Source organism: Aedes aegypti, chromosome 3 (assembly GCF_002204515.2).
Source record: "Aedes aegypti strain LVP_AGWG chromosome 3, AaegL5.0 Primary Assembly, whole genome shotgun sequence".
NCBI lineage: Eukaryota > Metazoa > Arthropoda > Insecta > Diptera > Culicidae > Aedes > Aedes aegypti.
Window position 1 is genome coordinate 233,159,048 of NC_035109.1, and position 144,179 is coordinate 233,303,226.

Here is a 144,179-nt window from a genome sequence, read left to right on the forward strand (position 1 = left end):
TTTTCTCATCTGACGTACCTGAATTACCTCAGGGATGTCAAAAATCCTTGTTTGCTGATGACACAGGCCTCTACTCCAAAGAACGGCGTGTCATCTGTAGTAGATTGCCAAAAAGTTTGGATATTTTTTTTTCTTCATAGGGGAAATCAGGGTAAAACCGACACTGTGGGTAAAATCGACACCCTTTGATTTTTCATGTTTTGAGCAGATTTTCATACAGTTTCCACCATGCTCTATCTTAACTTGTGAAATGTTGTGTTTCGAATGACATTACAACTGACGCTACCAATAAACTGCCAAAATAATAAATAAAATCATATTGGATAACATAGAAGCAACAGCAGTTGCAATATTTCGCTGTTATTCTTTAACTATTTCGCATGTGAAATTTTTTAAATGTCATTATTTTTTCTGCGTCTACATCATCATTTACTATTATTTCGTTGATACAACATGAAGGAGAAATTATTCTTTTGGTTTTTCGACAGCTGAAAACGCTATTGAAAAATAAATGTCCATTCGGGGTAAGACCGACACTTTCATTTGGGGTAAAATCGATACCTTTATTTGCTTAATAATCTAACTTCAGGGAACCTTTCTAGTCGGAGTACTATCTCTGTAGTTTATGTGAGTCTTTATTTTCGAATTCCAGTGAACTTTACGGATGGCGAACTTGTTAACATATAAAAAATGACACTTTGTGACTTGCCACAAGCTATCATTAAGTATTAAAAAAAATATTTCTATGTTATCAAATTTCAACTTATTTGATGAAGCTTGAAGAAAGTTTTTAATTTAAAATTGAATAATTAAAAGAATTTGAAATATTTTCACATAAATTAAACTTGTTGTTTATTTACAAACCATGAGGTTCGACAGTTTTTATTACCTAAACATAATTACACTTTTCTGTTTTGTAGATATAAAACAGTATTTAATTTCAAAACCAATCATTCGCCACAACTTCATCTTCGTAAACATGCCATGAACACAAATTAATAATATCCATGTGTATTCACCCCAACTTTATAATCTTAGCATGGGACATTTGAAATTTTTACATATATTTAGTAGATCTTTGGCCTCTCCTCAATAATTTACGTAATATGTGAATGATTCTTTAAAGGAAGGGGTCATACAAGTCGAAAGCCATGTTTAAAACATTCTTTTTAATATGCTCTGTGATGATGATGTTTACAACGTATAAATTCTACTCAAAGTGCATGTGTCGGTTTCACCCCAACAGGGTGTCGATCTTACCCGCACTCTCAATTGTCTCACCTTAAAATGATGATATATCAATTTGATTTCAATCACTATATAACCTTAATATATTATCCATCGATTGCAAGGATTGAAAGATTTATAACCAATATGTGATTCTACAACAATTTTAGGTTCGTTCAACTAGCTAAAGTACACACTTTTTATCAATAAGCTTTGGGTGTCGGTTTTACCCCGAATTCCCCTACTTGCAAAAATGGAAGATTTCTCCTAAAGCTTCCAAAACTCAACTAATAATATTCCCACATAAACCAACAGCTCTTTATTTGAAACCTTAGAGTAGACATGTTGTTACGATGAGAGCGGTTCAAAAAACAAATTTTCAGGCCAGCCATGTTGTATGCTGTACCAATATAGACTAGGGTAGATGTACCAATAGTGGAGGTACTAAGCACGATTGAACTTCATTTAACCGCCTAAATTCAAGAAGCGCAATTAATGTACATGTCAATGTTGTAACGAGAAGTAACGACCATTGACTTAATGAGAAAAATGATTTCATCGCAGTAATCCACGGCATGTCAGTAAAAAATAATACCTCCACTATTGGTACACTATTCCTTTAGTTGCGGTACATTATTAATTTGTGTTCCTATAGTTGCGGTATCCGTTGTTTTCTTATGGGATCCTCCACTATAGGAACACTTTACCGCAACTATTGGTACAAGTAAGAACAGTTTTATCAATTTTAGTAATATTTCATCAGATTTAAAGCAATTTGAACGCTCTTTTTAACTATTCCATGTATCAACAAGCCAATACGTCGATTGGCAGTGTCGATTCTATGGCTAAAGTGATAAAATCAGAAGAACGGCACTACCGCAGCTATAGGAACACCCACAACTAAGGGAACACTTAGCCTAGCGGTTGTAATACCAGGAAATAGGGGACGGCCCTGGTGTATTGGTTAGAACACACGCCTCTCACGCCGAGGACCTGGGATCGAATCCCATCCCCGAAATAGTCACAAAAAAAAATCAGTGACGACTTCGGAAGGGAAGTAAAGCCGTTGGTCCCGAGATGAACTAGCCCAGGCCTAAAAATCTCGTTAATAAAGATAGAAAAAAAAACCAGGAAATAAGCTCTGCAGAGAATTCAAAACAAAATTTTGAAAATGATTCTGAAGCTTCCTCCTTGGTATAGTACCAATGAGTTACATAGAATATCCAATGTTGAAACATTGGAACAAATGTCAAATAAAATCTATATAAATAAAAATTGAATGGTGTTTGTATGTCAAGAAATGACTTACGAACGGGTCTACGGATTTGAATGATTTATTGTTCCCCATTTTGTTCATCAAGGGTTCCGACGTGTTTGTGTGTATAGAAATTCCCGGATATTAACCGGGGAAGTCGAAAAAACGAGAGTGAACGAAATTGTCATTTTGTATGGGACTCTTCTAAGTAGGTCAATCACATCACGTGTAAAATTTCTGAAATTCTACGGCAAATGAAATGTAATATGTAATATGATACAAATGAAGAATAAAAAAAACTGCAATATTCATAGTTATTTCTTAAACAACCAACAGGTATAGTTTATTTGACAAGACAAATTATAAGGAATAATATATTTTGTACTCCACCTGGGACAATCTCAAGATAAAGGCTGATCAGCCCCACCCTTATTTACGCCACTGACCGTTTCTTTGTGGTTCAGTTGAGCAGAGTTGAGAGCTGGTTCGTTGGCCGGGGCCTGATGAAATCGAAAGTTGCCACCAAGCTGCTGTTGTGTTGTGCCTGGCTCTGCTGCAGTCCGGGTATTTATAGTACAGTGAACCGAGAAACAGCATTGGCCGCAGTGACACAGTGATCCGCTGGCCGAGTGGCCTTGCCGGAGCAGGAACAACAGCTTCGAACAAGAAATGCAACTAAACTGTAGAGTGGAGAGTTGGTTGGTAAAGAGTTACTTGGCGGTGAGGACGGTGCGATGGTTGGTTCGGTTGTTCTCTACACTACTAAGTTGGAAGGGGTCGTTTGAATCACGAGTGAATTTAGTGAGACCGAGGTTGCTTGTGTGGGGAATTCCGTAAACAAGGATGCGTCATTGAACAACCTTGACCGATTTTTCGGATGTGTGATTCATGATGGAAGAAACCAGAAGAGTGCTTTCTTACAGTCGTATGCTTCACTTTGTTTTTCGTTCAAGGTATTTTCTTCTATGATGTAATATTTTGATTGATTGACGCATAGAGGCTTGTTTATTAAAACTTACTGAATTTTGAACGTTTAGAAGCTTATTTTTTAATTCATAACTTTTTTGTTATTTTCTTCAAGCTGTGAACTGTTTTATACTTATGCAGTAAAGATTTCCTTAATTTTTTCATTTGAATCACGAGCACGAAAATGTAAGCATTCGGTAGTCAAATTGAGACAAGGCTTTAGAACTTTATTGAGTTAAGAGTTTAATCCATTCATTCGAAAATATTGATTTTAAGTTCGAAATTATCTGTCAAATCGTATACTTCAGGTTAAAACCGAAATCCCTAGATGCTTAGTATCAAAAGTCAAGTTATCAAAGCAAATGCATCTTGCATTCAAAACACAATTCATAATTTAAACTATTAGCGATTTGATTGCATTCGAATGCCTAAAAAGTATTACCTAAGCAAACCAAAACGCCATGCAGTTGGTGATGTTCCATTCCTTATTGAAGTCACTTTATTTGTGGCGGCCACCTGTTGCGCTTATTTTCGCACAGCAGCGCCGAATCTGCACATCATAACATAAATGATTTCAATTATGGCTAAGAAACGAAACCCACCATCACCGTTGCCATCTGCTGTTTCAGATTTGTTCAGGTTTTTCTTTTACATTTAGTGGCGAACTTCTGCTTCGGTGTGGCATCTTGATATTACGATTACTGTTCCATTAGATATACAGGAGTCATTCATCGAAAGACTAGGAGTTGCCTTTTGAAATATTATATCAACGCGGACAAAAGCTGTGCCCCTGATGCTCTAAATGCCATAATTGTTATTATTTTCAATCCCTCTTACTTTGGTGTTTTTATGCTTGGATACGTTGGAAGCTCTTCCAACGAGCATGCTTCGTAAAATATCTGATAAAAGCATGTCCTCTTTTCAATGGAGTTGGGAATGAGCTTTACCTACTGAGTATCAATTTATTTGCGACCAAGTGAATAGTTTGAGGGATCAGTGTTATGTTAAAAGTCTTCCATGAATCACGTGGTATTTTGGGAAAAGGGACTTACTTAAACCTACGATCCATTCTTTTTTCATTTTGTATAAATGAGAGGGATATAAGAACCCCCAAATAAAGGTTTACTTGAATTATAGACTACTTCTTCTGCGAACTCGTGAAATCATGCATGTAATTAGATAGCAGACTTAATATTTTTCCTCAAAGTCGTTCGGTTGCTGTAATGTTTTTTTCTTATTAATTGTATAGCCGCTAACAGGTATCTGGCGTAGGGTGTTGGATTCCATGTATTTCTTTCGTGCCACACAGTATCAAGACAACCTGTAAATAACTGTGTGCCAAATGTGGGGGTGTTGAACGATTGCATTCCAGATACTGGGGTATTAGAACAGTAGAACTGAGCCAATGGTTAAAAAGTGATTAATTTTCGATGGAAATTCAATTTATTTTTTCCTTGTAAAATGGAGGCAAGTTTTGCAACTTAATCAAGTGTAGAAGTCAGGAAACCATTTTTTAACTAGTTTATTTACACAGCAAAAAAAAATCTGAAATTTACATGGCACGTAATTTGTTATGATAATCATGTAAAAGGAGTTGCAACTGAACATTCAACGATAATTAATGTAAACTGTTTCATTGCATTCGAAATTGCTTGCAATCTTGATTGAAACTGAAACATTTCATGATCTTCTATCCAACATTCGCCAATATTGCATGCTTTCTTGCATCTTGAAAGTGAAATTGCAAACAAAAAATCTCGATTTACATGATTCATCGCTGAATATTTTGTCATATATAATGCACATAGATGAATCAACGGCCTGTCATTTGATGTGCATTATTTATGATTGAATTTTCAGCGTAAAAATCATGTAAACCGAGCCGTTTTGCCTGCAACATTCTTTAAGAGAAGACGTTTCGTGCTCAATATTTAGGATTTTGCTAGCAATGTTGGATACAATAGCTGTGTTTGTTGAACTTATCGTTAAATTATGCATTACAAATGGCTGTACATGATTGAAGCTGAAAATACGTGACGTAAAAATCTAAGATTTTTTTGGTGTGTAGTTCATCTCGGGACCAACGGCTTTACTTTCCTTCCGAAGGAAGTCGCCACTAATTTTTTTATTGACTACCTCGGGGATGTGATTCAACCCCAGGTCCTCAGCAAGTGAGGCGTGTGTTCTAACCACTACACCTGGTCTGTCCCCTTGTGCAGATATAAAAATTATAGCATTTTGACGGACGTTCGTCTGGGTTCGATTCCTGGTCGGTTTCGGATCTTTTCGTAATGGAAAGAGTACATTGGTAATAACTGAGAAGCAGGTTATATCGCTGTGGGGACGGAATGCCAAGAAGAAGAGGAAGAAAATAAATATCATCATAAATAGGTTAGAGCTGAACTGCTAAAGACGGGCCCAGGGAGGGTGGCCATTTGTCTGCACCGGCTGATAGGCACAATCTGAGAAAAAGAACATCTCAAGCCAAGCGTGTGCTTAAATAAGGGCGTAAGTCGTGTAGTGATTTGACATCGTTTTTTTTTTCAACGCGTCTGTGCGAGCCAAGATTATACCAAAACTGACAGAATATTGTTACTTGGTTTCCATGCTCATATTTTTCTAAGCCTGCTTGTTATTCTGTGTTGACTGAATAGATAATTCAATCACACTTCATTACTTCATCCCATTACTACCCCTTTCTACTCTTTTCTTTTAATTAAATTTATTTATTTCTATTTTTATTTCTCGTTTTAAGTAATGTACAAAATTAATTCATTTAAAATATAATTTATTCAGTGTATGATCACAATACTTAGTAAAATTAGTTCTAAATGTAATATTTTAATACGTAGTATGTTTTATTTTGACAGTTCATTCCAATCACAATTTTGTCTTCTGATGGACCATTATCACGGCTAATCTCTTATGGCTTATGAGGAAGAGTTCGCTTCGAAGGAAATATTGACTTTCATTTAAAGTTATCATTAAGAACATGCTCCGCAGAAAGAGCTACAATTAACATCGAAGGCCAAAAAAATCAAATGCAAATTTTTACATCCAAGCTTTTTAGCAAGAACAATTTTACAATGTTTGAATAGCAAAAGGCCTATTTTATCTATGGTAAAATCTTCATATTTCTTGCTCTCAATTTTCGGAGAACAAAGCATCTCGTACATTTTGAAATTCTTTGTATAATTCTTCATTAATTTTATTTTCTAGATTACATTGTAGCGGGGAGTGGTAATCGCTTCGATACCTTCAATAGTATTTTGTTTACGAATAACTTTCAATTGAGTTACGCAAATCGTGATAGTGTTATTTTGAAATTATCAAATATTTCTTTCTTCTATTTGGCAAGCATGATAATTTTGAAATAAACCGTTTTGTTGCAGTCTAGCAGATCTATCCCAGAAATTCTCGCTTTTCCACTCTGAGCTCCTCTTTTGTTTTTTTTTTCTCTCAGCATCAAAAGGTTTTTTTTTTTCTGTTAAGCATTTTAAGGTTGTTCATAGAGGTTATCATTATCGATGCCGTTCGATGTGGATTTCATTAAACTATGCCGTCGGACAATGCTTATCTAATTTATTTATTGTTCACCATCTTCGACAATTAGTGGTACAGACTGAATAGCTTTAGAAGTTTAATTTACATTTACATTTATCAATATTTGAACACTAAAAACAGTATTTACTTATACATATGCAATACAAACAGCAATCAATAGCAAAACATTCCACTTAACTTATACAAAAAAAAACCTCATGCGACAATTAACTCATTCAATTACTGTCAACATTCAGCTAAAATGATATTTACGCAGGTTTCTAACTGTCGTTATTTCGGCACACAATCTCCAGAAATTTAACCCCTTTTTGCCAAGTAGAGGCGGTCAATGCTGTAGATTTAACGCGCTTGTCCGATCATGAACGACACGTTATCCAGCGAAAGTACATTTCTCCGTTTTGGTACTAGCTTTACAACATCGTAGTCCGACAACGAAGCTCCTAGCTGTTGAGAAACCATCTGGCGGATATCATTCTTGGTTGCGCGTTTGTCGATATTAGTTAAGTACAGTGAGAACATATCACTCTCAGTTTCGGATGAATCGGTATATTCGGTACATTCGTGTTGTTCGCACAAACCGGATTCTCGGACACCAACACACCAAACGTGGGACGATTTGCCCTTCCCATACAGTGAATAATTCTGTGCGCACATCAATACCGACAGAACATTTTTCACAACAACGCTCCATTGTAGATAATCCGATCAGATGTTTTTGAGGCACAACTTTTCGTATCGCTAATTCATGAACTGCAAACACAGTTTAGTAGTTAAAACGTTCAGCATTCGGTAATCCAAGTGCTTGGGGCAAGAAAAAACTGCGTATGACGATTTTTCGAATATTATCTATACCTTGCGAAGTTCAGCGAATTAAAATGAGATTATATCAATTCCGAGTTCAACAACACCGCATACGCACACACCTTCGATTTTGATTTCGATTCGAACTTCACACCAAAAATGCAGCGAGACTTCGAATAATGAGCCTTGCCTTTTTAAACTCTTTGGCCGTGTCGGGTTTTCATCAACCTATTCGCCTTCTTTTTTTTAATCAGTATGCTGTCGTTTCATAATTTTTAAAACAAAAGCCAGCCACAATTCTATTTCGTATTTATGCACTCTGTGTTTACCAGAGACTAGTAGTGTTCTAGAATTCAGCCCATTTCCGTCAGCATTTATTTTCAAGATCTTTGTCTTTGTCCATCAGAGACCGTCTGAAATTTCTGCCTATTTCCATCAGAAATTATTTACCTTCATCTCCGCCCATGTCCGTCGGAGATTACTACTTTATTTTATTATTATTTCATAAGATTTCTATCTAACAGAAGCCTTACCATTAGCTCGATAATTTCTAATCATCTTTTTTTTCTACCGGCTACGCCACACGGTGTGCTGGAACAAACATATTATCGAACTTGCATGAACCTCCGATCTTTTTTCACTAAAAGTTAGCTTTAGTAGTCAAAATAAGCTTGTGGCATATTAAAAAATCTTTCATCGGCAAAAATTTGAAAAAAGTCGATTTTTGTATTTTTGGTCCTTCCCCATACATGGGTTCATAGAAGAATATTAGATTTACACTAATATGATGACTTGTAATGGCTTAAAGATCAATTTGATATATCTTTAACATCAATTAATTCTTAGATGTTTTAAATTAAGCATCGTTTCCTACATACACTCACACAATATGACCAGCCCATGGTGTTATGCCGTATTTTATATAATGGAAATTTCACTTTTCACTTCAGAAAAGCTCATACGAACGCTTTGTATTCTTCTCTCTGAATTAAATAAGTAATATTTTACTTATGCGGCATAGTTTTATAGGAATTCCCAGAAATGGATACACATGGCAGTTTAGGATGTATTCATGTGCCTATACGCGCAAAAGTCTTGAAAGAGGGTTCACTATACTATGATTAACAGTAAATGGCTTATATAGCCTTAATGTGGTCTCAAGCTCATCGTGATACAAGTTTTGTGCAGTCACTAATCTACTCATATGCAATGCGCACATTATATTTGGGGTTGGAGAGCCTGATTTTGAATAAAAGAGCAGGATTACTTCGGATCGACATTATGTTATCACTCCAATTATTTGTCATAAGATGAATAATAAATGTGGCGAAGATAACAAATCAATCCGATGTAATCCCGCACTTTTATTCACGACTTCGTACTTATGGAGGGCACATTTTGCGAAACAGAAACAACAATTTCAACAACCAACATGGACAGATAAACTTCAGTATCGTAAAACGAGTTATTTTTGATAATGCAGGTAACTTTGATAGTGCGGGATCCGCAGCGTATTAAACGAATTAACTAAAAGTATGTCATTCAGTTAAGCAAATCGAATGCGAAAGTAAGAAGTATCAGTGTGACACTTCATCTCGGAGCTGTTTTCGTTCAAATCAAAAGTATTTAAGGCTTAATATTCGAATATTAAAAATGATGAGGTTCGCACTTTCAAAACGCTCACAAAAAATCTGTTTTACCATCACAATTTCATGAAATTATAATGGGTTACGAATGCTTGATGGCCTAGCTATAGTAGAACAAGAATCCGGTACCGAACCTCATAGCGAAAAACAGTTTTACAATGTGGAATAAGTTTTGTAATCAAAGTCACAAATTCCCATATAACGTTAAAAGCCTAGAGGTATGCAACAGTTCATGTACTCTATGGGATTCATTCGATTTATACTCATTCATGTTCCAAAAACGATTGATTTATGGTGAATTCAATGTCGAAACATGATTATCAATAGATATCTATTCAGAGATATAATTTTATACCTATTATTATAAACTTATAATGGTGTGTTTGTCATGTTTGTTTTGACTGAAAACACTTTTAAATGTGTTTTTGTTCAATTTATTTCTGTGCTTTAATTGATAAAATCTAATCCAGTTTCTCTATTAACATTCTCCAATCCAATTCAAACTGTGATGATGTCAAACAATAGTTTGTTGTGCATTTTCATGTGCCTCTCTACTCATTGTCAATGTTACCCTATTACCAAAAACTGACTTTCGAATATATGAAAAACTATAGATTCATTCAGATCAAACCGTTATGCAATCCTTCATGTGCAATCGATAACAAACATCCCAGTGCTTGTTTTACAAATAAAAAATAAAAAATTTAGATTTTCTCTGAAAAAACTATCAAAGTTACCCCGTTTTATGGTATGTATTTAGTTTTAAGTATGTGAATGTAACTAAGGATACGTTAATGATGTGTGTTTTTAGCAAACGCACCCAACCAGCGGCTGCAAGATTTCAATATAATTCTGCATGAAAACTTTACAAATATTATATAATATTGTTACTCATACAAGGAATATGAGACTATCATAGATTTTTCTTTATTTACACATCTTACAATCAAATTTTCTGTAAACACCCTGTATATGTAACGATATTTTACAATATTTGTATGCGTTCTAGTTTTGGATGTAGACACACCGTATACAGGTTTGCGTTAAATCTTCTTCCATCTTTCAATCAAAACAAATGTGAATAACAAGACCAGTTAGAGTGAAAATATCATACAAAATCGAAACAGTACATTGCCCCATTGGCTGTTTATTTTAATGGTTGTATGTAATTATATAGTTGTCTGCTATATTCAAAAAGCTTCATGTTCAATAACGAACTTCAATGATTTCAATTATTCAGTAGAATTGGAAACATTGATGGAAATTTGATAAGTTGTAGTATGTTTACTATAATAAATCTATGTAAAAATGCGATGTCGTTAATAAAAGGCATACCACCATAGGCTGGTCACATTGTGTGAATGTAGGAAGAAATTATGCTCAATTTGAAACGTCTTGTACTCAATTCGTGTTCAAGGTATATCAAATAAGCCTTTGAGCTATTGCAATGCATCAAAATTAGTGTAACTCTAATATTCTCCTATGAACTCAAATATGGAAGAAGGGTAAAAATCCAAAAATCGACTTTTTTCAGTTTTTTACCGATGAAAGATTTTTTAACATTCCGCAAGCTTTTTTTAACTATCAAGGCTATCTATTAGTGAAAAAAGATCGGAGGTTCATGCAAGTTCGATAATATGTGTGTTCCAGCACACCGTGCGCCATTGTAGTGATTTGACATCGTTTTCTTCAACGCGTCTGTGCGAGCCAAGATTATACGAAAAATTACAGAATATTGTTACTTGGTTTCCATGCCCATATTTTTCTAAGCCTGCTTGTTGTTCTGTGTCGACTGAATAGATAATTCAATCACACTTCATTACGTCCTCACAAGACGCACATATGATTACTAAGGCGGTTCAAAATTCAAAAAAGTTTTAAAATCCTATCTCTCATATCTTTCTTACCATCCTTACTATAAAAATGGAACATAAGTACAAACTTATCATCACATAGCGAAAATTAATTCTTCAAACATTAACAAAGAAAGTTGCTGAAGAGAGCAATTCAATCCGACGAATGGGAGAAGAGTTATTCATGAATTTAACGGAGCACAAACTTACACAGCTTTCACCCGAGCACATCTAAACAGTTTTAAAACAAAATGTCAATGAGAGGCCAACTCAGGGAGATTGTGTGGAACAGACGAAAAGGACAAGAACACATTAAACATAAAGTAATAGTATTCTGTTGTCCACTCAATTTGCGATTGAGTGCAGAAAACCTGAATACACAACGCTCAATTACCGTTAAGTCACCAGTCACCGTGCGGTCCCCATTCACCGTGCACATATACAAATTCCTACAGAATATTCATACAATTTTCACAAATTATTCTTTTGTCAGCAAAATAAGATAAAACTGATGAAACGAAGTAGTTCTTGTCACAAAGCATTTTGAAAAACCTAGTTTATGTAGTCAAAATCATGTGAATTCTGTTTGATAATGAGATTTTTCAACACTCTTAGTACAAACGCCAAAAATTCACATATTTCGTTTTAACGATAGAGTATGAAATTTTTCAAAATTTCAGCTAGTTTCCATTGTTGATACTTTTAGTAAGATGTATTTCATCGTATGAGCAATGACATTTTATGCAAATTAGAATTTTTTATTGTTTTTCAGTCGAAACCCAAATGCACGGTGAATGGATCCCTTTCAATATATATGGTTCCTAGTACCGTGCATTAGTGTAAAATGAATGAAATCATTCGGTAATATTAAATTTGTTGTTATGTCGTCATTAAACTACTTCATATTTAGCTTTTGAGTGAACATGGAATGGTTTGGACAATACAGTCAAACCTCTTATAACGATTTTAATGAAAAAATAATTATTTAGCCAATTTTTAAACTTTTTATGGTTTTTATTGTAAATGAAGATTTGAATACTCTTAAAAATTAGTTCGCACACTACTAGCAACATAGTTGCACCATCAACAACGTTTTTTGAAGATACAAAATTAAATCATGACGAAAACTATACGCACGGTGAATGGTGCACCAGCGTGCACGGTAAATGGTGACATATAACGGTACGAGGCGACCTTAACATGACATTTTCAAACATAATTTTTGAGTATTTTTTTGTTATGCATCACTACTTTTAGATTTTTTCCTGAATTATTATATAATTGCACGCTAGGTAGTGGTAGTCTAGTTCGCTTCAAATTATTTGGAAAAGTTATATAATTTTTTGAAGTGCAAATTTTTCTTTAATGCACGGTGAATGGTAGCTTGACGGTACTTGTATCGTGTCACATTTTCTGTGACACCAAAACGGTCAATTTCAGGACCGATACAAGTAATTTGAGAAGAAACCCGAGAACCGAAAATACGCCAAAAAATCTCGAAAAGCAGTCTCGACGGTCGATATATAGAAAATAGTTTTAAAAATGACGAACTACCATCAATTTCTTCAGAAAATCGTTCTACTGAAATTCTGGTATATTGCCAGAATTTCAATCGCATAAAGAGCGCATCAAAAATGAGTATAATTAGTAAACATATATTAAGCTCCTCGTTTTCAGTTATTTTGGGCACTGAAACAATGATAGCATTAAAAACGAAGAAATTTTTGATAGCAACTATAATATATTTAGGAATGATCGTGATTTAGTTTTAACCAAAAGGAAGTCAGGTGGTGGAGTTCTAGATGCAATTTCCTCAAAATTCAATTCTGAGCTTATTGCTTCACCAAAATTTAAGGATTTTAAGCACGTTTGGGTAAAAACAGAGATCATTGGAGAGACACATATATTCGCGTCAGTTTACTTTCCTCCTGATCGAGCTACTAAGTCGACGTATGAAGTGTTCTTTAAGAAAATACGTCAATTTTTTAAAGATTTTCAAACTTTTCTACTTTTTTAAAAAGGCATGCATATTTCAAGGATGTGTTATTCTACGCAAACATTTGTCTGCATAATAGCTTTCTTTTCTACTAATACACCATCTTGATTGGACCATGATTTCTCAATGTTTCGACTTTGTCTGGTATTGGGTGCTGTCCGGCACTGGGGGATCTCCCCCTAAGTAACAGGTTTGGTTCCAGTGAAAGCGTAAATGCAATAGAAATACAGAGGAATGATGTATACAAACGTACAGCAATGACAAAATAATAGTTTTCAAATTGTCACTCCTCGATATCGATTTATGACTGTATTCAGTGATAATGAACGCTTGGATTGCTCTGATTTAGTGTTGGTTGGTGTTTGAATCTTGAAGAATGTTTATTGTAGTTCATAAATGAAGTTTTCAATAAAAATTGGAAAAATAAATGGGAGCCAAAAAAAAAAGTTACGTTATATCGAGTTACGTTATAGAGTGGTTACGTTATATCGAGGTATGACTGTACCGCAATATACAATATTAAAAAGGGGATACATTTCGAAAACAGATTGCAACTCGACGACGTCATTCCTTAATTGAAAACAAAATGATCTAGTGATCAGAAGCTGTATGCTACAATAGGAATGACGTCACATGTTTACAATCAAATTAGATGTTTACACTAGTAAAGAGCCTGCCTTGTTAATGTTGTATGCCGTGACCATGTTCAAAACGTTTATCAGACCGGTAGTCCTTTAGGGACATGGAACTATTCTCGAGGAGGACTTGCTCTTTGGTTTTTTAAACGCCGGTTGCTAAGGGCGATCTTTGGCGGCGTGCATGAGAACGGTATGTGGTATCCATAAGCTACCCAAAGCTGGAAGGCATTGTCATAGGGGTCGTACGTATTCTGTACTGGTAGTTCCAATAACCACCACTACCCCATTGCACTTTTCCAATCTCCCTATGTAGTTATTAGGTCTCGTTTTCCCGTTAGACTATTGGATTCTTCAGATTCTTCACGGACCTTTGTAGGGATTAATTGAGTCATCAAAGGGAAAAACCAGAGATAATCAGGAATTATTTCTAAAAATATATTTAGGAATTATTGCAGATATTTGAAAACAAAAATGACAAATTTGACAATGAACAAAAGATAATGATACTATGAATCACTATTAAATATTATTATTCCTACAGCGTAAAAAAACGTGAAATTAAAATTGGGCGAAGATAAATCACGTAAAAAAGATCCAGTGTATTTCAAACCAGATATTCTCTCGAAGCACAGTTTGGCTATTTCATTCTAATCAGCACTCGAGATTTACAAGCGTATGTGCACGCCCGGTAATTTGTTCCACTTGGTCATTTCCATTAGATATTGTCACACGCTGCCCCATTCCGAACGCTGTTGGTGCTGCAATGAAGTACCCGGGAATGAACTAAAATGTTGAGCTGGGTTTTGGATTAGCTTGATCTGATTAAAATTTTCCTACAGCGTATTTCCTCACCTCGGATTAAGTTGCATTTAAGTCGCTAATAAAAGTCGACTTCGATTGTTTTCGGGTGATAATTTTCTCATGCTTTGAAAACGCGACCTCTTTCGGATTGTGGCGGGTGGTTCGGTCGCGTAGTCAATGGTAGGAATATTCAATAAACCGTTGAACATAATCTAAAGCATACATTCGTGTTCAAAGCAAATCAGCAACAAAACAGTCCATGCTCATGCTCAACGTGGTCTCCAGTGGCTTTGGGTGCACAGCACATGAACACCTTCAAACAAAACCGAAGGATTCATAACTGTTTATCTAGACAGAGTGCAATTTAGAACCATTATCAAAACATGTTTAGGTTTAGAAAAAAGCGGACCACTTTCGCCTTCAGTTGGTTTGCTTTCGATGTTTTGTTCCACCCACCCCTTACAGAGCACAGTGTGGTTTTTCGCTGATTTCGTGAGTCGAAATGGAATAGCTCCTAAACGGTCGATTTTTATCATCACATTTCAGTAAAATGTCTTGATTTATGAGAGCGCTTCTTCTGACACAAAAGTAATTTTCAAGCGGTTAGCTTTTTTAAAAATGTGCGATGCTCGTTCGGAAGCTCCTGTCGAATAAGTAAAGAAACTGCCTTCGGATGGTCAAATTGACGGACCCCTCGGTAGTAATAAAAGAAACCTTTTTTGAGGACCCCCCATTTTTTGGAAATCTAAAACTGCCATAGCTCAGACAATTCTTAGACAACCCCTTCAAAGAGAAAACATGAGAGCTTTATTTGCAAAAATATTTTCTAGCGGTCATATTGAAATTGCCTGTAACGGAGGTATATCAGCTTTACGTGGTGCGATGTTAGCTAATAGATCTACCGAACCGAACCCTAGCATTATCCTGTTTTACATTCTAGGGTTACCGTTCTGGTAATTTTAGGGTTTGTAGTATTAATTCTTTTTACCGGCAACAGAATTTGGGAGTAGTGTTTGGTCCATCGATTGAGTGAGCAAGTGATAACGGGAGCGAACGATGGGACCGGAAATGCATTCATTTGGTAATATCGCGTATCCGTTTAGGCGTGATTATATCTAGATCCCACCTTAATGCGCTTTCCTGAACGTAGGCACTGCCTCGAACAAATTTTGAAAACAAAATCGACGCTTTAGGAGCTCTTCTATTTCGACCACAAAATCAGCGAACAAAAAACATTGTGCAGAGGTGATGTTAGCTGAATGCCGGCTAGTTCTACTCCAGCCGGCACGAATAAACATTTTGCTTGCATCAGCAGCATAAGTGCAGTGATTTAGTGCAGTACACGATGCGGCTCACCGATATGGCGATGGCTGACTGGAGTGATGTTTTGTTTGAAGAACTTAGCGGGAGGCACCAACCAATGCTGTGCTGTTTGGCATTGCCGCAATTGTGCCCACTTTTCGCTACACCGAAGATGAAGGATTGAAAACAAATGTGTTTCCCTACTCCTACACTTCAACTCATTAGAAGTGTTATTGGGCTTCTTCTTCTACTTTCTGGCGTTACTTCCAAACTGAGACTCTGGCTGATTCTCAGATCTATATTCTTCTGAACACTTTTACAATTATTAACTGAGTGCAATTCATCATTTTTGCATTTAAATAAAATAAGGGACCTTCCTTAGCCTACTGGTTAGAGTCTGCGGCTACAAAGCAAAGCCAGGCTGAAGGTGTCTGTATTCGATTCCCGGTCAGTCCAGGATCTTTTCGTAAAGGAAATTTCCTTGACTTCCCTGGGCATATAGTATCATCGTACGGTATACGGTATACGAATGCAAAAATGGCAACTTTGGCAAAGAAAGTTCTCAGTTAATAATTGTGGAAGTGCTCATGAGAACACTAAGCTGAGAAGCAGGCTCTGTCCCAGTGGAACGTAATGCCAAGAAAGAAGAAGATGGGACAAAAGTTTATGTTTAAAATTTCAATACACCTAAACATTCTTAGATTTACGCGTCATGTATTTTAAGCTTCATCATTCAATTCGTCTGCAGGTTACGGGATACAATAAAAATACGCTTCAAATTTTATTTTTTTAACCCGTCCAAGATTGTCTGTGGAATTTATGTCCCAAGTTGTGTAAGCATCCTAACAATAATTCTTAGCAATCCTACTACGAATGTGTACTTCTTGTGAGTGCTTTATAGATAGAGTTTTGATACAATAAATTGTATAACAAGGATCGTGCTTTAACTGATTTGTCATGGCAATGGAGAACTATTTTCGAAATTCTCTTAATTTGAATTTAGTGCTGAAAATCATCTCTTATCTAAAAAATCAAGGGATCCCATAACGAGGAGAAATTTATCACAAGTCAAAACGATTATTGATAGTTTTGGAAACAACGTTACATGCGTAATAAGAGCTCCCTTAATCCGAATACGCTTCGGACTATGTAATATTTATGGAAATAATAAATAATTAAATATAAAGGATCCGCAAAAACGCCTAAATGTAGACAATTGCCATACAAACTTCTTTTTTTTTTTTACTCAACTCTTTATTTAAGGCTCATGCGTCGTTAGGCATTACGGAGCCGGCTTCTTATTTGTATTTGTTTACAATGATATTTTCACTTAGCAATCTATGTTGGTGTGAGGAAACGAAGTACTCGCGGATTGGCCGAGGTTAAGGGCTTCATTAAAAAAACACACAAGCTTCTGATATCTAAAGGAAATTAAATTATTTCAACAAAATGAGCGAATTTGTATTATTTTGGATGATAAAATTTGGTTTGGGGATATATTTTAGGCATCCCTACAAATTTTCAGGTTGACAGCATGTCCAAATTCTTGTTTACAACTAGAAATTTACAGATGTCTGTCATTAGGGGTCATGCACCAATTACGTCACGCTCCAAGGGTGAGAGGGGGTCGAGTCAAGCGTGACAAGCCTTACAAAATTTTCGGAGGACTCATACAAAAAGTGTGACAAAAGGGGGGGAGAGGGTTGACAAAGTTGAAATTTAGCGTGACATAATTTGTGTACCATCCCTTACCATACAAAACATTGTATTACAATTTTACATTATTAACATACAAATAAACATACCTTAACACAGGAAATTTCTCAACACAAAATTCGACAATATTCACGACAATCACTCCAGGATACATTGACATTTATGCTCCAATAGGAAGAAATAAAATCGTGTGACACGGTGATCGATTTCACTCGAATTAACGATACTGTTTTCTAGAATACTTCTGGCGCCTCTGCTGAATAAGTATTTAAAGAAAAGAAAAAAATACCAAAAACATACCTTGGCGGGACCTACCTGTCCAACCGCACGCTACGGCACTGATTATGGCATCTAATTTACTCATGAACTGGGTATTATAAATCGTACGATTTCTACCATCCGCATTAGTGTGTTATCGCTGTATTGCGCCTGGCGTATATGCAACAAGTATGGTCTGTTATGAACATACACTCTCAAAGATTTGTACTCAGAGTATTTTCACCCAGTATGTATATTTTTCCGCTCATGTTCCCTATGACGCAACTAATTACCTACTAGTAATGAGCATTCGATTTAAGACTAACACTTATGTAGGTTCTAAATATTTGAAATTTGGCGGGTGACCCAGGGGATGAAACCAAAATTTCGTGATTTTGTCGCACTTCCACATTTGACCATTCTTCTTCTTCTTGCTGACTTTACGTCCTAACTAAGACAGACGGTTTCGCCGAGAACCCCACAGCTGATATCTCGGTAATAATTTGACGATTCTCGGTATAACTTTTACCGAGATCTCGGTAAACGTTTACCGAATCTCGGTAATGTTCGCTGAGATCTCGGCAAAAAAATCGGATTGCCGAAATCTCGGTAAAATAAGTACCGAGATTCGGCGTTAAAAATTACCAAATTCTCAGCTGTTGGGTTCTCGGCGAAAAGTTTTACTGAGGTCGGTAAAATAATTTAAGTGTAGAGTCTGCGTCTCAGAAATTGTCATATAAATTTTCCAAATTCAGATTTTTCGCGGGATTACCTAAATTTTGCGTTGGAGGCCAAGTTTCGTGGATTTCTCGGTTTCCACGAAATCACGAATTTCCATTGTTTCTAGTTCTAAGAAATCACTATTTTTGTATGATTTTTTTCCGGAGTTCCAACCCGGAGAAAGTTTTATCCATTGCAATCACTAATTTGTAATCAGTGCTGATATTTCTTAATATCAAGCGTGTGCTAGAATAAGGGCGTAAGTCGCATGATCGATTTATCTTAATCGATCCTCTCTTTTATGAAAAAAAGTGACAAGGTGCAAATTTGTTAGCATTTTTTCACTTCAGTAAAGTGGAGTAAAGTTCCCAGTTCCCTGAGTAAAGTGGACATTCTCATATCTTCCTTACCAACCTTACCATAAAAATAGTGTTGTGAAAAATTGTCAGCTCTTTCGGAGGTAATTTGAAGGTGGCTCGAAAACAATGTAGGTTTATATGGAAATTACAATGAGAAATTTTGAAAAATGTTCCAAACGCGTTAGCACTGTAATGTAAGTACAAACCCAAGAAACATTAGTAGTTGAACAACAGTTTATTAAACTGAAACATCCTTTAGAGTGGTTTTGTTCAACTTTTAATACATTAAAATGTTTGTTGGTAAATTAATATCACATTGTAAAAACTGATTCTAATGAAGGATGTTTCCGATGAAACAATTCCCGTTTGCACTGATTTTCTTTGGAGTTTTTGTAGATGTTTGCAGGGCAATAATCCCATATGAAGCAAAAATAAATACAACCGAACTCATGAATATCTCTTCTCCTATCCATCGGATATAATTAGTCTGTTTAGCAAATTTCTTTGTTATGAAATGGAAAATGAGTTCTAACTATGGGATGATAAGTTTGTACTTCCAGAAGTAACGTATTTGGAACATTTTTCAGAAATGTCTCCATAGCAATTTCCATATAAACCTTAATATTGTCTTTGGGCCACCTTTAACTCACCATCGAGAAAGCTGAAAATTTCACTCTTACAGAAGTTCAATCTTGGTAACTTGGTTTCAGGAATTTCTGTTGAATCCTTTTGAAATTTGAAATATAAACATTCAGTTTTCCAGTACATCATCTCCTTCATAGTGGAGTGATGAACATTAGATTGCATATTGGAAACGGTATACCAACACAATTTTATGTACTTAAGGTGATTATAAAACGAAGCCAAACTTCGAATTTTCAAGGGCACAAGACTGGAGAATCTAACAACAGTTCGCGTTGAAATTCAATCAAATTACTTGCTTGCTGATGGTGACCAATGGGATAAATTTTCAAGGCGGAGCACTTTTTGGTTCTCAAGTCTTGTGCTCTTGAAAATTTGAGGTGTGGCTTCGTTCTATAATCACCTTAAGGCCTTTTGGTGCGTCATCACAAAATGGCTTCTTCTAAAATCATTAACATATTGTTATAATAGTATTGGTATTTGCAGCATCGATGAAATATAACTGCTCATCACATGATTTTATGAATCATTTATACGAAGAAAAATGCTTCACGTAGTTTTTCGATATTCAATCAACACTATCAGATAAAGAATTATCAATTTAGCGACCATATACATGAGATTTATATTCTCAAAAAAAAAATCTCCGATCTTATGCCGCATTTCATTACCTCACACAACTACACATGTAAATAGAAGGTGTTTACCTTTTCCACTGTAATTCTTCAGCAAGCATTTGTGTTTTGGATTTCATATTGCGTTCACAACACATTTCGAACGGGAATCAAATATTTATAAAGTTTTATTAACCGCAGCACTCAAAACAATTATGGCGGTGATTTCCACTTGCTGCAAATCGACCCCGCCGCCGCACACTGAGACATGCCTGTGTATGTAAAACAAGTGTTTATCAATTTGGACCACCCAAAATCATGAGAAGCTCCACAGTGCGATGCGTCGGGACGCGTCTATCGTGTGTGCACAATTACCGCGATCGTTAAGCGCAGTGATGTCAGAGTTGCTATCTGTAAAATCATAGCATTTAATGTGATTTGATCACAAAAATCATCAAAATGTTATTTAATCAGTGATGAAAAGATATTTGTAAAATGATAAGTTTTTATAATATGCAACAAATGTTCCGTCACCAGCCACCTGGTAACACCGTCATCTCTTGCAAACATAAACCGTGCCGGTGCATAACAAAAATATGTCATAAATCAAAAAAAAAAATCATAAAGTTTTCTTTTGATATGTACGATTTAAGAGTAGATTTTGATTTCCAATACTCGTCAATCTACCAAATTTCCCATGTGTTTACATAAAAATATGCTTAACAAAAATATTATATTGTTTGTTTGTTTGTTTTGAAAATGTACATGGAAAGGCGACACTACGACTGTCATATCAATGATGATTCTAATGATTCTTTGAGTTACACGCCGCTTCACCTTAACACTTAAGGAAAGAAGAGATAGGTAGGCGAAGCGACAAAAATCAATGGGAGCACCTTGTAACCTCTAAAAATATATAGTCCGGCCAACTCGCTTTGGATCTCAAAGAAATCCTTTGGAGACCCCTCGTTTGAATGTTGTTAATGTTGCTTGAATATATCCGTGTGAAAATGTTGCTTTTTACACGAAAAATCAGTTTTTACACTAGTGAGCGGTAATAGGAGCATGAGCGGCTACTGATACATTGATGGTATGGGGCTGGGGGCAAGAAGGACACCGTAAGCTATATCGGTTAAAATCATGGATGATTGCCACAAAGGAGATTGGGCCAAAATTTATGGAGTTTGGTCCCGGAATGTACACGGATGACTCATATCTCATTTGACAAGGGGTATGTTTTGGACAGTTTTCTATTATTATATTATTTTCTATTATAATGTTTTCTTGCGAATTTTTTTTGAATTCGTGCGTATGTATGTGCTTATGCATGTTTTTATTTTAATTATAGATATTTTCAAAACGTTGTGATTTGACACAGATTTCAGGACGTTTTGAGTTGCTGAAATGTGAATATATAAAATATACTAAGATAAAAAAGATATAGGTTTGTGCGTTTAACAAACACGTCACTTTAGGTAACAGTTGGACACAAATATCAAATCGTATTATCGTATTTCAGTGATCTAGCTACATATTTGTAAAAACCGGTGGTTTACTCAGGACGGAATTTCCATACTATATCCGTTTTAACATTACAGTGGTTGCATTGTAGTATTCCGTACTACACTGGTAGAAATACCTCGCTAGTCGTACACAGCCTTAGCGTGCTGGAAATCCGTGTGGTAGTTGCCAATATCTTTGATATGAATAACATCATGCTATTGCTTCTCAGAGAAGATCATTTGAAGTGGAAGTAAATGTAGTGTTTGACTGTTTGCTGTGGACACACTGCCAATAATTCTAGCAGAACCATTTCAGTTTGCTATCAATGTCAGCTCCATTGGCAACGCCTGAGCACAAATGCTTCGCTAAGATCGCTAAATACTCATGAGGATGTCAATAATGTGAATTTTCAGAAGAAATCATCCCATCTTCCTGAGCTGCGCGACAAACTTGAGCTGGGAACAGCTTTCATCGTGATGCACGACATGCAAAAACATGAGATCGGATGATGGTCGATCAACAAAAAAATGTGCAGGTTGAGGATCAACGGTCGATCAACGGCAGTGATGATGACAAAGACGCAGCTGGAACGCAAGTAGGATCGCCATCCAAGCTTTCACGTGAAGATCATCATACATACAAATAAAAGGTACCAAAGTCATAATGTAGAATAATGAATATCACTTGAGATAGGTAGACATGACAGTCCTTTCCCCTTTAGAAACTTTCCTAATAACTCAAACTCATTATGTGTCGAAGATAAATCCACAAAATTCCTCAATTTCATCTTCAAAGCGCAAATTTGTTCATTTCAAAAGAACAATTTCGTTCATTTCAATACAGCAATCGCTTCACAAAACGAACAACTATGTTCACAATAAACGACAATTTCGTCAGCTCTAAAGGCGTGATTAATTTGGGCGAATTTTACGTCTCCAATTTAAAGGAAAATAATCGAATTTCAATTATTTGTTCAGAATTTGCAATGAGAATACATATTATTATTATTTTTTATTTATCCGAACACATCAAGTCAAATTGCGTAATTTGTTCAAAAATAAAAAAAAGACTTACGCATTTTTGGCCAAATCTCACCCCCAACGACGGTACTTGCACATTTGTTTTCAAATTTCTTTAAATTCGAAAGGTAAATAATTTAACCGTGAATTGAACTATTCGCTGACACGTTGAATGGTTTGATATGGTTGTGGTCTGTAAAGGTTGCTGCTCTTGAACGCTCTATCATCAAGTTATTACCGAGAGAATTAATAGTAACATTAAAAAAAAAATCCGGTAGCGATTTTTTTTTTGTTTATGAATATTGTTCGATTGGCTCATTCGGATCAAAATCCAAACTTTGCCAGTTGAATTTATTTGCGTTCTTGTGTATGAGAAAATCATAATAGGCCCTTTGCAAATCAATTCGCTAATGACTTGACACAAAAACATCATCCTCTGATTGCCTGTAGAACAACAGGAGTGTTGCCAAAATAGTTCTACTATTAAAAGACGTATATTTTATATGTTTCTCTGTATATTGAAAATTATGCACTACAATCTTCTAATAAGAATGTATTAAAAGGCTCAATTGTTACCAATGCATGCTTTGTTGCCTAATTCCAATAAATTAAATAGTTGTGTTCGTTATTTTCGGTGAATTTAAATCGTGAATAATAAATACACCGCACTTGAATATGGTTTTCTGGCAACCTAGTCAAGTAATAAAAAGTGATTGCTGAGGAAATTAAAGTGCATTAATTTCAATTTATAGCATAAAAAATTAGGTATTTCCGAGTGCTTTACATACAAATCAAAAGTTCAAAAGTCCATAAGTGATCATTGCGTAGCTTTTGTGGAAAAATTGGCATTGGAGCGGAGAATTGGACCTTTTAAAGTGGTGAGTTTTTGGAAGCTGTTCTTGTGTTGTATTATTCGGCAGCTCACGAATGACGATAATTTCGTAAGCATTTATTTCATTTAATGATAAAACTCATGTTATATAATATTTTTGTGAAAGATGTGATTTACATGGAAGATTATAAGTCAAGGAATATGTTGAGTACATTTAAGTTAACTCTTGTTCCGTAGATAAATTTGAACAAGGACGATAAGTTAGTGCTGCCGAAAATACCCTCAGGGTGCCGAATCATTTACCCTTTAATATTTACACAACCTCAATTTGGACCTATCATGGGTCCACGTGAAATTGAAGATGGTACTCTTTCCCCGGGTGTCACTCTTGCCCCATGTCCCTCTATGTAAAGTTTAGTTATTCGATAGTTGTTGACAATACATTAGGTCCTTAAAATACGTTTTTGTTACATATTTTTAAAGATCATAATGTTTCTAGCCATATTGGATTGTCATCACATAAAATATTCAAACATGTTTACAAATAAATACAAAATATGTTTTATTTTACCGCACTAACACTTTTCAATTGTCCCAGATTGTCGTCGATGTACGCGTGTAGTTGATATAGTAGATAGTTGATCTGTATCGTCATTAAAATTTAGCTCAAAATAAAACTGACAATTCCTGTATTTTGAAGTTTTAAATTGTTTTCGGTATTGATTCTAAACATTCAAAATAATAAATATCAAATAGCGATGAATCAAAGATTTTAGAACGACGATATTCATAGTGATTGTTCTTGCTTAAAGAGAACGAATTATAAATACAAAAGACTGGCTGACACTCAACTTTTTTTAACCGAACCTTCATTTCTCAAAAATCTTTGGATATATTGCTAAGTGTATGATGCACGTGAGTCGTATAGCAAGAAGCAAATTGGTCCACAAACTACGTTCGATTGGCAGCTTCATCTGTTTTTCACTCTCCTTCGTAACTCTACCGTTTGGAGTGACCCAACTCACCGCCTCAGCCAGCATGATATGAAAGTCGTAACTCCTCAGTAACGCAAGTTATTTCTTTTCCCTAGAAATACTGCCTGAATGTAGACTTTCATGATCGAGTTTCGCTACAGTATATGGCCGTTTGGTGAGAAAGGGCTAAGTCTCCACTTACAAATTCAACACTAGCTCACACTCTCGCTCTCTTACTTACACATTATTAGTTTGATTGATGATTCTTATGTGCTTGAATGGATTTTGATTTGAACGGAAATTATTATTGGGGTATTTTAGAATTCCTAGTTCCTGATCTGAACTGTCCATTAGTAAATATGCTTGAGATCCGAGATTAGATGAACTGTTAGAATTTCCATAAAGACTATTTCTTCGGTTTGTATACACATAAAAATCGGCTCGATTTATCTAACTAAAAGTAATAAATAGTAAAAAATGCTTCTCGACAACCGATGGATGCCTCTGGGGCGGTTGTTTTAGACGCATTCGCCTTCCATTTCGTCAGCGCACTCTTCTTGTTCAAACTCATCGTCAGCCGTCGCCTCCTGATACTGTTGATACTCAGACACTAAATCGTTCATATTGCTCTCAGCCTCAGTGAATTCCATTTCGTCCATGCCCTCACCGGTGTACCAATGCAAGAAAGCCTTGCGACGGAACATAGCGGAGAATTGTTCGGAAATACGCTTGAACAGCTCCTGGATGGCAGTGGTGTTTCCAATGAAGGTCGAAGACATTTTCAGACCCTTTGGAGGAATATCACAGACGGCGGTCTTGACGTTGTTCGGGATCCATTCCACGAAGTAGCTGCTGTTTTTGTTCTGAACGGCCAGCATCTGTTCGTCGACCTCCTTCATAGACATACGTCCTCGGAAAACGGCAGCCACGGTCAGATATCGTCCATGCCGTGGATCGCAAGCAGCCATCATATTCTTGGCATCGAACATCTGTTGAGTGAGCTCTGGAACGGTAAGAGCCCTGTACTGTTGCGACCCACGGGAGGTCAGTGGAGCAAATCCAGGCATGAAGAAGTGCAGACGTGGGAACGGCACCATGTTGACGGCCAACTTTCTCAGATCAGCGTTCAACTGACCTGGGAAACGAAGGCAGGTGGTAACTCCGGACATAGTCAGGGAAACGAGATGGTTCAGATCGCCGTAGCTTGGGTTTGGCACCTTCAGAGTTCTGAAGCAGATGTCGTACAGAGCTTCATTATCAATGCAGTAGGTCTCGTCGGTGTTCTCGACCAACTGGTGAATAGACAGAGTAGCATTGTATGGCTCCACGACCGTGTCAGACACCTTTGGCGATGGGACCACCGAGTATGTGTTCATGATTCTGTCTGGATATTCTTCACGGATCTTGGAGATCAGCAGTGTTCCCATACCGGATCCGGTACCACCTCCCAGCGAGTGAGTCAGTTGAAATCCCTATAAATGGGTAATAAGAGTTAGTTAACGATTAGGTATTGGTTAACCTCAGTATCTTACCTGCAAACAGTCACAGTTTTCGCATTCTTTGCGCACCACATCCAACACGGCGTCCACCAGCTCGGCACCCTCGGTGTAGTGTCCCTTGGCCCAGTTGTTGCCTGCACCGGACTGGCCGAAAACGAAGTTATCTGGACGGAACAGCTTGCCGTATGCTCCGGAGCGGACGGCTTCCATGGTACCCGGTTCCAGATCGAGCAGGATTGCTCGTGGCACGTACTTGCCACCCGACGAACGGGAGACTGCTGCAAAAGGGAACAGACGGAAGGTGGAAATGAGTCGGGTGAACGTGGTTTATCGAACAATCAATTGAAAAAAGTCTTATAAACAATGAGGTGTTCATAGTAAAGCGAACAAGGCCCTTTGCTTACCATAATGTGCGCACTTTTTTATTCTGTGTAATTATAATTTCAGAATAACATATGAGAAGAACGCCAATAAACTTATACTAATATAATATGGCCTTCACACTGTACAAGTCCCGGACTATTTGTGCAGAATGCTGGAAATTTATTTACAACTAGTGGTCCCGGCCTGAGACGAGACTCGCGAAGACGGTCTTCTTTTTCTGTGATTGCTGAGTTTTTTCTTATTCCACTTAGTGTTTATACCAATTATGCGCATGCTGTTCAAAACCTCACATGAACATCTCAGCAAAAAATGATTGAGTTTGCATCACATCGAATCATAAATAACCGTTTGAGTGAAATTTCATGCCAGCAAACGTAGCAGACATTAGAAATAATTGATCTTTTGCTTAGATTTATCAGCAACTTTGGAAAAAAACTGCTCCGTCGACTGAGGTTTTTAATAACATTTTCCTTTGAACACAATACTTTTCACTTTTTCAGCCATAAAAACGGTGGGCTGCATTTGACGTTTCGTGAGAGGGGAATCTGGGCTGCATATGACGTTGATATTTTTCCTCTTCGCGAGTCTCTCTCAGGTCCCGGCAAACTTCGTCTTGCCATCAAGTAGGCTGTTAAAAAACGCTATGGATCGTCCCATACAAAATGACAGTTCCGTTCACTCTCGTTTATCCAATTTTGCTGTTGAATATCCTGAGATTTTTATTCACACAAACACTTCGCAACCCTTGACGAACAAAGCTGAGAAAGAATCATTCAAATCTATTGACCCGTTCGTAAGCCATTTCGTGACATACAAACACCACTCCATTTTTATTTATATAGAAGATAGAAGATACCTAGTGCTTCTTCGATACAAATTTAGGACAAACATCGTCACAGCGGAAGTGCCATAATGCTCCAGACTTGAGCCGAAGCTGATGTATAATAGTCAACCAGAATATCATCACTGCCGACTAGATCTATAGGCCAACGATCACTATAGAATCACAGGCTTTGGGTCGTCGCAGTATCAATGCTCCATCCGGAATCGCTGGACCACACGGCACCCAGTCAGTCATTGACGAGGGATTCTCCGACGAAGACCGTCTGGGATGAGTTGAGTAGAACGCGACAAAAAATTGGTTTTGTGTTGTCAGTGTGCCGGTGAACCGGACATTAGATTCCGATCGTAATCAATAGGCCGACCTCAGCGCACTGCCAAACAGCTCTTGCAGGGGATTGATCGGTTTCAGGAAGCCTTCCTTTCGGGGAACTCTCCGTCGGAGTAGGTTAAGTCTAGTCTAGAAGTTTACGAATAAATAAACGTATGCTGTAGGAGCGTCACATCACCTTTTCAGCGTCTCGCTGCAGTTGTGTTAGCTTAAAACATGCTTTTTGAATGGTAAAATTCTAAATATGATACAGAAGAAGAACAGAAAAGCTTCAGAATCACCGCGAGAGCGCCTCAAGGTTTAATCCTAGGCCCAGCGTTATGGAATGCGATGTACGATTACATACAGAGACTGCCCTTTTCACGGATATTAAGATCATAGGCTTCATCATTGACGCGCCCTAGCGATCTACAATTAATCGATGGAGAAAGTAGAGTTGACCGCAGGGCACTATGCTTCCATAGTTGAGGAATGGATGAAGGCTAGGAAACTGGGATTAGCTCATCATAAGACTCAGGTAGTGATGATCAACAACCGCAAGTCTGAGCAAAGAATGCTTGTTTCGGTAAATGATTGCACCATAGAGTTTAAACAATCCCTCAAGTATCGCGGAGTAGTGATCAATAACTAGCTCAGCGTTACGTTGAATATTCCTGAAAAAGGCATCTACAGCTAATTCGGCACTTCCGAGGATGATGTTGACGTGGCGCTATCCATACTTAGGAATGGGGGACTTATCTGGTCAAAAGTGAACAGCTTTGAACAGCTTTTATCGTGATGGGTGATATGCATTCGGGTGGTGGCCGATCAATGAGAGAATGTGCAAGTTGAGACTCAAAGGCCGGTTCTTCAACTTCAGCTGTCGTACTGCCCAAGCCACGACATCAAAATCAAAAACTCTCAGGTTGGCTATGAGGAGGAGTTCAGACCGACTATTGGAAAGATCAGCGCCCACCGGCTGACGAACGAAAACGGATTACGACTAATGGATTTCGCCGAATCCAAGAGTATGGCCATTCGTAGCACCTATTTCCAGCACAGCTTTCCATACCGATACATCTGGAGATCACCACAGCAGACAGAATGACAATTCGACCACGTTCTGATAGATGGACGGCACTTCTCCGATATTATCGACGTCCGGACCTATTGTGGCGCTAACATCAACTTAAACAGCGCCCAACACTCACCGTTGTTAACAACGTACGGCCGCCCCAATATGCCCTAGAGTGGCTTAAGCAACCGAATGTCGCAGCTGAATACGCACAGCACCTCGAGACTGCATTACCGGCAGAGGTTGAGCTGGATGCAGCCCCTCTTGAGGACTGCTGGAGAACAGTGAAGGCAGCCATCAACAATGCAGCTGAGAGCAATGCTGGGTACGTGGGACAGAGTCAACAGAACTATTGGTTCGTCGAGGAATGTAGACAGATTCTTCAGGAAGAACGTGAAACGTTATAGACGAAAACGGCAACAGCAGACCCGCTTCTTTAGAGAGAAAAACCGCCGCCTGGAGGAAACAAAGTGCGAGGAGATGAAACAGCTGCGCCGGTATCAAGAAACACGTAAGTTCTATCAGAAGCTCAACGCATCCGGCAACGGATTCGTGCCGCGAATCGGAGCAGAACTCATGTTCGCACCGGCTGATAGGCACAATTTGGGTAACAGAACAGCAACCGGAGGAATGGAAAGAAGCCGGCTTCGTTGACGGCCGATCGATAACGGACCAAATCTTTACTGTACGGCAAATCCTCCAAAAATGGAGACACCATCTTCTAAGTATGGTGACAGAGGGCTCGATTGGCTTGTCAGGTGGGTTGGGCCCGGAACATCCTGTCTACTGCAAATCCCTGCAGTTGATATAGGGCATGTCCATAGTCTGGTTTTCAACTATGGATCAATGCACGAATTCATTATTTGACGTTTTAGCGGTGCCGTGTTATTTAGGTAACCATCGAAACTAGTGAATTCAGCACCGCTCAAACGTCAAATTAGTGAACTCGTGCATCGGTCCATGAACCAATGTACGTGTTCATTCGTTGACGTGTGAGCGGTGCCTGGTTATTTATGTGACCATGGTAACGAGTGAATTTGACACCGCACAAACCTCAAATTCGTGAACTCGTGCATTGGTCCATAATGATTGATGTTAAACATCGTCAGTTGAATTCCACAATGATTTTCGCGCTGTACAAATTGCAAGTCCCTTACTACTGAAGAGAGAGAGAGAGAGAAAAATTAGTTCCAAAACCCTGCTGGTCTCCGATTTAGGACAAAATTCGTCTAGAATCTCTACGGGAAATACCAAAAGCCACAACTGAGCCGAAGCTCTGGAATGCTTAAAAGGAGCCGCCCACAAATTACATTACGCTGTAGAGGTAAGAAGGAGGTAGGTACGAGCGTTATATCCAATATTAAATTGTTGATATGAAAAGCGTTACAAAGAAGATGAGGGATTGAAAAATTTGTGCAGTTTTAGCATGTAATAAATGCATACTGTCTAATGCGTGGTATGCACCTAAAACGGAAAGCACTCTTTTTTACCAAAGTAATTTTGACAGCTGATCCAGAATGAGCGAAGTGTTACTTTTACTTGCAATATAATTGAGCTGCACATTTTTCCGTCCGGAAAAGTGACAGCTCCATTTGATTTGCAGAGGTGAACCCGCCTAAGGGGCCATGCACAAATTACGTCACGCTCCGAGGGGTAGGGGGTCAAGCCAAGCGTGACAAGCCGTACAAAAATTTCGGAGGGCTCTTAAAAAAACCTGACAAAGGGTGGTGGGGTAAAAAGTTGAAATTTAGCGTGACATAATTTGTGTACCATCCCCAAGGCTGAAAGCCTTTATAATAAAAATAATCAATCAATTAATCCATTTGATTTGTACGGCAGGCGTTACCGACGTTATGAAATCAGCTCTACTTCTCAGCAGCGTACACCTCAATTAGTTTTAGTAGGCGAAGCATTCCTTGACCGTTTCTTGTCCTATCCTTTTGAACAGTACTTATGATCAGCGTACCGGCCATTATGAAGCAGCTACGTTGTTGTTGTTGTTGTTGTTTGTGAGGGACTTTAACCCGAAGGTCATTCGTCCCTAAGCAGCTACGCAAAAGCTGTCTTGAGTCATTGAGAGGAGTCCTAGCAAATTCATTAAATATCATCGGAAATAAACCAACCAAAACTTAGTGACGATACGGAAGTCAAGGTGTAGTTGGCGCATAACAAGATTAAGACATTGTGGATATGCAATTGCAGAGTGATTTAGAGGATTGAGATAAACATTGTGAACACTTCCATGGAACGTCGTCGACAAGGAAATGAATCGAATACTTTCCAAGCTGCAGAAGATATGGTGAACTGATCAGTACATTAGTGCTGCCAGAACCTATCTTATAATGGTGAAATGCATCGTAGAACTAGGAGTAACCGGAATCAGAAGAACTTTCATTGTCGGGGAATTCCTCGAAGGAGTTTCAAGCGTTACGGATAAGTTGTGAAGAACAACGCATCGAAACACTAGATTTAGGTTGTCAAAGCTCCAGTCAAGTGGCTCATGAAGGAGATTTCTTGGTTAAAGGAAGCCTTACTTTCGGGGAACACTCCATAGAAGTAGGCTAGGCTTAGCGCATGGGGAATTGTCGAATAACTAGTCGTAGTTCGTAGAAGCGTCACTTCACCACCTCAGTGTTCCGATGTAGTTGTGTAAGCTTCAAAGGACTTTTTTGATGGTAGTACGGTTTGATGGAAAAGCGGTTCGGAAGCATTTTTAGCATCAAGTGCATGAGAGTAGCAAGCGTGTATCGAAATTCGAATCGAATGGTTTCCAAGGAAACAATGTGCATCGTAGCCGGAAGGACGCCCATCAAGATCATTATCATTGTATAGGTATGTTCAATGCTTCATCCAAAGAGGTACCAGAGGAGTCCGCAACACGTGTGATGAGACAACGCTTAGAGGTTGGCAACAGGTATGAGACTTTTGATAGAGTTCCAAAGGTAGAGTGACCCATCACCTAATACTAAATGAGTAATATTGGTGTAAAAGAAACCATGAGAAAGTGAACTTCCATCTAACGCAGTTTCAGCCAGAACATGGTTGCTATAGAGGGGCCCAGATAGCCGTAGCGGTAAACGCGCAGCTATTCAGCATGACCATGCTGAGGGTCGTGGGTTCGAATCCCGCTGGTCGAGGATCTTTTCGTAAAGGAAATTTTCTCGATTCCCAGGACATAGAGTATCTTCGTATTTGCCACACATGCAAAAATGGTCAATCGGCAAAGAAAGCTCTCAGTTAATAACTGTGGAAGTGCTCATAAGAACACTAATCTGAGAAGCAGGCCCAGTTGGGACGTAACGCCAGAAAGAAGAAGAATGGTTGCTATAGGTAGAACCTATAGCAATTCAAGTGCCCACGCATTATTGTTATTGAGGGATCGCACGCTCGATTCATACAGAGGAAACACGTCCCCAAATATTGTAATCCAGAGTCTATGCCAAAGTTGCCAACTCGAGTCCGTGGGGTGACGCCTACAGAGTGATTATGGCAAGACCAAAAGTGTCATAGCATCCCCCCTATGCGCACATACATGCAGAGAATGGCACTGGTAAAGTAGAGTACCAAATAGTATCCTTTCTATCAATGTCCTGCCAACCTTTTAAATCAGTGATTCCCAAAGTGGGCGAATTCCCCCCCCGGGGGGCGATTTTCAGTTCCAAGGGGGCGAAAATTTGTAAATCTGAATTCGGGGGGCGAAAAAGCTAGAAAGGGGGCGAATGTTGTAGAATGGGAGCATTAAAAAAAAAACATTTGGAGCATTGTTAAAAACATTGTTCTAAGGCTCAACAATCGATCATTTGTCAAAAAGCATTTTTTCCCCAATGGATCAATAAAAAAAGAACATTTGTTTATCATAATTGGTAATAGAAAGGGACGAAGAATACGACCGAAACTGTAGAATTTTAGTTCTTTCTGGAGAAAATTGTTGTTTTAAATTTGGCAAATGACCGATTCTAAATAGAAACTTAATTGAAGAATATGTCTACTCTGAGACATCTGAAGAATTTCGATTCTTTCGTTTATTAAATCCAATTTACTTATCTTCATGAGTACGTAGGTTCCTCTGAACATGCTCATTTTTAATTTAAAATAAATGGTTTTTGTTATGGATTCCGTCAACTCTTCTGAATGATTCTATGATTAGATTACATTGAAAGTATTTTATAATAATGAGACACGTGAAAACTTAAGGCACTTTTTTTTTAAATTTATTTAAACATCGAATAAAAAGTTCCATGCCTTTTTTGTAGGAAATGATTATAATAAGGCTGCAAATTAATTTATTGGTGGCATCCACTTTTTCATGGATTTGTTAAACGGCACTCATTTTGATATCTTGGTTACACGCATTTTAATCAATATTTATAGTACAATTAATTTTAAAAACAAATTCAAGAGCATTTGACAAACAGAAATCCAGTTCTAATGATAAAACCACTGAATGTCAAAGGCATAATAACAAACCTGAAGATATGACTTAGGGACATTGAATTACAAGCATAAGATCTGATAAAAACTGAGTTGTATTGAATTCAAGATAAAAAAAAACCCTTCTTAATGTTGTATTGCAGTGATTTCCATTTTATTTTTTTTCAAAATTGAATGATTTTTTTCATTTCAATTTGGCATTGACCCATTTTTAGAATAGTCATATTTCCAAAATAACATAAATTACCCAAAATTTTTAAAACTTTCAACAGCTTTAGAAACATAAAAATAAATCAAAATTTATCAAAAAATAAAGCACCATAAAAAACTGATCAGTTGATCATTTTCATAAATTTTGGTTGTCTAAATTCATAGGAATATCTCGGTTAGATTTGTTGATACCAGAAATCGATGCATGTGACGATTGCATGCAATTTTTATCGATATACGAGTCGTGGACATTTTTTGGCATATATGAATGCTTCAAAATCACAAATAATTGTCAATTTTATCACAATTAAAATGCAATACCTTTTTAATTTGATTAATTTTCTGTACGTAATGTTCGAATCAGGGGGGCGATTCCAAAAAAATATTGGTCTCAAGGGGGCGAAAGTCTAAAAAGTTTGGGAAACACTGTTTTAAATGTTTGGTTGTACATCCGCGAAGCAACCAATTTGTCTGGATTTGTCAAAAGTCGTACTTTGTAATGTAATTTCTGATAACTGTAGTATATTCTGACATAACTTTGCTATCTAGGACATTTTTGTCATAATTTTCTTACTGTCCTAAATAATGTAGTAAAGCAAAGATTTTTTGAGGTCTTGTCCGCTCAAAGTTAGACACAGCGTTTGATTGTCGTATACTCTGATGATAGACTTTCCACCTTCGAAAATCACACTTTATTGTTGAAAATCTTAGTTTGTTTGGTATCAGAGGATGGAGGAGTTCTTAGAGAACGTGTTTCTCATGGTCACAGTAAAATATTCTGTCGAGGTCATAGTTTTGAGGACATGTGCGTCTTATAGGTTTGATATGCCTTTATTTTTTTATTAAAGTTTAATAAAAATAAATAAATACGGAGGTCCAAAACATTTTTTTTTTTTTTTTGATGAAATTTGTTCCTTTGATTGGAGACAACTTGTATCAATTCTAGCTCACAGGTTTAATAAAAATAAATAAATACGGAGGTCCAAAACATTTTTTTTTTTTATGAAATTTGTTCCTTTGATTGGAGACAACTTGTATCAATTCTAGCTCACAGATTTTGAGCACAACAGAGCCGCTTATCATACTTATTTGAAGGTTCATCCACTGGTCTCCAAAATGAGCCGTTTTTTTATGGACCATACTGTACATAGAATGTTAAATGTGAAAAATTGGATCAAATGCAATTTAGTGCATAAGTCGTTGCAATCTTCTATTGCTTAGATAAGTGTTTAATATATTTATGTTAAGAAGCGTTTTCTCTACCTGCTTAAAGGCTAATAAAATTCGCCAGTAAAAATCTGAACTTCTACGGCAAATGTAATGCAATATGACTTTAACAATAAGTATTCATTGTAGCCTTATATAGTTTTAGTAAATTAGGATGATAGTGTTGCCTAACACAGAACATCTAGATATAAGAAATGAATATAATGTTCAAAATGATGCCTCTACTGCATTTCAGCTTTGATCCTCAGCTCACGAACATACCAGTTTTGCAAAATGGCTATCCAACCGGCAAATTTTGCACAGCAGATAAAAAAAAGTGCGGTACATTTCATATACCGTACCGTTCTATTATCGATGGTTTTAAATTCGTGATCATCAATTAAGGTGTATGGCGCGCGCGCTTCGTTGCACAGCAGAAAACACCGGCTCAATCAGAGCTCAGAGTCGAGTATGGATAGTAGACGGTTTTAATGGCCACGGTCAGCCACGGTAGGTAACAGTAGCCACGAAACCGGGAAGTGAAAGACAGCAGGCGAGAGAAAAAAAACACCGGCGAAAGCTAATAACGGATCATTGAACTAACAAATAATGGGTGATGTTCGCGATCGAGTAGGGGGTTAGGAGCGTGATGTTGCACACACTTGATCAGTGGTAGGATTGCAAATTGCTGATAGGTGATCAGCATGAAGATGGGGATCATAATAAAAACAGAAGAACAACGTGAAAAACACAAATCGGATTGAACCACGTGGGGAGGTTGCTTACCGGAGGCTTCATTGTAATACACGCTAACACGTTCTAGTTGCAGATCTGATTCGCCATGGTAAATGCCGGTTGCGTCGATTCCATGCTCCTCGGAGATGATTTCCCAGAACTGAAATGGAGGAAAGAGGAAAATGATTCGATTAGTTAATGAAGAATCAGTACAGTGATGACTACATTCATGTAAAAAAATTATCATTATCTCCCAATGAGATACCAATATCACAATTATTTCCACATTATGCTATGTATTGATAGTAGAGTTCGATAATACGATGCTACCCCATTACCTCAAAAGCCACTATTCCCAATATATCATAACCATAGACATTGCTCCTAGACCTGTGCGCCGAAATATTTTTGATCGACGACGATGTCAGAGCACTTTTGGGTATTCGGCGTTGAAAAATTAAACATAAAAAATCGAAAATATAAGTGTATGCGTAAGAATACACAAATAAAAAAGTTGGAAATCGCATTTCCCACCTTTTTTCGTACTTATTCATGAGGCTTTATACAATTTCCCATATCTCATGTACGCTTCCTATGATGGAGATCAATAAAATATTCAGTCATTTCCTAGATTTTTTTCACTAAATTTTTTTTTGAATTTGTGACATTTAAAAAAAAAATTACGCTATTAATAAATGTTTTCAAAGGACACGGACACCGTCTTCAGCCATTTTGCTGCACAGACAACAGAGTGTGGCTTAACATTGAGGGCCTTCCTTAGCCGAGTAGTTAGAGTCCGCGGCTACAAAGCAAAGCCGTGCTGAAGGTGTCTGGGTTCGATTCCCGGTCGGTCCAGGATCTTTTCGTAATGGAAATTTCCTTGACTTCCCTGGGCATAAAGTATCATCGTACCTGCCACACGATATACGAATGCGAAAATGGCAAATTAGGCAAAGAAAGCTCTCAATTAATAACTGTGGAAGTGCTCATAAGAACACTAAGCTGAGAAGCAGGCTCTGTCCCAGTGGGGACGTAATGCCACCAAGAAGAAGCTTAACATTGGAGACAACGGACAAGCATGCTCCAATGGCACAACCGAGAAACATTCCTGACGAAAAGTTTGAAATGGCAAAAATTAAACCCACACCCTATTTTTATAAATTTGCAAGTGCTCTTCAAAAATTATGAGATTACGGCATATCAGTTTAAATTCTTAAGCGATCCAATGCTGAGAAAATTAGCCATGTTTTTAAGTGTAATTTTAAAAAAATGTCACACATTCAATTGAAAATTTAGTAAACAAAACTTAAAAATCTTGGGAAAAAACCTTCGAAGTAATATTAAGTCATTGCCTTTCACATGAGCCATAGAGAGTTTCAACTGGACGTATAATCACATAAAAAAACGAAACTTTTTGTATGTTTTAAGGGGGTGAGAAATTAATAGAAAAACCCATTCAAAAATTCTGGAACAAACCTCCAACAATTTTATACGGAAAAGGGTGCTTTCATGATAAGAATCAAGAATGAGCCCAAGGTAAGATTCCTGAAGAAATATGTTGAATTTAAAAGCATCCCTGAAAAATATTTGTTAGGATCCGCTACAAAACACATGGAATAATCTGATGGTAACTTTCTATAGATTCCTGGAGGTGTCCTAGGAGGATTCCCTTGCAATTTCCACTACGAAATGGAACTGTCCTGAAATGAACATAGTCTATGGAAAATTCTCTTGGGAAATTAAAAAAAAACAATCCATAGAATAGGTACTCTTGATATATTCCCTGAAGAGATCTCTGAAGGCATCTCACAATGGATTCTTTGAATATTGTTTTGGGTTAATTCTCGATGAATCTCTTGAGTAATTCCTCAAAGTTTTCTTGGATTACATGCAGAAAATTCAAGAGAAATTTCTGTGAAAATACCTCCAGATTTATCTTTAACGTTTTGAGGAGAACTCCTGTGGAATTTGCATTTATAATTCACATTTAGTAATCCAACAATAATAATTGGATTAATTTTAGAATGGATTGTTTAAGCAATTCATTAGGAAATACAAAGAATATTTCTTGCAAAGAAATTTGAAAAATATAGCATGAAGCCCGTGAAAAACCTTAAACAAACACGAGGAATTCCTCAAATAATGCATTGTGATATTCTTTTAAATCCTGGAAACAACTCCTTGAAAACAAAACACTCTAAGGAATTCTTGAAAATAGTTTTGAAGATATTCATGCAGAAATTACTAAGTGAGTTTATAAAAAACGTATTGGAGAAATGCTTAAAAAGAATTCTTTAAAAAAAAATCCTGAACGTAAACTCTGAAACATTCCAAGAGCAACTGTTTTATGAAGGAAACATCGAAGGCAATCTTGTGGAAGCGCCAGAAAATTTTAAATGAAATTCCTCGAGAAAAATAAGAAGTACTAGATTTTTGGAAATAAAAAACCTAGTAGAAAAATTCCAAGAATTCTTTCTTAATGAGTTTACACTCGAGACGGTATCCTCAAAGGAATCTTTTGAATGATTCTCGATGGGATCCCTAGGAGAATTCCTGGGGGATTCACTGGATAATTTCCTGGACAACGTTATGAAGAAATCCTTTCACACATAAATCTAAGATTTTATATAATAATTGCAATTCCTAAATTTTTCCGGTAAAATTCCGGGATTTTTCATAATAAAATTGAATGTTTCGGGCTGAAATATTTATTGGCGTGAAAGCACAAAACAGGCGGCGATTTAATTGTTTAGTTTGCTACAGAGTTTAAACTTAATGTGTATAATAATACATATCAACAAAGCTTATAATACTTTCTATGCTCAAAAGTTATTCTTTGATGGTTTCGAATAGTATTGTATTGTAATTTTGTATGAAGATTGTAACTATGTCGAAAAAAATCAATTTAATCTAATTTTTGTAGTGCAATTTGAACCAAATTAAATCCAAAATGAAAAATATATCCTATTTTGCATGCTTGATGGATTAGATTATGAAAAATTGGATAAATCATGCATTAAATTTAGTGTAAACATCGATGAAACCAGTGTGTTATACAACTTTGGCGAGCTGTAGCCTAAAATTGTGACGTGCTGGAACACTTCTGAGAACGGCATCAGATTCAGCGACCCCAAATCTATTGAATACACAAAATTTGATCCTTGAGACACGCAAAAATGACATTTTTGATACGCTGTGTTAGAAGCATACTTAACTCTTCACAGTTAGATCTGACATAAGCAAAGCAAACTATAGATATGATATTAGTCGTGCATCCAAAATAAATTAAATGCATAAAGTATTAGGGAAAAACTTCATAATATTTTAAAGGCATTTTGAATTCCTTCAAATGTCTCACTAACATAAGCATTATTTAACGGTAAAGTTTAAACGGATATCAATTTCATGTGTAGAGTGAAAATAAATTACCGAAGATCATATGAATCATGAGACCATAATTTCAGAGGAGTCCGGGTGGTTTAGTTTATTGGAAATCATGAAACGAAATTATCATCTACAGTTGCCTCTATTCGTCGTATCATTTTCATTTCTGTCGCAGTCAGTTTTCAGATTCGTCTCTCAACTAATGGTTCACTGTGATATAGTGAGTGGTCAAAATACATCACTGTTATAAAATGTTTAGCAAGATTATTTAGATCTTCGAGCATCCCGCTCCATTCTTACAGTATGATTAAATATGTGGACTTCCCTTAAAATTCATTGGCCCCATCAACATACAGCCCAAATATATAAGCCCATTTACTTTTGACCGAACAAATACATGACGGCATCACAATCACAATCACAATCAAAGGAATCGTTTTCTACGCCAAACATCACGCATACTTTGTTGCGTACAAGTTTTTTTTCTCAGTAGGGCGGATTGAACTTTGTTTATGCTCGTTGAGGGAATTTGATAAAATGTCGTGAGTTATAGAAGTTTTACGGCATGTGATCGAAATGAAATCCTTCAGTGAAGAAGTTTGAAAGTTTTTCATAGTGTGAATAAATTTTCTTTGAAGTAAGTCACACATGGGGGCGGGAAGAAAGTGAATCGTAATGTGGCGCAGTCATTCGGTAATAAGATTCGCTCGGTACGTATTCGTCCATGCGATCTCGGTGAAAAAGTGTAAAGTGAATAATTGAACTAAAGTTATTTATTGAAATACAGTAGTGTTATTGCATTTTTGGTGTACAAGTGGACGGACCATAACAGCTTTCACAAAATAACACTTGGAAAATGAATCTATGTTGCGGGTTAGTTTGAATATCCGCCGTAGTGGAACATGTTAAGTTGGATACGACGAAAAATAGCGCTTACGACGAAGGATTGAATTGAAGTACAAACCCACAATTTTGGGACCGTCCATTAACCGCATGGACATTTATCGTAAAATACCAAGTTCCATTAAAATTTAAAATTTGGACAAAAGCCCACGAAGAAAAATGGGTGGGTCTGGAAATCCGAAAAAATGATTACATAAATTATGAACAGCCCCTTATTTACAAGCCTCTGCGGTCAAACCTCCGATGAATTATTATAAATAGTAATATACTACTTGCATGTGACTGACAGAAACCATTTACGATGAGTAAATTTATTAGAAATAGATATAAGATTGAATAGTTACGAAGTATAAAGAAAAAAGACACGGAATTTGAACTTCAACAAAAATGGGGGAGGGCGCAGAGGAGTGCGACACCATGCGCCTGTTATCACAACTTCTTAGTCGCTTGATTTTAAAGAACATCTTTTCCAAAATGTTAGGAAGTCACCAAGGTATAGCTTTTTTAGCGTCATCAATTTATTGAGTTTTACGGGCGTTTATCTTCTCATCCAATATCTAGCAAAAATATTGGTCTAAAGATCGACGTACGTAAAAAATGTTAATCTCGTTTACGCCAGCAGAATCAAATAGGCCATAGATTCGAACGAATAGGATTTTATCGAAAGTTTGATCCATCGTAAACAAGAATGAGGGTATATATCGATGGTGTTCTTATACAACCTAAAACATCCATACAAATCAATACAATACTTCGTTTGCTTGAATGAAGGGTTAAGGTGAAGATGCATCGAAGCCAAACCTCGAATTTTCAAGAGCACAAATCTAGAGAACCAGACAACTGTTCGTGCTGAAAATCTAATCGATTGGTCACCACCAGTGAGTGACCAGTGAGTAGCATTTTCAGCATAAACGGTTGTCTGATTCTCTAGATTTGTGCTCTTGAAAATTCGAGATTTGGCTTCAATGCATCTTCACGTTAAGAGTAAAAAAAAAATTAAAGACACAAGCCGCCTTATAGTAATTAAGTAATGCTATTGAAATCGTTCCACAGTTTTTAACAATGTCAGGATCTAAAGTTATGAAACAGAGTGTATCCACAAACATTAGCATACTTTTTCGTTCTAAGTGGCATAATTCCTTGAAATAATGGAATGAATTTCGTTAAAACAGACTGCAAAGGCAAAACCTCGTTTTACAAAACAAACAACATTATTTCATGCAATAATTCAATTAACAAACCCCCTTCGTAAAGTGTATCGACATTTTGGCTAGGTCTTATTTCTCACTGATTTTCGTTTGCAAAACTAATTGCATCTGTGGCTAATTGCTCACCAACATTCTTCATTATTTGATACTATAATTTGAGTCACATTTATCACAGTTCAAAAATTCCACAATGCGCGAGCTTGCAGCGTGGATCTTTTTAGCGTCGTTGACAAGATACTCAAAATTCTCAAGACTTGCTTACTCATCGCCGTCATCTCTCCGGACATCATCATCAAAGTCGTCACGCACCGATAATTGCCCCCAAAAAGGTTCACTCATGAAGCCGACAGCCGCAGGCGTAAGTCACGGACTGCCGCCACCAATGCACAAAACATTTGATGTCAATCTCCGCGTTGAATTGGACCAAATTAGTGCGTTTGGTTGGCTGTGCAGCAGCCTGCGCGATCAAATCCAATTTGGTCGTTTTACTCTCCAATCAAGAGCCTTTATCTGGTGACAGCACTGGCGTCCAACCGAATAAGCCAATAATTAGTTCAATCTGTCGGTCGATTGTCGGTTCGCCGAAATGTTGTTGTTCTAACGGAATCAAGACTGAAAAACTACTTTTCGAGCGTGAAGAAAGCCGGTCTTTTATCCGCGGCGGAAGACATACTAGCCGGTGGTCATTCACCTCGGGCCGGTGTCCAAATAGATCTCCCGACAGTTTGATGGCTACAGTGCCGAACATTGTTTGACAGCTTTCGGAAAAAGTTCTCCACTCTCGAGTCCTCGCAAATGCAAAGTGGAAAATGTGAAAGATTGATGCACTCCATTAGGCTGTAGTGCGTCCAACTCGCATCCATGTCACAGAAGTGGTGTGCAACTTCATTTGACTGCAGCTACTACACATCGCAACTCTACATGCTCCTCTGCCAAGAAATTACAAATGACACATTTATTTTTAGATGTTTATAATTTATGGTGCCCATTGCACGTCGCGCTGGGTTTAGTGTGATTTATCCCTTCGGAGATCTGCCGGTCTGATGGTTGACGATCTTCGCCATGGTCCGATCCGTCTTAAGGGTGTCCCATATTAGATTGCATCACTGAAAAAACGCTGTAGAAAATAACGTAACTAGTTGACCGTTCCTTATCAAAATTCTAGACGATAAAATGGAACCTATAAGTATGATTTTGGCATAGTTTTTTTTAATCCAACTTCATTATCAGAAACGAACGCTCGTACCTTAAGCTTAACTCTACTCATTACATTATGTAGAACATCTGGATGCTGCTAATTCTGTACCCACTTCATGTTTTTCCCAGATAAGACTCAACTCCTTGACCACATCCCTGACCGGAGCATTGGGATTCCACTTTCACAACACTCTTTTGGTCCAGATCACTTTTAGAACATCCATTCTGACCGCATTTCTCTTTTTCAAAGATTCGTAGTATCGTTTTACCACACGACATACCGTTGACTGTACAATTCAGAATTGTTTTCCGATGTCTAAATGAAAGAGTTAAAGGTGCTTGCGCAAAATCGATTCGCGACGTTACTTTTCGGGTGAAGCAATTTTTTTTCCAATTTTCGAAAAAGTGATAGCGATAAAAAGGCAATGCGAGCAAACAACAACACTCTAAATAACATCCACCCACTTTTCAAAAGAAAAAATACAATGGATAGATTTCTACTCCTTTTTTCAATTTGTTGAGGAACACCCTTTACTTGGCATCGAGAGAAGAAACGTTCCCTTCCAATTCGCGACCGCATCTTTCGGTCACAGAAACAAGTGAAACGATGACAAACAGCGCAACTTCACCCTTCTATATGGCGGACAAAGTTGCAATCGCCTTCGGAGAGATATGTTTGCAATGTGCGTTCCTACGCACATTGGTTATAGCTACGAAAGGACGGAGAGGGCAAACGAAGGCATCCAAAAGATGTTTCCTGTTCCATTCGAAGCTGTCGCGATACGTGTCAATCATGGGGAGACTTTCTTGCTTATGTCACTAGTTGACAACCTAGTCTCGACCAACACCGGAATATTCTATCGTCCGTAATAAGCCTATAATGATGGGATGAAGCTTTCAATCCAGATCGATTGGCTACCAGGTGAAATCGTTTATCTGTCCTAATTTATGCTACCATATCTGTGCTGATTGGATGTTTTTCTAGTGCGAAATATCAATTTGTCGTGAGACGAATTATAAATGCCCATTATACTTAGCATATTAATAACACAATCGTATTGGAAAGTGTGATGGATAACCAAAGATTGACAGGAGATGTTCTTCATTTCAATTCTTTGAAATCGTTTCAGAGTACCAGGAGCACGACGCCAATGACTAGATCAGAGGTTTGGTAAAAAAAAACTTTCTCTCTACAACCAACTACTGAAGACCTAATCTGAATACCTAATACTGAAGACTAGTAATCTTTGCTTAGTAAACCTATAGGGTAGAAGCACCGGTTTTGACCATACGCCAGTTCATTTATTTGTATACACCAACAGACAATTAGTCCCAATGATGTGTGGTTACTTAAATTTACGACAAAATTGGTCAAGATATATAAAAACAAATACACAATAAAAATCAAACAATTCTTTGAGTAAGTATTTCGGCAAAATTACGGCGGACTGTATGTCTTGGAAGATGAAAGTCGAACGCTGGTGCTACTCTGTTGAATACGCGTTGCAGCCCATTTATAGCTACATGTTGTCCAAAATTAGTTCGTCGTAGAGGTGGTCGTAACATAGAATTAGCTCGCAAATTCCGGTAGCGAGCACTTATATCTATCTGTCCAAGAATAGCGGGGCAGTCGATTCTCCCTTGCAACAGGTCAGCAACTATCATCGCTCTGTTTATGTCCCGGCGTGACTGTAACGTCTCAAGATGGATCAATTGGCATCTACTATGATAGCTTGGTAATCGGTGTGGATCGCGCCAAGGAAGTCGGCGGAGTGCGAAACGAATAAAACGACGTTGAACCGATTCAATCCTTTCAACGCCGTTCTGATAGTGTGGGTGCCAAACCGTCGAACAATATTCCAAAGTCGCACGTACAAGCGAACAGTAGAGTGACTTGAGGCAGTATACGACGGTGAATTCCTTAGCAATACGGAAGATAAATCCTAAAGTCCTTGAAGCTTTTGCGATGACGTAGGACATATGGTGCTTGAACGTTAGTTGGGCATCCATAATGACACCTAAATCCTTCACATGATCAACTCGTTGAAGTATTTTTCCGAATAACTGGTAGTTGAAATAGACAGGCTCTTTTCTCCGTGAGAACGATATAACATTACACTTTTCAGGATTCACCACCATGCGATTCAAACTACACCATCCTGCAAAAGCATCCAAATCGTTCTGTAGAGTTATAGCATCACAGATGGAACGGACACGGAGATACATTTTTAAATCGTCGGCATAGCTTAATCGTGGCCCTTTAATTACGTAGTTCACATCGTTAAAGTACAATAAAAAGATCACAGGACCCAAATGACTTCCTTGAGGTATTCCAGAAGTAGTTGTGAATGTTTCTGAAAAATGTCCTTCCAGTCCGACCGTCAGCTGTCTCTCTGTAAGGTAGGACTTAAACCAACGTAGCATTAGTCCGGAAATTCCGAACCTTTCTAGCTTTGCGATCGTTATCAAATGGTTGATCTTGTCAAATGCAGCAGTCAGATCCGTATAAATAACATCTGTTTGGACACGTTCAGTGAAGCTATCAGAAACGTGGGATGTAAGACTCAAGAGATTGGTGGTAGTAGATCTCCCAGGAATGAAACCATGTTGCTCATTACTTATGAACTGCTTACAGTGAGCTATTAGCGGTTCCATTACTACTAACTCAAAGAGTTTTGAAATAGCACAAAGTGACGAGATCCCACGATAATTACTAACATCCTTGCGGTCGCCTTTTTTGTGAACTGGAAAAATGATAGCATTCTTCCAAACCGATGGGAACGTTCCACTCGTTAGGGACAAAGCAAACACATGACGGATAGGTAAGAGCAACTGCTCGATATACGATTTCACGAAGGAAGAAGGAATTCCATCGGGGCCGGGGTTGATCGAAGATTTCAATTGGGTGGCAGCTCTAGCAATCATACCATCATCGACACTAAATGCGTTCAATGTCTGTTCAATGACCAACGGAACGTTACTAGCAGCAAGTGCTACATACTCCTCTGATAACATCTCGTTACAAAAAACGCTAGAAAATTTTTTGGCAAAAAGCCGACAAGCTTGATTTCCATCAGAGGCAACTTCATCGTCTAGTTTCACAGTAGAAGGCAATCCGGATTCCTTTCGTTGTTAGTTCACGTACCGCCAAAATGATTTAGGTTTGGTTTTGAGATTTTGCTGAATGTGCTGCTGATATCGTCTGAAACAACGCCGGCTAGTGCTTTTATATTTGTTGTTAACACTCACATAGTGATTACGGTGAGACTGCGTTCCATGCTTGGAGTATAGCCTGAGGGCTGCTCTCTTGGAAGTCTTGAGGCGACGGAGCTCTTGAGTTTGCCAAGGTGGACCAGCGGTCCCATGGACTTTTTTGGGTACATGTCTTTCAATTACATGCCCTAAGATATGCGTAAAAGTTAGGGCAGCATTTTCAACGTCATTCGTATCAAGAACCTCAAGCCAGTCTACAGAGGCTAAAAATTCAACTATTCCCTGTTGATTTGCTCTATTGAAATCGTATGAAACCGGAGATATGGTTAGCGGTTCACATGGTTCACTATCGGCGAGCAGGAGAACCAACGGCGGGTGATGTGAAACGTTCTTAACCAAAGCTGATGGGGCGATTGCTATTGAAGGTGCAACATCCTGTGTGCTAACAAAGCAGAGATCTAAACATCGTCCGTTTTCATTCACTACGTCATTGACTTGCCGTAACGTAGCAGCATTGTAACTGTCTAGAAGGCGTGATGATCCGACGTGCAAGGAGGTGCAATTTGGATCGGGGTAAAGAAAACCGTTTTGGGTCGATTGCCAAGAAATTCCAGGAAAATTGAAATCACCGAATACAATAATTTCATCAGTAGCGTTCGCCATATCAACCACCCTCATGGTCGAATGAATGTGCGTATCAATTAAAGCAAGAGTACGATCCGGAGGAATATAAATTCCACATAGATAAACGTATCGGTTGGAGAGCTCAATTCGAACCCACAGTTGCTCGACACTTGCCCACGAGTCATCATCGATTGTTCTGGCTTTCAGCTTCTTCTTTACTGCCACAAGGACACCACTTCTAGTGGATTTTAAACTATTGCTCGGACTACGGTCGCAACGGAACACTTCATAAGCAGGACCAAATACTTGACCCGAAAGAGTACGAGTATCGAGCCAGGTTTCAGTCAGTTGTAGCCATAAGGGATTATACACCGTTTTACATAGCCAATCAGAATGAAACCTATTTTGTTCAGTAGATCACATTCGCATGATAGAGCTACACTATTTACTCGTCCAAATTAATTCCTATTTTGGCCACTCTCATGAGAAATCAATGCGATTGGCCAATTTAGGAACCGAAGTTAAATCTCTGGCCAAAACTGGTTCCGTTGGCCTATATTGAGCAATTAGATTTTCAAAATAAAAGAAGAATTATACCTCAGTTTTGATATTTTACACACATAATATGGATTGAAAGCTTGCTGCTGATATGTTTGTAGTATAAATAAACAGTAAAAAAAACAGTAGCTGATCTCGGAATATAGTATCGGCTCTTTCTCGATCATCCTAGATAGCACAGCCTCTCTGTTTAAAAAAAGGCGACTCACAGGGGCACCCATAAGAGATGTTTCATAAAATCAAACTCCAAGTGGCAAGCGAAGTAAGGGTTCTATACCCATTAGTAGCTGGTAAAGTTTCCCACCAAGAAAGGACAGTACCGGTGCTAACTTAAGCTGGAATAGTGTGATGACGGCCGGCACTAGTCGTTCCATCACCTGGATGGCCCAGGTCTAATCAATGAATTGTAATAGCGAGTATTTTACATCAATGTAGATGCTGAGCAATTCGACATCATTATAGAGTTTGCACAAGCAATATTAGCAAGGACTTGAAAATAAGTCTGTCGAAGTTGCGACAATCAGTCTTAGCTGTGAAGCAAGATTACGAGAAAATCGAGGAAGAATTTGTTGTGGCAGAAGCATTAAGTCGAGCCGGATTGAAACGCTGTAGGCAAAGTGAATATGTCATATGAATTTTTTTGGCAAATGCTGCAGAAGAGGGGAGCATAAATATATGTAAAGTTCTGTCCAGTTAAAATCCGGAATCAGTTATTGTATTGCAGCGGCACGGAAAGTGACCGCTGTAAGATTTCTTTTACAGCGGTTTGTTTACCTAGGCGCCCACTTTTTGTGGCATGAATTTCACGATTTTTCGTGCAGTGAGTCAAAGGTTATTCCAGATAAATAGAGCAGAGAAAAGAACCTGCACACTAACTTTGATAATCCAACGAGGTCCACATTAAAAATAGCAAAAACGTTGAGTGCCTCAGGGTAAGCCTCGTAGTGGAACATATGACCTAAAGCAGAACCAGAAGGTGTTGTGAACCGTCAGAGCAAGACTATCAGATAATGAAATTGCACAAAAAATACGCTGCTGCTAGCAGCACCGACAGCCCCCTGACCAAAAATTCTACATGGCGACGGCACGAGGAGATGTTCGTGGGAAGAAAACTGATTATTTGGCAAGGGATATTTAGCTGCGGAGCAAAGACCAAAGTGTTCGTGACAAATCAGACGATGGACTCGAAGCTGTACAAGGAATAATGCCTTAAAAAAAAACACGTACTACCTTTCATTGGAGTCTACAGAGGTTCCGTGAAGTTTTGATCAGATTTGGCGAGTTGCCAGGAAGTCATCCAGTGGTACGTCAACTTTACAGCTTCTCGCCAGCAAAAATATCCCATAAGGCTACCTGAAGTTCACCCAACAATCACACCGAAAACCAAATCGACCACGTTCCAATCGACGGAAAATTCTTCTCCGACATCATCAATATTCGCACAAACTTCAGTGCGACCATAGATTCGAATCACTAGCTAGTAGCTATATGTATGTGCTCAAAACTTTCGACGTTGACCAACTCGCGTCCAAGCCGAACGCCGCCGCCTAATATCAAGCGGCAACGTGACCCAGAAGTAGCCCAAGAATATGCCAGTAGTTGGAAGTGGCCTCACTGACGGAAGTGCAGCTTGGCGCTGCAACTCTTGAAGATGGCTCGACCAGCTATGATATATTATGCACGAATACGGTTTTTCGGCCAAACTGATAAGATTGATCAAAGTAACATGATGTGCTTAGTCGGAGTATCAAGGACACTCTCGAGTCCCTTCGAATCTCGCGGAGGGTAACGGCAAGGTGATGGCATTTCGTGTTTCCTGTTCAACATTGCGTTAGAGAGTGTAATAAGAAGAGCGGGGATAGACACGGGTGGCAAGATTTTCAGAAAATCCGTCCGGCTTTCTTGTTTCGCTGTATTATAGCTCCGAACTTTGAGATTATGGCGTATACGTACATCTAACTATGGACTGAAGCTAGGCAAAACGGACTGCACACCAATGCGTCGAAGACGAAGTACATGATAGCGAGGGGCTAAAGAGAGGACACGGCATACCTACCCCTCGAATTCATAATGACGGTGATGATAACGAGGTGATCGAAGGACTCGTGTACTTGGACTAACTGGTGACCGCCGACAACGACACCAGCAGGGAAATCCAAAGACGCTTCGTGGCTGAAAATCGTGCGTACTTTGGACTCCGTAGAACTCTGCGGACTATCTACGGTGGAGTGCACATGGAAGACGGAACGTGGAGAAGGCGAATGAATCATGAATTGCACCAGGTTCTGGGAGAACCAACGTAAAAATTGGGAGGTTGCGGTGGACCCAGCATGTTACCAGAATGTCGGATAACATTCCGGTGGAAATGGTTATCGAAAACATTGGCGACAAGCAGCCATGGACCTATTCGAATAGAGACATTTTCTACGTACAGGCCTTAGACAGACTGGTAAGGTAAGTAAAGTGCCAAGCGTAAGGTGAAAGTAAATCGGTAAAAAAAGCGGAGTTCAAAGGTGCAATCAAAAAGAATTTACTGCGTTACTGCGCAGTTGTCACTCTGGATGTCCGACAATGCAAGCTAGGAGGTGATAGCTGACGCACTACATCACTTCAGAGTTCTAGTGCTACTGTTGAACTGTTGTTCTACAAAGCTATTTTGATGATAAGAAGTAGTAAATTCACATTCACATGACATGAAAGTAGGCCCGAAAACCATGATATGGTGGAAGGTCCAATATTATGGAATGCCAGGTACTTAGGCTGCCGCTTCCAATGGGTGTTAAGATTGTAAGCTTGTTGAGCAATATTTAGGATCTAAGAAACTGGCACTTGCCCGCCATAAGACTAAGGTACACTCCCAAATTCGAGCAAAAGTCGCTTATCACGATGGGTAATTGCACAATCGAGTCCAAGCGATCCCTTAAACATCTCGGAGTGATGATCGAATACAAGCTCAGCTTCACTTGTCACAATGGTAAACTTCTGACAAGCATGGCGCTATCCATGCACAGGTAAAAAGGACAAATCTGATCAAAACCGCTCATAACACACATAAATCTGAAGCATTTGGAAAGCACGTATAGAATTATGTGCTAAAGAGTAAAAAGCGTGTACCTATCGGTTTCCATAAAGGCAGTATGCATCATAGCAGGGATGGAGCTCCGTGGGATCATCATCAAGAGTTATGTCGAATGCTTCAAAGTTTGCAGCAGGTATGGGATATGTCCGCCAATGGCAAATTGTCCCATCGCCTAAAACAATATGTGTAAGACTAGTATAAAACAAGCCATGGAGAAATGAATCTTCACTTGAAGTAGTTTCTGTAAGGACATAATTGGGCAGTACCTACACAGGTTAAGGCACATAGATTCACCTGAGTGCCGCAAATTTACTGGTGCAGATGAAACAGCGAAGAATGTTCTGTTCTGAAGCCAAGGGTGGTTTTAGTGGATCAACACGTCAAGCCCAGTTAAGTTATCTTCTCGAGGGTCTGTCCATTGTAAAACAAAACACGATATACAAATGCAGAAATAGTCAATTGCCATAAAAAGTTCACAGTTGATAACTGTGGAAGTGTTCATAGAACATTAAGCTAAAGAACAGCCTCCGTCTCAGATGAGATGCAATGCTAGAAAAAAACAAAGAGGGAATTGATTGCTCCTCTCCAATTTGTTGTTCCATATAATGACACATCTCACGCGTTTTCCGACAGTTTCACGCGAATGCCAAACTAAAAAATAACAGAAAACACTTTCAGCAGATCGGTCTTACTCTGAGACTGACATCGGCTGCGATCGCGTGCCGGCGCTGAACGCAGACATCTCAGCCGTCCCCTCGAGATAAAGAGGAAAACACTTTTCATCTTGATGGCTCTTCGTAGGTTTCTCACTTCTTGGTGGGATGCCCCATCAAGGCTTTGTCTTCAATTTCCCTTTCAACTCGTGAAGAAAAATAAAGAGATGAAAGATTACAGTCGAAAGGTCTACTCTAACCGAAAGAAAAGAACTGCTCCACTCCAATACCGACGTCGTTTATGGGAAGAAAAAGATGTTCTCATCCGACAGCAAGAGGAATCTCGGCGCTGAGGTGGCAAATCTGATGCAACAGGAAAAAACGAATCCGATTGCAACAAGGCGCAGTGCAGAGGAAGTTGTTAATATCGTCTTCGCCAGCCCGGGAATTGGAAGAAACCATTCATTAGCACCTCCGCCGTTGGCGTCTTCCTTTTATTTTTGGCGTTCAAGTCTGGTCGTCGTGACACGTCCCGGCTTCGGGTGTTGATCGTAAAGACTTGAATAAATATTTACTTTCTTAATTACGGGTCAGACAGTCCAGAAGCTGGATTTGCTTTGGTTCTAATTTTGCCCAATAAAACCATATCGTATAGATACCTTGTCCATGGAGGTAGAATGCATTATCCGTGGCGACAGCAACGGTGATTTATTCCCGGTCGAAACCCAAACTACGATTCCCGTTGCTGAGTCACCAAGAAGTCGATCTCGGCCGAAAATATTTACTCCCCAATGGGGACTGAGTCCCTATGATCACACTATGGATGATCAGATGGCCAAAAACCAAAAAATACTTGTTCAGATAGGCTTTTCTCTTTCATTATTCCATTATTTTAAAATATTCCTGGAATTTTAGAGTAATATGTTTTGTAGTTTTATCAACAATATGTTGTTGGCAAAATGTTAATAAATGATTTATTATGTTTTACCAAATTAGTATGATAATGTTTTCTAACACAGAACACCTAGATATAGGAAATAAATGTAATGCTTGGAATGATACCAATGAGGAATTGAAAAAAAATATTCTATGCTATCACAAGGTATTTTTTGGATGAAATATGGATACTCAATTATCGTAATATTTTATACAGATCTCTATATAGTGTTCAAAGGTTTACTAGAAAAGCTTTCTTAGAATTATAAAATGAAATGAAAATTCGTACATTTGTGCGGGTTAATGTAGGGACAATAATACAAAACATATATAAGGAACCACAAGGCATGTGAGAATCCGGAATAAAAAAAATGTCTTGAAAACTTGTGTTTTGAGAGCAAAACATCAAATCTATATCACAAAACTCATATATATGACGAACATATTTTTGGCCATCAGACGATATTTTACCAGCCCAGTGTGAATCACGCACCTTAATGCCAGATGAGGTGCACAGGAATGGAGAAATATGGAAAGCATCCCATATGAAAATAATCGTAAAAAATCTTAATTTTTATTTTTATGAATTCGTTAACAAGAAGGTTTCGGTTGCTCGGTTGCTGAAGAGAACGGTTAAAATGCCTACAGGCAGTCGGTCAGCAGCGGTGGCGTTGGTTGTCATTCCGTTAACGGTTATGAACCGCGATTATGGATTGCGTCTGTCGCGCGGTTTGATGGGTTGACTACCGTCTCGTCATGTCTGCGTTTTTCTTCCCTCTGTGGCCGTTACCTTTGCTTTTTCAGCGGAATTTATGGTGTGTTAGAATGCATTGACTTTTCTTGGAAAGATAATGTTTTGTGTGGACATCGTATGGAGTTATTTATATGTTTAGCTGACTGAGCAATTTATATGTCTAGTCAAATTTTATGATAAGTCCAAATTATACATTTTTTGAAGATTTTACTTGCTGTTGAAAGGATAGATCATATGAATATCAACAGAATTGTTCAATATAATTATCATGCAATAATGAGAATGCTACAACTTGACATCATGACTTCCAGGAAGTATAGTCGACTCTCAACATCTCGATGTTCTAAACCTCGAACATTTGTTATATGTCTCGATCTCTCCCTATCTCGATCTCCCTTGGATATCGAGATGTGGAAAGTCGACTGTATCTGAAATTTCTGATATTTTTTTTAAGGAAGCTCTTGAGTAATTCAGTCTGAAGGTACCCATGGGTTTTTAAGGTGCCCATGAAGTAATTCTCTGAGGATTCCAAAAGTAATACCAGCAAAAACGTCTAATAGAATTTCTGTAGAAATGTGTACTCAAATCTCTCCATTTTCCTCACTGTGTCCTTCTGAACTAGCCACCATAAATTAGTTGTTCGATTTTCGTTTCATATAAACCTTGCTCAAAAAATTCTTAACAAAAGATTTGCATAATTTTCTCGTTTCCAGAGAAAACACATGCTAGCACGAATCAAAGACACAACAAAGCTGATTCATACATTCCCAAGTAGGTTTTGGAGTTTCTTTCTACGCTTCGCATATCACAACTGAATTCCACCACGGCGATCATTTTAAAACAATTCAACATAAGTGACCGTTAGACCACCTCAATTATTATCTGCTCGTCGGCAGTTTAATATTTTTGGCTCTTCCAAAATCATAGATACGCTTGTTAGTTCGACAGCACGACCCATTTTCCATTTATGCTGACTGACTCTCCACTCCACACCGCACCGACAATGTACACTTTTACGTATCCATGAGTGACATTTTGAACCATTAAGAAACAACCGTATGGTAGTCATGGAACACAAAAGTAAGTCCACTTCCTTCTTCGGGGGGGGATTTTGGTTCAGTTACAAACTGCTGTCATTGCGGGGGCCCTAATTAAAAGTAATACCAGAAGAACGTTTAACTGCTGTATTTTCACCGTCGAACAGCAAACGAAAAAGGGGGTACCGTAAAAAAGGGTGTCTTTGATACTGCGGGTAACTTTGATACATCTAACATCTAACCGAATGAAATAACATAATTATCGATAATCAACCTTCGATAACCTTCGATTTTTCGTTTGACCCGTTAGCGGAATCTAGCGGTGATAATCCCTCTTGGGCACCGTCTTGAGAAAAAACCTTTTGTACGGTCACTTCTATATATTCATTGAATATGGTTGCAGTTACGAAGAGAAGGGTGAATCTCTGAATTCACAATTTCCATCCAAAAAGTGTGTATCAAAACCGTCACTAAACGTTTGCAAAACGGAAGAAAGGCATTGGCGTAGGAACAGGGAGGCATGGGAATCCAGAATCACCATAATCATCCTGGTTTTCCCCAGAATTTTTAATGACAATAAAAATAGAATAAAAAAAAAAACAATTTAACACGAAGCAAAATCTTCTGAATTAATGTTCATGAACAATCGCGTCAGTAGTTACGTTAATTTATGTTGTACAACTATGGTGAGAAAACCTCGCTTGTCTTACACAGCATCAGCGTGGCTGTTCTGACTTCGGTGAATCCCGCGACAGCCGAAAACTTAAGCTTGAGCCTGTCGATCGATTACTGTTAGAACTAGTTTCTTGTTATATGCGATAAGCACAATTTCTTGCCATCTCCGTTACAAAAAAATATACCGTGGTACAAAAAATATCCCGGAAATTTCATTCCCTAAATTTGTTCTTTTTTCTGAATAATCCAAATAATGGTGCTTCAGTTTAAAGCAGCATATTCATTGCATTCTGATTTCTCATATTTTTTAAGATACCCTGCTCGAGGTGTCCGGTGATGATGATTTTCCTTATAAGAAATCACTAAAAAATCCATACATCAACTTCAAGTCGTATAATTCCCAAAAAAAAATAATTTAAAAAAAATAGACAAAACTACTACAGGAATTTCTTAGGCAAATTTTTTGTCAAAAAATAAGGTTTAACTTTCAACAAATTTCTGCATGGACAAGTTTTTATCCAGCAATAAATTTTCCTTGATTTGATGCGAGTATAAAAAAAAATCGATATTATTTATAAAATTTTAGTTTAACCCTTAAAATCCCGAGACGTACCTTGAGTTTTTAAGTTACCACCATTCGGAGACTAGTAGATCAATTAATTTGAAATAAATTTTGAAGTAAATGCGGTTAATTGGCCTTACAATCTTTGGGTAAGACATCCCCCTCCCCCTTCTCTTCGCAACGGAAAAAGCGTGGACAGGAGGAGTCCAAAATTGGTTTCAAACGGATATCTCAACATCCAAATGAGCTAGAAGGTTGGTGTCTTCGGCAAAGTTATTCAGAAGATCAGGGAATACCTGGCGAAGAAAAATCTGATTGAGAATTCATCCGCTAGGTAGCACTAATAACAAATTTTATTCAATCATCTGTATCTCAAGATCCTTATTAGCAAGAAGGTTGGTGTTTTCGGCAAAACTGTTCAGCAGATCAAGGGCTATCTGACGTTGATGAGTCTGGTTGAGAATTTTTCCGCTAGGTAGCGTTAGTAACAAATGTTCTAGGTGATTCCGCAAAATTTAGCTAAATTTGGCGTTGCTGAAATTTTTAGCGAGATTTTGCTGAATTCAGCGAAAAAAAAATCTTATTGAGAATGAATTCGCTAGGTGATTATGATGATGCTAATTTTGGTCTCGCCACATACCACTACAAGGGTTTGAACAAGACGATATATCTTTCAGATAATTCATTCTGATAATTTTAACCAGTTTTATTCAAATAATAAACGGTCTGATTATTTTTACAGATATTAAGAGTTTTATAAGTACTCCGGATAATCGAGTAGAAAATTTCGGATAATCGAGTCGCCGGATAATCGAGTCTTCGAATAATCGAGTCCGACCTGTATACAGCAAAAATAAGAATAGCAAAATATTGCTGGTCTCAATAACAAATTTTCATGAATTTTATCAGTAATTTTACCAGTTGAACAAAATTGAAAATTTTACTAGAATTGGTAACCCCGAAGTTCATTTCCAAACTATCTGTAACATTCGCATGATAAAAATTACTGAAATTACTGACATTCGACCAGAAAACTTAATACTGATCCATAAAATCCTCCAACAGCCTAAATACTCAATTCAAATTATAGGTAATTAAATAGTTGTTTATATCTGTGTACCGGGCGATGAATTCAAACCTTTTAAGACTACACACAAAAAGGAATGACTTATAACAACGTTTTCAGTGTCGTGTTTTAGTCGAGTCTAGTACACGACACTGAAGACGGCCTTACAGTTGAGGTCGAAATACGCGTATCTGTCAAATGTTAAAAACTCTAATGGAATAAAATGGTATAAATTTGGTTTTCATTTATTTAAAGACATTTCAATAAGCTCTAAGATTCATTGTCACGCCAAGATATTGAATCTTGTGCGCACAAAAAATTGTCTCCTCATCAATTTGTATTGAAATTTCTTCAATGGTTCGATTCCACGAAATCTATATAAATTTCGTTTTATTTATATTCAATTTGAACCGTTTGTACTTCAACCATCTACTCGTAATGAAGCTAGTAACACATTTTCTTCATTTGGCTGTATCTCAAGAATATGGCGATATTCAAAACTGAAAAGGCAATAGATGGCTCTTTTTCAGTGGTAGTAAAAATGAAATCCTGAAGCAAAGAAAGCTCCACGGAAGATGAAATAAACACAAAAAGTTATGTATTCACTTTACACTTGATTTCTAATCACTACTTTTTTGATCCAGTTTCCAAATTGCAAGTAATTTACGTTTTTCATTATTTTCCATACGTTTTGACAGATCTCCGACTACCATTCTTCCATGCGCTTGTGTTGAAAATTTGAGAAATTTGAGAATCCAGCGTAGCGTGATCAGTGGGAGGAATACAAACAACAGTGTCGTCGCTCGGCGGCCGGTGAAATAAACTGAATGTTCGAAAGGTTGTTGCCTGTACTTTTTGCCGCTGGCGCCAACTGTTAGCGATTAAGTACGAAATAAACAGTCGTTGCCCTATTTCGAATCACCGCCAGATAGATTTTCATATGCTGAACAGCCTTTCCGAAGACACCAACCTTCTAGCTGATAAGGATGATAAGATACAGACAATTGAAGAAAATTTGTCACTAGCGCCACCAAGCGGATAAACTGTCAATCTGGCTCTTCACCGCCAGATAGCCCAAAATCTGCTGAATATCTTTGCCAAAGACCTTCAAATTAATTGATCTACTAGTCTCCGAATTGTGGTAGCTTAAAAATTCAAAGTAGGTCTCGGGCTTTTAAGGGTTAAACTAAAACACCCAAGGATTGTAGTTGGTCTTACCGCATTTACTTCAAAATGTATTTCAAATTAATTGATCAAAATTAAAGGTTCGTCTCGGGTTTTTAAGGGTTAATCAAATTTTTCAAGGAATATTGAAAGGTGGCTTTAAAACTTTTACAAATCTCTTGAAAATTAGCCAAACAATATTGTGGAACTTGTTCATATTTTCATTGTTCATATTTTCAAAGCTCCTGTCCACCATCCATTCTTTCTATATCTACTCTTTAGTAGCAAGTTGATTCCAGAATATGTTCCCGGATTTACCTTAAAACTGATACTTATTCTTTCAAAAGTTCAGTTTTCCTTCGACATTCCTCCAAAAATCATAGATTCTGACAATTCTAATACCGAGATATTTCACTGAATGTTCTACTAGAAATTCTTCTGTGAACTTTTTTGAATATTTTTCACTAGAAAAATATTACCAATTCCGCGAAGTTCATCAAAAGTCCTTAAAAAATGTTTCCAAAATACATCGCAAATTGCGTCAATATTTTTTTTCTAGAAATGTTGCTTCAAATCCCCGGTTTATTCATGAATTGCGAAGAACATACCCAGACAACCATCGAATCGCATGAAAGTTCACGTTACAACTCGTTTATTCATACTAATTACATCAAACCCGCAAAACACCGTGGATAAACTCCTCAGATTGTTGAGTTTCCTCGCATAAAACACTTCTTTTCTGAGTTCATTTGTACATTTTGTTTCGTCCCGTACATTCGTACAAAGTAAGTCGAATCAATCCGTAGCAGCTGTCAAATCAATATTTGTTATCATAAGTTAAATCGCATAGGAACACAGGTTTGTTCGATAGAATATTTCTGCACTCGCATTGTATGTTATTATTCATCATATAATATATGCACGCATATCGCCTCCACTTTTATACGTAGAAGGCCTTTTCGCGACATCTTATAAGTGAAATTTTGCACATACAAAGCCTCCAGGAAGATTTCTTTTAATGCTTCCAAAACTCAACTAATAATATTCCCACATAAACCAAAAGCTTTTTATTAAATACCTTTAAGAAGACATGTTATCACGATGAGAAGAATTCCAATAAATTGGTCAGATAAAGTTAAGTATCAAGGGCTCATGCTATATGAAAATTTAACTTTCAAAAGTAACAATGAAGGCATTCAAGTCAAATGTAACAAATATATTAAATGTATGTATCCACTTATTAACAGAAAATCAAAACTTTGTCTTAAGAACAAACTTTTGATCGTTAAACAAATTTTCAAGCCAGCCATGCTGTATGCTGTTCCAATATGGACTGACTGTTGTAGTACCAGAAAGAAAGCTCTGCAAAAGATTTAAAATAAAATTTTGAAAACGATTCTGACGACAATAAATTTACCCCGTATTACGGTACTCCGAAAACAAAACCAAAAAACGATTTCCGCCCGTCGATGAACCCCCCTAGTGCGTAATCAAATTTCATCAACATTCGTCCATCCGCTCTCCATCACGTAGGGCTTCTGGGTTTCGATGACACATCGTGGACATAGTTTACCTCTTCGAAGCTAGCGGTCCTTGCATTTAAGTTCCAATACTTATGCTGGGCGTGAAATTAGTCTGGGGGGATCAGCTCAAACAAACAGTTTACCTGCAAAAAAGAAATCAAGAGAAAAGCAAAAAACAAACGGTTAGAGAAATCAATCGGAATGGGGAAAACCAATGGGGTAGTAATTACACCGAAACGTGAGTAATCATAAATCAGTACCGAATTTTCCCATGCGACACAATGGTCCCCCCAAAAGCTGGTGGTCAAATTTGAAGCTGAAATGGAAGAAAAACGGTTTGTCTGATGTCGACTAATTTTGAAAGGAAAGCCGACTGTGCTCTAATTTTGGACCGTAATTTTGCTTCGCTTTGTTTTTTTTTTCGGTTGCTTCTAAATTACGATGATATATGTTTCGCCGTATCGTTTGAGAAAGTGATTCATTGCCGGCTATTCATCAGCGATAGAGCATTCTAATTCGACACCCGGAGCGCGTTAGTGTTTTCGAAATCATCGAAATGTGTGCAAGGCATGATATCAAATTACAAAACTCTGGTTCGTTTCCACATGGAATTTGTTGGTGAGAAACGGTCCAATTTTCGGTTCGATTATCTGCAAGATCCAGTCACAGGCTATTGGCAGATTGGAACCAATTATCACTTGCTTCTCGTACAATTTGATTTCAGTAGACTTGGCTTGCCTCAAGTAATTTTTTATTATTCAATCACAGTGAGGCACATCTTCTGTGAACGGCAAGGTTTGTATACGTGCTTCTGTTATTTTGAGCAGCTGAATTAATCGAGAAAAAAAAAGTTCAAAATTCGACGAAAAGTGCTACAAACCAATTACACTCAAATTCAATAGAATTACTTGAAAGCTTTTAATGCTTTTAATGGAACCATATTTATAAAGACTATCCATATTTCCATATCGTATTCGTCCCAGATTATGGTAAAATAAGGTGCAACAAAAATATCGCCAAAATTCGTGCACAAAGCGCATCAGACCATAATATCAAAGTTTCAACAGGCCGACCACGTCTAACAAGACATCAGACCACATTTAAAATTTATCATAAGTCCATGCCGCCGCCGCGAAGGAAGCTGATCAACTCGACACTTTTGTTATCGAATTTCGCATTACCTTTCACCATGGTTGTCTTGGCTATGCTTGCCATTGAGGCAGTTCCGCGGTGACGTCTACTTCGTGTTTGGCTTATGTACTCGATTTAATTGAATCAAATAAAAGTGACAGCATTATATTGACGTCATGAGAGGTGGTCGCATATCGGCACGACAAAAAGTAATACGGTCAAAGACCCTGCTTTTTATCTTTTTTTTTCTCCAGCAACCGCGTATGCCAACGAACAAAAGTTCGGATCTGGTCAGTCACGGAATTGTATAATTTCTCCGGTAAATGGATCAGTTTCAAAATTTAAGAGGAAGTAACCGTCACCGTTGAACAAAATCTCTAAATCAGTTTTTTTTTGTTAAACTTTGAAGCAATTGTCACGAAAATGTATCATTGAACTGCACCCGCTATACACAAAAAAATAGTAAAATGATTTTCATCAGATTTCTTTAAATTTGAACGAAGAAATTGTTGTTCATTTTTAAGAATTGCTTTTCGATTGAATTTCCTTATAACTGGCAACACTGCTTTCACTGTTCTGTTTACTTCAGCTCAACATGAAATTTGCTTAAACTCATCGAATAATGCCTCAGAATACGTGTAGAAAAGCTTTTTCCTTCTTTAAACTGCTAATCGTGCATTTGCAAAAAAGGTGCTGTTCCACGATTTGCGAAAAATAGCTTCCCGTTACCGGTTTAATTAAACCTTTTGATGCTTTTCGCAAGTTGACCACACTGAATCACGCGTGATTATCCATGATCGATCAATGCGGTTTCGTAGCACTTTGATTGACTTTCGAGGGAGATTAACAACTTTGAGAGCCGGGTTGAAGATGGTGAGAAGCGAACGCCCTGCTGAACTAAACTCCACTTTCCCGACTTGTGGATTACGACAAAGGATGTTTTAACTTTGTTAAATTAAATAGCACATTGAAGAATGACTTATTCAGTTATGGAAGATAACACAATAAGTTATATATTTTATTAGTTAAAAACAGTTTGTTACGTTTTGTATAATTTATAACATGTTCTGTTTCAATTTTGTTTAACATAGAGGCGATATCGTCATACTTTTTGTTATTTTAATTATTAATTAGTAAAAATCATAACAAATATTCAACAAATATAGAGTTACAATTCTGCCGTAATCACCTGGTCGGGTTGGGCGGCTTGCGACGCCAAAGATCAAAGTTGGGATCGATGGGGTGGACCAACAGCCAGCAGCAACAGCGTAGCATAGCAGAAGATTGCCGATAGAGATTAATTAGATTGTTTTGATCGCTAATCATGGACAGGGTTGAGGGCGGTACACTCACGGCAACTTAGTAGATATCACGCGCATGACGCGAGGAGCGAATTGGAGCATGGGTTACGTGCTGCTCAATTTCGGAATTTTTCCGGAGATTAATTTCGTTGATGGGGTTTACCAGCGCCTTTTGGCTTTTGATACTTGACGCAAAGGTAGACAGGCTGTAAAGAGTAGCTCGTAGATAGGACAATCCATTTTGTTGAAATTTTTAAAAGCACCTTTCACCAGAAGCGTTTGAACCGTAAAATCATGATTGAAAAATTACTTTCTTTGGGTATGCTCGTCCCTTCACTAGTATTGCAAGCTGTTCGCTTCGCTTTAGTAGAGATGTAACTGAAAGTAGCACTCGTATCTAGTAGTAGGACGTGTTATCGTGATCGTTGTTTCAGGTCAATGGAATCCACCTCTTAGTAGTTTTAAGCTCTTGGCGACAATTATTATTCACAAATGTTTAGAAGCTGGGACCTTTCTTAGCCGAGTGGTTAGAGTTCGCCGCTACAAACCAAAGTCAAGCTAAAGGTGTCTAGTTTCGATTCGTGGTTGGTCCATGATCTATTCGTAGTGGAAATTTCATGGTACTTGTCACCGATATACGAATGCGATAATGGCAACTTAGGCAAAGAAAGCTATCAGTTGATTACTGTGGAAGTGCTTATAGAAAACTTAGTTGGGACGTAATGCTAAGAAAAAGAAATATAAGGAAGATTTCAGATCGAATCATGAAAAATAAATGAATCTTTAAAGGCGTTTCTTAGAGAATCTCTGAAAGATTTTCTAACCATTTCTACTGATCTCATAAAACCTTTTGTTCCTTTTTTGAATAACCAAAAGACAACACGTTAAGCTAGCCAATAACAAGCATTTATTAACGTAACTTTGGTTGAATTAAGGCAACATAACAAAAATTATATCAAAAAATCACACCTACGATATCACAAACATTTGCAACTGTCATTTGGAACAGGCTGATGACGAGTTCCGTTATCCATTCAATTTTTTTCCCTTTGATAACTCACTTTGTTAACAACTTTTTATAATAATAATCACAAACATTTGACGTCATTAATTCGTCACTAGCATCCTCGATCTGACAGCTCAAAATTCGTTGATAACAAGAGCGTTGCAGAAAAAAAAAACAAGATGAATTAATGATAATAAAACGTGTTATTCATTTGTTATGCCGCTGTTATTCAGGTTTGCTATGTAAGAAGTTTTTGGACAAAGTTCCGTAGAAAATTGTGGTATTATGCTTGGTACATTCTTCTAAAATGTTTCGATCAATGCCCACTATTATTTTAACATGACACAATACGAAGAGAAGTTTAGATAACAATATGATGAATTTTTGAAAATAATTTTGTCAGAACAACTAACAAATTGATTGCAGATTTGTTTATTACATCACAGCGAAATATGCAAAAGAGTTTTCACACGTTATATTAGTAAACTTTTAGAGGCTTAGGGACAAAATGTCGAAAGCCTAAACGTCAAATGGACAAAACGTCGAAAATTGTAAATTTTTAACAGCGATTTGGGATTGTTTTCCTGATTTCACTCTTCCAAGAAATTCTCGATTTCTCCCCATTTTCTCTTTTCGACGTTTTGTCCTTTTGACGTTTTGGTATTCGACGTTTTTGAATTCGACGTTTTGTCTTTCGACATTTTGTCACCCAAACACTTTTAGACCATTTCAGAAAAAAAAAACATTTTTTGGATAGATCACGATTGGCTTCAGATGTCTACAGCTTACGTCGGAGGTATTTAGCTTCTTTAGGGCATTATTTGCTTTATTAGACACGGGTACCGTCTTCAGCCATTTAGCTGCACACACTGTAACTCAAAACAGGACAACGAAAAAGCATGCTTCAGTGGCAAAGCCGTGAAATATTTCTGACGAATAGTTTCAATGGCTAAAGCGGGAATCGAACCCACACCTCATGACACGATGCGCTTACTGCCTGACGACACTAACCGCTCGGCCATGAAGCCCACAAGCAGTATATGAAAATCCAGCCGAGAGTGTAACATACCGGCAGAAATAACAGATCGCATCAGTATTTTCATGATTCCCTCATTTTTCATATGGGGTAATCCATCAATTAATAAACGGTCATATTTTTCGCCAATTGTTTAACAGCCTGCACTTTTCTTATGGAGATTTAACGAGAAACAAAACTGTTGAGATTTGACATTTGAGTCTTGATTGTTCTCGGGAGACTCAAAGAGGCTCTAGGAATTCACAGGAATATTCATAGAATTCCTAAAGGGTAGTTGGGGTTTCCTGAAAAACTTTCGGTTTCCTAGTGGACGATTCCTTACAAGATGATGTACATTCTCCAGGGGTTTCAGCGGATCTCATGAATTGCTAGCGAGATTACCGTAAGTTCTAAGATTGTCAAGCTTCAAGATTTGCGTCAATTTACTGGAAAATCAATTACTATGGTAAATATCCATGAATATTACCTTCTCTCACAAATTTCATTATTATTTTCTAAGAGTATTGTTATGCTCATCATTTTTGTATAAATGTGAAGCGCAGGTTGAGCAGCACTGATTAATACAGCTATTATTTTTGAAATTGCAACATAATTTCTTGTAGCAGATTTATTCCATATACAGTGAAAACTCAATTTACGAACTAGATCGGGGGTTCGTAAATGGAGTTGATTCGTAAATCGAATAAGTTTGTAAAACGACTGAGTTTGGTTTGTAGAACGATGAGGTTTTCCCTTTTGGAATCTGCTTGTAATTTATTCATTTTTATTATTCCAAGTAATAGGGTCCTAAACTTTTGATAAAACTTGTACGATGACTTGTACGATAGAGCGTGTCTTGATACTACTTCGGCAAATTTTCCTTCTCAATTGCAATATCATATTTAAACTTTAATTTTGAAGTTGGCTCCAAATTTGAACCTTGTTACTTTTGATCATGTTTGACATTCATTTATTCGATAAAAACGAAACAGGAGCTCAACTTTTTAACACTGGGGTTGTTCTTATCTGACAGGAAGGGACCCGGAAAACAAAATAAACCCAAAATTGACAAAATCTCATAAAACGGGCTACAATTGCTTTTTGGACTTAAACCAAACAAAAACGCGTAAAAGTTAAGTAGTTTCTGGCCTAAACTTAAGCGTTTGGTACTGAAATTGAGACGGGGCTTTAGAACAAAATTGTGCTTTTCAGTATGCTAAGCATTGTGGTAACTGACGTTTGCCGATTTACTTCTGCGTTGACGGTATGCTTTCGTCGCAAAATCCGCTAACAAACTGAAGCTCTTCAAAATGAACATATTCCATTGGCGATCAAAAGTGAGGTTAGGTTGCGAGAGTTTTTTCAATCTTTAACCCATATATATTCATCGATCATCAATGGTCACGCTGTCTATTTTGCACCCATCCGTGAAATCATCTTCCCACACTCTCATCATTCGAAACGATTCAATTGAACGCGCACATCATTCTCGCATCCATCAATACAACCAAAGGCTGTATGAAATCGCATTTATGAAATCATTTATGCATTTGTTTAGTTCTGCCGAAGAGTGCATACACGGGCCTGGCATTTCCATAAAAGAATTGTCAAACAGCTTCCAAATCGGCTGATTTGAAACGTATTATGAAAAGGCCTACTTGACCAGATTTCAATTGAAGCTAAACTTTAATTACTCAACTTTGTCTTAATTTCCAAGATCCTCACTAGGTAGTTTTCCTTTAACCCCATTAGCAAGATATAGTCAATTTTGAGTTAAATTAACGCAAAATTGAGTTCTTTCAACCAAGGTATAAGAAAAGTTGCATTTATCCGAATTTGGTTTACTTGGCTACCCCCATTGGGTAGATGCATCTTATTCTATTTTTGACAACATTCGTGTTTAGGAAAGGGAATACCGAATGATCGTGGGTTGAAAGTATAATCGATACACTTAATTTTATGTAACGTAAACTAAATATTTAAGTTATTTTTTTTTTCTCCGTCTACAGTATTAAACACGAAAAATAAGGTATTTAATTATACGTTTCAAATCATATGCTTTTGATTTGTTTTCTAGGTTTGAAACTTGCCGACGGGCCCAATTATTTACGTTTCTTGTGACGCCAAATTTGGGAGGAGCTCATTCAATAATGACGGGAAACGAACTTTTCAATCTTTCCAAGTAAAATTATATTCAGCAGGCAGGGAAGAATCTATTCAATCTGCTGGTAACCTCAAGTAATCGAGTACCAGGAAACCATACCAAGAAAGAGACGAAAACGTTATCAGCAAAGAAAAATTTGACTGGCGCTATTCGCATATTACGCTAATTTTCCGAACAATAACAATGAGCGGTAGGGGCCCAGATAGCCGTAGCGGTAAACGCGCAGCTATTCAGCAAGACCAAGCTGAGGGTCGTGGGTTCGAATCCCACCGGTCGAGGATCTTTTCGGGTTGGAAATTTTCTCGATTTCCCAGGGCATAAAGTATCATCGTACCTGCCACACGATATACGCATGCAAAAATGGTCATTGGCATAGTAAGCTCTCAGTTAACAACTGTGGAAGTGCTCATAAGAACACTAAGCTGAGAAGCAGGCTCTGTCCCAGTGGGGACGTAACGCCAGAAAGAAGAAGAAGAACAATGAGCGGTTCGTCAGAAAACTCTCTTTCGCTCTTTAACAAAAATTGAAAACAACGATGCAAATACTTGTCAACTTTATCAGGTACTGGCACCGTTGTTTTCAGATTTCTCAAAGATGAGAAAGAGCGATTTTCTGACGACGTCACCGTCCAATGGGCAACAAGGTTGGGCGCTCGTACTATACAGCTCTGAAACATTTCTTCTTTTGCTTTGCGGACATACACTGAGAGCAGCATTTTATCATAAATCTTACAACGCAGTCTCTGTACACCACAAGCATATCATAGGTGTTATGGTTCTATATTATATTAAAATGTGTACAAGCCAAAATTAATATTTGATAGAATGAACGCATCCCAACTAAACTACAAAGCAAAAATTAAAAACAATTCACATTATTTCAGTGAAACTTATAATCATTCAAGTACATTATTTTCCATATAATTGTATTGGATCATTTTATGAACATCATAAAAAAGTTACGTTAAAAAAATGTGTAAATCGAGGTTTAGTGCATAGTTCTGCATGCTCCCTTCATTATTACGATCTTATTAATTCCATTGATCATTTCACAAGGCGAAAATACTTCACTAAAGAAATTCCAGCACATTTTTCTTTAAGATATAGTTTTTGACATTTTTGAAAAAGCTCAATTTCTCTCAAAAATGTCTAGAGAAAAACTTCTAATTTGAACAGAAATTGCTTTAAAAAGCTTCATAAAAAGTCGGTATAATTACCGTCAAAAATATTCTCTCCAGCAAATTTTAAAAAATACACGAACAACGAATAGTTTGGCGTCATTTTCTATAGATGGAATACTCCGTCTTATTTCCGAATGATACAAATACCATCGCACGATTTCAGAGTGCCATTATGGCTAAAATTTGTCTAAGCTTGACTCAAAGGCAGTGGGTAAATGAATGTATTGAAACAAGCAGATATTCAAAATACAGCCATACTCGCTTCCGCGAACAATGACTTTATGATAGAAGCTCATCCGAGCTGAACCGATTAGTTTCGCTAGCGCGCGAGTGTCTTAATTCGACACTTTTGCTTGCTAGCTACGTCAAATATCAAAGAACAACTGTAAGGTAAATTTGAGTATAAGCTAACATAAGTTGGCGATAGTTATTCCTGGAATGATTACCAAGTAGATATAACTGTGTATAAACATGCTCAATATGAATCATACGCTAATCGTTTTCGGTTTTCAAATATGTGCTTTGGAGAATATGAAGTTTTTTGTTGGAAGATAGATGCTTTGGACTATACTTCCACATTTATGGGGCAGAATTTAATAAAATAATAGCAAAAAAGCCCATTTCAAGTTGTATTTCAAACCTTCTAATATTGGTAATTATCTCTAAAATGTCATGAAACTTAAAATATATTACAACAGCAAAATCAACTTCGATTTAATTAATTTTGAACTCAAGTGATTAAAAGCCTTGTCGTCATACCTACAGACTTATTTCTGATCTAATTATCACTCCAAGTGCTCCAACCAATCTTTCCCCCTTTTTATCTTGAATCTCATGTGAAATTCAAGACATTTAGCGCAACAGTTGTAATAAGGTACAAGGAAGTTAAACAGCTGGTAATTAGGCTAAAAGCTGCAGACATCATGTACTTCGTCGGTAAAACACACGGCATTTCAGTTGTAGTGTCCGTCAATCAGCATTGCGTTACAACTCTGCCGACTACTACTGCCCACCTATCTTACCAACCTTACCCTCGGTTGCAACATCCAAACAACCGGCACACTTTCCCGATGAAGACGACGCGTTGCTTCCATCATTTCACCGGTTTTTCTTCTTGCTCATTAGACTGTGTAACCCGGGAAAAAAGAATGCATTCAATGAATGAGAAGAACCATCAATGTACAATATAGTGTATTGGATACTGCAGAACGTATGGTAATTCAACTTTAGAGCAATATTATTCTTGCTTTGTGAATAGAATACAAAAACAATTGAATATCATGTAACGGCACACTATATTGTTTTAAATAGTTATATAACAATTCTTGTCCAATTCGGTTTAACCGTTTGTTACCATATAAAAACCATTCACATCAATGTTTTACAGTAATATGCTCGATTTTGTGACTATAAATTAGAAAATACATTATTTTTTTAAACTATGTATGAGCAATATTCTTCTTCTTCTTTCTGGCGTTACGTTCCCACTGGGACAGAGCCTGCTTCTCAGCTTAGTGTTCTTATGAGCACTTCCACAATTATCAACTGAGAGCTTACTATGCCAATGACCATTTTTGCATGCGTATATCGTGCGGCAGATACGAAGATACTCTATGCCCTGAGAAGTCGAGAAAATTTCCAACCCGAAAAGATCCTCGACCGGTGGGATTCGAACCCACGACCCTCAGCTTGGTCTTGCTGAATAGCTGCGCGTTTACCGCTACGGCTATCTGGGTCCCCATGAGCAATATGTGAATTGTGAATTGAATACAGTGAATTGTTCAAAACAATGTATTATATTGTAATTGTATTGTTATTTCGACAATATACTGTATTGTAGTTTTGATGTTTTAAATAGAACTGTTACAATACGTTAGATTGTTTCTATATATTATTTTTTACCCGGGAAGCACATCGGCAGTTAAAGTCGGTTAAAATCAAAACGAGGTGCATCTCTTGGTAGCATTGCTCAACACTTCGAGTGAGGAGCGCATGCTATCGTTGCTATCCGGAGAGTATTTTTGGAAATAGCCTGTTTCTCGAGGAGGGCGTTCGCTTGCCGACACCACGTGGTGATTCAAAACGAGCACGATAATGTTCCTCTAAATTGAAACCAGGAGCGAACCGACACAGATCGACTGCAGAAGGTAGCTTCCATTGCAACGCGTTGGATGGTTGTTTTACTGTTGGTTGCAGTAGTGTTGCTCAAGCTGTATATGCCAAGTGGATTGCGAACACTACTATTCCTGATAATCAGTTATGCAATATTGTACATGAGAGTTAAACGTGGATGCGACAAGAATCGATCTCTTAATTCCCAAATTGATAGATTGGTGCGTGAATCAGCTACGCCACAGAATAGGTAATGACTCAGCAACCTTTTTTATAACTTTCTGCCCATAGCGCATTCGGTCGTTAACACTCAATGATCAAATGCGCTAAAGACACCAAAATGATACGACGCACGGAGAAATATTTTTACCTAATTTTTGAGTTTGCTTTACCCAAAATTAGGTATATCTATTATAGTTTCAACCCAAAATCTCTCGGTTTTCTCTTTCTCCCACACGAATGTTGTCAAAAATAGAGAGAGCTGCATCTACCCAATGTGGACCAATAAGCCAAATTTGGGTAAATGCAACTTTTCTTATGTTTGGGTCGAAAGAACTCAATTTTGCGTTAAATCAACCCAAAATTGAGTATATTTTTCTAATGGAATTAAAGCCAAACTACCTAGTGGGGACCTTGGAAATTTAGCCAAAATTGAGTTATTGGGCTCAACTACGGAATTGCGTTGAAACAACCCAAAATTGAGTTGAATTCCGTCTCCGTGCGTGTAGTTTATCCACTTTCGTCTTGGTGCATATTTTTCGTCAAAATTGAACATATTTGTGAATTTAGAATCAACAACTATTTCAATCGTTATCGAAAATTGAGTTGATTTGTAGTTCGCCACATGCGAAAATGCTCCTAATGTTTTTAATAAGGATTCCTCAGAGAATTTGACCAGACATCTCTACGAGGTTATTTCTGGGCTTGACAGAAACCTTTTCTGAAATGAGATCACTTTATTGATTTATTCCTTATGGACAAATTTGCTTATTCACCGTCATTTTACTCCCAGCAGAAGAGTAAAGTAAAGAGCGTGTTGAAAATGGGTTTAGATTACTGAAGAAACTATAATTGTATGGAAGAGAGCTAAATCTTGAGTTTCTCCGCATTCTTAAGTACAAATTTTAATATTTATGTTCGTTTTATTGAAAAATCCCATACTTTTAAAATCATCTAAGCATATTTATCGATCTAGAACAAATTGTTTGTATTTTTCTCCAAATATTTTGAAAGGTTATCTCAAAATAACACATTTGGAAATAATACATGGAAAATAAATTCGATTTCAGTAGAGCAGTGTTCCCAATTTTGATGATTGTCATTGTGCTTTAAGAGGTCTTCTGAAAAAAAAATATTTTTCTATAGTGCCTCAAATATGACGTAGAGGCTAAATAACCAACTCTGTGAAGAGGTAGGTAACTTTTCATATCAGTACTATATTATTACTTCCGTCACCTCAAAATTCGATTCAATGGAGCTTATACCATTTAAATTTATATTATTTTTTTATTTTAAAAATTCGATGATAAACGATGTGATGATATCTGGAAAATTGTTGTTCCAAAATAACTGCATATTATTCAGCAGGCTCATCATAAGTGCGGCAAAAGCCCTAATTTCTGTTTTATAAAAATAACTTGAGATACACGTACCTATTCTTTTATTTATTTGTCGCAGTTTCTAAAAATAATTGTTTGATATTAAAAATGTTGACGCAATGATAGATAAGCTCTTAAATTAAGGCTACATGAATCGCATCACTTACCTAGGTGAATCCTGATTATGTTACTTTTGAACCCTCTTACTAACAAAACTCCTTCCTGGCGATGGGCCAACCCTGGTCTTAGCCAGTCGTAGTGACAAAAGCAAAGAAAAAAAACTCCTTCCTGTGAAAACTATGGAGATGCAGCGGTCATCTCGGTCTCTAGTAGTAATGAACATCAGAGTATAATTCCTTCCCTTCCTCGATGACCGTAAGGACGTTGCCGGCACCGTTTTTGACGTTACTAAGATTGGTGGTATCTAAATTATACATTGAAGTGGGAAGGCTACTCTCAAGCTACATTTGTTGATTCCCTGTACAATTTTGATTATTCTGGTCAATCATGGTGTAGCTACTACGATTTTTAAGGTCTTCAATACTTATGCTATGCTTAAGCTTATGTTCACTGAATTATTTTATTTACTTCGATTTCGTGAGATGTGTAAGCAACAATCATCTGTGTCGCGAGCAGCATTCAATGACAACCTACTTCACTTTAAGATTTCAACCAAAAATTTCTCTTAGGATACCTTCATAAATTATTTTTAATTCCTAGAGATTGCTCCCAAGACTCCCTCAAGTTTTGACTATTATAAACATTGAGGGATCAGATCATTATACTCTTAAGGCCATAAGTCGGAATGGCAGAATTTCGTTAGGTTGTTAGGCCGAAACATATTTTGACTATTTAAGGTGAAATTTACAAACTACTGTTTGGAATGGCACACATTTATCAGTGTTTTTCCTTCTTTTAAACAAAGGCAGTGCTTTCTAGTTATATTCCAAAGGGGATAATAACCCATTCGGCCTAATGACTCTTTCGGCCTAACGGTATTCGACCTAACGAGATAGAACTCAACATTGGGAAAATTACCAGACGTGACCCTGAATATGACCCGACCAGTGCATTACAACAGAGTTGTAACATATTTTGTAGTTAAAATAACAAAAAGAATAACATAATTTCCTCTATATTGAACAAATTTAAAACAAAATGTGTTATAATTTAAACATAAATGTAACTCATTATGTTTCAAATCAAACAAAGATAGAATTCATTTTGTTATTAAACTTAATTATAACAAAATTAGTTATAAGCAATTGTACTCAAGTTTTTTACATCAATTATTACTGTGTAATAATTACATTTTAAATTTAAACAAATTTTAAGCAGGCTTTGTTATTATGACGGATTTTGTTTTATATATGTTATTTTTGCCTCCATCAATACAAGGTTTTCTTTACCAAAATGAAACAAAACTTGTAATTTGTAACAAATCGTGATATAATTGTTCTACTATTTTGTTGTAATCCACTGGTCGGGTGTCCTACAAGACTTTCTATAGGGATCGCTAAAAAACCACAATGATAAACAGAATCCTTGGATAAACTTATGTAGGAGCTAATCGAAGAAGTTACAGGAATAATTTTTGTAGTATTTTCTGGTTTGAAAACCGAAACAAGCTTCTGAAGAATCCATGGGCAATTTATTTGAGAAACCACTCGAGAAATCTTTGGTAGAGACAGTAGAATAATCCCTGGACATTTCCAAACTGTACATTAGGACGCGGCTTATTTTTTAAAAGTTTTCAATACCAAAATTTGTGTGATCTTCTGAATTCAAATCGCGTAAAAAGTAAAACCTCAAATTTAAAGCCAAAAATATTAAGATGTTGAGGTGGTGCAAGCGAATTGAAAATGAATTTTCAAGTTATGAGATATAACTTTTATTAAAATTTTCATTACTTTGTTATATTCTAACCAATTTTGAAGGTTTAAGCATAATTATCTTCAAAATTTAATTTATAAAAAGTTTCTAGAACACCAAATTTGCTTAAAATCCAAACATGTGTTAGTTAGAAGTAGTTTTCTCCAATTTTTTCATCTTTTTGCTAAAATAAATCATCTCTGATTGTCCATAGCTTTATGAATACTTAACCGATGCCAAATATTTCCTTATAATTTGGAAGTAAGTTTAGTAGTTACAAATTGAAAATATTTTTATTTTGTTATTCAACAAAAACTGAGCAAAAACATGTTTTTTCACATAAAATACTATATGTTTGAAATTTTGGTTAATAAAACGTTTACACTTGAGCTGAAACTGGATTTTCTCGTTTTTTACATCTTCAAAATGGTCTTAGAAGCAATTTTTCATCAATCTTATGACAAATTTTTTTTATCAATTTAAAAAAAATATATGAACAGGCTTTCATAATGTGTTGTAAATCACAAATACAGAGAGCGATAATAGAGAGATTCTCTCAACTTTTATAGGATTCAATCCCTGTTCCTGGATGAAATTCAGGGAAGAGCTATTTATACATTTCGTGGAATAATCCCTAGAATAATACGAATTGTTTACCAGAGCGAATTCACGGAGGAATTCTGGAAGAAATCCCTATGGAACTGGCATGAATAATTTCTGAAAAACCGCCGCAAGAGCTTTGCTATGGTTTTCTGAAATAATTTTATTGTTTCAAGGAATCGTTTTGTGGAAATATTTGGAAGTGACCTTAAAGTTACAACTGGAAAAATTGTTAGAAGGATAAGTGTAAGAATCTCTGAGGACAGTGTTGTGTAAAATTCAAATTCTAATAACTCTCGATTGAAATTTTTCATACGTGAGTTGTCAATCACACAACTCAGCAATCAAATAATCATGGATAATGTGGCTCATCTGTTTAACTCCCGTGTTGGTAGATTCACTCTCACATCTCAATCTTTGAGTTCTCCCGCGAGAGCAAACTCATTTGAGATCTGCTTCGAAAACTCGCGCATGAGATTTGGATGCAAATTCGCTCATGATCATGCCGTCAAAAATGATTCAATCATTGAACCCATTCCCAAATCCTCAAAACCCATTATTATGGTATGTATTTTTAGCAGAAAAACAAAGAATAAAATCAAATACAAACCAATGAGTCAAACATATGATTCAGCTCATGCATTTTGGTTGTTGAGTTGCGTGAGATAAAACGCAAGCGTCAAAAATCTCAAGCATGAGAAATGAGAATTTGAGGTTTTCACAACCCTGTACTCATTGTTACATATTTCCACAGTTCACTCTTAAAAAGCAATGATTTCTTGTTAGAATGGTGGAATTATGGTAACCTTTTCGTTAGCAATTCTTCTCGAAGCAAATATCTAATCAAGTTTGTCAACGCTGTTCGAGAGAATTCCTTAAAGAATCACAGAAAGGATTTTTGAAATAATCCCTGTGAAAAATTATTGAAGGTATCATTAAACTGTTGAAGGATTTCCTGGAGAAAGATTTAAATGAATTCATCCAAGCATCCCTAGAGATATCATTGGACAAATGTCATGAGGGTCGAATGAGGGGTTTGGGACAAAGACAAAACGTCGAAACGTCGTTCGCCATTGTCAAAACTTCGTATTCCAACGTGTTCGATTAAATATGCTATGAATAACGTATGACAAATAGTAAATTATTTATGCTTCCGGAAGTGAATAATTATTCCAAGAAAATTCTACCCCCTTCGACGTTTTGGCAATTGACATTTTGGAGTTCGACGTTTTGTCATCCAATCCCTGTAAAAGTATCTCAATACATTTTTTGGACAATCTCTTTTGCATTTCCTCCATGAGTTTATGAACTTAGAATAGGCCATTGGCGTAGGAACAGGGGGGGCCAGGGGGGCCTGGCCCCCTCCAGAGTCATCCAGGCCCCCCCCAGAAATTTTGATGACAAAAAAATATAAAAGATAAAAAAACTATTTACCATGAAGCAAAATCTTATGAATCTATGTACATGACTCTTGTTGGTGACATTAGAATCTCTTCAGTAGTAACGTTATTCTATGTTGTACAACTATGAGAAAACCTAGCCTGTCTCACACAACATCAGCGTGGCGGTTCTGGCTTTGGTGAATCGCGCTACAACCGAAAGCTTAACCGTCCGACTGTCGATCAAATGGTTACTGATAGAACTTGTTTGTATACGACCGAGATGAGCCAGCCTCGGGCTGCAAATCTCGTTGATGAAGATAATAATATTTGTTATATTTGTTATATGCGATTTTTTGACGTCTTGCAAAAAAATACCGTGGTACAAAAACGTGTCAATATACTGGAAATTTGATTCCCAAAATTCGTTTTTTTTTTCTGAACTATCCAAATAATGCTGTTTCAGCTAAAGCAGCATATTCACTGTCCAGTGATGATAATTTCCTCACGAGAATTCACTAAATAAATCCGTACATTAATCAACCCGAATAATGCTCGAAAAAAATAATTGAAAAGATAGAATATTGAAGGGCGACTTCAGAACTTTTGCAAATCTCTTGGAAATTAGTCAAATAATATTGTGGGACTTGATCATACTTTCAAAGTGAATTCCTCCTGGTGGACATAAATTTATTAACAAATTGATTCCGGAATATGTTCTTGAATTTACCTAAAAATTACGCTCACTTTTAACTATAACTTCTACCGTAAATTCCTTCAAATAGTTCTTCCAAAAATTTTATTATAAATTTCGAGAAATTCATCTAGAGTCCTTAATAAATATTTCCAAAATACATAAAAAATTGCGTCAAAAATTCTTCTATGTTTTCTTTTTCTAGAAATTTTGCTTCAAATCCCCGGAATTCTAGAGAACCAAAAGTAAAGAAATAATAGATGACAAGGATAACTTCTTAAGAAGTTTCTGATGGAGCTTCTTGATAGATTTGTTTTATTTGTAAATTCATCAAAGAAGTTCTAACTATCCTCTAATTTACCTCTAGAGAAAAGATTATAAATAATAACTTATCATTCATTGTACCATTGCCCATCTATTATTCTACCTGCTTCAACATTTTGTTGTTTCCCTGGATTTAAAAATAGGAAAATTATAGGAGTTTCGAAAAATGGCAGAATTTTTATACGTGTGTTTCCTGATTTTTAAAAGTCCATCAGAAATTCCTCAACAAATTTTCAAAGTAGTGCAAAAGTTTCCCCTGAGATTTTACCCAGTAAACACAAACTCGTATACGATGGTGCATAAAAGTACAAATGTGGAGGCGATATACGTACATGTGCCATAAGGCTGCATGCAAAGTGTACGTATATCGCCTCCACCTTTATACTCTTATACCCTACCATATACGATCATGTGTTTGCTGGGTAATGCAATAAAATCATACATCACGAATTTAACCACAATACATATTCCGTAATGTTCTTAAAACATACAGGCAATGTTTTCGCATTACACTTCTACAGTACTGTAAAATAATCGATAATAGACAATTCAAAAAAGTTTGTTTGGATTTTTAAAGGTAGGAAAAATTGGTTCTACATCAATATGTTTACCATAGTGTAATGAAGTTTCGGAGTTCATACAATATATTATCTAAGATATTAGTTACAAACACTTTCAGTAAAAATTCCATCCGTTTTAACAACTAAACAGAACAAGATTTTTTCTAGTAAATCCTACAAGAAATACTTAAGCTTTTTTGTGAGGTACATTGCCAACAAGTTTTAGAAATTAAATTTTACGATAAGAATTTGATAAATTTTTCCGAAATACCTTTTTTACGCATATTCCGAACACTTAAGGCCAATAGTGACTTCAAATGCTGATAGACATAAATTAGCTGATATTTGTGAAAATTTTGATTTCTACGCATAGTCTAACTGTTTACTGTTAAAATTGTTCATTTAAGGCTAAGTAGGCCGTCATTCGTTTACGCAACAATGATGACTTTTCAGCTTGCATTTCAAAGTGAAAAAAATCAGTCTTGATAGTTTATGTTGACTTGAAAAGTATCACTGTACGTGCAAACATGCATTAAGTATGCTGATACTTTTTCAGGTGTGTCAGTGCAAAATTAACTGATTTTCTTTGATTTGAAATCGTAAGATGAATTAGCAACAATCATCAACAACGCGTACAAATTTCAATGACGGCCTACTTCGCCTTAAACTTTTGATTCAAATGCCGAAAACTGTGTTTGTTCTGTCTTATATTCCGATTTTGATTCAAATTTCGAACAGCACGAATAAATCGTATTCAAATGAACAATTTAGCAAATAATTTCATTTGAATTAGTTCTACGTTAAAATTGAATTGCAATTGACTGCCGTTTCCTGGTGATGTAATGACATATTTCAGTGAAACAGTTCAACCATTTCGCCATACAAATACCGAGTGTTCGAAATTTCAGACAAAACGCCATATTTAAAGCTACAATTATTCAAAAAAATACCAACAAACTTCTTTCAAATCTTTTCTGTATGTGTTTCCCTAGAAATCCGATATGAAGTGATTCGTAGAGGAATTTGTAAAGCAATCCCTAAAAATATTGAGCTATTCCTGAAGTAGTTTTTGAATTAAATAATGTGGAGTGGATAATTTTAAAACATTATTTATGGAAGAATCATTTGATAACCATTCGGAAAAAATGACAGTTATTTCTAGAACTGAAAGAATTGATTGATTGATGGAACTTCTTGAATGAATAAACATTTTTTGAGTAGTTCAAGAATATATTGCAAAATCTTAGTAAATCTGATGGACAATTTCTTTAAAAACTTCCCAAAAAATCATTAGTGCGGTTTAAAGAAAATTTTCGGTAAAATACTTAGATATCTGGTATTTTTTTTTTAAACGATCTTAGAAAAACAATAGCATAATTCTCTAAGAAATTCCTGAACAAATTACTCGGAAAATATAAGAGTATTTCGCGGAAGAGATTTTGAATCAATAGTTGAACGTATTTTGCTAGGAACTTTGAAGGAATATTAAAATTCCTTACACATTTGTTTGTTAGGCATTTCTGAAAAAAAAAAATCGATTTTTTAGGGATGCGGGATGTTGCTTCTTGATTTAAAAAAAAAATCTAAGAAATAATTATTTATGAAAAACGCAGATAGATCTGTGGAGAACTTCTCTGAGAAATAATGGATAATATTTTTTCCAATTGGATTCTTTTTGATTGCTCATGAAATTTTTGTGAAATATTACGAAGAATTCTTAGAGTAACAGCTTGAGGAATCATTCAATTTTTATGCAGAAATTTTGGATAATTTTTGCTGTCATATTCTCGAACAATACTGTTGAGAAACTCTAGGAAGAACTTTAAGAGCAAAGTTGGAAAAACTGTTGGCGAACTCTTTGAAGAATTCGTTGAATGAATCCTTGCTTGGTGATCTTGAAGACATTTTTGGTGACACTCCTAGATTTGTTTGTAATATTTTTTGGAGAAATCCTTAGTAGTTCCTGAAAATTCAAATTAGGCCGGAACAAATCTTAAAATCTTCTTTTGTCACCTTCCATCAAAATGTGTCGAGGGGGGGGGGACAAAAAACAATAAAATGGAAATTCAGGGAAATCTATCATTTTTTATTCTCATATGGTGAAAAACCATGTTTTGCCACATATATCCATCAAATCAAAATGTTTCAATAATAAACACGACATTTTTTCGAAGTTCGTAACATCGATCGCATAACATTTTTCATAAATCGGCTTTCAAATTGTACTCTAGCTAATAACAATTTTAAGAAGACTGCGAAAATGTTGCACTTATATGCAACTTGAAATCATTTATAGATTGTATCAATTTGATCCAACATGTGTAACATGAAGGCGATTCAAATCTTAAAAATGTTTGAAAATCCAATCTCTCAAATCTTTCTTGTAATCTTCACCATAAAAATAGAGTTCTGTGAAATTTTCAGCTTTCACAGTTGGCCCAAAGACGATGTAGGTTTATATGAAAATTAATATGCTGAAATTCTGAAAAATGTTACAATTACGTTAGTACTGTTAGTACAAACATATCATTCCATAGGGAAAACTTATTCTTCAAGTCTTAATGAAGGAAGTTGGTGAAGAAACAAATCCGTTTTGAGCAAGTTTTGTTTGGGATTTTTGTAAATGATTGTAGGGCTGTGAAGCTAAATAACAGCTAATAAACTCATGAATATCTTTTCTCCTATCGGTCGGATTGAATTGCTCTCTTCAGCAAACTTCTTTATCATGGTTTGAAGAATGAGTTTTTTCTATGGGATGATAAATTTGTACTTACATTCCAGTACTAACGTGCTTGGAACATGTTTCAACATTTCTTCATAGTGATTTCCATATAAACCAACATCGTCTTTGGGTCACCTTCAAATCACCATCTAGAAAGCTGAAAATTTCACCAAACTCTATTTTTATGGTAAGGATTGTAAGAAAGATATGGGAGATTGAATTTTCAAACTTTTTTTTTAATTTTGAACAGCCCCAATGTAACAATCCCGGTCGGTCCAGGATCTTTTCGTTATGGAAATTTCCTTGACTTCCCTGGGCATTGAGGTGAAACATCTCGGAATCCAAAGATGGCCGTCACAATGGCCGACTTGTGACCCTACTCACGATTTCAAAGGCACAAAACTGGAGAAATAGTTGGTAAACGTTTCTGATCTTCTTATTTTAAGCTTTTTGCTAGTGCACAAAGCCAAAATAAAAAGTTCACTGTTGTTGGATGCTTCCTTTGTGTGATTTGTGCCTTTGAAGTTTCAGTGTAATCTTAGAAATTGATTCCAAACTGTTTCACCTTAAGTGTCATCGTACCTGCCACATGATATACGAATGCAAAAATGGCAACTTTGGCAAAGAAAGCTTTGGGTTAATAACTGTGAAAGTGTTCATAAGGAAAATAAGCTGAGAAGCAGGCTCTGTCTCAGTAGTGACGTAATGCTAAGAAGAAGAAGAATTCATGTAAATCATAAAAAAATCTCTTTTCATAGACAACTCTGTTACAGTAAAACAAACAGATTGAGGACTTGATATCCAATAACACCTGTTAGCTCATATAATACAGTAAATACGAATTACAAAGCTAGCTAAAAAACACGAAGAATAATGAAAATCTACACTGAAAATAAGATGTTTTATTTATTTCCCCCTTCTGATTTTTTGAAAATTTTGAAGGGGGGGGACAAAAGTAAATTTCAAATTTGTTCCGGCCTTATTAATGAACAAGCGGAGCATACTTTAAATTGACAACTGGAATGAATATTTAGTATGTACGAAGAGGTCCTTCCAGGAGTAATGATTAAAAGAATTTTTAATGCATTATCTGACTTTTTCAAAATTCTAATGAGATCAGAAAATCTGGTAATGATTTACCGTGAGAATCACAGGACGAACTCAGTAAAAATTAGTAAAATAGTTCTTGGAGAAGGCACTGAAAAGTACGAAAAAAAAAAACTCCCGCAGGAATTTTCAAAGGAATCTGATCAAAACAGATAATGGAATACAGGAAAAGTTCGTGAAAGAATCATGAAGAACATTCCTTGTGAGCTTTTTTTTGCATGAATACTTGAAGGATTTTTGTTCGGATTACTGAAGGAATGAATCTTTTCCGTAGCGAAAATTGAAATTTACAAACATCACTGATGTGTCGCGAAATGAGACAAAGTAACAATTAAAAACAAAACCGTGATTATTGCGACCGGCATGCTTTTGAAAACAAGAATTTTCCAGGCCCCCCCTAGGCCCCCTCCAGAAAAAAATCCTAGCTACGCCAATGGAATAGGCTCGTACAAATCTTCAAAGCCCCAATAGTTTAAATTAGGTATCACTTTGTATTGAACTTCCATCAAATTGCATTTTTTTTTAATTATTGATCGCTTGAAACAATCATACTCATCATTGAGTAAATTTTGAACACGCCCATAAACACTAATTTTGTTGTTGGAATGCACAATGGACCGAATCGACAATTTAGCCGGAAAAAAGATTTAAGACGTTCGATGTCTTCAGAGAAGTTATTCGTAATTGAGTTTTGCATCTTTGAAGAAAAAAGTTGAATAGGGTGGCCCAGAGAGGCCAGATAGCCGTAGCGGTAAACGCGCAGCTATTTAGCAAGACCAAGCTGAGGGTCGTGGGTTCGAATCCCACCGGTCGAGGATCTTTTCGGGTTGGAAATTTTCTCGACTTCCCAGGGCATAAACTATCATCATAACTGTCACACGATATACGCATGCAAAAATGGTCATTGGCATAGTAATTTCTCAGTTAATAACTGATGAAGTACTCATAAGAACACTAAGCTGAGAAGCAGGCTCTGTCCCAGTGAGGACGTAACGCCAGAAAGAAGAAGAAGAAAAAGGGTGGCCCTCATTTAAGTTAAAATTTTGACTCAAACTTTTTTGTTTGATGAAATTTGTGGCTGCGCTCTTCTGCAAACTTTTATAAAATGTTATTTTGAACAACTTTGTCGAAGACACTTTTGATCTAACTCTTCATTTGAGATAAGTAAATTGGTTTTGAAAGTTTTAACTTAGGGTGGACCCAAAAAATCAGTTATTTTGATCTAACCTTTTTATTTTCCGTTTTACGTGAATGCTGAACATCGCAAGTTTGTAATACTTGTGATTTTGAAGTTATGAGCAAATTTAAGTGAAAAACTATGAAATCTTTAGATGCCCATAACTCATGGAGTTGGTTCGATAAAAATTTTCTTTTAGTGGCATTAGAAAGACCATACAATAGGCAACATTTGCTGCAAAAATTGAGAGAACGTAATTTTTGTAAATTTAGAAAATTTACTTCAAATATACACTTAAAAACTCAAAATTTGCTTGTAACTCACAAGATTTCAAAAAAAAGTTTGTCGAACAGTGTAATTGAATCCAAAAAAGTCAATTTCACATGTTCTTTTATTCTGAACGGTACAGAGAACGATCTTTTTATATTTTTATTTAGCTGTTATAAATGCAACCTATTTCATACCTGGATCCAAAATCAAGCGAAATCCAAATTCATTCATTTATCGAAAAGATCGCCTAGATAAATCATGTGGTTATTATCATGCATAAGTGTATAAAACATTTTTTTTCGTGATTTAAAACCAAACATTTTGAAATTTTTAAGTGTTTTCGTTAATCAATTTACTCCACTACGAATTGCACGTATTGTTCCTTATAACTTTGTTGCAAATACAGATCTTTAACAGATTGAAACCTATGAATCGCCCAGTATATATGTTTGACGTTTATGAACGTCCCACAAACTGCTTCTAAATCTTTATTTACGTGAATTTTAACTCATCTGGCTAGTTCTACAAACTGTTCTGAGACACTACCACGATGTTCCGAAAACAAATGAGGTGAATGTACGGTTCCTCACGGATGACTGACTCTACACCGACAACTGACCACCAAACCGTTCCTACCGATTCGAATCCACCTGGATATTAACCCTACAGAAACATCATAATATTTAATTATAATTTTCAACCGCGTGTTGTACTTTTCAACGTTTGATTCCCATCCCATCTCTCTCGACCGCAGCGTCAATTGCGTTCCATTCGGTTGTTGAACCTGTCGCATGATCTGTCTACCGTATCTGTCCGGCAACTACTGGGGGGGAATGAAAATGCGACATCGTGGTCTAATAGTTCAACAATTTATTGTTTTGATTGTCGGTGGTGGATTTGAAAATAGCCTGGAACTGGAGGTATAATTACTCAGGCAGACACGATCATCGGACACGCAATCCACACTGGTCGATGGCCATGTCGTACCGGGTGAAAAATATTGATGTCAATTACGGGAAGATGTGGTGGTGACACTCTTTCCCATCTCTAATGGAAAATCCAGGTTATGTGGCCAAATTGACAAGTAATTATTGGACCAATTAAGAATTCGAAGGAGCTATGTTTCTTCTTCATAATACTGCCAATGCTGAACATGAGGTTTGGAAGCAGCGAAGTGAGCCGAATAATTGTTAGAATGAGACATAAGATAGGGAAAATGGCCTCCTGTGTTACCTTAATAGATGCTAGATTGTTCCCTGGTGGTTATGTCAACCATGCGAAAATGGGCACTATAGAAAATCAGTGTAAATTCAATTCCAGATTTCGTTTTCCATACTTTTCAACAAGTGTACCATAATTTAGTAAAAAGTTGTAAAACCAATTAACTCCTAGGAGCATAACTTTTCCGGAATTAAGACACTCCGATTTCCAAACTTAATTGCCCAATTGAGCTCTGCTCTTGCGGCCAACATCTGCATCTAAAATTAATTGCACCGAAAAAAATCACGACACCAATTTTCACATACACACACAGCGAAAAAAGAAGTGCACCCATCTCCCGGACGTTCAACAGCGAGCGCGTCAACGGAATCGATTGAATCGATTCATCGTCCATTCCGGCCGGTTTGCCTCTTTCATCTGGTCTCACACGAACTAAGCCACTTTCAATTTTGCCGGCCTTCGTCCGCCTCTTATTTAATTTGTAATTGAAATCGGGATTTTCTCACCGCTTCGTACTGCTCTGTCGTTTCATTTGTTTTACGCCGCCAAAGTTTTAAATTTCTCCTAACTTTTAGGTGCTTTGGAAGACGATTTACGGATTTTGTTCGATGGGTTATTCATTTTTCGTATGAGCGTTACGTATGATTTCAAATTTGTAGCAATTTGCTCACATACTGGCATCCGTTTCATTGCACGAGGCGTTTTTTTTTAAGGGCTGCTTGTTTCAAAATGTACTCCGCATTGCAATGCATAAGACGGCATAAGACTAATAGCTGCTGACGTTTTGTACAGGGTGTAATAAGCTGGGTGAAAGTACATTAATAAATTCGGTATGAACGGGTCATTATATGGATCAATAATTTGTTACCGTTATTATACGACTCTAATTCGAACCGAATACTCAATCACAAGAGATGGTCGATGGAAAATTTATTTCTCATTGTGAAATTGTGTGTTGTTTACTGCTTATAAGCTGTTCGAATCATTTGAATATTGTGTAACACATTCAAACCGCCTTCTCAATCAATTGTCTACTCAAACAATTCAAGATAATCAACATTCTAAATTTAACAAAGTCTTAATGCATCCGAAGTATTATAGGAGCTATGAAAGTAATTCGGCAAGAATGAGGATTGTTTAAGGGAACTGTGAAACGGGAGAACTTTGATAGCCCCTTGGTTAGAAAACGTGACTATCCCTACTATCTATTTTTAAGATTTTTATTTTATATTTATAAAACAAGAACTGGTATTTTAATTGCAGTTGAAAGATTGCATAACAATTCAGTTTGAATACCGTTTTGTCTCAAATTCCGAACAGACTCATATTCCGAACACTCGGTTTTTGTATGGCGATTTGGTTGAAATGTTTCGCTGAAATATGTCACCAAATAACAAAGAAATGGCAGTCAATTGCAATTCAATTTTATCCTTTCGTTTATGCTATGCTATGCTATGCAAAAGTTTCATTAAATTGTAAATAATTTTTTTGACAAAATTCTTCATTTCATGCCAAAAGATGGAGGAGGAGCTATACTGCCCATAACTGCATATTTGTAACATTCGACAAAAGTAGGCATTGAGTAAATGGAGCAACAAGTGTGCGTTTTGTGGCAGTATGGGAAGAAACTAAAATTTATAAAAATTCCTAAGAACTCAAAAATGCTTATTTGAGACTGAAATTGTGTACAGCTAATATTGCATATTAGTTGAATAGCCAAAAAATATTTCTGATGGAAATTTCATTGCTACTACATTACTAAGCGCATGTATAATCTCAATGTGACTGTTATGCGGTTATAATTACCAATGTGACAAAACAACTTGGTATTTTTTTCGAATTTTCTAGAACAATCTCACAGATTTCAGTAAGTTGATCGAAAGTATTTGTCATTTGATGACTCTCCCCGGTATTAACTCCAAATTGTCAAAAATGTCGAATGTGACTGTTATGCAGTTATGGGCAGTATATGAGATATGTACATTGTACATGGGATTAGTTTCATTGAGCGTGAAGCATAAAACATTCTCTTACGACTGCTCATAAAAGAGATTGGATTCGTCATAACCATCATAATTGAAAAAAGAGGCAAGTGTGATCCTCCTTCGACGAGTCATTGTTGCGCAGAGCGTACATTAGTTTGGATTTGAACCGTAACTCCAGACATTCGCAACCCCAAGCTTTCCCACCGCAAGACCGCTTTTTGTCATCATTTGGCCGTCCACAACTTCACGACTCTCTTTCATGACTAAATCATGCGTGCCAACTCCACGATGGGCATGACATTTTGCGCCATGAATCTTCAGCTGCTTTTGTGTGCCACATTTCAATGGCTCCTACTGCCACAAAACGAATTAAACGAACCGAAACTGGTCTGATTTATTTCCCATTCCGTCGTGACGTTTTTATTGCAATCGCTCGAATTCCCTCACTCTCTAAATCAAATTATTCCACTACTGGTGCCACTGCTCCCAGTTACCACGAGACTATGCTAGAACACACTCTGTTGATCCTCATTTTTGGAAATAGCTCAACTTTCCTGGTTCTTCCTCCGTTACCTTTACCTCGGCATCCCCGCAGTTCGATTGAATTGCTACTTCGCACTTCGAATCGAAACTCAAGTGGCCATTCGTCTGACTTCTCCGACAACTTCGGCAGATTCCAGGTTTTTGTTTTTTGGCTGACATCAAGTGGAAATTAGACAACGACTCTAATTCACCTCTCTTTGGTGCAAGCTGCACAGTGGCCCAAATCTTGTCAAAAGTAAAACAAAATTAGTTTGCAAATTATGATATATTTACTTGTGTTATTTAGTATTCAAAGTCTTAAATCGATTTGTGTATATTGAGATGTCAGTCAAAAATTAACCCCAATTTCAAATTTCTATTTTTTGTGGATGTTGTAAATTTAATCGCAACGAAATCTGGCTCAACCGGTCTTATCCGAGAAAAAAGACCTTTTTCAAGATGTTTTGAATCGTATTTGACATGTTTATCTTTTGAAAATATCAACAAATGTATAACATGGCAATTCTTCACAAATTTTGTAATTTATTTTATATTTTCTTCAAATCTTCCTAATTTATCATTTTATGTTGATATGGTTTAAGCATTTTATTTTTTTCAATCGAAAAAATCATAGAATTAAGATTTTTGAACAATTTAAGCAAGATTTGTGCTCTTGATCAACATTTAGTTTATATGTAGTGCGACCACTGTTCACTGTCTTCGAACAATCGTATCGATTTAGTCAAGCGCAAAGCACGATCGAGCTGCAATCAGTTGTGTGCGCTTAGAGTGCAAAAAATATATCCACGTAATGATTGCTTCGACGCCGAGGGGAAATGAACCATCACATTGGTCTGAAAGCCATGCGCCATGCGCTGGTTGGGGATGGGAAAGATGTGAGAGCTTTCTGTTTTACCGCTATTAACAGACATTAAACTGATTTAAATTGCACTCATTAAATTAATTGTAACAATACAGCCACGGCACGCTGTGCGTATGGTCTTGAGCGAGAAAAAAGACCACACGCATGGCAAGCCAAGAGGATAGAGGAAGCCATCGTAGTGGTATAAACAACAATATAGAAAGAAGTGTCTTGCCGATGAAGAAAGATAGCGGCGATTTTTGGACGCATAATAGGGATCTTTCTGAGCTTTGTGGGGACATCCGTGATTACAAAGTATATCCATGCTAAAGGTATGTAGGTTCGATTCCCCATCGATCTAGGATATTTTTCGTTATCGAAATTTCTTTGACTTTCCTGGGCATGAAGAACCATCGATATACGAATGCGAAAATGATAACTTTGGCACAGAAAACTCTCTGTTAATAAGAGTGGAAGTGCTGTTAGCTGTGAAGCAGATTTTGTCTCAATAGAGACGTAATGTCAAAAAGAAAAAAAGCAAGTCTTTATGAGCATGGGCACTAGGCCGTCCCTTATTTTTCGAAAATGCAAAATGTTAAAAGTTTGTCATCGTAAAGTGCTCGTTTTGGTAAGAAAAAACAGGTAAAAATTGAAGTCCGTACGTGGACGCTAAGTGGTCCCCCAACCAGGACTGTTAGGAATCATGACCGGCTTGCGACACTGACGGAATCAGTCTTCTCACTGTCACGAGGCGAAGCTATATTTCATGTGCTCACTCCATCAGGTCGCAATGACGGAGCTCTCACGAGAGCAATTGTAATGGTGTTTTGCTTTTAAAAATTCTTCCTCATTTCGGAAAATTTCGGGAAGCAAATGTGTTCGATATGTGAAATGGATATCCTTTCATGTTTCTAGAGATATAAATAACAATCATACCAACTAATGAACTAGAAATTGTGTAGTTTACAATTCCGTCACAAGCCGTAGCGACGGAAAAATGAAAGAGAATTTGAGGAAAATTTCTGTCATTGTCTCGCCGTCCGATGACAGTGAGAGAAGTATCTATGTAAAAGTCGCGCGACACCCTCTATTTACATTGATGCTTTCCAGCACTGCCCCCAACGACCCTAAAGGTATTGGATGGTGATGACCTCGTGCGCCAAATCGAGCTCGCTGCTCTAGTGTACGCAACATGAGTACGAACAGCCACAAATTGATAATCAGTATATAATTTGAGGTAAAATAATATTTTATACTGCGGATATCTTCATAACACAGCATGTTGACATAAAACTCATAACTTCAAAGGGATCGTTCAAATATTAGGTAACGCAACAGGGGGAGGGAGGGAGTCTTCCGTAGTGTTACGGTCCAAACCAAAATTTTAATTTTTTCATACAAAAGTTGTTATGTGGGAGAGGGAGAGGGTCTAAAATTGGCAAATTTTGCGTTACGTAATATTTGAATCATCCCAAAGAAAACAAACTTCTATGCTGATTATCAACGCGCGCAGAACAATTTGTGATTGGTGGCATTTCATACTCATGCTGCGTGCACTAGAGCAGCGAGCTCGATTTTGCGCACGTGGGTCATTTACACCTAACCTTCAGGGTCGTTGGTGGACCACTTAGCGTCCACGTACGGATTTAAAATTTTTACTTGATTTTTTTCTTACCAAAACGAGCACTTTACAATGATGAACTTATAACATTTCGCATTTTCGTAAAATAAAGGACGGCCTAATGGGCACTGATGACCGTTGGTACAGTAACAATCGAAAATTCAGATCGATCAGATCATAGCCTTAGGATCAACTAACCATTTTCAATAATGACACAGGCCACGTCCTTACTATGATGAAAGAATCAAGTTAGTAAGACAACTATTTTTACTAGAGATCAAGATGTTCTTTGCAAAAAAATGTGATAGGTAATCGGTAAAATTTAGATTTTTCGACTCGTCAATAAATCGTGATGTTCAAAATTCATTCGAGATAATGGGTTTAGCATGATTTGACATCACATCATTATTTATACAATACCTTATGGCTTATTAATCGATGGATGCATTTCATGAAATACTTGAAGAATTCTTGAAGGAATCCTTGCAAAACATCTTTGTGTTTCAAAAAGTCCCTAAAAGTTCATAAAAAAATTCCTTCATGCTTTGTTTGAAAATTGCTTCAAAGCTTCTACCAAGTTTTTTTTTTTTGTTTAAATCCTACAGCAAATCTTTCAATGATTCCTCCAATAATTATCCCAGCAGCATTTTTTTCCAAGAGAACTAAAAAGAAATCCTCCGGTATTTTGTCTAGTTATTCTCTTTATGAAATTTATACTGATTCGTGCAGTAATATTATCAGAAATACCTCCAAGCATTACACTGTGGATTCTTGCATCAAATAATTTAGAAATTGTATCAGGCATAATTTTGAAAAATCATCCAGAAGTTTCTACTGAGCCTTGAACAAGAGATCTTCCGGAAAGTTTTTCTGAGAAAACGCACGAATTATTCAAGTAGTTTCCTTGGGATTGCGAAAGGAGCTGTTACACGGATTACTCCACGTTTTCGTATAGATATTCGAGCACAGATTTATTCAAGGATCTTTCCAGGAGCTGTCCTAGAGATAACACAAGCAGTTCCTTTCACTTTAGGGGTGGTGTTTTTCATATTTGTATAGAGATTACTATTAGATTTCTTCCAGATATTCCTAAAATTTCAACACTGTATTTAGTTTTATTGCTCAGAAATTCCCCAAAAAATGCCTTGACCCTCTAATACCCAATCCCACGTTTAGACGGAATACACTTTGGCATTTTATGTATATTTTCGTAGCTCGGTGATCAAAACAATTTTAAATTATTTTAATTGTTACAAGTTTCGAATTCAAATGATCACGCAGATCCCTTTCATAACCCATATCCATCCATCTTATGTAAACTACACACGCGCGCAAAGCGAGTGCGATTTATTTTGTGTTAAAACTGTTTGCCTACATCGCTTCCACAACAACTGTATGGTGGAAGAGTACACATGCACGAAGCCTATCAACGTGTCGTTCGTATTCAAGTGACGACATGCAGAGTGTCCGGAATTTGAAGCTGTCTGTAATATGAATCAAAACGGTATGCGCTTTGATATAAAACATGTACCAATAAGTTACATGTAAAATAATTTTAATAGTGACTACAGTGATTTACCAAACTATCCAGAATATTATGTTTTAAAAACTATTTTGGTTACGTGACTAAATTGGCTTCGCAATTCCTTATAGCGCTTGAGCCTATGCAAAATCAATTAATTGTGAAAGATTTTTGCGGCATTTAAGTTCAATGTGTCAATGAAAACATTCGAACACCCTTAACAGTATTTGAATGCCTAATTATTCTATTTTAATTTAGTGTTTTTAATGGTTACACCTCTGAAAGAACGTAACTCAGAATTTGGTTGATTCTTTCATTCAAATCTCCGCGCAGAAGTTACAAATAACTTAAATCAAATTTTAATAACTTTTTTTTTTTTGATGATCACGGCCAATTGGAAACCGTCCTGAATCTTTCAGATTTCCTTTCAATTTGTGAGCTTATGCAATCAAAGTGTCCGGAATGTTAGGCCAAAGTGAGGAAGCGGAACAAGAATCATGGCAAGTCAACTCATTTCTATTCCTTTTCAATTAATAATGTTGCAAAATCTAAGTCTTCCCCCATCATTCGAAACTGCTCGGTAACGCGGAATAATCATACATAATCATAGAGGCCTTGAGTGTTCATAATATGAATCAAAACGGTGTATCCCAGAGAAAAACAAACCAAGAGCAATTACTGCAGAAATCATTAGAGAAAGACATAGAGGTGACATCATTGGAATTCTTAGTCAATTACTTGGAAGAGACCTTGAAAAAACCTTAGGGAAATACATTGATTAGTTTATAATAGATCTTTTCGAGAATTTCCAATGGTTTAACTTCTTGTATTTCTGGAAAAATACTCTTCGAAGAATGTCACCTCAAAATACTGGAGGAATGTTCACAGGGAACCCAAGAGAAAATTTTTGACTACACAGCTAAATATATGTTGTAAATTTCAGTTTATTTTCATGCACATATTTGGAGCATCAAAATAAACTGAAATGTCAACGACAAATCGCTTATTTTTGAAGAGAATGCACTTTAAATTTACATGACCATGCAACATTCAAGCATCTTTAGTTGTAAATTAAACGTGATGCTGTAATAATAAATGAATTTGGTTTACTTTTACTATATTCTTCTGTTTACACTAAATTGAATTTTAAATATTTTTATCTGTGTATTCCATTTGTGTTTCTTTGAAGAATGGTGTTATCAACAATTCATCCAAAAATGTGTTGAGTAATGATGAAACATTGCATTTGTTGAAACACGTTAAGAAATATTTTGAGCATTGTTCTAATTTTCACTTTTATGTTACCATTCTATCTCGTAACATTCTAAAACATCTGACACCCAGTGCCCACCATGCAATGGCCTGTAAGAGCATAGTCCTCACTCCCCGCTTCCAATTTTACCGACCTGACAACTTATCGCGGAGCTGTGATTAGTCTCAGGAAGACTCCCGCCTCTGACAGCACCCAGTATAGAACATTCTCAGAACTTCGAAATCGTCGTTAGGAATTCTAATTTTGTGTATTCTAAGTGGGAGCATGCTTGAACACGTTGATGGCTCCCATCAGAGTGTCCCCACCAAAAGCGCGATGAAACATGTTCGGTTTGTCACTTTGGATCCAAAAATGGCTGTACTGCCTACTGCTCGCTACGGTTCTGTCGTTCTCGTGATGATCGTTTTTCTTTCCGCACCAGCGGCAATTTCACTTCCAGTGACGCAAAAATAAACTCGAAGAGGGACGGACAATCATCAATTCCGCTGACTCACTCACATTGCAGCCCGTATATTCCGAGTAGAGATGATTAAAATGGGGCTTAATTGTTGCGAGCTGCGCGGTGGATTCCAAAGTGAATCAGACCACTTGCATCGGCCTCATCACTCGTAATTGTTGCTGATAAGGTATCTGCTGTTTTTAATTTAATCCAATTAATTACTCACTCAAATTTGACCACCACTGCCGCCTAAATTGGCTGTACGCGTGACCGCTACTATCTAGTGCATTGTTTCCCAAACCTTTCGAATGTGCGACCCACCTGCCTTCATCAGGTTTATTTAACATGACTAATCATTGAAAAACTGTAGCATGAATGTTACTTCAGAGCCTTGTTAAATACAAAGCTCAATCTAACCTACATACATACATACATACAGCAACATGGGATGCGCATTCGAAAAGTTTAGAAATTTCTGCTCTAGTGTGTCAATTCCCCGAAATAGGTTTCCTTGGAAATTCAACCAAATCGACTGGGTGGAATCCGTAAGCCCGAACTCGGCGTGCCCATACGTACCTAAAATAGAGAAGAAGGGAAATCAAAGCATTAAAACAATGGCACGACCGTCTAAATGCGAAACAATGTGTAATGATGGCATAAATACATAGTTGTTGCACTTCGTCGCGCTGTTCCTGCGCCTCAATTGAAGCGCAAAATTAAGAATGGCATTCTGAACAAAAAAAGTTCCGTTGGTCGAAATGAAGGCGACGCGCGTCGCAACATGCAAATCACAAAATGTGTTGTTTTGCTGTTACTTGCCGAAGGCGACTACGGCGGCTAACGTGGTGAATGATTAGGTACTCACTTCGATAGCTAAAGTATTGGACAATACATATGCAACTTTTTCGATTTTTCATAAATATGTGATGAAACTCCAGATATATCTGAGGTGCAGTGAAATTTCATTCAAATTGGTCCATTAAAAACTCAGATGTATGTCTACAGAGAGGACCACTTTGTACGGAAAATCAAAAAAAAGTCGAAAATATGTTGGGCAATACTGTACCCCATGCAAAGGAAAAGGACAGTCACTTTTCGACACTTCGTCAACTAATCCCTTGATTAGGGAATGGCGCGTCTCGGCGCCGCAATATTTGCACGTTTGATGCCATGAGTCATAATTACTTCCTCCAACTGACCACTGACATGAAGTAAAAGGAAAGTAGAAATTGACAAGGCATTTCAATTTGTCTTAGCGTTATTTAAATCATATGGATAGTTTTTTTCAATTCTTTTATCATTATCACTTCAAACATAACAATCATTTCTTCTATGTTTTATGTGTTAGGCAACACTATCACCCTTATTTGGTGAAACTAATTAATCTTTTATCAACATTTTATTAACAACATTTTACATTTCATTTGCCGTACCTTGAATGCTTGAATGCTTTCAGTGTGATTTTTGAAAGTTAAATCTTTATGTAGTATGAGCCCTAGATAATTTACTTCATCTGACCAATTAATTGGAACCCCTATCACGGTGACAACATGTCTACTTGAAGGTTTCAAACAAAGAGCTTTTGGTTTATGTGGTTTGTATATAAGTTGAGTTTTGGAAGCATTAGAAGAAGTTTTCCATTTTTGCAAGTACCGTTTTGATTCATATTACGGACACTTAAGGCCTTAGTGGAGTATAACTCACCCAAAAGCATATAAAATAAATCATTCTGTATGATTCATTCGCGTTATCGAGCATTCGAAACACTTAACTTTCGAATGGTGAGAGCAGATTTTGATCCCGCCACATGAATAATTTAAAATAAACACATATGTGTGGGCTTTCCATGATTCTTATTCCGGACGCTTCTTTACTTTTGCCTCATATTCCGGACAATTTAATTCGAATTCTTGACAGATCATAATAATCATGATTGGAGAAGTAAAATCATCATTTGGAATCGTCAAATAGCTTAAAAGGCGTCTAAGGCAACTGGATTTTATAAATTGTCATAGATATCTATGGAAAATGTGTAATAAAACGAGCCTCGAAAATGAGATCTTTTGAACGACAAAGATCGAAACATTTCGTGTAAAATGTTTCCCATACAAAGTACAGTGTCCGGAGTTTGAAGCTGTCCGTAATATGAATCAAAACCGTATGATGAATAAATATCCAAACTTTTTTGCAATCTACTACCGATAACACGCAGGCTTCGTCTTTTGGCGGAGAGACCTGTGTCATCCACAAACAAAGATTTTTGACATCCCTGTGGTAACTCAGGTAAGTCAGAGAATATTGTTCAATAATGGTCCCAAAATGCTGTCTTGAATCAACCTGAAGTGTACGATTTGATAGGTAATTTTAGATTATTTTAACAACAGCCAAGGGAAATCCGATGACCGAATTTATTCTGGGCCGTCAAAGAACTCGAACCATTTTGGGCTTCCTGTGAATGTGAAGTAGACTAGCCCTAAAACAAACTACCCAGTACGAACTACCCAGTAGGCCATGAAAAATCCCTACACAAAATGTCAGATTTGTGTTCCCGGTTTCTCAACTTTCTCGGTAAGTTTTTCGCAAATATTATTCCATACAAACATGTCGCAACCCTTGAGGAACGCAACTGCCAAGAAATCGCGTAAATTGGTTGGCCCGTTCTTGAGCCATTTCGTGACATACAAACACCATTCCATATTTATTTAAACAGTGTGTCCGCAAATTATCCGTACACATTTTGAAGGCATGTCTCTATGCAATTAAGCGGAATAATTTCAGTATTCGTGCATAATATAATAATTTGACCTATTATTTTCTTTAGCAGTAAGTTTCACACATTTCCGATTTCACATATTTGATATACCAAGACAAAAGGGTTGGAAGGTCTTAGTGAGAGCCGTTTATCGAGCTTTTTGACGGAAGATAAAAGTCCATAGTACTCACAGGATTTGTACTGATTCATTTTATATCTCCAGCCGTCCTTGAAGCCAAGAAACTGTAGATTACTTCAAACAATAATAGAAAATTTGGAATAATCTATTTCAGATTTTAGGGAGAAAACATCTCTAAAATGACTAGCGGCCCTCAGGAATAACGTCTCCCAAAAATTAAAATTTGCCTATCTCAGGAAGAAGCAATTATTACTAAATTATTTGAAATTCTATTTTGTGTCAACATATGGATGTGTTAAAAAAGGTACACGGTCATTGATTTTTTATCTTTTTAAATGTGAGATCATCTTTTCCATATTTTGTTGTTCGGATAATTTACGAACACCCTGTATAGATAGATACAACCTACTACAATATTGTTCGCAATGGTATCAAGTAGTCTTTATAACATTCTGGGATCAATTGAACGTGATCCAAAATTTTCCTGTACCAAACAGTAGACGATGCGTTGTTTCTCATATATTTGAACTGGAAATCCCATATTAACTTCAATTCAAATGCGCCAACTCATGGAACGACCAAATGAGCTGAAATTTTCAGGAAGTCTCACTCTAACATTAAAGAGTGATACTGAGGGGTGCCCCGTGGAATTATACAACTTTATTTTTCTCCCATTTTGAGCTGGGCCATTCTATTACAGATAGATTGTCATCCGACTAACTCAAGATCGAGGCTAGTTATCGCATATAGAAGTCAAATTGAGGAACTGGACCCAGTCAACTCCATAAACCTTATTTACCTGGAAGTTCACTTCAATCTGCTCTCTTTCTCATTGGTCGTTGAATTCAGGAAGAGGGCTAGCATTACACCTAGGTATTTCAGTGACCGCTAATATAATTTGGCGTGCTCCAGGACCCTGTCGTACATCCCGTTTCACAACGGAATGGAGCCTTATTGAACTTCCACAATTACACTTAACTCCTTCATACCGGTGTCGGTTTCGTTCTGGAAGAAGCTTTTCGAGCTCTATTCACGTGTCAATCGTAGTGCGACTTTCATCTTTCGATCCAACCATTATTATGGTCTAGTTTTTTTTACTGTATAGCATTTTCGATGAAAGGAATTGTTTTTGATCTTCTGTTCTTTCGACCTTATGTCATTGATTTGCTATTCAGAGTTAAGTTGCTGCATCCAGACGTTTATGAATTGTACCAGTTGATATTAACGATTCCCTCAATAAGAATCCGTTCCATCTCGCACGCACAATATCTTCTAAAATCCATTTACAAACACTTTTCCACCGTCAATTTTCTTCAAAACGAAAGCAATAGATAAGCGCACGAACTATTTTTCTTCGGCGGCGCAACATCGGGGAGTTAGAGGTCCATAACTCACGCGCGGTCGTTTCGCTCCGGCTGTGGTTGCTGCACACTGGGCCAGATTTAATTTCAGGCTTCATAAAATACCCGCTATCCGTGTGCGAGCAAGACCATCATATTTAGTGCCGCCTCTGCCAGAGTGAAGTGCTGCAGCTGAGTGATCACAACCATCATCATCATCATCGTTGGGGCACGCCTTGCGGGAGATCCTCGAGGAGGAGGCATTTTGCGGCGTTTTGCTGCGGCTAGAAGCGGCGTCCGGCCGGTCAAGTTTAATGGCTTCTCCAATAAGCTGATGCACCACGATAGGGTTCCCAGAGGTATTATTTTTAAGAATTGTTAACTGAATAGTAACAATTTATACGCTCATTTGTCTCAGTAAATTGGGCCCAATAACGGTCAACGCACAGTTATTCAGCATGACCATGCTGAAGGTCGTGGGTTCAAATCCCGCCGGTTGAGGGTCTTTTCGCGAAATTTTCTCGACTTTCCAGAGCATAAAGTATCTTCGTGCTTGCCACACAATAAGCACATGAAAAAATGGTCAGTTTGCAAAGAAAGCTATCAATTAATAAATGTTGAGGTGTTCAAAAGAAAACTCAGCTGAGAAACAGGATCTGTTCCAGTTGAGACGTAAGGCCAAAAAAATGAGAAGATCACACTCAAAATATAACTAACAAAAACTTAAAACTAAAATGAATCAGTTTTCCACAGTAATGAAAGGAGAGCAGCAATGAAGAAAAATCGGTGAATGCAGAAACCCCTATGAAAAATCTATGTCAAAGTAGTTATGTTTCTTCATATTTCAAAGAACATTCTTATCAAATATTGAAATAGATTTTTTTCAAACAAACTCAAATTAAAAATATATTACAAAATATACAAAAAAAACTCAAACCACTCTGTATAATATACTATGTTATAAAAATATTGATAGAATAAATCGATTTGCGCATCGATTGTTCAACACAGTGCTGTAAACATTTGACACTTTGCGCGACGTTCGTTTCGTTGCCATGGTCAGCAGTCACAGCACGAGCTTTAGAATGAACGTCGACTAACAAAAAAAAAAATGGGTCAACTGAATATCGTCTGGCACGATGACATTTGCATAAATCAAAAGTTTTGCATAGAATTCAGACATCAGATCATAAACAACATGAATAGTTTGATCTTGCCTGTTATGTCACATGTGACACACATACAGTGAAAGCAGAACAGAAACTAATAAAACCGTAATGTTTTCTAGCGAAGCTATCCTGGTCAGTGGCATTCAATTGACATTTTTCTTTTCGACATTCGTTTGATCGCTCGTGTTGAGAATGTTTAAGGGAAGCGCTGCCGAATATCAGCGAAAACGTGTCGACTACCGCGATTGCTTACAGCACTGGTCCAACATATTTGGCTTTCTGGCGAGAGCAAATATGGCAACCCTATGCATCACCGCCACGCCACGCCGGTCGTTGCTCGAGCACCATACCGTTCCACGCCAAAAGCGGACTCGCGCATTATACTGTTTTATGCGAAAAGGAGATTGTTTGAAGCGAACAATTCCGCCCAAGAAAACGTACGAATAGCGGTAGATCAAGGCGAGTTTCCGAAAGGAGAAGAGGAGATTTCGCGAAAAGCTTATGGGAGATTATCATACGTTTGTGAAATTTATTTGCAATTCATTCGGCTACCGGGGAAACCTCTCTCACGCACGCAACGTGTGTGTCTTAATTAGTTGCTGTTGATTTAGATCATTATAGTGGTAGCGCCATAGATGCGGTTTGAAATGAGATTTTGCTCATTTTTGAGCTTAGATGGAATTGATACTAATCCGTGCATCTTGGCTTTTGTTTATCTTTTTCACTGTTTGTTGGATCACTCCAAAGCAGAAGCTATCCATAAATCATGTTGTATTGGTTTCTTTGACTATTCTTTCTCTCTTCACGACTCATAAAGGATCATTATGGATTATGCATACCATCGCACGTGAGCACATAGCTAAAATGAGAGTTGTATTTGAATCCCTTATTAGTATAACACATTACTTTATTTTATTATATCTGTTCTGTGTTAGGCATCACTAAAGGGCGAACACGAAATTATTGCGACACATCCAACAAGGCATGACTTTTCTACCATTGGGTAAAAATCAACCAAATTTTGCACACTTTTTCATTGATGTGTATTGTTTACACGCTGTTAAACTCGAAGTCGTGGTTTTCGATTCAACGAAAATGGAGGTGAAACAACGCGAGTCGAGAGAACAAATTCTTTCCAAACACCTGAAATTTCCTGACCTGTCGCACCGGCAGTTGGGAAAAATGTTGAACATTCACCATTCAACCGTCTCCAGAGTGTTGAAGCGGTTCCAGGAGCGGTTGACGTTGGACCACGGCAAAGGAGCTGGAAGAATACCGAGACCAGAGAACAAAAAGACGGAGGGAAAGGTGAAGCGGATGATTAAAGCGAATCCCAACGTCTCAAGCCGTGATTTGGCTAAAAAGATCGGCATGTCGCAGAGCTACGTCCAGAATACAAAGAAGAGAGCTGGACTACATACATACAAGGTAAAGAACTTCCCAAACCGCGATGAACGGCAACAATCAACGGCTAAAACTCGGGCACGGAAGCTCTACGAGAAGATGCTGACAAAATATGGCTGCTGTGTGATGGATGACGAAACGTATATAAAAGCCGATTTTAAGCAAATTCCGGGGTTGGAGTTTTTCACCGGCAAGAGCAAGTTCGATGTGGACGACAAATTTAAGAAGAAGAAGAAAATGTCGAAGCTCGCCTCCAAATATTTCATTTGTCAGGCCATCTGCTCTTGCGGACTGAGGAGTGAGCCTTTCGTGACAAAGGGCACAGTAAATGGCGAGATCTACAAATCTGAGTGCCTCGAGAAGCGCCTTTTGCCGTTCTTGCAGCAGCACGACGAAGCTCCACTGTTTTGGTCAGATTTGGCATCATGCCACTATTCTAAAAGTGTCCTGGAGTGGTATGAGGCCGATTCTGACAATTTTGTTCCAAAGGACATGAATCCGCCAAACTGTCCGGAGCTGCGTCCGGTGGAGTAGTACTGGGCAATAATGAAGCGGAAGCTTCGGAAGAACAAGAAGACAGTCAAAGACGAGAAGGACATGTTAAGAAAATGAAAAAAAAAACTGAGAAACTGATACCGGATGACACTGTAAAGAAAGAAACTAATAAAACCGTAATGTTTTCTAGCGAAGCTATCCTGGTCAGTGGCATTCAATTGACATTTTTCTTTTCGACATTCGTTTGATCGCTCGTGTTGAGAATGTTTAAGGGAAGCGCTGCCGAATATCAGCGAAAACGTGTCGACTACCGCGATTGCTTACAGCACTGGTCCAACATATTTGGCTTTCTGGCGAGAGCAAATATGGCAACCCTATGCATCACCGCCACGCCACGCCGGTCGTTGCTCGAGCACCATACCGTTCCACGCCAAAAGCGGACTCGCGCATTATACTGTTTTATGCGAAAAGGAGATTGTTTGAAGCGAACAATTCCGCCCAAGAAAACGTACGAATAGCGGTAGATCAAGGCGAGTTTCCGAAAGGAGAAGAGGAGATTTCGCGAAAAGCTTATGGGAGATTATCATACGTTTGTGAAATTTATTTGCAATTCATTCGGCTACCGGGGAAACCTCTCTCACGCACGCAACGTGTGTGTCTTAATTAGTTGCTGTTGATTTAGATCATTATAGTGGTAGCGCCATAGATGCGGTTTGAAATGAGATTTTGCTCATTTTTGAGCTTAGATGGAATTGATACTAATCCGTGCATCTTGGCTTTTGTTTATCTTTTTCACTGTTTGTTGGATCACTCCAAAGCAGAAGCTATCCATAAATCATGTTGTATTGGTTTCTTTGACTATTCTTTCTCTCTTCACGACTCATAAAGGATCATTATGGATTATGCATACCATCGCACGTGAGCACATAGCTAAAATGAGAGTTGTATTTGAATCCCTTATTAGTATAACACATTACTTTATTTTATTATATCTGTTCTGTGTTAGGCATCACTAAAGGGCGAACACGAAATTATTGCGACACATCCAACAAGGCATGACTTTTCTACCATTGGGTAAAAATCAACCAAATTTTGCACACTTTTTCATTGATGTGTATTGTTTACACGCTGTTAAACTCGAAGTCGTGGTTTTCGATTCAACGAAAATGGAGGTGAAACAACGCGAGTCGAGAGAACAAATTCTTTCCAAACACCTGAAATTTCCTGACCTGTCGCACCGGCAGTTGGGAAAAATGTTGAACATTCACCATTCAACCGTCTCCAGAGTGTTGAAGCGGTTCCAGGAGCGGTTGACGTTGGACCACGGCAAAGGAGCTGGAAGAATACCGAGACCAGAGAACAAAAAGACGGAGGGAAAGGTGAAGCGGATGATTAAAGCGAATCCCAACGTCTCAAGCCGTGATTTGGCTAAAAAGATCGGCATGTCGCAGAGCTACGTCCAGAATACAAAGAAGAGAGCTGGACTACATACATACAAGGTAAAGAACTTCCCAAACCGCGATGAACGGCAACAATCAACGGCTAAAACTCGGGCACGGAAGCTCTACGAGAAGATGCTGACAAAATATGGCTGCTGTGTGATGGATGACGAAACGTATATAAAAGCCGATTTTAAGCAAATTCCGGGGTTGGAGTTTTTCACCGGCAAGAGCAAGTTCGATGTGGACGACAAATTTAAGAAGAAGAAGAAAATGTCGAAGCTCGCCTCCAAATATTTCATTTGTCAGGCCATCTGCTCTTGCGGACTGAGGAGTGAGCCTTTCGTGACAAAGGGCACAGTAAATGGCGAGATCTACAAATCTGAGTGCCTCGAGAAGCGCCTTTTGCCGTTCTTGCAGCAGCACGACGAAGCTCCACTGTTTTGGTCAGATTTGGCATCATGCCACTATTCTAAAAGTGTCCTGGAGTGGTATGAGGCCGATTCTGACAATTTTGTTCCAAAGGACATGAATCCGCCAAACTGTCCGGAGCTGCGTCCGGTGGAGTAGTACTGGGCAATAATGAAGCGGAAGCTTCGGAAGAACAAGAAGACAGTCAAAGACGAGAAGGACATGTTAAGAAAATGAAAAAAAAAACTGAGAAACTGATACCGGATGACACTGTAAAGACTTTGATGGAGGGCATCAAACGAAGATATCTTCAATTTTACACTAACGGCTCCATAGATTAACTTTTTTTTTATTTTTGAAGTAAATATATGTATAAAACTATCCTAAAATTTTGGTTTGATTCTAAACATTATTAGAAAATTGGCATGACATTTTCGGTGCCGCAATAATTTCGAGTTCGACCTTTATCATCCTAAATTATTAAAACTTAATTAAGCTAAGAATTAACAACCTAAATCAATGAATAATGAAGTCAAATAATACGTTTTTTATTTCACGGTAAAGTAATCACGCTATTGTTCTTTACTTTACTTTACAATCGTTCGAAAACCTTGCTTTTCATGCACAGCATAAGCGCGGTGATTTTGGTTAACCTTTCTCTTCCAGCTGTTCCATAATAGATCATCTCCAGTACTATCTCGTTGATGCTGTTTACTATAAGCGAGGTTAATCCATGTCATATAAGAGCACTTTGTATTTTTTTTTGCAAAAAAAATTGAATGAATGGCCTATAGACATTTTGACTAATATTTTGGACAACCTCTTAAGGCAATTATATGTGAAATTCAAAGTAAAGCCCCAGCATAATCCATGACGGATAACTTGGTGGAATGTTTTAAGCAATCTCTAGAAAAAAAACATATTTTCGTAAAATGAAACCGAGGAGTTTTATCAGAATTTCAATCAGTCAATTTCATCAGGAATTCTTAAGTAAATTTTCCCTAGAAAATTGACAACTTGCAGCAAAAATATGCTCAGAAATTCAATACAAAATTAAGCCAGAATCCATATAAATAATCCCAATAATCCCAAGTATTTTTTGTGAAGTTACAGAAGTTTTCGGAAGGAGGTAAATATCAAAATTTCTAAATCTGTAAATTTCGTGCTTAATCCTGACTTAAGCAAGTGAGCGTTAAATGATAAATGAGAATTGTTGGAGATTATGCCTGGAGAATTCCGGCTACGAAAAATGTTGCCGTTTATCTGCCAGATACTAGCTTCAACGATTCGTTTGCGCGAAGGGCAATCCCAAAAGATAGACTTATGTTTTCCTCCGAAATTAGCGCATACAATCTTTTTTGTATCTTCCTTCACATGATAGACGCTAGGGAGGGGAGCTTTTTGAAAGTTTTTTTTAAGTCTTCTTCCTCTTCTTGGAATTATGTCCTCACTGGGACAGAGCTTGCTACTCAGCTTAGTGTTAAATAAGCTTTTCCACTGTAATTACCTGAGATAACTCTTCGTCAAAGTTTCCATTTTCGCATTCGTATATCGTGTAGTAAGGGCGATGCTACTTATATGCATAGGGAAGTCATTATTGATAATGAAATCGAACCCAGACTCTTCAACATGGCTTGCTTTGTAACCGTGGACGATACCACTCAGATAAGGAAGGCGCATATAAACCATTATTATTTCATTTTATGTTCCTTAACCCAATGGGGAGAACAGTTCTGCCTTACCCCCTTCTGGGTACACCCATGTCTTCTGCACTGTTTATTGGATCACTTCACTTGTTGTTTTGGCTTCTTCGACTGCTCTCCCCCTTTCCAAGACTAAAAATGAATTTTATGGTTTAAGAAAACCGTCATATTCGATCATTTTTCTAACACACCGCATCTTTGATTCAAGAAACGCTTTGGTTAGAAGCATGTGCGGCTCTTACCAATAATGAGTAATAACATCCCCACATTTCCATCAGACCGTGTAGTGATTCCACCTGCGAATGAGCGAGCGGTTTCTGCGTTCACGTCGTGTTTGAGGTTTTTCTTTCCTGTCTGACTATTTCACCGGAATCCCCGCAAAGTCTGCCAGCTAATCAGTCATGGGCCGCAGGTATTAAAGCGGCGGATGGCTTTCAACAGCTAAATCCATGCGGTTTTGCTGCTGACGGGAAAGAAGCTCTGGATTGTCGGCAAACTCACCTGGAGCAGTAAATTCGCAAGACGTCAGCCTGTCAGGTTCTGTGTAAAAAGCATGCAAAAAGTGATTCTCCACTCTCGCTGTTTTCGCTCCTGTCTTTCCACCTTGATACCTAACTGTTCGCTTTCGTCTATCTTAATATCATCAGGCAGGCCAGGAAAGAAGCCCCGAAAAAAAAAACAGATCGAGGTGTGAAGTAAGAATCACCGACAGCCGGACGAAGAATGAAGGAATCAAAGTTCATTACCTCCTAGTGGAATCCGACAGTGCGGGTGGCGCTTAGGCCTATTATTGGTTGATGGGAATAATCTCAGCAGCTGTTGTTGTTGGTTGCTACCAGCTGATATGTTTCTTCCGGATGGAGTTGATTAAGACGGCATCGTAGCTACTGCGTTTTATGCCTTTGCAGGTAGGGAGCCGGATGCTATTCTTGACACTTTTGATTCACTTCGGCAGTGGAGTTTTTTGAAAGCTCCAAATCTCATATTTGGTCACAATATGTGTCGTATTGAAACGCTTCTTAATTTAAAAGATTCAGACAATTCAACAAAGAAAACCCCCCATTCCAAAGTGAATCATGGAAGTGCCCAAGTAACTCCGCACTAGACCTATTCATATTTTCAAAAATGTCTGGAAACTCCCCAGTCAACCAATACTTTGATTTTTCATTGCAAAATGAACTTCTGGCCAAAATTTCACTCAATTTAGAGTAAATTTAGGTATGCTTCAAATCAATTATGTGTTTTCGGTTATTTTCAAGATTTTAAAAATCATAACTATAGAACGAAACATCAAAACTTATCGTAAATACCTCTACATATTAGTTCATCCAATTCTACGAACTTTTGCCGAACACGATTTTAAGATTGGAGCAAGTTTTGACATAGTTTGGTTGAGGTTTGTATCTCGAGGTTCTTGAAAATCTGTTTTTTCGCTAAGTGTTTTTACTGAAAAGCATGCCTGCATGAAACACAAAAAATGAACACGTTAGCACTGCCTTTTCTCAGTCGCTGATAATGATTGTTTTCAAATCGTTCTAAATGATCAGTAAAATGCGATCAAACAATCATCACTCGGAAATAAAAAGCAATGCTAACTTGTTCAATTCATTCGTTTTCGGTACATGTGTCATGTGTCATTTAACTATCATCAGGTTGCGACGCGGTGTTCGGTCTTTGGGCATTTATTGTAATTTATTGCCTTAAGCAACATGTAAGCTGTTGATGGTCAATGAATTCATAAATGTATTATTTTTGATTCCCGTTGACTAGGGCCTGAAAAAATAATGTCAATGGGTGATTTATACATACCATGTATATTGTATATTGAGAAAACTGTAATTTCCGGGTACTGTGGAGAACAAATTTGGATCAAACAATGTTAAAATTCAATTTAATATTATTATTAATTTAATATGCTTGACCGGTAGATTTCCAGACATTATTTCAAATATGAATATGCCTGATTTTTTGTGTTTTTATGGCTTTCACGACGGCTTAGAGAGTGAACGAAAATTGCATAGCACCAAGTGAAAGTTTAAGACGTCAAATCAAAGTCCCTAATATCATCCAAGCTCGCGACACAGACAAACAGGCGTTACACTCGAGCTGTGTTCCGCGGCTTATTCGAATCATTTTCTACAGATCCATAGCATTTCGAAGAAGCATTACGGATTATCACCTTTAGAGTGGATTACCTGTTTTGCTCTTGCCCATAGTTGATCAGCAGATGTTTTCTCATTTCATTGTATGGCGAAAGTCATCTAACTTCCAATATTTTGTGAATAGAAGCTTTACCTAAAAGAAAAACTATTTGGTAGGCGTGATAACCATCACGAACAACCCTTACCTAATGTTTTCTCGAAAATTGTTTCCAATGTTGAGAAAAAAATCGTTAGATGCATTTTGTCATACAAATATTTTCCGCGTTACCTTTTAGCGATTTTTCGTGCATAGACACTAGCGCATGAGCGTTGCTATGTGGCGAGTAGGGAATCAGGGCATTCATGTGACCCATTCTAATATTTAGTAGTTCGCCGACTATCCATTCGTGGCGCTCGCATAGCTTTTGTTCGAATTTAACGTTTGCGCACTACCGCCACCTTGTTCCAGATTGGCCAAATACAGCATTTCTAGAATTGGGCATTAATGTTCCCGTGATTTTGGTTAAATTGCTAATTGTTCTAGCTGTCACGTCTGTTTGTCTGTGCTCGTGAGCTATAGGGTCATTGCCTAGATGAGCGCGTCGAATGCTCCGTAATTCTCCCGCATTTGTCCGCTACGGCTTGACCAACGGCCGATAGATAGTCTGATGTAGGTATTATAGTGCGGTCACGATCGGTGCAAACTTGTTAATTTTCGCATTCTCCAACAGCAGGTGTGACAGGAACCATCAAATGATGGATGGCAATTTGTTGCGCTAATTTGGTGGAATGGGACGACGGACGTGATACACAGTGATAATGATGAGTGCTATAGATAAATGTTGCGTAATTTTGGATAACGTCAGTAGGGGTGACATTGGGTAAAAAAAACATTCTTACTGTCGTAAGAACAAAATTTTAACTGAAAGTTTTATAGAAAATAAGCTTACATTTTCTATTTAATGTTTATTCCCAGTACTTAAAAGATTAAAATTTGTAAGTACTTCAATATTTAATTCTCCTTTTTAGATAGTAATATAATAACCTAAACAAATAATTTATTCTGTAACAATTGAAAACAATTACATGAAAAAGGACTTAACGACTTCCTTCCAAATAAGTGAGATTTAAAACTGTAACTAACAAACATGGAAGAAAGGAAAGCACACTTTCTTCCAAGGGTGCAATGGTAAATGTTGATAATTGCATCGAAATGTGATGCTTTAGATACAATTTTGCGAACATTAAATCGAAGACACCTCCAGCCCAGCTTTTTTTATTCAAGTGAGAAAAAAAGGGTGCCGCCTATCGTGATCAGTTGTTCCGAATTTGGAGGATTCGGAGAGATTTTGAACTTCATTCAATCAAGGTTTTCTTCCAAATCGCAAAGCAATGAGACTGTCACGTTTTACCGGAAACTCTTGAAAATCGCGAACTTCTTCTCAAACATCTTGTAGAGAAAAACTACGAACTTTTTACTTATGACGACAGAACTAAACGTTTGTTCAAGGTCGTTTTGAAGAGACTCTCAAGTGACTATAAGTCACCTGAAGAGCCAAAAATGGAACAAATGATTTACTTGAATTTTTCACAGTCCAAGTTATTATTGTGGAAAAGAGGACCCAATCTGACATTCTTCGGAAAGGGCTTTCTCAAGAATATTATTTAGTTCACTTTAACAAAAGTTATCTCATAAATATTGAATCTTTAGAAGAAGCAAGGCTTATGTTCGATTGACATGAGAACATTGCCAGAAATCTGGAGGAAATTGTCAGGATCACTGAGTGCCGTCGGTGCCAAAAATGGGGTCATGGTACGGTGGTAGGTCATTTGGCATAATGTTCTTTTGACATAAAGTCGTTTGGAAAATGACACTTGATTTAACAATCATATGTTCTTGAATGAACTAAAGCATATTAGAAAAGCAATTGACAATAGTATCTTATTATTTATCCAGAAATTACTCTTCTTTCAAATATTCTTTTGAGTTGAACTATTGGATTAAATTTTTGCACTGGAGATTTTAGTATATTTAGCACAAATTTACCCTTAGACATTGAATGTTCTTTCCAAATATGATTTACCCATAATTAAAGATGTACAAACTGTTAATTGAACATTCAAATAAATCGCACCTTCTTATACACAAAGCTGGTTCTTTGGAGCTATAGTTTTTTTTGGATATGTTTTTTGTTTCCAACTAATAAAAGGGCGCAATCGCTAACATTGATCTGCTCAAGTTATCATCAAAAAGGAAAACCGATTACTGCAGTTACTGCGATGATTCTGAACTCATTATTTTATGTCCTTTCCTTTTATTATGTAGCAACAATTTTTGACATTCAATCTTCTAATGTTTTAATAAAAAATTCTGCCTTCTTTTAAAAGTATGCTCTTTTTATGTTAATACTGTTATAAGCAAATATGAAGAAGCTGAATGTTATACATTTTTATATTTTGCTGTTTTATCAATTCTTGCAACCTGTTAATATTTCAAGTAATTTTTTTCTACATATACATGATCTCGTTTTGAGAAATGCTGGAAAAATATTAGTTCAATCACAAATTTTCACTTCTTTCGGTAATAGACGATTCTTTTGATTTACACTTCCAAAATTAAAATTAATATTGAATCGTTCAAACATTTTGCATCATTTTGCATTTCTTTTAAAAATGTGTTGTTTATTCGAGTTGTGCTGTGAGAAGATTTTTTTGCGTAAATGCCTTAACCATTTCAATTGAAAAATATTGTTCTCTCATATAAAGGTTATTCTTGCATTTTGCTTCAATAATAGAATATATAATTAAAACTTTCAATATTATGCAAATAATTTTTGCTTTACTTGACCAAGTAGTTTTCATCTCGTGTTACGTCTCAACGGAGACATAGCTTGATCTGCAGCAAAATGTTTCATGAGCGTTTCCATGTGAACTTTCTTTGCCAATTTACTATTTTCAAATATGTATATCTCAGCAAGCTCATAGAATACTCTCTATAGGGTAACCAATATATTTTGGACCCTCTGGGCCATTTTCCTGCAAATTTCCCAGTTTGAACCGAAAGACCAACTCAATTCGCATGCCATTTGGAAATATAGGACTAATCCGCACTTGTATCAGAAATTATTTTAATTTATTCGGTTCATCCATGCTACCGTTACAACACATTACCCACAGAAATTAAAGCCGTCAAAAATTTTCCGAACTAAAAGCGGTTCGGTTTTCCATTGTCAATCGATTGATTAGACTATGGGCAAGCATATTATATAACCAGTGTCGTGGAGTTTGTCGTCAAACGATGAAAAATGCCTGGTGTCTAAAATATATACTTTAAGGGTCCAAAATGTATAACTGTGTTCAAAATAATGAAAGCAGTGCTTCACAATTCAAATCGTCCAAAATACGACCGTTACCGTACTGGGAACGAAAGAATATATTATTTCGATTATTTATTATTTCGAAAAGATCTCCTACCAGACCCGTTATAAGTATTATTAAGTTGTGCTTTCTAATGCAATGACAATTTTTGACATGCATGGCTTGGAAAATCTCTGAACGAGCGTGGTGTTCGTTTTTATGCCCCACTGTTTTATCACAAAAGAATTTATGCCAAACGGGGTACAATCAGTAATCATGCCAAATTTCATCCTAATCTGTACACTTTTACTATAGTTATATCAGGTTTTGTGATTTTGCATGCTTAGTGACATGAAATCATTCGGGGTCATTTTGTCACACTTCCCTCTAATATTGTTAGTTTTGTTGGCTTATAGATTCTCGTGCACATTTTCAACGTAGGGAAATAAATACTCACACGTCGGTTTATATGGCAGTTAAGTAGAAGCACGCACCTTGCATTCAATGCACAATCCAACAGTGTGCGTTACATGTACGTTACACGTTAGTTTTGTTAGCTACGACGCCAATATACGGCAAACATGGTGGGAGAATATGTTGGTGTGACAAAATAATTTAGGTGTGAGTCTATTGGAGGGCAAAATCCTCAATATAAAAATCTAAAATATTGCAAAACATATTCTATTGCATGAGAGAACAAACCCCGAAAATTTCAGCCCGATCGTATATATACATACAATTTCATGATTGATTTATTACTGCATTTGAGTTAATTCTAAATGTGAAGGATCAAGAGAGAAACATCATAATTCTTCTTGCATAATGTATGCTGCTCTCTTTCTGCATGAAATCATTCCACAAACATACAAGTTAGCACAAGTTCAAACAAACAATCAGACCCCTGTTTCAGGGGACGACTATCGTCACTTATTCTCTTCCGTCTGCAAGAGCCCCTGCGACCGTTTCCGGTCTTCGATAGCACACTTCAGCAGAAGCCACTACAACCCCTATCGCAACCTGATGCTGGTTGCTGAGGAGCTGCTGGAGAGTTTTCTTCCTTCTTCGCCATTTCTTTCCTTCCGATTGAACCAACATACGATTTGCTTTATTATTCTCATTATCGGCATTTGTTCGGCATGACTGAGTATTTAGCTCCTAGCAAGCCAGAGCAAGCAGAGCCATACTCTCCACAGGTACAGGGTGTCCGCAAATTATCCGTACAAACTTTGAAGGCATGGCTGTATGCAATCAAGCAGAATAAATTCAGTATTATTGCATGGTTTAAAACATTATCCTATTATATAATTAGGTTGTAAGTTTCGACACATTTCCGATTTCAAATATTTGTGAAACCAAGGCAAATGTGTTGAGGTGTCTTAAAGGGAGCTGTTTTTCGAGCTTTATGATGGAAGAGAAATTTCCACAGAACTCATTTGATTTGAACCGTAAAAATTTCTACTTCCAGTCTAACTTGAAGCCATTAAACTGTAGGTTGCTTCAAAGAATAATGGGACATTTGGATTCATCTCTTTTAGATTTTAGGGACAAAACATCTCTAGTATGACTAGTGGCCCTCAGGAAAAACGCCTCCGAAAAATTCAAATTTGCCTCTCTCAGTAAGAAGCAACAATTCCGAAATTATTTAAAGGTGTATGTTGTGTTAACATATAGATGTATTTAAAAAGGTACATAGACATTGATTTTTTATTGTTTTCAATACGAGAAAGATAATCTCATATTTTGCTGTTCGGATAATTTACGGACACCCTGTATTTGAGCGTGTGCTTCTGCTCTAGCTTTCCTTGTCCAACAACACTTCGAAGGTGCGCAAGTGGATTTTGTGTTTCCACCTGATGAGTGACTTGTTTCTGATGGTGGTGGTGGCGGGGGAGAAGAAACAGCAAGGCACAAATTTCGCACCACAATCGGATTTATGCGATTTTTTTTCTAGTGAACTAAGTATCAAGTTATAAAAAAGCATGACTTGACTGACGCACCACCACTTGGGGAAGGTCTCACAATTTCCGTCAGCGGAAAAAGTGCCTCCATTAGAGGGAAACTACTCTCACTGAAAATTGGTGATGGGAACCGTAAAATATCCAACGGGTCAATCCAACCCAATCGACTTTTATTGGTTTCCTGCGAAAGCGTTGGGCGGCTAGACCGCAACCAACATAATAACTTCATAGGGTCCACAAGAGTGTGCCTCAGTCAAACTTTAAGTTTGTGAAACCCCCTCGATGGAAGGCAGTGCCTTTTCCTGCTCGGTTTCACGCTCAGAAACCGAGTAAAGGTATATTTTTTCAAGTATATTTTTTGATGAGTACGCATCTCTTGGTCACATAAACAAGCCACAGTGTGCCGAACCGCACAGACCACACACATGTGGAGTAGGGTGAGACATATGTTTCGAAAGCTCTCAAGAAATCCAAGAAATCTCGCGTACGCTGGGATAACGCCCTAAAAGCCATTGGTAACCACGTGTATAGTTCGTTGTTTTAGAGCAAATGAATGAATAAGCATTCAAACCAACATCACTGGCCAGTAGAAAATTATCCTTTTATCACCATAGCGTTGTTAAATAACGTGTAAATCCATTCAAATGCTCAGAAACAACGAGCTACACACGTGGTTACCAATGGCTTTTAGGGCGAGATCATATGTTATGCAAGAAATTGTGTGATCTTCTGAAGTCAAATCACATAAAAAGGAAAATTTCAAAGTTTGAGCCAAAAATATTATGATTTAGAGACGATGCAGGTGACTTGAAGGTGAATTGTTAAGTTATAAAATATGGCTTCATAACTCTGTTATTTTTCAATCAATTTCAATCTTCTAACTCAATTTTCATCAGAATCATTTTATGAAAAAATTGTAAAGCATCAAACTTATCTAACACTATAATTTTAATTTGTTAGAATCAAAAGCGCCAACTTTATGATGTTATTGAAGGGGTGAAATTTTTGAGACCAGATCCATTTTTGATTCATTTTCGAATATAATAGAGTGCTTTGATAAGTAGAAGAAATGTATGAATAGGAAATTACTTCAAAACAATACTATAATGTTGAGTATTTTGACTGCAAGCATCACAAAGTTCTCCTTAATGTGTAATTTGGTTTGTAGCGTCTTCAAATTTCGAAATTGTTTACCCAATATTTTCTACTTCAACATTAATAATTTTAAATCAGTGCAGGGAAAACTCATACGGAAGAGCCGTTTAAGACACAATGTTAATCCTTAAAAGGCGTGGACGACTTTTTTTTTTTACTCTTTTGCTCATAGGGGCCATTTTGAGTTTTGTTACCTAACTTCGGCATTTAGTTCCAGGAAACAAATATTTTTTAAAAAGAATTATTTTGTGGCACAAAAACGCAAATCTTGGGAAATATAAAATACAACTGTTTCATAAAGGTAAATCTATCGGAAGCTAAATAAGAATATTTAGGATACGGTCTAACATCATGCTGGAACTGAGATTTAGTAACAAAGTTCCACTATTTGATTTCGGTAGATCAAAGCATAATTTTTGAAAATCCTTTAAAACTGAGAGGGTCCTTGTGCGAATCCTTAAACGATCCCAATAAAAATCCTGAAAGAATTCTAATGAGCATCCTGAAAAAATCTGATGAGAGTCCCAAATGTATTCTGATAAGGATCCTAGAAGGCTTCTAATGAAATCCCTGGAAGGTGTTTGATAAGAACCCTGGAAGGTTTCTGATGAAAATCCTGCACAGTGCAGTAAGGTTGCTAATGAAAATCCTGGTAGGATTCTGTGAGAGTCTTGGAAATTTTATTATGATAATCCTGGAAGAATCTCCTTGAGAATCGCGAAATTTCTGAGATGTCCGCAATGTTTCCGATGAGAATCCTGTGGAATGAATAATTATGATAAATCATGGAAGAACTATGATGAAATTTTGGAAGAAATGTGATAGAATTCCAAAAAGATGTCTGATGAAATTCCATGAACGATTCTAATCAGAATATTGGAAAAAATTTGGATTCTAATCCTGCAAGGATTCTGTTGCGAATATTTATCCTAGAAGGATTCTGATGAGATCTGTGGAAGTATTTTGTAGACAAATTTAGAATGATTTTAGTGAGAATCATGAAAGGTTTCATGTGAGAATCATGTAGAGATTCTGATAAGAATCCGAGAACTATTTTGATAAGATTCTTATAAGAACTATTTTGATAAAATTGATAAGAACGATTCTGATGAAAATTCGGCATCGATGCTCATAAAATCCTGAAAGCATTTTGATGAGAACTTTGAAAGGATTCTGATGAGAATCCTGAGGAGATTTATGGTTTCTACGAGAGCAAACACCTCAAGAGATGATCTCTGATGCGAAAAAATTTTGAACGGAATCCTGAGATAATTTTGGTGCTGATTCGAATTCTGCGATGGTTTCACCATTCTCTGCATTTATGGCAATATGTGTTTAGTCGAGAATTGACTTTTTCTTTTGGTTGCTTAGTATTCTTTCTAGTTTAGCACACGATTTCTAAAGACTATGATATCTGTTTGAATTGCATCACTTTTCAAAGAAACTAGTCATTCGAGGAAATGGCTTTCGGTGAAACAGGGCATTCAGAGACCAAACATTTGGGGAAATGAAATTCTGGGAAAAGTAGCACAATCAAGTTAAACAGTTAAATAGCTTTTGCCCCTTAAAATTTTGGATGGGTCTGGCCATGAATCACTTAGTAGTTTATTTTGGATTTTCAAGACCACTACCTCCCCCATTCGTGATCTTCTGTCCATTCAAACGTGTGTGCCATAGTTTTTATCCGGGAAGGGTTTGGCTAACATAGATGACCAAGTGATTTTTGGTTTGCCTGAAACAAAAGAAGCAAACAATCGTCTTTAAAAAGGTTTCTTTTTTATCTCAATTCCAATTTTACTCGCATGAGATCCAGGGATTGGAAGCTTCTGGGATTCGAATCAATTCGGTAGGTACGTTTTTAACGACAAAAAACACTAAATAAATCCTTTTTTTTCCTTTATTAAAAATGCATAAAATTGATTCTGGGGAACGTCCTATTCTGGGGAATGTCTGAGAAATCCAGGCCCATGACAACCATATATCGATACACAGTGTTCTTCGTAGCCAGGATGTCCCGGGCGTGAATATCGCCCACTGTCAGTTGTAAGATGTGAAAATAAAGACCATTGTTTTGTTTAATTGTTTGCTATGGTTTGATTATCAATTTTTGATATTGTTAAATCAGCTAATAATGTGCCAAAAAGTTGAAGCACATTCAACATTTCGATGGTTTTGGAAGCAGAGCAATCATTAAAAGGCATCCTGCAAGCCTCCAAGCAAGCAATCAGTGATTTTATTGCGACACTTGCTCGAGTATGGATCATAGACATTAGACTGGCCCTAAAACAAAAATGTTGTAAAACTCAACGGGGCACCCTCTAGATATGTGCCTTAGGGTAAGAAAAAAGCGCTCACAAAATTTCAACTCGATTGGTTGCTCCACCAGCTGGCGCATTCAATTTGAAGTTTGTATGGAATATTCGTTCCAAATATATGGAAAATTGACCCAATGTCACTGTTTTGTTCCGTATACTAGTTGATCGCGTTCAATTGAGCCCAGAATGACAAACACACTAGTTGATACCCTAATGAACATAATTGCAGAAGGTTGGTTCTAGATATAAACTCGTTTTCATTATCATTTCAATTATTGAAAGTTAGGCTTAGATCAGCCTCCCTTACAGTCACATATAGGCATGTGCCTTGTGCAACAGCTCGCCCAGCATTATAGGTGGCTGTGATGCGCTTAGTGGCTATATTGAGGAAATACAAAGCAGTATAGCATGAGCTTAGCAAATCTACTTCAAATAGTTAAAACACCAACTTTATCAATTTTAATCATGATACAACCTTCTGCAATATTGTTTGCTATGGTATCAAGTAGTGTTTTTGACATTCTGGGTGCAATTGAACGCGATCAACGATTTTCCTGAACCAAACATAAGATGATGCGCTGAATCCCATATGTTTGAGCTGAAAATCCCATATTAACTTAAATTCAAATGCGCCAGCTCATGGACTGACCAAATGAGCTGAAACATTCAGGAAGTCTTCTTCTAACTCTAAGGAATAATTGTGGAGGGTGCCCCGTGGAATTATACAACTTTAATTTTCTCCCATACTAAGCAGGGCCAGTCTAATAGACATTAAACAAAACTTCGCATTCTGATTGCACTCTTGATTCAAATTACCCGAAAATGAGTAAACACATGGAGATCTTGACTACGCTAAAAGTCGTCCCGTGCCATGGGCCTTGAGAAATCGCTTTCTGGGAAATGCCCTACAACCGTTTAATATATCAGTGTATAAGACCATAGCACTTGGTTTAATGAACAACTTTATCGAGAACAACAGCCAGCGTCGGCCGATATATATAAGTTTAAAATTTGAAACTCTAATGTTTTGAATTTGTTTAGGTTTTTTTTGGAAATGTATCATTAGTGGTGCTGATAAAAATGTGAACTATGGGATTTTAACACTGTTCCTTTAGTGGAGATATGCTCTTAGTATAGTTTCTATAATGACGTAATCCACTGCTTTCTCCACTATGGGTACTGATGCATCACTATAGGTGCAAGTAGGCAAGTTTTTGTTGGACAAATAGTAATGTCCGACCCCTCACTTGGTAGGATGATAAAAGACTGCAGTATCCGGCCCTTAGAATGACATACAGAAGTGCGTGTGGATTTGTTATTGTTGTTTATAGATTGGAAAAAGTACAAGATAAGTTGGATTGCTGATAGAATAAAGGAAGTGTATTATTAGATCTACTGTAAAACTTTTATTATTTTGAATTCTTCTCAGTACGCCAGTGTCCCTGTCATTAATTGATTGCGAAATCTAACAGTTTTTAGGCCAATAAACTTGTTTCAAATTATAGCTAGAATTTGTTTTAAGTAACTTATACTAGTTATAGTTTTAGACAATCATCATAAAAAAATCCTGAATTTGAAAGAATAATGGTGTTGAAAGATGTGACATTTATACAAAAATACAGTGTTATGTAAACTTCACTGAAAGTCTTAATTTATAATTGAAAACTCATCTTCAAGTCACTTGCGCCATCTCTAAACCGTAATATGTTGGAGAGGTTTTCTCTTGTTGACGGTAATTCAAATAGCACACGAACTTTTGATTTTGAAAACTTTAGATAAATAAGACGCACCCTACCGGTGGCTGTTGGCGAGCCGTCTCAGGTTGAGCGCTCGTCGTCATGGCACAATCGAATGGTACGCGTGCGGATATGATGCCAAGAAGAAGCTCGAATTGCGCTTCGTATGCAGTGCAAATCCATAGGGGAAATAAGGTCAGTAACACCAGATGAGCTGTGATTCCGCAAGTAAGCCAGCCGGCCAGGCCATCGCCAGCGCAGTGGACCGCGGGTGGAAGTTATGGAATGTCGGTCCGTGATGAGTGCGGGATTCTCTCTATCGGGGTACCGAAGGAAGGCGAAAAATCGCCGCCTGGACGTTCATACGGGAGATTTACTACTGTTCGTCTTAGTCTTGCCGGGAAAAGGCCTTGGAAACGAGCACAGAGTTCAAATGGTGGCCAGATGCCGTAAAGCGCTTTCGGCAGAAAAGTAGAACATTAAAGCAAGAGCATGTGAAGATAAACCCGATAATGAAGAGAGTGGCTTGAAGGAATCATACATTTGTCGTATCTCTGGCTTAAAACAGAAGTATGTATGTACAAGGGCACAAGGGAATGCACAATAATTGAGTGATGATGATGCACTTGTCTAATAGGAAAGCGATGAAATTATGGGCTTCGAACATGTGACACCAGGGTAATGATGGATTTATTCAAAAACGCTTTTGAAAGTTTTCTCGTTCTTCTTCTTGGCATTACGTCCTCGCTGGGACAGAGCCTGCATCTCAACTTAGTGTTCAATGAGCACTTCCACAGTTATTAAATGAGAGCTTTCTCTGCCAAAAAGGCAATTTTCACATTCGTATATGGTATAGCGTGTACGATTATAATCTATGCCCAGGGAAGACAAGGAAATTTCCATTACGAAAAGATCTTGGACCGACCGGGAATCAAGCCTAGACACCTTCACAGTAGCGCAACCAGGATTTGGCTCTAGGGGGGGTTTTGTGAAGCTGAAGATTATGGGTTTTTGGTAAAATAAAGCGGGTGTAAAAACTTTCGGGCTGAATAATTTAAAATTAATTTTCTTTTATGTCACCCCCCCCCCCTTCAAAACTCCGAAAATTAAAAAAAGATTCATCAATTTTTTGGCATCAGTTGGGATTTTTTAATTTTCGAAGTAAAACACAGGTAAAATAAAGGTCCAGAGGACGATTGAAAAAAGTTGAACAACTATCGTTCAAAATAAAAATTCGAAAAAATAACTTTTTTTCTATTTTTATTTTTTTGTTCCTTATTTATTTTTAAAACCCCCCCCAACCTTTCAAGTGGTCTCGGACATAACACCAGATGCAATCTTAAATTTTTCTCTTCCATTCTGGGCATACATTTATATATAAATTTACAACTCTATTCAAAGGAAATCTTTTGTACCTGGTGAAGTTTTCCAAAATGCGTATTACATATCGCGTAGTTTGTTCGAAAGTTTATCCAAGCTACATATGGATGCGCGCACATACACTGTAAAGGATCAACCTCTGGCAACCAGGCCTGTATGAATACCCAATACTGTATGCATATTTTTATAACGACTTGGCTGTATTTTGCTAATGTCAAATGTGTTTACTTTGTTCTTTTATTACCAACCGCGAATTACAAGATTATGTAAGTAATATCTGGATTTTTAATCGAGTTTCTCCGTCCATCCGAAATCCCATTTTATACACACTTTTCAACTATCAGAATCTTTCAAGTACAAGTCGCAGTAATAAGCATTGCGACTGTCATTAGCAGTTTGTCGAGGGCAAATCAACATTGTAGATATTGAAGCATTTCCATATTGTAGACGAATTTTCAGCTTAGCAATGGAATCACCATCTTCCATAATCTTTCCTAGGGTTTTTATTTGTAATCATATACTTAAAACTAAAGAATTGCTTCTCCGGAAATTCACGTGCTATCTGGAGATCTTGAAATTTACCAAATGCTGAGCCAACTAAAAGATTTTTCAAAGCATCGAATTTTGCATCAAATAGCTTTTTGAACGGTATAGATATACAAACATATTTGCATGTTTGTTTGATACAAACTTCTCTTGGAAAATCTGTGGCTAATTTATCAGAAAAAGCTAGTAAACTACGTTTTTAACTCCTTCAAAAGTCTTTAAATTAGAGATCCACAACTCAAAACAACATAATTGTCAATACAACTTACTGGTCCAGTGTTTGTGGACTTTGGTGTTGAGTTTCAAAAATATATTTAAAATTTATTATAAAAAAAATCTGCTCTGGGGGGGGTTTTGACCCCCAAAACCCCCCCTTGGTTGCGCCACTGCACCTTCAACATGGCTTTGCTTTGTAGTCATGGACTTAACCACAAGGCCCCACAACAATACATGTATAAATTATATGAAGTATTGGTGTTGGTTTATTGCATGAATTTTCGAAACAAACATTTCTATGAACATGGATGACTCTACCTAAGATTCATGTCGTACATGAGGTCTGCAAACGATTTGAGCAAGGAAAATGCGATTGTTATTAAAAATGACATTGCCAAAAACGATTCAGTTCACGAAACTTTCATAAATATGTTCAGTTCAATTAAGAAAAATTATGCAGAGCTTCCTCAGAAAATTGCCTTCCATTAGCCCTATTCCGCGGTTCAATGTGTTTTTAATTTTCAAATAGCTCAAAAAGTAAATAATATGTGAGCCCTCATATTCGTCTTCCGAGCCATGATTTAAGTAAGTATTGACATTTTCATATTTGGGTCATCAATGTTGCCCCGTATCAGCTAAATCAAAGAATCACTTTAAAAATTCTTCGAGGTATTTTCAGCTTAAGCTTGCATCATTTAAATTGTTAAATGAGATTTTCAAGAAATATAAAAAAAAATATCAACTAATCAAGCTGAAAAGCTGCCTCGCTGATATAGAACAAATAAATTGCTTAGAATGTCCACTGTTGACATATTAGTGCAAATATTGAGTAATTGATATCATTTTAGTAATTCTGGATGAAAACACGCAAATTTATAATAAAGTGAAGCAACCCTGATCAATTCACAAAACGTGCACAGGTTGAAATCTGGACCAATCTTTATAAAGTATTACTCTGTTTCAAGATTTTAATCCAGCTGCTTCTAATCTAATTACGATTGAAACAGTTTTCTGTTCACAGTGAAATGACAAACAGAGACATATAACATTAACCAAATTAATCACCGAAATTTGTACCAATGCCCATCTTTAGTTCGACAGCTAGTGCCCCTACGTTTTATCAGAGAAATTTCTGAAAACTTGCTGCTACTGCTTCTCGATGCAAATTATATGAGAAGAAACTGCATAAAACAAGAAAATACTGCATTCAACCAATTTCATGCACTTATCACTCTTCCATTCTTTGTTCAAACCATAGAACCGTCACGGAATTTCGTTCTGCTCGTTCGATCTTCCCATTGCTTCGAAACATATCAACATTCTTATCAGCAGTCCCATTCACTCTCTTTAGCTTCGGCCATTCGGCATTCTCCACGTCGATAACCGTTAATTTCCGTTCTCTGCAGTAGGTTGTGATTCCTCGCAAACAGAGAATCATACAGGCTTTTATCTCACAAGCATTGCTCACACTTCGGACAAACACTGATTACAACTATGTGTAACAGACAATTAATTTCAATTCTCACTAAGTCCCAATGAACACTCACACAAAATTGCAATTGACAAATACCGGCTACAATTAGTAATCGTTTGCTTCATTCCTGTCGATTAGTAATAGAACAAGCAGCTCCTCTTACCTTGGCACCAATCTGGTTTCCGCATTGACCGGCCTGCAGGTGAACGATTTCCCTCATTTTGAAAAAGGCTTTAAAAAGTTAACTGTTTGTAAAGATAAATTTGCTTCACTGGTAGATTGCTTTCGCGCACTGCACTTTGAACCGCAATTCCGTTAAGGCACTAGGCTAATAGCACTTTCTTCGCTGAGGAAAACTCCGGGAACGAATCCGTACTGTTCGGCGATCAACACTCGTATGGTCAATGGGACTGCTCGGCAGCTCGATTTTGGTTCCTCTCTTGCACCACTCACTGTCTATGTATACCAAAACCGATGAATCCAGATGATCCGGGCACTTTGAATGCAGCGCAGATGCAGTGTAATCCAAGGAAACACGTGGAAAGCCGGAAAATTAAATTTTCAGAATACAACTCCAACCAGGCACAACCGTTCGCAACAACGTGCAAGCAACAACTGATTCAAAATTCAAATTCAAATGAAATTTTATCATAGATAGACTCCTGCTCTTCCGTGTGCCGGGCTAGAACACGAAGAAACGGAACAATCGAATGGTAACAGCATGAAGCAATGAATAAGAGGCGAAAACGACACATGAACGGTACGCTCTCCCGAAAATCTGTCCAGCCAACCGTGCGAGTGAGAGTGTGATGAACTACTCGCTCAAATCAACTAGATGGCATGCCACATGGGTGGACACCAACGTTCATCAGCAACCATCCCTTCGAAGTCACGCCAATGTGTTATGCCGGCTTCTTTCTTGCCGGGTTGTTCATGATGATGGTTTATGCAAAATGATTGTAATGATGATGAAGTTGTTGATCCCGAGTACAGAGTTGTTTTAAAATCAGGAACTAATTGACTCACTGATTTGTACCGTAATCCGGGGTATCACTGATCAGCGGGGTAACATTGATCGAATTGACCTATCTCGTAAAAAGTTCGTATCATCATTGATTAATGGAACATTTTCAAAGCATTAATTGCGCTTCTTCTTCCCATATTCATAAGCAAATGAAAATGAAAATTTTTGTGAAAATTGCGTTTACTTCATGCGTAAATTTATCAATTTTTCGAAATAATGATTTCAATGGTTAAGTATAACACTACCGAAGTCATATCTGACGTAAATTCTGCAAGCAATTGTCGTATTCTTTCAAAATCAAACACTTTTTTCATGGCGTCACCAAGTAATATATGTATTTTTTCCAAATTATATTTTTTTCACCTCGCGCGAACTGTACTCAACCGTCCGCGTCAAAAATCGTTATTAGACTGAGGAGCATGCGCAACGACATCGATCAGTCTTACTGCGTCACACACCCCTGTCTCTTTTCCTCCTTCACTTCGCATCATTCCATTCCATTCAGTACCAGTGCCAGTCATAGTGTCAATCGACGTATTTCTCTTCCGCATCCATTCAGCTCAACCCCTCTGTCTCGGAGCGGAGACTCTCCGCTTCCGTTCTCGTTCTTCGCATCGTTCGCATACATTCTCGTGTTCTGTTCACTTGCGCTGGAAGCGAATGCAAAACTTACGATTACACTGAACGAAATGTTCTAGAGATTGAAATATGCAAAGTTTTCTTTTAGCGACAAACTTAATAATTTTGTTTCCTTACGATAGAATTATTTTTATTTTCTAATTTACTCTATAATACTACATTCGCTCTCTTCTATACTCTTCATATGATTGATACATAAACTGCTGTCATATATCTCTGCTACAAAAGTGTTAATATATATTTTTTTTATATCTCCTTAATTTTAAACTTATTATTTGATTTAAACAATAATTAACAAAACAATCATTCTATACGAATGAAACGCATGCAGTATCCCAACGTTTTGTTACAAAATCTTGCTCCAAATATATACATAAATACATGTGGATACATATGGATTTAACTATTTTCAAGAAAAATTGCGTGAACGATAATAATTGTTCAATCGTGTACAATCAGAACATAAAATTTGAAATTCATTCATTCTAATTATTTGTATCTATTATAAGTCTTAAACTCTTCGTTTTATCTTGTCAATTGTTGCATCTTTGACTTTTATTATTGTCAAGATTTGGTAATTTTATAGACATTATTGATGTTTGAAACTGTCCTTACGTGAACTTATTTAATTCAATTGTAATACCTTATCACTATGTTTCATAATTTATTTAACTGCAAAAATCGATTACGTTAATAATTATTTATTCGAATATTTAATGAAAATACTATGAGAAACATGATCATCATAATATGCATCAGCAAAACTGTCCTATTTATATCAGACTTTTATTTGTTATTATATAAATTCAACTAAACAAAACATACTCATCGAAAAGTATCATCATTAGTTCATCTTATAAAACCATTATTGCCAAAATAATATCGTCTTCCGCATTATATTGTGTTTTCCGTGTTTTTTTTTTTATTTTCACATTTTGCTACAATCAAATTTAATCAATCTTTCATCGACTGAAAATCATTGAAATACAATTTAAATACAATTTAAAACAATTTAATATTATGTTACACAACACTGTTTTGCTTTTTTAAATGTTTTATTTTGTTATCTTACAATTTTGGTCAAGTTCCTATTTTCGTGAAAACAACTGTGGCTTTTTTTCGTACCTGTGTAACTTAACTGAAATTAACTGCATAAATATAACTATTCAATTTTTAAATACAAAATAAAATATTGTTCAGTATAATGTTTTAACTCTGTAGTAAACATTGACCTTTAGTTTTGATAAAAGAAAAGACAAGATCAAAAATTCATGATTCATTTTCTATGTAGGTATTTATATATAGAGTTGTTTTTAATGCTTCGTATATTTTTTATTTTTCAAATTAACCTTCGATAGTATTTTCACAATAAATACTAGATTATTACATAATTCTATTCATCTCAATATTCTTAACAATGAACGTTTTCAATAACATATTTTAATGAGAATTTCTTTAGTGTTTTTTTTATGAAGACAACTTTTTTTTACCAACATTTCTATACATCGTAATAATATGTTTCAAACTCAGATTAAACCTCGAGGAATCATTTGTTTTTGTTAAACGAACACTGGTACATTATTATCGGAGTAGTTTATTCACTTTATGAATTTTGAGCACTTAAATGTATCACCTTCGAATTTTAAAACATCCGTTTTTTTTTGCTATTCAATATTACTGTGATTTCCGAAGAAGTTCAAAAACCATTTTTTTTGGCACATTAAACATTTAAGAGTTTCCCACCCTTCATTTCCATAATACATTTTCTGTTCTTATAATATGTATCATATTTCTTGTCATATATTTTTTTAATAATATTTATCAAATTTACGAATAATAAGCCAGATAATTTCCAATAACCTACTCATTGAATGAATTTTCATGTTCCATATCTTAAGAAGCCCCTGAAAAATCTATCCAGTAAAAACAGTTAATTTACTATCAAATTTATACAAATTTTACATTTTCTATATCACAATACTAGCTAGTTTTCATCACTTCTCTTAGATGGAGCTGACCACGCTCCTGAAAATCCGTCTAGTAACCAAACCAGAACAACAAATTTTACAGGTTCAAAATACAAATAAGTATTACCAACTGATTTTCATCACTACTCTTGACTTATGATAAATTTTCGCGACAAATGAGTTTTAAATGTTCTAAATCTCACAAACTAGCTGATTTTCATTACTTCTTTCGAATGGAGCTGACCAGACTCCCGAAATATCCATCAAGTAACATAACCAGAAAACTTCGAACCTAGTTTCACAACAAACGAATTTTCCATGTTCTACATTTCGAGGTAATACTAGCTGATTTTCATATTTTTTTTTTTACTGACCAAATTTTTGAAAATATTTCAATTTTTTTCAAATTCTTATCAATTTTCTAGATAAAAGGTTTTTTTTATGTTCTATTTCTCAATAGGTTCTGTTTGATTTTGATCACTTCTTTTGGATGCAGCTAACCAGGCTCCTAAAAATCCATCCAGTTACACAGCCAGACAACCTGCAATCAACTTTCTCAATAAACATATGTTACATGTTCTATACCTCAATAAGTAATACTAGCTGGTTTTCATCACTTCTCTTAGATGGAGCTGACCAGGCTCTTGAAAAATTCCGTCAAGTAATAAAACCAAAAAAAAAAATTGATCATTTTTATTCACCAAACAAATTTTACATGTTCAATATTTTAATAGTTAATACTAGCTGGTTTTCATAACTTCTCTGGATGGAGCTGACCAGGCTCCTGGAAAATTCCATCAGGTAATAAAACCAAAAAAGTTTTTGATCAGTTTTCTTAACAAACGATTTTACATGTTCTATGTTTAAATAGGTAATACTAGCTGGTTTTCATCACTTCTCTTGGATGGGGCTGACCAGGCTCCTGAGAAATTCCGTCAAGTAACAAAACCAGAAAATTTCTAAACAGTTGTCTCAACAAACGAATTTTACATGTTATACATTTAAAAAGGTAATACTATCTGGTTTTCATCACTTCTTTTGGATGGAGCTGACCAGGCTCCTGAGAAATTCCGTCAAGTAACAAAACCAAAAAAATTCTAATCAGTTGTCTCAACAAACGAATTTTACATGTTATACATTCAAAAGGTAATACTCTCTGGTTTTCATCACTTCTTTTTGGATGGAGCTGACCAGGCTCCTGAAAAATTCCGTCAAGTAATAAAACCAAAAAAGTTTTTTGATCAGTTTTCTCAATAAACGATTTTACATGTTCTATATTTAAATAGGTACCGTTTTGATTCATATTACGGACAGCTTCAAATTCCGGACACTCTCGTTTGTATGGGAAACATTTCACACGAAATGTTTCAATTTTCGCCGTCCAAAAGTTGTCATTTTCGAGGCTCGTTTTATTAGGTTTTTTCCATAAATATCATTGCTAATTTATAATGGCCAACTACCTTAGATGTCTCTTATGTTGTTGAACGATTTCAATTGATGATTTGACTGTTCCATTAATGATTATCATGAGCTGTCCGTAATTCGAATCAAAGCGTCCGGAATATGAGGCAAAAGTGAGGGAGCGTCCGGAATAAGAATCATGAAAAGGCCATACGTTTTGATTTATTTTAAATTATTCAAGTTGCGGACGCGTATTCTTTACCCACCATCCGAAAGTTAAGGGCTTCCGACGCTCGATAACGCTAAAAAATCATACAGAATGATTTATTTTGTATGGTCCAAGCTGGGTTATACTTCACTGAGGCCTTAAGTGTCCGTAATATGAATCAAAACGGTAATACTAGCTGGTTTTCATCACTTCTCTGGATGGAGCTGACCAGGCTCCTGAAAAATTCCGTCAAGTAACAAAACCAGAAAATTTCTAATCAGTTGTCTCAACAAACGAATTTTACATGTTATACATTTAAAAAGGTAATACTACCTGATTTTCATCACTTCTTTTGGATGGAGCTGACCAGGCTCCTGAGAAATTCCGTCAAGTAACAAAACCAAAAAATTTCTAATCAGTTGTCTCAACAAACGAATTTTACATGTTATACATTTAAAAAGGTAATACTTGCTGGTTTTCATCACTTATTTTGGATGGAGCTCACCAGGCTCCTGAAAAATTCCGCCAAGTAATAAAACCAAAAAGTTTTTTTGATAAGTTTTCTCAACAACCAATTTTACATGTTCTATATTTAAATAGGAAATACTAGCTGGTTTTCAACACTTCCTTTGGATGGAGCTTACCAGGCTCCTGAAAAAAAAACAGAACAAAATTCTAATCATTTTTTTCAACAAACGAATTTTACATGTTCTATATTTTAATAGGCAATACTGGGTGGTTTTCATCACTTCTCTTCTGTGAAGCTGACCGGACACCTGAAAAATCTATCTAGCAGCAAACGAAATTTTAAGTTCTATTTTTCAAAAGAAATATCGATTTCCATCACTTCTTTTGAATGGAGCTGACCAGGCTCCTGAATAAATTCGTTAAGTAACAAAACCAGAAAACTTTCAATGAATTTTCCCTACAAACGGATTTTATATGTTCTATATAAGTAATACTAGCTGATTTTGATCACTTCTCTTGGATGGAGCTGACCAGACCTCTGAAAAATACCGTCAAGTTACAAAACTAGTAAACTTCCAATTACCTGTTTTTTTTTCAACGAACAAATTTTACATGTCCTATATCTCAATAAATAATACTAGCTGATTTTGATCACTTCTCTTTTATGGAGCTGACCAGGATTTTGAAAAACCCGTCAAGTAACAAAACCAGAGAAGTTACAATCAATTTACGTAAAATAAAACAATTTCAAAATTTTCAATAAATAATCCAAGCTGTTTTTCATCACTTCTCTTAGATCCGTCAACAAAATCAGAAAACTTCCAAATCAATATCTCAACAAACGAATTTAGCATGTTCTATATCTCATCAAGCCATACTATCTGATTTCTAGCACTTCTCTTTGATACGGTTAACCATTCTCTTGAAAATCCATAATGCAAAACCAGAAACTTTCCAATCAACTTTTAAAACAAACAAGTGTAACATGGTCTACGGTAACGCGCAATTCATTTATCTGTAGTTTTTCTTGCAGGACACCATATAATGAACAATAGCAAGTTGAAAAAATAAAGTCCCACGCATTTTTTCTTTTGAGTCTTAACCTCTCTCTTCATTCATAGTTATCTTTACAAACGCTCCAAATCTACTTCTTGGTGGCAGTAGCCCACTCGCTTTGCATTTTATTTATTTCCTTCAAATCTCATTTTTTTTCGTCTAGCATATACAGAAATCACCTAATTTGAAATGTTAACAGTAGCCTACTCGCTTTGCTGATTCAATTCTTTATTTTAACTCTCTCGCTGCCTTATTAAGCATCATGCAGGAATCCGCTCATCTGCAGCGCTAGCCTAGCAGTAGCCCACTCGCTCTGCTGATTCAATTATTTATTAAAACTCTCGCTCTATTATTAAGCATCATGCAGGAATCCGCTCATCTGCAGTGCTAGCAGTAGCCCACTCGCTCTGCTGATTCAATTATTCATTCCAACTCTCGCTCTATTATTAAGCATCATGCAGGAATCCGCTCATTTGCAGTGCTAGCAGTAGCCCACTCGCTCTGCTGATTCAATTATTTGTTCCAACTCTCGCTCTTTTATTAAGCATCATGCAGGAATCCGCTCATCTGCAGTGCTAGCAGTAGCCCACTCGCTCTGCTGATTCAATTATTTATTCCAACTTTCGCTCTATTATTAAGCATCATGCAGGAATCCGCTCATCTGCAGTGCTAGCAGTAGCCCACTCGCTCTGCTGATTCAATTATTTGTTCCAACTCTCGCTCTTTTATTAAGCATCATGCAGGAATCCGCTCATCTGCAGCGCTAGCAGTAGCCCACTCGCTCTGCTGATTCAATTATTTATTCCAACTCTCGCTCTCTAACAAATTACTTTTTTTTTACAGTGTTTTCTCAAAGACATTCTCAAAAAAATTGCTGAAGTATTCTTCGTCAATGATAGTTCTGCCCTTTCACATAATGCAAAGAATTCAAAGGCGATAGGCAGCTTAAGATTGGTATTTTTTGATATATATGTATATTTTTTTTTACGATTATAAAGGAGTATTCTCATAAAATATATCACGATTCATGACATTCAAATCCGTCTTTTCAGCAGAAATATAGGAACAAGCAGAATAATATTTTATCTTGCTTCCGTTTCAGCTGCGGCATGACCACCCCGAATATCCTTTAACTATGTAAAAATTTAGATTTTAAATTTCGTAAATAAAAATCAATTTGCAAAATTTTTGCAATTTTACCTTCGATTTCTTGATACTTCTCCATTGTTCCCACTGAAAATCTTACCTCGAAATTTCAACCGCCATGTTCACTTTTACCTTTGATTACCAAATACTTCTCCACCGTTCTCACTAAACATCCTACCTCAACATTTCAAACGCCATGTATCCGATCTACTCCTCTGCTTTTTTTCACATCCGTCTTATAGCATTCCTTTCGTAGAAAATAATCACATTTGAAATTCACACAATAATCAATAAAATAGTGCACAATTATATTGCCGATTGAAGTTAGTCACAAACAACACTACCGACTGCGCCATGTCGTATTCTTTCAAAATCAAACACTTTTTTCATGGCGTCACCAAGTAATATATGTATTTTTTCCAAATTATATTTTTTTCACCTCGCGCGAACTGTACTCAACCGTCCGCGTCAAAAATCGTTATTAGACTGAGGAGCATGCGCAACGACATCGATCAGTCTTACTGCGTCACACACCCCTGTCTCTTTTCCTCCTTCACTTCGCATCATTCCATTCCATTCAGTACCAGTGCCAGTCATAGTGTCAATCGACGTATTTCTCTTCCGCATCCATTCAGCTCAACCCCTCTGTCTCGGAGCGGAGACTCTCCGCTTCCGTTCTCGTTCTTCGCATCGTTCGCATACATTCTCGTGTTCTGTTCACTTGCGCTGGAAGCGAATGCAAAACTTACGATTACACTGAACGAAATGTTCTAGAGATTGAAATATGCAAAGTTTTCTTTTAGCGACAAACTTAATAATTTTGTTTCCTTACGATAGAATTATTTTTATTTTCTAATTTACTCTATAATACTACAGCAATATGAGCATAGAAAATGTGGTTCTCTCTAGAAAGAATGTAGAATTGCTATAGGAAATTGCCTACCTTTAGGCGTATTCCGCGATTCGAAGTGTTTTCAATTTTCAAATTACTCAAAAATTAAATGGCTTGTAGGTGTGTGGCCTTCATATTCGGCTTCAGAAGCCATGATTTAAGTAAGTAACGACATTACCGAGCGTTACCCCAAATCAGCTAAATAAAAAAAATCGCCTAAATCATTTTTTTAAACAGGCTTAAATCTTTCGGAAAACAAAATTCACCATCTAGTCGCGAGTAATTGGAGGCAGTACTTGTTTAAAAAATATAAAACTTGCAACATTTGCATTTTCAAATTAAATATTAAAATAATATTCAAAAAAACTGATCAATGTTACCCCGGTTTACGGTACCATTGATCAGCGGTGTGACCCATCTTGTAAAAGGTCGAAATAAACATGTTTGGTTGAAACATTTCGAAAACCTGAATAATGCTTCTCAATCCGATATTGTTAAGCTTATTAAAACATGGACTTTTGGCAAAAATAGTGTTTTGTTTACGTATAATTTTTTGATTTTTCCAAAACACTGTTTTGAATAATAATGGCCCTAGTAAAGACATTAGTTGCAAAAAATTATATATGCAAGAAAATAGTTTGCATGCATTTATTGCATTGTCCGAATTTTATAAGAATGTTTAATTTAATAAAATAATCGATTTACTGTGAAGAACACAGAATTTCCTTACGAAATTGTCTACATTTAGGCGTATTCCGACATTCATGGTGTTTTCAATTTCAAAATAACACGAAAAGTAAATGAATTGTAGGAGTTTGATTTAATTTAGGGACGATATTTCAAATACTATCGAATATTCTTCAAATTAAGCCAAACATTTTAAAAGATTGAAATTTAGACTCTAATTTAGACTTATGCTTTAACAATTTTTATTATGGTAAATAGCATCCTCCCTGAGTTTGAAATGATTCGTAAGAAAATTGACTGTGCACACACCATTTGAAGTTTATATGGAGATTTTATTTATTTATTTATTTACCGCATCGTCGCCATTATGCCGCACAGACTGAACTTAAGTATACTTAAATCTATTCTTAAACATTAATTTACTAATATTAAAATCAAAAACATCACAAACATCATTAAGCAATCTGCAACATGAATCGAACGGATTATTATACCCGTAGAGCGAGCAATGGGAAGGTATCCAAAGTAATTGCCGATTCCGGAGCTGACGAGCTGGCGCGTGAAACTGCACATTTGCCAGCAGACTGCTGCAATCAATGTTGTCGGTGAAAACGTCGAAGACAAATAATCTCAGCAGCAAAGTACGACGGTTAGCCAAAGACTGCACACCTAAAAGCGCGCAGCGATGCTCATATGGAGGCAGGTGAGCAGGATCATTCCATGGCAGACCTCGAAGAGCGTACCTTGTGAAACGCTTTTGTACTCTTTCGATACTTCCAACATGGACAGCATGATACGGAGCCCAAATCTGCACTCCGTATTCAAGCACACTGCGAACTAAGGCGCAATAAAGTGACTTAAGTGCATAAGCATCGTCGAAAAGTTGTGTATTGCGGCGAAGAAAACCGAGCATTGCATTGGCTTTGGCTGTTATCGTGGCGATATGTTCATGGAATCGGAGTTTGGAATCCAGGATCACTCCAAGATTCTTGATGGACGATACTCTCTCCAGCGCTGAGCTATTCAAAGAATAGTCAAATACTGTGGTGGACTGACGACGGCAGAACGATATGACTTTGCATTTGTTAGCATTCATCTGCATACCTTTAAGATCACACCATTTGGAAACACTATCGACATCAGCTTGTAGCGCGTAACAGTGCAGCAATGTTTTGATCGTACGAAATAGCTTCAAATCATCTCCATACAGTAATTTGCCACAGTCCAGCTGATCACACAAATCGTTGATGAATAACACGAAAATAAGTGGACCTAGGTGACTTCCTTGTGGAACTCCGGAGGATATACCAAATATACTGCTTCACGGCTAAAAATGGGTGAACCAAAGTGCGAAGTTTGATTTTTGACCAACTTTACTACGTCGCAGCTCGATTCTCAATAGTGCGCATAATGCCCATGGCGGAGGGCATAGATGCGCACTATAGCGAAGTGACTCGCGACGCGGCGAAATTGGTCAAAAATCGAACTTCGCACGTTGGTTCACCCATTTTTAATCGCGAAGCAGTATATATCAGATCTCGCGCCTTGTACTTTCACAAAAGCTTTACGGGAGGATAAATAAGATTTCAGCCACTGGATGGTCCAACAAGGCAGTCCAAGGCGGTTCAACTTGGCTACGTTTCTCGAGTTTGTCGAACGTCGTTGATCGCTTTTTGACGAATCCGTGCTGAGACTCAGATATAGCGGATACAAAGCATCGTGTAGCAGAGTTTCGAAGACCTTCGCCAAGCAGCAGAGAATAGATATTGGTCAGTAGTTTTCCACGTCATGTACATTTCCCGATTTATGTATAGGAGTGATAGAGGCGAGCTTCCACGCTTCGGGGAAGACTCCCTCGATCAACGAACGGTTGAAAATGGATGCAATCAGCGTCGCAAGCGATTGAGCGCATTGTTTGATGAAGCTTGGTCGGGTCCGGGACCATTTGAAACATCTACTTTGCTGAGTGCTGCTCGCCGTCAAATGTGACTCGATGGAGCTGTATGTTGTACGATGGAAGGCTGTTTACATAGTCCTGAGTTATTGGAGGTGGATTTCCAACATATACTGAACGAAAGAATTCTGAAAAAAAAATTGCGTTTTCTTCGCGTGAGCCGGCACTACGCGTGCGATAAGAAACGTCGGCAGGGATTGTGGCTGAACTTTTTCGCTTATTTATGTAAGTCCAAAAGGATGATGGATCTTGCTTAAAATTCGATTGGAGGCTGTTGATATATTCTAGAAACGATTATGTTTTAGGCGCAAATAATCATCCTCCGCTGTCTTAAGATTACTGATCGTGGTGGGATTTCTGTTACGATAGAATCTTTTTCTGGCTATTCGTAAACGGTTGCGGATGTTACGAAGCTGTGGTGTCCACCAAGGTTGCCTGAACATTTACGTAGACCGCTTAGCTTTGTCGGGAACAGCTTCACTTATCATTCGGTTAATAACGTGATAGAAAGTAGCCACTGAGTTATCAACAGAGTATTGGTCAAGAAGCTGATTCCAATCCTGAAAAGCTATCAAGTTGTTCATAGCATGGTAGTCACAACGGAAGAAGTCATAAGTTTAGGAGATGATTGCAGTCATACGTGACGAGAACGGGCGTCCAACGATAAAATGATTGGCTTATGGTGAGCGTCAATTTTAAGAAGCGATGACGGTGACTCGAAGAGATCAATTATGCATGGATCACTTACGAAATCCAAGTCAAGTAACCTATCGTTCACGTTCCGAACGTCATTGATTTGATACAAACCAGTCGACAACATAGGTTCAACTAAGGCATTCCCCTGTTTGGTTGATACGTTGGTTGGTAAAAACCCTGAAAGATCCTCATAAAACGCCAGGTCAAATTAGGTAGATTGTAATCACCAAGGCATAAAATAATATCGTGGGCGTTGACTTCCTTCTGTATTTGATCAACAGATTAGACGTGTTTCGTGTAAATATCAGGATGACTGTTCGGTCGTATATAAACGCAACGAATATACACGGAAAGGTGTGATAAAAAAATTCGCACGATAGTTTGTTCTAAATCTACGTGAGATGTCAGAATAGAGATAACTATGGAAAACGACAACCTTTTGTGTTGAGCCACCTATATCTTCGTCATAATATTTTATGGAAAAGTAAACAAACTCTTCTCATGTGAAATCGTTTCACCTACAACTTTGTCGAAGACCACATTTTGATTGGACATCAGGAAAAATTGTTATGGATCATCATAAAGTGCATGTAGAATGCTTCACCAACTGTTCAGCAGGCAACAGTGGTGCTCCTGGCGGGAAGAATAGATCGAAATATTCCAGGCTACTATGTTCTACAGCGGGAAAGATTCACCCCACACCAAATGTACCATGTATTGCGCTGTTTACACCAAATCGAACATAAGTGTGACGGCAAAGTGCAACCTTGCGATCTGACAGCATTTTGACTAAAAGAAATGTCATGAAAAGCCACGGGCTATCAGTTTGCCTTTGTATTGCACTGTTTTGTTTTGGTTTTTGATCTTCCACCAAAACCGAAGGGCGAGCAAGGTTACCAGTTATGCGATCATCTTCGTTAATTCCATTGAAAAAGTTAGTTATCGGCAACCTGCAATACAACCCGAGGAGGAACAAATAACTTCCCAATAACTTATGCATACCATTTTTTGGTATCATACCAAAATTAGGTATTGTTCAGTTGTCAATACCTCAATTTGGTATTATAATGGTATTGAAAAAAATCTTTAAAACAATTAAAAATACTTGATTGAGGTATTAAACAGCTGTTGAGGTCTGCTGGAGGTATTGAACTACAATTGAAAAATTTCATTTTTATATGAAAATCCATCAAGTATTATTGAGGTATTACAATACCTGATCTAGTTATCAGTTTGAGGTTCGTAGAATATGCTTGAGATATTATTTGAGGTATTTTACCTCTTATGCAGGGCTAATTCATACTTCATTCAGGTATGTAGTATTGGAAATTATCTGGTATGGAATACCTCAATTTGGTATTCAGTAGTTATTTTCTTCTGCTCGGGAAGACACTCATAAGACCATTAGTCCTCTACGGGCATGAAACGTGAACGATGCTCGAGAAGGACCTGCAAGCACTTGGAATTTTCGTACGCCGGGTGCTAAGGACGATCTTTGGCGGTTTGCAGGAAAACGGGGAGTAGCGGTGAAGGATGAACCACGAGCTTGCCCAACTCTACGGCGAGCAGTTTCCAGAAGGTAGCCATACGATGGACTGGGCATGATACAAAAATGCAGGACACCAACCCTGCAAAGATGGTGTTCGCTTCGGATCCGGTTGGTACGAGAAGGCGTGGAGCGCAGAGAGCTAGGTGGACGGTGCGTGTTGATCTGGCGAGCTTGGGGCAGATCCGAGGATGCGGCCACGAACCGAATATTGTGGCGTGAAATTATTCATTCAGTGTTTTCTGTTCAGATGTGCTGAATAAATGAAAATTTAATAATAGACACGAACATTCTTCACAAGAGTGATAAATATTACCCCATATAAGCAAATTCAAAAAAAAATGGGGACATTTTTTAAACATGCTCAAAACTAAAAAATAAACAAAATACAATCACGATCTGTGGGTGTTAGTACTTGTTTTGAAAATGTAAACAACAAATTTTTCTTCGAATGAAATTTCATAGAAATATTCGAAAAACTGACCAATGATGTTTAGTAAAGACCGATTAAAATGTTATGCCACCAGAGCTGAGAACCGGCTGCAACAAGACCGACCACAATGCTCTTATAGACATAGACTAAGCATTCGACAATGTTTGGCATGAAGGCTTGATTATAAAATTGAAAAAAAAACTTTACTTTGCCAACATACATTGTTAGAATAATCCAAAGTTATCTGTCAAATCGTACACTTCAGGTTAATTATCATAACACCTAGTTTCCTGTAAGCTTCCTGTAAGAGCTGCTTTTCCTCAAGGCAGCATTTTGGGAAAAATATTATACAATATTTTCACATCTGATTTACCTGAGTTACCTCAGAGGGATGTCAAAAATCTTTGTTGGAAGATGATACAGGCCTCTCCGCCAATGGACGAAGCCTACGTGTCATCTGTAGTAGATTGCAAAAAAGATTGGATAATTTTCTTCATACTTGCTGTTGGATAGATTTTTTGGACTTCGATAGAGAACCGCACGATGATTTAGTGTGCCGAATTCTTAAAGCTGAGAGAAGAATTTATTATTAGATTGTTCTTATGCTTAACGCTCATACTACTTACAATCTGTTTTTTTTTTTTCAAAATTCAATCTCTCCCAACAAATCTTATTTTACGCGGCGCTTCAGAGCAATATGGTTTGGTATGCCTACAGAGAGAATTTATTGAGGTTTAATGCTATTCAGAAAAGGTAAGAAATAAGTTACACAACTATTCTCTTTACCGCTAGTTGAAAGGTTAACAATTCTATCAGAACCTTTCAGGTTAAGCTAGTCTAAGGAAATAGTTCAGCAAACTTACGAGGTAGATATCAGTTTAACACACCTGTGCTCAAAGTAAGGGTAGAATTTAAGGTATTCGAAATGAAATATTACAATCCGCTATTCACTCATCACATGCGAATGATTAACAATGTCTTTTCTAATCTTAACTGCAATGACGTTTGTCTGTCAGGGATCCCTTGATCTATGACAATTCCTGCTGGTGTCATTTTAGTGCGCTCAGAGTTTAATCGGGGGGTTTTACCTTCTGATTCGACATGAACGCTTTCCGTGTTGCCAGTGCCAGCAAAACTTGCAAAAATGGAATATTTCTCCTAATGCTTCCAAAATTAAACTTATAATATTCCCACATAAACCAAAAGCATTTTATTTGAAACCTTCAAGTAGACATGCTGTCACGATGATGGAGGTTCCAATAAATTGGTCAGATGAAGTTAAGTATCTAGGGCTCATGCTAGATAAAAATTAAACTTTCAAAAATCACATTGAGGTCATTCAAGCCATATGTAACAAACATATAAAATGTCTTTATCCACTTATTAACAGAAAATCGAAACTTTGTCTTAAGCTTTTGATATTTAAACAAATTTTCAGGGCTGCCAGGTAGTAAGCTGTACCAATATAGACTAACTGCAGAGGATATAAAAAAAAATTGAAGATGATTCTGGAGCTCCCTGCCTGGTATAGTACTAATGAGTTAGTAGAACATAGCATATCCAATTTTGAAACATTGGAACAAATGTCAAATAAAATATTTAATTGTGTTAGACATAAATCTTCTACTGCCACGATAAATGCGTTATATATTTAGGTTATGTTTGGTTAAGTAAATTGAAAGCATTTTTTTTCTCTTATAAGCAGGTGCAACCAACTCATCCAGCACAGTTCGAAATTCTTCCTTCTTAGATTCTAGGATAACGCCCAAATCCCTTGCAATTTTACACTCATGCACTACTTGATTTCCTAAAAATACTTCAATTGGAGGTGTTACATATTTTCGACTAAATCCTATTGAATTACCTTTTTTGATATTGAGTTGGAGTAGATTTTTTTTTTGCACCAAGTGAAGGAGATGTTAATGTCATTCTGGAATTCTTCTGCTTCGCTAGAATTACTAACTTCCATGAAGAGCTTCATGTCGTCTGCATACATATATGAGAAATTTTATTTTTCTAAGTGAAAAGTAAATGTCGTTTACATACAAAATAAAAAGAAGTGGGCCTAAATTAGAACCTTGGGGTACTCCAGAGGTTACATAAATGGGTGCTGATAATTTATTTTGAAAGCACACTATTTGTTTCCGATGTGATAGATATGACTGGTTCTGGGATCCGACTTTAGGGATGTCCCCAGGGATTACATCAGTGATTCCCCAAAACCACTCCTGCAGAAAATCACCAGGCATACCATCAATAATTTCCCCAAATGTTCCTTCATTCATTTTCAGAAGGATCCCTTCAGAAATTCCCCCAGAAATCCCTTCAGGAAGTTCCTTAGGGATTCCTTGATGAATTCTCCCTACAATATCTGTAGGAATACCTTTTTGTATTTATTCAGTAGTATATCCGAAAATATCTACAGAATTCTCCAAACAATTTTTGCAGGAATTCTTCATTGATTCCTTCAATAATTTTGCCAGAGATTCCTTCTGGAATATAAAATACAAATACGGAAGTCCTGCAATAGTTGCTTCCAGATTTTCCCCAGAGATTCCTACAGAGATTTTTTTTTCACGATTACCTGTAGAAATACCGGTTGAGATTCACTCAGAAAACTTTCGAGAAATATCTTCAGGAATGCGCCACGTAGTGGAAAAATTTGGAACTTTGCTATGTCCCTTGGGGAAGCTCTGCTCACTCTGAACTACTTTCTCAAAGACAGGTTATATATCGTTTACATTCCGAGATATCCCTCAATGGGGCTCTGCACTGTTTTGATTTTGCATAGGATTTTGACGTTTACTGGCCTTGTTGTTTACAAATTTCATGGTAGAGTGAAAGAGAGAGGACTATTTTTGTGCAGAGACCCATAGCAACAATCCGGTATTGGGGTGCTTTAGTAGGCCTTGAAAAGATAAGAAGTTGTTTTTTTCTGCGTCTGACAGTTTTTTCTCGTTTCAAGCTAAGTATGCTGTTCCGCTCAAGAAAAGTAAAAATTTCTGCGGAAGAAATGGTCAAGAAATTTTCTACAGTGAGCTCCATTTGAAATGATATTTCTGCGATCAAAGAAAAATGGTTTTCTTGACCATTTCTTGCAAGAAATTTTCCACGCATCGAGATAGGCGATTACTTTTCTGTTGAAGTGCATACTTCGCTTCAGAGAGAAAATTTTGAAGGATTCCATGAATCAAGCAAATGCGCTAATAGTTTCCTCATTTTTGCAAGTTGCTTGGATTTTATAAGATTCCTGGATCATCGATTTTATGTTTCGGTTCCCAGCTTTTGCATGTTGATGCCGAATTTGTGACTTCCGTTGAGGATAGATAACAAACTGGTGAGTTCATTTCATGCTTGTGAAAACACAAATTTGTATCGTGACAATGTTTCATTTATTTGTTAAGCAAACTATGGATGGTTTGTCACCGTAAGTGTCGGCATAAGCCCTTATTCCTGTTTCACAACAATAAATTGAGCTACGCGTACATATTCTTTCACTTTTTTGTCACAATTACTAAAAACACCCTTTAAACAGTTCGAAATTAAAATTGTCGACGGACTGATAAATATTTTATTTTAATTTGAAGCTATATGAATCACATCACTTACCAAGGTGAATCCTGATCATGTAACTTTTGATCCCTCCCACTAACAAAACTCCTTCCTGTGAAAACCATGGAAATGCAGAGGTGGTCTCGGTCTCTAGTAGCAAAGGATGTCTCACTAACATTCCTTCCCTTCACCGATGACCGTAAGGACTTGGCCGGCGCCGTCATTAACATTACAGCGTTTGGAGTCCTCGAAGTTGTACATTGAAATTGGTATGCTACTCCCAAGTTACATCTGTACATCCCTGTACAATTTTAATTTTTTCGGTCAATCACGGAGTAGCAACTATAAATTGAACGGTCATCAATGCTTATGCTTATGCTTAATAGCAACAAACCGGAAGTATTTACGTACACTAGCGCCACGCAGTGCTGGGTCCCTCGGGAAGCTCTGCCTACTCTTGACAAGTTTCTCCAAGATAGGAACTTTCTATCTCATTTAGATTCCGAGGTATCCCTAATTGATACTACACCGGAAGCGGTTTGCACACTAGCGCCATGAACTGTTGTAATTTTGCATCATTACATATACCGTAAGAAAGCGAGCACTGTCCTGTAGGGTAAAATGATCCAAAATGCCAAACTTAGGATTTGTGTCGTTTTCTTGTAATATTTCCTCATTTCAAGACCATCCGAAGTCTTAACAGTAGCTTTATAATATGTGCTAGCCATCACCATGAATTTTTTTTACAAATTTGAGCTTTTTCATGGTTTTAAATCATGACGAAAAGTTGGTTAAAAATTGGGAGTGGTTCAAAATGATCGAATGGATGTGGTAAAATGCCATTCAGTATGGAGAACGAAGAAACAGCAACCAAGTTTCTCCATGAGTTTGTTCTGTGGCATGGAATCGCTTATTCGTTAATAAAATCATCGGAAAAAGCTTACGACCTAGGCAAAAAGGGGAAAATTGTTGAATTTCACCGGGAAATTAAAGGAGAATCTTTGAGTTTATGTTCAAGGGAAGATATACAGAGAAATATTCATTACGAAAAGATCCTGGACCGACCGAGAATCAATTCTATACACCTTCAACATGGCTTTGCTTTGAAACTCTAACTACTAGGCTAAGGATTGATGACTGCTAGCCAAGAATAATCTAGTACAGTCGATTCTTCACTAAAACGTTTTAGTTATTTAGTGAAATGATCATGTGTCTATGAAAGACCTCTACTAAAAACTTATGGCTTGCATAGATAACACAAATGATATAAAAAGTAAAAATGCAGATTTTATTGCGACCATATGCTTATTTGAACATGAAGTACATAGTATAGGAAAACTGGTTTACAAATATTAGTCAAAAATATTCCATATCTATATTCCAAAATATATTACTGTCATGCACTCGGGTCGTTTAGCAGTCCCTGTCACGTTGTTATAGCCACATTCTCACTCTCAGCTACACCCCATAGGCTACAAGTCTCTCCCAGTGTTCATCCAACGAAAGCTGATGCGAATAACAAAAGTACAACAAAAACGAATTTCATCCATTCGAAAAGCAGAGAGGAGCTATTGCTCTCAATTCACAAAAAAAACTAGCAGCAAAAACTAACAAAACCAACAACCATTCCGACTAAAATCGGATGAGGCATGAGGATGGAGAAAACTGTGCGCTGTAATTATATTTTTACATAGATTTAGCTTCTTTCCACGTGGTCTTCTTCGGAGCAATGCAGTGCACTACGCCTCGAACGATGTCTTCCTTTGATTATCAGGCATTGGACTGTGTGGTGTTCCCTTTCATTTTCGCCACATCAACTAGTAGTCAGTCAGCCACGAACTTGTTGCTCTGCTGCTAGCTCTCACTTCACCGTGTTCATTTGGCGCTTTTGAATAGAATTTGATTAGGAATTGATGGTTTTCCTTCATATCATAATGACTTAATGTGAAGATCAGTTGGACAAATGACCAAAACCCACAAGGAAGGTCAATGACATTGTTTAAGGTGAAACAGTTTGGATTCAAAATTCTAAGATTTCACTTAAACTTCCAAGGCACTAATCTTGCGTCGAAACCTTCGAACAACAGTGCACTTTTTATTTTGGCTTTGTGCACAAGCAGAAGGGTCAAAATGAGAAGATCAGAAACGTTTGCAAACCATTTCTCCAGTTTAGTGCTTTTGAAAACGTGATTAGGGGTACAAGTCGGCCATTGTGACAACCATCTGGGACAAAGCCTGCTTCTCAGATTAGTGTTCTTATGAGCACTTCCACAGTTATTAACTGAGAGCTTTCTTTGCCGATTGACCATTTTTGCATGTGCATATCGTGTGGCAGGTACGAAGATACTCTATGCCCTGGGAATCGAGAAAATTTCCTTTACGAAAAGATCCTCAACCAGCGCGATTCGAACCCACGACCCTCAGCATGGTCATGCTAAATAGCTGCGCGTTTACCACTACGGCTATCTGAGATGCTTCACCTTAACAATAAAATTCCCGTAATGCGGGTAGATCACCTTTTCGAGGTGCGTTACGGGGTAAGATCTACCATATTGTACACTAGTTGTATCTGTTCTTGTGAATACTTATGAGTAACGGTCGGAAGAGTATAAGAGAGTAACAAGCCACTAAGACTCACCTATTTGTCCTAGATGATTAGGAGGTCGAAGTGGAAAAATGGCTCAATCAGCATCTGAGGTTGGTTTCAACTCATGGACAAGTTCTTTCCGAGTCCAAGAGTTTATCTTTCGATATCTAGGAGGCAAACGATTCCGAATCAGTGGAGTAGTAGACTTCTTAACTTCTAAAATAAGCTTCTTGTTTCAAGGAATCTGAATGTCTCATGCGATGAAACCTGTTCACAGTTTCAAAAAACGACTTTGGAGCTTATAAGTAGAAGCAATAATTTGATACGCTAGAGTACCGGTGCATGGTCAAAATCAATATCATTCAACCAGCATAGTGGCCGAACCTGATTAAGAAGCGCGCTCTTGAGAGTTCAATGGTGACAAACTGTTAAATAGCGGTATCTTTTTCTAAAGAGGCTCTATGCAAAATGGTAATGAACGATATTTGTATAAAAAACGACTACTTCATTATTTCTCAATAGTAATGGAGTAGAACGAAATGTACTAAACAAAGGACACGGGTATACCACCAAAGATCAAAGAAAACTGGTTGCAGTGGTTCATCCCGAACAGAAACAAAAAAAAACATAAAATGTAGTATTCATTATGACCTGTCTCAAACGGTAATACTATTTTGGATACCAACTTAAAGGAGAAATAGAAAAATTCTGGAGTGATTTCGGAAAAATATAATAATAAGAGGAATTCCAGGAGTATATCGTGTTGAAATCACTGAATTAGAAAAGATGACATTCATGTTCCCAGAATAAATTTCTAAAGGAAACCAGGGAAGTTAGTTTAGACGAATCCATAAAGCAATTTATAAAACCAGGTGGAATTCCCATGGAGTTTTTAATAAGTTCATGTAAAAATTGCGAAATTCTATAGTTAATCTTAAGGAATATTATTGACGATGAGCATGAGCATGAGCATAGATGACCGTACAATTCGTAGTTGCTATTCCATAATTGACCAATCAATCGAAGTTGCACAGGGAATCAATGAATGGGGCTTGGGATTAGCTTACCATTCTTCAATGTGCACAAATTGAGAGCTCAAATTTTAAAAGTCAATAACGGTGCCGGCCACGTCCTTACGGTCATCGGGGAAGGGAAGGAATGTTAGTTAGACAACCGTTGTTACTAGAGACCGAGTATACTTCTGCATCTCCACAGGAAAGGATATTGGGTTAGTGGGATAAGGTAAAGATCTGGAAGTCACCAATGATTGGTAATGCGATCCATGATATGATCACGCCTAAGGGGTCATGCACAAATTACGTCACGCTCCGAGGGGGGGGGAGGTGGTCAAGCCAAGCGTGACAAGCCTTACAAAAATTTCGGAGGACTCATACAAAAAACGTGACAAAGGGGGGGGGTCAAAAAAGTTGAAATTTAGCGTGACATAATTTGTGTACCATCCCTAATTGGATTCGCGATCAAATTCGATAATCGTATTGCACCCCGAACAAGTGTTCATCACTCGCCCACGCAGGAGCAAGCGACGCGATCAATAGATCAAACACTACTAACGATCCGCGGCGCTTCTTCATTTCACTATACGACCGACGCGCGACATGTTTGATCGTGTCCCCATCGCCCGCCCCCGCAGGAGCAAGCGTCAAGGTCGGAAGATCAAACACAACTCTCTTAAAAAAATGTTATTGACGATGGGCTACATAGTGATCCATTAGTAGACGTGCGTACTCCATCTCCATCGATATTAAATTCCCCAATGCAGACAGTTGAAGAAAATTCAGGACAATCAGAAGATGAAGATGACGGTGTGAATGTCATTATTAGCCCGTTGCAGCCGATGCTGCATCTGGTAGACAATAGTGGTGATAATGCTACCAGCGAAACAGTAAGAACGAACAATAAGACAGTGCCAAAGAAGCATCGCGGGTTGTGTGGAGCAGCACGTCGAAGGCTTCAGGCACTGCAGCTCGGGAGCGGGCACAGCTTCCACTAGTCAGTACTCCGAAGAGACTTAGGAAGTCTGATCTGGACCACACCAACATCAGCGTAGAAAAGCCTGCGTCAAAGTAAATCTGCGATGGCCCCACATCTGGGGAAGAATAAGTTACAAACAGGTTTGCAAAAGGTTCACCACGACAGGTAAATTTCAATATTGTAAATGAAGCAAATGTGACAACAGCGTGTTGGAATATGAAAAAGTATGCCAAGGATTCTAAAAACCCTGCGTAGGGTTTCGTTCTACTTCGTCGTAAGCGCTATTATTCGTCGTATCAAACTTAAAATGTTTCACTACGGCGGATATTCCAATTTACCTGCAACATAGATTCATTTTCCAAGTGTATTTTTGTGAAAGCTGTCATGGTTTGTACACTTGTACACTTGTACACTTGTAAATGCAATAAAATTACTGTATTTCGTTTAATAAAGTCAGTACAATTATCCACTTTGCACTTTTTCACCGAAATCGTATGTACGAACACGATTTGAGAGAAATGCTTAACGATCGACACCAGTCTTCTCCTTCTTGGCATTCCCGTCCTCACTAGGACAGAGCCTGCTTCTCAGCTTAGCGTTCGCTTCTACAGTATTAACTGAGAGCTTTCTTTGCCAAAGTTGCCATTTTCGAAATCGTATATCGTGTGGGAGACACGATTATACTCTATGCCCAGGGAAATCAAGGATATTTCCATTACGAAAAGATCCTGGACTGACCGGGATTCGAACCCAGACACCTTCAGCATGGCTTTGCTTTGTAGCCGCAGACTCTAACCACTCGGCTAAGGAAGGCCCCTATCGACACCAGTCACACCACTTTATGATACAAGTTTCTTCCCGCCCCCCTGTGTGACTTACTTCGCCAGGCACTTATTTTCACTATGGAAAACCTTGGTACTTCTTCACTGAAGGATTTCATTCCAATCACACGCCGTAAAAGTTCTATAATTCACGAAATTTTATGAAATTTTTTTCTCAACGACGCCGTAAAATTGAGAATGTAAACAAAGTTCAATCCGTCGTACTGAGAAATAAAAAGCTTGTGCGCATCAATGTGTGCGCGATGCTCGACGTAAAAATACAGTTCCTTTGGTTGTGTTGTTTTCGCTGCACTGTGAGCAAAAGCCATTATTGTACGGTCAAAAGGAATTGTGTTCACATGTTTGGGCTGAATTTTGATGACGAATAATGAATTTTAAAGGAAATTAGTATATTCAATCATGCTGAAGGAATGGAGGGAGATGCCCGTAGATCTATATATTCTAGTAAAAGATTTTACTGTAGCGTTGATATGTTGTGTTTTGACCACTCAATATATCACAGTGAACCGTAAGTTGTGAGACGAATCTGGAAACTTATTGCGACAAAAATAAAAACGATACGATGGATTGGGAATACAAGAATATGCATTGTGTTTGCATAATTTCCAAAAAGAGATCAAGATTTATCAAATTTATATTGTACAATGCTTAAGCCATTTTGAGAAAGAATTGTTTGACATAGGTTTGTGTCAGCATCATTCATTGCAATACTGGGAAAATTGCTGTTCTCACTGATCATAGCTTAATACGATGGATACTAGCACATCACCCTACTCACGTGATCCGAAAATAGTGCAGGGTCAGGGACGAGAAGCCCTCCCTGCCCCAACTTACAGTGCGGAAGCTCGATGAGAGGAAGTTTGTACTAAACACAGGTATGGGCAGATTCAGATCATGAAGAAACGCTCTTTATTATCTAACAAACCATCTATTTGCCCAAACGATATGGCCATGGATTGTGATGAAGTTCATCAGGATTTAGTCGTTCCATGGCCGAGTGGGCTTGGGAAGAATGGTAACGGAGACTCTAAGAAAGCTCAGGAACCTAATTTGCAAAAAGTTAGTGGTTCTGCCGAGTGCAGTGTTTCTAGATGATCAAGGGCAATCTCTTGAACTGCATTTCGTCCAATAATATTAACATATGTTATAGAGGTAACTCGCCGACATTTATCAATGCAATTCGACAAGATCTAGAACCATCTTACGATCTGTAGTGACTTGCTGTCTCAAAAGATTGTGAACTGGCATGTTTCTGATGAAGAATCATTGTCAGATCACAAGCACATCAGGTTTGATTATAAAGTCGGATTACTTTTATCAGAAAAGTATAGGAATCCTAGGAAAACTAACTGGGATCTCTATCGGTTTCACTTAATGAATGACTTTCCATACAAAGGTGAGTTAAATAAAACGCATTCACAGCTAGAATCTACTTCGGGTATGATTATTGACAAAATGATCACATCATATCACGCCAGCTGTCCTATCAAACATGGGATGTCCAATATGGATGTTCCTTGGTGAAATTATAGGCTGGCAGAATTGAGGAAGGAATCCAGACGATTGTTCAATAGAACAAAGACTACTTCAGACTGGGTTACATATAAACAGGCCCTAACAGAATACAACAGAGAGTTGAGGCAAGCCAAACGAAAGGATTGGAGACGGGTATGCGAAGACATCAATAAAGCTCCTACAGCTGCAAGGCTTCATACAGTTCTTTCAAAAGACCACTCAAACGGTATTGGCAACCTCAAAAAAGAAGATGGCAGTTTTACTGTTGTCTCTTCTGAAACATTGGAAGTTATAATGAGAACTCATTTTCCTAGATCCCATACTCGGCTGCAGCACTGGAACTGGATAGCGCAATGCATGGTCATCAGATGACTATCAGAAAGCTTGTGAAATCTTCACACCATCAAGGGTCGAATCGGCATTGAGTTCTTTTCAACCTTTAAAATCTGCAGGAAAAGATAACATTTTTCCAGCGTTATTACAACAGGGTAAAGCTGTGTTCTGTCCACTTTTAGCGGAAATATTTAAAGCCAGTATAACACTGAGTTACATACCTAGTTCGAGTTATCTTTATTCCAAAATTCGGAAATAGGGATAAAGCGACTCCCAAAGCCTTTAGGCCCATAAGTCTTTCCTCCGTTTTATTAAAGACAATGGAAAAAAAACAGTCGATGACTACATAAAGTCAACGAGTTTAGCCAGATTACCTATTAGTAAGTTTCAATTTTCATATCAAGCAGGTAATTCTACAATAACGGCGTTACAATCGTTAGTTAATAGAATCGAGAAATCATATCAAGCCAAGGAAATAGCTGTAGTGTGGCTTTTCTTGCTATTGAAGGCGCATCTCATAACTCCATACGTTCGGCAATGGAATTAAGGGGCTTGGATGCATTGTTGATTGGATAATGAAAATGCTAAAAGATCGTTTTGAGGTGATTGGAGACGATGTGGTTATTGTTATTCGTGGAAAGTATGAATACACGATTTGCAATTGGTTACAAACTGCACTTAACATGACTCTCAAGTGGTGTAGAATAGAGGGCTTGAATGTAAGGTAAAAAGGTGTAATACGCCCCCTCTTAAAGAAAAACTGCTCTATCGCAGTAGCAAATGCATCACTCCTAAAGTTTTTTATGTCAAGGTGTTGCTTTTTTAGTTGGTCATGCTCTGCATGCAACTTTTCCTTACCAGGTCGCCTCTAAAAAGTGTACAAGATGTTTGTTTGTAAACCGTCCCAATGTTTACATTTCAAAGCAACCCGGGCAATATGCCCCTCCCATAGAAAAAAGGAGCACAGCGTTGTAGAAATGTTTCCAAGGAGAATTCCATCACTTGCTAAGCTTAGAGGTGTCCATTAGCAGTCGTCTTCCAGTAAAAGTTTTTGTAATAAATCCTTCTAAGATTAATATTGGTCCTTTTAACTTCTCTGGATGGAGTCCAGGTTCGGTTTTCGGATGAATTTAATCACCTTGGTATTACTTTAGACAAGAAACTGAACTGGAACTCACATCTAGAAAAGGTTATCACTAAGGGTACAAATGCCCCGTGGGTGTGTAGTAAAGCTTTGGGGAAAACATGGGGACTGCGACCAAATATGGTTCACTGGATATATTCGGCAAAAGTTCGCCCAAAAATTACCTATGCTTTTTTGATATTTTGGTAATTAGGTAACCACTCCAAAAAAATTAGATAAATTACAAAGGCTTGCCTGTATTTCGATAACTGGGGCAATGAAAAGTACACCATCAGCTGCTTTAGATGCCCTTTACAGCAATTTGTTAAACTGCAAGCAGCAAAAAGTGCCTTACAGTTTATCCTTTATAATGAAATATTGGATGAGAATCAGGCAGGACATTTAAAAATCACCAGGGACTTCAATCTGAACTCAGAGATGAAGACAGTAGAAGACTGGATGACAACGAAGGCAAAATATGATGCTCCTCTCAAAGTGGTTAAATTAAGCCGATATATATAAGAGTCTGGTGGCTCGAGTTTACGTCCAGGTTCTATTGGTTTCTTCACAGATGGATCTAAGATTGGTGAAAATACAGGAGCCGGAGTAATAACTATGGGGCACAGTCCCACAGTTTTTCAAGCAGAAATTCGAGCAATTATAGAATGTGCGAACATCTGTATTAAAAATAAATACATAATTACTAAAATCTATATTTTTTGGATAGCCAAGCAGCTCTAAATGCACTGGTCCCGAGCCATTTTGTAGAGTTTCTCTCTCTGAGAGCAAAATTTAAATCTTGGGAAATGTCTATGGTAGAATCCAACTGGAATACCATGGATACATCAAGACAAGCAGAAAGGTTTATAAGGCTCAGTGGTTCAAAAGCTCAGGCTATACTAAATTAAAAAAAAAGGATCATATGGTAATAACCGGTCTGTTCACTGGTCACTACCCTTGTAGGTATCATCTATATAAAATTGAGAAAATCCAATCTTTTGAATGTCGTTTTTGTCAAATCGAAAAGGAAAGTGCTGAACATGTACTCTGCAGCTATGGAGCTTTGTTCAATCAAATAAGGTCAATGTTTGGAAACGGGTTATTAGAGCCCATAGAAATCTGACAAAGTAATCCCAACAGGATTATAGACTTTATAAAGCAAGTCGAGCCTAACTGGAATCATGCGCTATATCAACCAATGTCTATCACACCTTAGTTGTGACAGGATATTTGATTAGCACCAAATCAATTATGGGTCATACCACAATATTCCTAAATAATGGACGCAGTGGTTAAATAGGCTCTACAGAAAAGGAAAAAAATCTAAAAATAAACAAAGAAATTCTTATGAGAATCGTTGGTGCTTAAGGGGGCAGGATCTGTCATTGATTTCGGAATTTTCAAAAGCAGATTTTTGGT

At 37.2% G+C, this 144,179-nt stretch overlaps 1 protein-coding gene across 1 annotated transcript; it reads right to left on the reverse strand.

Annotated features, from left to right (window-relative positions):
* Window positions 1–24,249: 24,249 nt before the first annotated feature.
* On the reverse strand, window positions 24,250–117,344 carry LOC5576245 (tubulin beta-3 chain). The gene is made up of 4 exons (XM_001655976.2): window positions 116,863–117,344; window positions 35,428–35,536; window positions 26,219–26,463; window positions 24,250–26,158 (listed from the first exon to the last, which is right to left on the reverse strand). The coding sequence occupies exons 1-4, from the start codon at window positions 116,917–116,919 to the stop codon at window positions 25,205–25,207; spliced, it is 1,365 nt and encodes a 454-aa protein (XP_001656026.2). The 5' UTR covers window positions 116,920–117,344; the 3' UTR covers window positions 24,250–25,204.
* Window positions 117,345–144,179: the final 26,835 nt, after the last annotated feature.

Excerpts from the sequence above, each read along its gene's own strand:
- LOC5576245 (XM_001655976.2), bottom strand. The coding sequence starts at position 116,919 with ATGAGGGAAATCGTTCACCTGCAGGCCGGTCAATGCGGAAACCAGATT. Across the intron at positions 35,537-116,862 it reads GAAACCAGATTGGTGCCAAG|TTCTGGGAAATCATCTCCGA; the intron begins GTAAGAGGAGCT and ends CCTCCATTTCAG. Across the intron at positions 26,464-35,427 it reads GTATTACAATGAAGCCTCCG|CAGTCTCCCGTTCGTCGGGT; the intron begins GTAAGCAACCTC and ends TCCCTTTTGCAG.